Here is a 144,179-nt window from a genome sequence, read left to right as displayed (position 1 = left end):
ATACAAACTTCAGGCTTATCTGGGATTGCTCTTCCAAGGGTGTCCAGGAGCAGATGTACCGGATCGATGACTAGAACATTTGAGCCTTTGGTGACATTTTACTAAGTCACTTTTGGGGAATACTCTTTGCTGGTTCTTGGCATTTTGGCTGAGATAAAATGTAGCAGAGCTCTCTGAATAATTTTTAATTCTCTGGCTTCCCAAACGACATCAATGAACCTCATCAATTCTCTTCCCACAGATCTCGGGCTTCCTATTCCTGCTGACCTCACTTAAGGAAGGTCATTTATCACCTGGGCTGTCCTTAGACCCTGCTCACTCGCACAGATCTTATTCTGGCCTCCTCAAAGCTGTCACCCCCTTCCTTTCCCTATCCCTCCTCCTCCTCTCCTCTCTTGCTCTTCCTTATTAGGCTTTGGGGGTTGACATTTTCTTCTAATGGTTTTATTTCCTTATTTTGGGTTACTTTTCCCTCCCTTTTAATAAACATCAGAACAGTGTAGAACTGGCTTCTGTAGTTATATGTCTTGTTTAAAATGCCTATGTCTTCGTCACCATTGTGTTAGAAACCTAGTAGGTTGGCCTCTATAAACAGAAAGCTACCCAAATCTGGAACAAATGCCTCACAAAGCACCATGAACAGCTCCACACAGCCCTCTGCCTCCTTTCCTTAAAGGGCTACTCTTTTATTTCTAAATAGATGAAGGCCATACTTCTTGTCACGGTATTGGCATCTAAGATCTGGCCCTATGCTGCTTTCTGGTGTCCTTTCTCTTTCCAGCTGCTTTAGGACTTTCCAGCCATGTGCGCTCCAGGTTCTGCAAAATCCTATGCGATGACACTCCTTCCCTCTGCTCTCCCTATCACTTCCTGCTGACCAAATTCTCCGTATGCTTTGAGGTCAGCTAACAGCCTTCACAAAGCCTTGCCAGCCTTTCTGCTTAGAACCAGTGACTCTCATCAGTAACACCCACAGAATCCTGTTTCATCGGATGCTTCCCAATGTGTTCCCTTCCGAGCCAGGATAGCTCAATCGATAAAGCATTAGAAGTGTTCCCTACCCTCTGCAGGTAGGTACCACACCAAGCCTTTCCAGTGCAGGCTCTGACTTCTGCCTTCATCCTCTGTCTGTACCACCCAGCCAAGAAACCAGGCCAACACTGAGCTCCGCGGATGTCTGTGGTATGCATAGATACCAAGCAGCAGACACAAGAATGGAGATAGGAGAATGGTTGGCAGCCACCCTCAGATAGAGGATTACATTTAAACCCATTAGAGAAGGGATCTGTGATATGGATCAGCACTAGCAACAGCGACCTCCTAATCATTTCCATCCGACACTATAGATGTATGTTTTCACTGCCTTAAAAATAGGACTCTATGAAAGTGTAGGACTGACGTATAGAAACTGGGGTTGTGGCTTCCTTCAGCTTGGGGACCTAGGGGATCTCAAGGTGGAGTGTTCAAAATCCTGACTCCGGACGAGCCTGTTAATCTCTTAAAAGAAGCAAGATGAGCTTTGGTAGGATGCTGGAGACTCCGGTTGACGCCTCTGAGCTCAGCCCGGAGATGGGTGTGTCTCCACCCTGAGAAGCTGAAGTGCCTCTCACCGTAGGGAGCAAAGAAAAAAAAACTCCTCACGTGACACTCAAGTGCCCTCTGCTGCCACGTGTGGGAACTTCTTTTGAAGATCTTAGTATATGGGATGATGGATTGCAAGAGTCCGATTATGCCCTGCAAGCCTGATGCCCTGTTGCTGAAGCTGTTAGGACGCAGGGAAGGGCCCCATGGTTCAACAAGAAACCCAAGCATGAGCACAAGACCCTCAGCGAGCTGGGACAGTTGCCAACAACAACCACCAGGTGGCGGAGCAGAACGCAAACGTCTCGGTAGTAGCAGTCAGCCCTCACTTCCTCTTAGGCTAGCTGTTTTGTGAGCCTAGAAGCTTGCTTACTGGAAGGCTCAGTGTGAGACGCCATCCAGACTGTAGTTCAAGGATTCTGTTTCACCCTTGATTCAATTTTACATTAAAAAAAAAAAAAAACTTCCAGAAAAACGAATTACCTGATAGAATGCTATCTTGAGATCCAATTGTTGAATTTCCAGAAATTTGGCGTTTTAATTAGAATTAAATTATAGCGATTACATTTACATAACGCATAATTAATCAAATTATATTTAAATTAAGGGACTTGTCATTTCCTAGCTTTTACTTTGTTATTTCCCGTGCTCTTACGGCTGTGCCATTTATTGGGTTTGTGTGAGAAAAATACTGTGCAATGAGGTGCTAGGGCATTTCTCAGCTCAGCTAGGGAACTTGAATAGGGCCATGGGAAGAAATCTTACAGTATGCTACAAATCCACTCCTTGGAGGCTGGTTGCTAACCACTCACTGACCGTCTGTGCATGAGATGTGAGGGAGACCACCCAATAAGTTGCAATGGGGGACAGACAAGTTGGGTCATAAAATTTGTTGATAATAGCTCAAAGGCATCCCTAGAGACCTGGACTCTACAGTCAGCATTCAGGATTTGGCTGTGTGTCCTGCTGTTCACCAGCCACACACTGTGGGCCCTTGGTTCTTCACACCCATCCCTTCATCTACCAAATGCATGTTGTAGAACATAGTTTATATGTTTACTCCAAAGATTTAGTGATTTAATGCATTGAAGTTGCCTTAACTGGCTATATCTGCAGGTATTCTTATTACCGAAGGACAGTGGAGTCCTTAGTATTGTTAACATTGAAGTCAAGGTGATATATACAGCAGAGACACATTTGAAGACTGTAAATCCATTTACAATCTTGTTAGATTTTTACATTTAATTTCACATCTTGGTCTACATTCATTTTCTGCCAGTAAATAAAGACTAAACATAGTGTCACATTCATTATTTTCTATTGAGGAAAAGAATACATTTCTACTGTCACAATTTTTCCTTTTAAATATTTGGAGAGGAGACTGGGAATCTCCAAGGTTTCATTTCAAAGGCTTCTGTCCGATTTCCTAAAATGTTTGTAAATGTCAGAAGGTCTGTTGGGCTGTTTCCAAATGCATGCTCTCTGACACAGAAGCAGATCTTCAAGTGCCTGAGTCATCAACGTTGCTCAAAAATTAGGTTCCTATAACCTGGAAGTCTGACTTGTCCAATGAGGGGTCAAGAATATGTCCCAGCATTAGAATGGTGCCAACCTTTGGGAATAATTCAAAAAATGGTCCCTCATAGTGGCAGGAAAAAAGTGTAAGGACCTAGGAATTCACTCATGGGACTCTTCAAAACCAAAGTTGTCTTAGTGAGGGTTTTTATTGTTGTGAAGAGACACCATGACCAAGGCAACTCTTATAAAAAAAACATTTAGCTGGAAGTGGCTGGCTTATAGTTTTAGAGGTTCAGTTCATTGTCATCATAATGGGGAGCATGGTGGCATGCAGGCAGACTTGGCGCTGGCTACATCTTGACCAGAAGACAGCAGGAAGTTGGCTGATTGTCACACCAAGGGGAGCTTGAGCAAAAGAGATCTCAAAGCCCAAACCCACAGTGACACACTTCCTCCAAGGCCACACCTCCTAATAGTGCCACTCCCTTTGGGGGCCATTTTCTTTCAAACCACCACAAAAGTGAAACAAAAGATGCCTTTGGGACATGAAAAGCCTGATACATTAGTTGTGGATTTTGATTGATGAAAAATCCAAAATGCCTGCTGGTGTATTGGAAAAGCACTTTCTAGAAGTTGTGGAGAAAGGTAGAACACAGGCTGGGAATGTAGCTCAGTTGTCAGGATAGAGTGCTTTTCTGGCAAGTATGAACCCTGAGTTGAGCCTCAGAGCCTCATAAACCAGGCATGGTGGCGGTACAGGACTATAATCTCAGCTTTCAGGAGCTAGAGTCAAGGGGATCAGCAGCTCAAGGTTATCCTTGACTACTAGTGAGTTTGAGGCCAACTTGGGCTACATTAAGAACCTGGGATGGGATAGAAATAACCACCTTCTGAGATCCTGTCACAAGTACTATCGTGTCTGAGACCAAAAGAAATATCAACGACCCTCTAACATCATTTCCAAGTGGCAGATGTTGGAAAGCTGGAAACTCACTTTGTCAGAGACGCCAGACCCATCTCATCATCCCAACGAAGCTCAGACTACAGCACGCTCACTCCCACTGCACTCAGAGCTGATGCTTTGTTCTCAAGTGCAGCATTGGGCCAACGGCATATTGGCTGGCTCTGTTATCTCAGCCCCACACTGGGGAAGTGCCCTTTGGGAATTTATTTTTAAAACTATAACCAAAGCTTTGTGTGGTTGCACACACCTGCAAACTCAGTGTTCTGGAAGGCTGAGGCAGGGTCACAAGTTCAAGGCCAGCTTGAGCCTCCATGGTCTGATTCTGTCTCTCTCTAAAACAGAACAAAAATAAATAAATAAAATAAGTTGAAGCATACACAAACATATGTGTGTGTGTGTGAGAGAGAGAGACAGAGACAGAGAGAGACAGAGAGAGAGAGAACACACATACAAGCAAACCAGATTAAAGAATGGTTTTCCAAAGCACCCAAACATTAAGAGGGGTGTTCTATCAATCTGTAATAAATGCTAAGTTTTTTTTTTCTTAAGTTCAATGCCACCTCATTGCAGACACCCAAGTCCACACTCTGGCCCTGGAGCTCTCAGGGCTTCTATACCAGACCGCATACACAGCCATTTTTAGAATTCCTTCTGTCACATGGTATACCCAGCACCTGGGGATGAGCATGTGACATTACAAGTCACTTGAGGCTACAGCTGTCTTACAGTCACTATCTCATTGGGAACTATTTTAGCTCCAGCACAGCTGCTGGTGGAGTCCAGCAGGGTTTATCTGAGAATGGCAGTGTGATGACAGAAGAGAGGCAGGGACAAAGACACAGGCAGAGCAAGGGCCACGGCCCGTAAGTTGCATGCAACCCGCGGTTCAGATGTGAACGTGATGAATGTCTTCACTCACATGCAATCACGCATCTTGGTTTGGGAGTCTTTTTTCTCTTCTTGCTGCTGCTTCCGTTTACAAAGACACAGAAAAGTTGCAAAAATTGTTTTGAAAATGTGTTATAATGCTACTCACTCAGTCTCTAAATACCAACATTGTATCTCATTTATACTGCCTCCACCCCACCCCACTCCACCTCTCTCTCTCTCTCTCTCTCTCTCTCTCTCTCTCTCTCTCTCTCTCTCTCTCTCTCATACACACACACACACACACACACACACACACACACACACACACACACTTCCTCTGATCCAATTGACTATAAATTGCATACTGGATTCTTCTTGCTTCCCAGAAACAGGACCCAACTTATCCTCCGCTACATTTAATTTCTCAGGATCAGAAACAACATTAAGACTGTCATAGCATTTGTCCTATAGGACATACTTAATGTAACCTATTGTCTCACTTTCACACACATGTATCATACCTATTCATACATATGCACACATATCCACACACACAAATTCTGGTCCTGACTGAGAGTTGCCTAGTATGCTTCATTCTGGGCTTGATTTGTTGTTGTTGTTTTGTTTTGTTTTGTTTTGTTTTGTTTTGTTTTTCGAGACAGGGTTTCTCTGTGTAGCTTTGCACCTTTCCTGGAACTCACTCGGTAGCCCAGGCTGGCCTCGAACTCACAAAGTTCTGCCTGGCTCTGCCTCCCGAGTGCTGGGATTAAAGGCATGTGCCACCTCCGCCCAGCTCTGGGCTTGACATTTTAAAGGTTCAGATCAAACACTTGGTATCAGAGTTGAGGGTTGTGAGTTTTCCTCGTGATTGGACTGCTACGCTCCAGTGTGAGAATATCACAGGAATGATGTCATGCTCTTTCTTAGGGTCTCCTCTGGAAGGAAACATGCAGCGTCTGGTGATGTAAATTTAATCCTTTAAGGTGGGGTCTGTCAATCTGCTCTCCTGTGAAAATTGCTGCTTCATCCTTGGGAGCTAAACACCACAGCAGGGATGAACTAGACACAATGTCCTTTCACTCCTCAAAGTTCCGCCTGCCGCGGTTGCCTGGCTATAATGATGGTTACGCAGAGGAGAATTTCTAATCCCAGCATCCCTCAGTTACTAGTTGCCAGACCACTGTTCTCTCCAGCCACGTTACTTCATTTGTTTCTATCAATACCGCCACTCGTGGATTCTAAATGTATTCTGCAAGCTATATCAGTGGCTCTCATTATGTCAAAGCTCGTGTTCCCAGAAACAGTCAGTGGTGTCTTTAATCTGTCTTCTCTTTTTGTGATTGCGCCTGTGTGTGTGTGTGTGTGTGTGTGTGTGTGTGTGTGTATTCACATACATGTACATGCATGTGAATGGAAACCAGAGGTCACCTTCCACTACACTTGAGGAGGGGGAGTTTCTCACTGAACCTAGAACTTGTCTAGTTGGCTAGACAGTGGTTCTCAACCTGTGGGTCATGACCCCTTCAGCAAAGCTCCATCTCCAAAAGTATTTACATTATAATTTATAACAATAGCCAAATCACAGTTATGAAGTGGCAACGAAAATAATTTTATGGTTGAGGTCACTGCAACATGAAGAACTGGATTAAAGGGTCGCAGCTTTGGGAAGGTTGAGAACCATGGGACTGGACTATTTGGTCAGAGAGTTCTAGGGATCGTCCTGTCTCACCCTCCCTAGAGCTGGATGGCAGGTGTGTACCACTGCATCCAACTTGTCTCTGTTTTAACTGAGACCTGAACTTAAATCGTGTATGTTTGTGTACAAGCACCTCACAAACTGAACCATCTCCACAGCCCCAGGAATCGTTGTGTTCCTGCATCATTCCTGGTCCAAACCTGAAGCCAGCTCTAGCAGCCTTGGTGGAGAGTGATGTATATAAGATATACAGGGAGGGTCTGGGAAAATGGCTCACCTGCTCTATCAGAGGACTCATTTAGAGTCCCAGCACCAACATGGTGGCTCACAGTTCCAGTTCCAGGGGATCTGACACCCTCTTCTGGCCTCTATAGGTACCAGGCATGCAGATGTTATACACACAGGCAAAACAGTGTTAGCACTGAGCCATCTTTCCAGCACCTGTACATCTTTTTAAAAGTTAAGATTGGGGCTGAGATGGCTCAGTGGTTAAGAGCACTGGTTGCTCTTCCAGAGGAGCCAGGTTCAATTCACAGTACCCACATGGCAGCTCACACCTGTCTGTAACTCCAGTTCCAGGGTATCCAACACCCTCACACAGACATGCATGCAGGTAAAAACACAATGCACATAAAAGTTAAGATTGGAACTGAAGCTTGGTGGTAGAGTGTGCCTAGTGCTCAAGGTTAAATTCCTACTTCCTTAAAACAAACGGATGAGCAAATAAAATAAATTAAAAATTAAGTTAATATATTAAAGTTCTCTTGTACTGATAATTTTTTTTTGAAAAAGTGGTTTTTAAACATCAAATTTTGTTTGTGTGACCATAAGGACAGCTTCTACCTTTTGGTAAGTAAATAATACTTTAATAACATATCCTTATATATCTTTCAATGAAAATCACTGTTTTCATATATAGTTGCCCAGAAAAAGATAGTCAATGACTTAAGGTCAGTTAACATGTAAATACATTCTGATACACAAATAGAAGGGAGTATTATTCAGCAATAAAAAGAAATTACTCAGCTGTATACCTGGATAAATCCCTGTTCTTGAAAATTATGATCACTGTGCTTGAGTAAGATAAATAAATAAATAAAAGAGAGATAATTAAAAAGAGAAACCTACAGACAGTTTTCAATCTTCCCTGTATGAAATTAAAACAAGATTTATTCTTTATGGTAATTGTATTTTATCAGCTATATATGGCATTTTTATTATCATATTAATTTATCGCACACATTTGTTGAAGAGATTATGACCTACAGGCCCTCACCATCGTGGATTTATTAACTGTATATTGCATTTATAACCCCTAACAATAAATTAAAGAGACTCAGAAGGCTATGATGTAGCCCAGTGGTAGAACATCCATTTACCATATGCAAGGTCCTAAGGTTTGATCCCCAGCACCACCAAAACCAAATGAAACTACAGTTATGTAAAAATTAAGTTACAGAGTGTATGTGTGTCTTGCTACAAAATGACCAGTTCTGTGTGTTTTCAGGCATTTTCTGTCTGTCATTCAATGACAAAAGAGAAGGTTTGTGGATACAGGCCATGAAACATTCATTTTCTGTCTAGCTACATCCAGCTGGGTGCCCCCTAGGGAAGTCGGCCATCACTTTAGGGGCCCTTATATAAAAGTATCTCAAAACATAAATAAATAAGTAAACAAAAAAAACAGAAAGCATTTCGTAAGTGCCTTACTATTTTAAGAAACAGGCACTCTATAACTTATGATCCTTAGACCTGGAGTGAGCCCTGGATAACACTAACGCACTTTAAACAGAGTCGCTAATGGGTCGCTCGCTATACCTTGGCAAAGGTCAGTAGATTTCAGTAGCTATCGGTCGGTCCTTTTCTTCCTTCTCCTCCCCATGCATCCCAAGAGTCTCTGTAGGAACTAGCTATGCGATATTTTTAGTGACGCCTCTTTTCTTTGAAAAGCCTTGCATTCCAGAGGTCTGACTCAAGAGTGGTGAGGTCACATTCTATGAATCTAAGGGTGTTATAACTGCTATCATTTGGATAGGGAATGTCCCCAAAGGTCCATGTATTATCTACCCAGAGGATGGTGTTGAGGTGGGGTGGAGGCTGGAATTTTTTAAAAGGTGGTGCCTACTGGGAGATCATCTGGTGACCAGCGAAGGCCCTTAAAGGAGGTGACGCCTTCGCTTCTGGCCATGAGTTGAATGGCTTGGCCCCACTGTGTGTTACTGCTGTTGGGTATACCTCAGGCCAAAGCAGAAGAGCCAAATGGCCATGAACTGAAACCTCCAAGCTATGATCTCAAACCAACTTCTGCCCTCCGTGACACCTACTAGATCCATCTTTGTTATAGAAGCAGGAAGTTAACTAACACATATCTCGAGCGGGACCGCCCTTTTTGGAAGGTGGAGCCCTCCTGATGGTTTTGAAGCCTAGAGAAGATGGGGGGGGGGGGGCAGGGAATGGAGGAGAAAACAGAATGGGGGAAAATTCTGTCCCAGAAAACGTCAATGTTGCTGGATTAGAGAAAAGGTGGTGTGGTAGCCCTGAGTTGTGGGTGACTAAAACTTCAAAGACTAAATGGACAGGTTTACAGTTCTGCCTCAAAGATCATCCACCTTCCTCCCCTTCATCTCTACTTCTCTAGCACATAACACTGGCCCACTATCTGATGCAGATGCTTGACTCTGAGCTCACAATGCACTCTGTACACCTCTCTTTCGAACACTCATCTCAGAGCCCAGCAAGCTACGGCTTAGGAAGCCCGGCAGGTAATTTCTGATGTGTGCTAAGTTTTAAGAACTGCTGTAGCTGCGGGTTCATTAGTTTCTGATCTCAGCAAGGAAGTTTGTCCAGGACAAACACGGTTGCATTTATCAACACACACTTACAGCTTAGTGCTTGATGTCTGTTAATGAATGAGTAAAGGAAGGCATGCCCACTTCTAAGTTTTAAACAGATGCTCTGTAAAGAGCTGTGGCAGCATCAGACTTGAAGTATGTGGGTCCCTGATGGGCCGGAGCCAAAGAAGCATTAACAGAATCGCCTAACTCCCCCAGAAACGAGAGCCAGCAGCAGCATGGACTGTGTTCTAGAATCTTTGTAGATTCAAATATATTCAAATATAGATTCAAACGTGTCCATAGACAAATGTATGCTTTTTCTGGTAGAAACTGGAATTAGTTTTATTATGAAGCAATTAGAAAGTGCAAAGGCAATACAAAAAAGAAAAAAATACATATCTTATCTAATTACCACCACCCAAGTCTTTTATACATGCTGCTTTGAGTATACCTCCTTTAAAGATGATAGAAAACATAAAAATGGATATTTTCCTTATAAAAGAATGCAAACTCTTTTGAAAATATTGGAAAACACAAAAATATATCATAAGGAAGTAACTCTACCAATAATTTCATTGTTCAGAAATGTAGATACCCTTGGGGAGTTCCCTCTCGATTCTGTTCCCTGTAGCTTCCTGGTCTGCACTTATGCCCACCCTCCTGGACAGCCTAGTTTCTTTATATGTAATTTCTTTCTCATTGTGAAACTTACAGAGCATACTCAGTGTTACCCCACAAACCAAACTTCTAGAAACTTCCATACACTGGGCATGACTCTAAAGTCCAAGGCTATAAGCCTGCTCCCCAACTTAAGATGAATACATTTAGGAGCCAGGGGGCGGGGAGACTGTATCTTCAGATAGATTGGAGTTCTCACAGCATAAAAAATCCGTACCAAGGAAAAGTATGACATCACCTGGCCTTTCCCTACACACAGCTACAGGCAGTCCATCTGCTTCCCTCGACCTTAAGCAATGCTCAGAGCTGCACCGGACTCACTCATGGCCATTGCCCTTGCTGTGTCTCTTACTGTGACCTCAAAACAGTCATTTGAAAATAGACTCAAAAGATTCCAGCACATCTGCCTTGGGACTTTCCTTTAAATCTGTCTACACAGGCTTAACATTTGAAGTCTGCAGCAGCAGAGGAGGCAAATCCTGTGGCTTTGGCCGCCTCCTTCTCACTGTGTATGCAAGGAGAGGCTGTGATGATGAGCAGGAGACAGCAGTGATGATGAGGCTGGTGGTGAAGGGGTCATCCAAGGGACCGGCATCGGTGCTTTGGTTTTGGCTTTTTGTTTTTAGGGAAAGCTCTCAGTGAGTGACCTGGGAAACCGAGCGAAGCAGGAAGAAGCAGAAGATAAAGCCCACACTCCTTGGTCTCCAGTCATCTCTGGTAGCATTCTGTCTTGTTTCATCTTGTCTCTGCTTTGGATTTCACAAGTTCAAGAATATCACACAGGAAGCTTGCAGCCTCGTTTTCACTTACGATCACAGCAGCAATGCTTGTGTGATACTGGAAAGTGTTCCTGAAAAGCATCATTTTACTGACATTTCCCCTCACATTAAATGATACTGAATCATTTCTTCATCATATTTTATGTCTAAGGGGCTGGAGGGGACTAACTTTATACATAGGTTTGACTATCTCCCTACACTATTAGGACAGGTTCTAATCGAGTGACTGGAGGAGAGAGCTAGATATGTGGACAGTCTTTGATAGCTATTCTTTCTATCTGCATCCCAGAGTGCTGAACATGTACTATCCTGGCCTCACACTGAGAGTGCAAAAACGTTCTCTGGACCTGTGTGGGAAGGTCCAGAGAACGTGATTGCATAAGGTGTCAAGAACACAGTGAATTACTAATCCTTCTCAGTGTGTTTATTTTACAGTTCTGATAACAGAATACAAGTCTGTTCGGGAATCCATTCAGGTAGTTTGGGCTGGGAATCACCTCTCATGATGGCCTTGCCATTTTGTTTTTCAACACTATGGTTTCCGAGAGGAGCACCGCAGAGTATCCCAGATCATGAGTATTTGGGGTGAGGTGGGATCCATGGTTTTCCTTTTGCTGTGCAGAATGTCTTCATTTTCACAAGCCATTGTGTCTTCACAGAAAATCTAACAGACATCCAATCTCTCTACTTAAGAACTCGAACTTACTCCCCCCCACCCCAGTGCCACTGGGCCCGCAGGTCTGTGTGGAGCTGCGGTTGCGAGTTGCTGTTCCGCAGGATGGGGTTTGTGAAAGTTGTCAAGAATAAGGCCTACTTTAAGAGATACCAAGTGAGATTTAGCAGGCGGTGAGAGGGTAAAACTGACTACTATGCTCGGAAACGATTGGTGATCCAAGACAAAAACAAGTACAACACACCCAAATACCAGATGGTAGTTCGTGTATCCAACAGAGATATCATCTGCCAGATTGCCTATGCCCGTATAGAAGGGTACATGATCGTGTGTGCAGCATATGCACACGAGCTGCCAAAGTACGGTGTGAAAGTTGGCCTGACAAACTATGCTGCAGTCTACTGCACTGGCCTGTTGCTGGCCTGCAGGCTTCTCAATAGGTTTGGTATGGACAAGATCTATGAAGGCCAAGTGGAGGTGACTGGAGATGAATACAATGTGGAAAGCATTGATGGTCAGCCTGGTGCCTTCACTTGCTATTTGGACACAGGTCTTGCCCGAACTACAACTGGCAATAAAGTTTTTGGGGCCCTGAAGGGAGCTGTGGATGGAGGCTTGTCTATTCCTCATAGTACCAAATGATTCCCTGGCTATGATTCTGAAAGCAAGGAGTTCAATGCAGAAGTACACCGTAAGCACATCATGGGTCAGAATGTGGCAGACTACATGCGCTACCTGATGGAGGAAGACGAAGATGCTTATAAGAAACAGTTCTCTCAGTACCTCAAGAACAACGTGACTCCAGACGTGATGGAGGAGATGTATAAGAAAGCTCATGCTGCTATCTGAGAGAATCCAGTCTATGAGAAGAAGTCCAAGAGAGAAGTGAAGAAGAAGAGGTAGAACCGACCCAAAATATCTCTTGCCCAGAAGAAAGATCAGGTTGCTCAAAAGAAGGCAAGCTTCCTCAGAGCTCAGGAAAGGGCTGCTGAGAGCTAAAGCAGTTTTCTATGAAGATTTTTTTCATAAAGATAATAAACTTATTGACTAAGCAAAAAAAAAAAAATTAACTCAAACTTAGTTCTTTTTGCTTCAGTTTAAAAATAATGCTCCAAAGCTAGGCATAGTGGTGCATGCCTTTAATCCCAGCACTCAGGAGGCAGAGGCAGGAGGATCTCTGATTCGTGGCCAGCCTGGTCTACAAAGTGAATTCCAGGACAGCCAGGGCTACACAGAGAAACCCTGTCTCAAAAAATCAAAATAAATAAATAAATAAAATAGATAATAATAATCTGATAAAAATCCTTGCAGATCACAGGGACTGGTTCATTAGCTGCCTGGTAGAGTATGAGGAGAAGGGGGCTACCATCTTAGAAGCTGTGCCCTTAACATGTCATGGATGAGAGAAAACAGTGAGATAGCCTCAGGCGAATCCCACTACCCCAGGCCACCGAGCGACAGATGCAGGGTGAGTCATGCAGAGAACCAGGCCAGGACATGGATGTGAATCAGCATAATTAGAAAGTGACCCTAATGTTGATGGGTCAGTTCCAGTAATTTCACAGATTTGGGACAACAGCCTAATGAACTGGCATGGATTCAACTCCAAACTGTGAAAGCACAATTGCAGAGTACAGACAAGCCACCGAGAGCCCGAGGAAGTCCAGAGCTGTGCCCAAGAGCCCAGGCTCTTAGAGGCTCTCTGGGTCTTTAACCAGGTCTTCTGGTTGGTAGGTTCAGCATTCTTTCTAAGTTCACATTGTCTGTATCTCTAGCCCATGACCAGTGGGCTTTTCAGGGTCAGTGAGACTGAGCGGAGCAGGTTGAAAGAGGGCCTTAGACAGGTAGAAAACCTTATTTATACTTTATGCTTCAGCCACCTGCACATGGTGGAATTTTCCAGTGCATTCTAAAAGTCCAGCCTATTGCTTTGCAGACTCGTGTCTCAGGAGGTTATAAAATTTGCTGACGGTCTAGCACATGCCCCTAGCTCCTTACAAATGATGGGATGACTCCAAAGCAAGCCTCTTCTCCAGTGAGATGTAAAGTAACCCTCAGCAAACTATGTGGGCAGAGAACTGTCATTTCCTGACCCCAACATCCTCACCCCCTTGGCAATGCCATCTCAGTAGCCTGTTTCCACAGAGTTGTATAAACAGTTTTGCACCTGGAGGATTTTATTATGTTTTCTTCCTCTTTGTTTAATTAGGGGCTGGCCATGTGACCGAGTCCAACAATGACTAGTTTGTCCCACATGCTGGTAGTAAGTTAGATTGTGAGGGGAAGTTCAGCCAGTCTGAATTACAGGTTACCATGTTACCATCTCCCTATACTTCATTCGGTATGTTATTATTCCGTGTTATCTGTTGGAATAGTGTTTGTTATTGTTTCACACTATTGCTTATAGCTGTTTGGGGTGGCTAGTGTTTCTTAGCTATGACAAAATACCTGAGATCTATTTGGTTCTTCGTTCACTTGGCTCCGTTGTTTCCGGGCCTATGGTGAGGCTAAGGATGATGGAGAGAGTGTGGATGCTCACTGAATGACAGCCAGGAGGTGAGGAACAGGAACAAAGAGATGAGAAAGAGGAAGTGGTAGGAGGATGAGGGATGGGGGGGATAAATGTACTTTAAAGCCAGGCTGTGGTGGCGCACGCCTGTAATCCCAGCACTCGGGAGGCAGAGGCAGGTGGATCTCTGTGAGTTCGAGGCCAGGCTGGTCTACAAAGCTAGTCCAGGACAGGCTCCAAAGCTACAGAGAAACCCTGTCTCAAAAAAAAAAAAAAAAAAAAATATATATATATATATATATATATATATATATATATATATGACATACATCCCTGCCCCTGGGTTACATACTTCCACCAGTTAGCCCATCTCTTAGTATGCCATCCAGTCATGGCCTCCCTTATGGCTTAGTCCATACTGCTCTTGTGACCTAATCACCTCTCAAGCACCTACCTCCAAGTGTTAAGGTGAGGAAGAGCAAGCCTTTAATATATGGTGTGTGTGTGTGTGTGTGTGTGTGTGTGTGTGTCTGTGTGTGTCTGTGTGTGTGTGTGTCTGTGTGTGTACATGCACATACATATGAGTGTGTGTGTTTGTATGTGTGGGTGTCCGAGTACATGTGTGTGTGTGTCTGTGTATATGTGTATGTGTGGGTGCATGTGTGTGGGTGACATTTTATATCTAATCATAACATAAGGTCATGAAAAGGGACTTAATCATATTCTTGAATAGGAATAGTAGATGAAGATCAGTGTTCTTACTTTATCCCTTCCAAGATCCTCATAGGATGAACCTAACATTAGACAACATCTGTTTAGTAGATCCCGGGTAGAAGATTCCATGGTGGACTCTAGAAGAGGAGGGCTCAAGTCTTTGTCATATTTGCTAACTGAGGCAGAGAGCATAAGTGTCATGAAGGCCACAGATGTGCTGAGTTGATCAGGAAACGTTGCTCAAGAGACTCAAAGTCTATAAAGAGGGATCATTGGAGTGGGACCCGGCAGTGGTATTCCATCCAGTGAAGAGAATTTATTGTCTATGAAGCAAGCAAATCAGAAGTTCATAACCAGAGATGGCAGTGTGCAGGGTGTGGGGTTCAGGTGGCAGGGTCTAGTGTATGTCACATCACAGTCTCCAACCAGAAGAAAATCAGCTCTGCACAGAGGTCTCACACATTGCCCTAACAGCATCCAGCACATAATGGCTGCTTATCACAGTCTACTCAGGATACTGTAACAAAATACCTTAGGACCGGCCACTTATAAACCATGGGAATGTCTTTCTTATAGTTCTAGGGGCTAGGAAGTTTAAGATCAAAGCAACGTCAAGTTTGATATGTGATAAGGTAGAAGAGGAGAACAAACTCCCTTAGGCCATAACAGCAGCAATCCCCAATAATTTCAGGGAAGAGATACCATTTTATTTGGTATGTCTAGTGCAAACAGAGAAATCCACACAGTGTCCTCTAGCAATGGACGGGGCTCTGATGAGGTAGGGTTTCAGGGGTGTAGATTATTTTAAGGCTCTTTGGACAGTGTCTTAGTTTGCTTTCTGTTACTTTGTTGGGGATGAAAGGGTTTATTTGGCTTACACATCCTGATCGCAGTACATCATTAGGAGAAGCCAAGGCAGGACCTGAAGCAGGAACCTGGAGGCAGGAACTGAAGCAGAGACCATGAAGGCATCCTGTTTCCTGGTTGTTTCCCTAGGCTCCTGTTCACTTCCTTTCTTATACCTCCTAGGACCATGTGCTCAGGGTAGTTTGGGCCCTCCTCCATCAGTCATTAATCTAGAAAATGCCTCCACAGACTTGCTTTCAGGCCAATCTGATGGAGTCATTTGCTCAATTGAGGGTCCCTCTTCCCAGATGACCCTAGCACAATTGTGTCAAATTGACAAAAACTGACAAGTATAGACAGGAATGTTGGAACCATCTCCAGGGACCTCTGATTGTCACTAGCCCAGCCACAAGGGGTACAGGTCTGGCATGGTCTTCTGCACCGACTCAGCCACCTTTCAACCAGCAGTTCCTGCTTTATTCTAGCCTCTGCTCCGTTGCGGTTTTCTCCAGGAGTTGGCCAGGCAGTGACTCAGACTCTTCTCTCTGTATTGAGACAGAACTTCTGCTGCTGCTGTTTGCTTGGTCTTTCCCATTATACTCTCACACGCGCACAATGTTCTCAGCTGGTCCATTTTTGCACACCAGGCCAAATCCAGCCAGCAACACTGACAGCAGGTAGCCAGGGTTAGAAGTACAGGTGTTTCTGTCAGAAGTAATATGGTATGGTTGACTCAAGGTCCTGAGTGGATCTGTAAAGAAAACCAGGTTTGGTTTACGTCAGTTGACCAAGGATTTCAGCACTCTTCAATAGGCACAGTGTTGTGGAGCCCTTTTAGGAGGTTATGTGATGCAGCCTCCACAGTGGGTCACACACTTATAATGTGCTGTTCTGGATGTGAAAGGTGCATCACTCCATTCTAACTCGGCTCCACCATTTTCTACCTAATATGTTCTCTGGGGCTTTCTCATGGAAATGTGGAGATTTGGGCACAGGAGGCACTTTCCGGGGTAGCCTGCCTGGAATCAACTATCACCTCTACCATTTACTTACACTGTGACTCCAGACACAAAAACTATGTGTGACACATTGGACAGAAAGAACTCAGGGAAGGAAAACTAGTGAGTTCAGTCCATTGTTAAGGGGGAGGAGGCATGGTAGAGCACACCAGCAGGAGAGTGTGTGGCAGAGGCCTCACACATCTGGGGAGATTAGAAAGTAGCTAATAAGACGAGAAGCAGGGCTGGGCTGTACCCCTTAAAGGCCTTCCCTCAGTGGCCTAGGTCTACCAGCTAAGCACTGTGTCCTCCCAAAACAGAGAAACTAGATGGGAACCGAGCGCTCAGAGCCTGAGACTGCACGGAACACGACTGTATCACTTCAACTTCACTGCCTTTCCTTATTCAGAGAGAAGAGTCTCTCTTCTGCCTGTTATTGGGATGGATAGTGCCCTGCCCCCCACCCCTACAAAATCCCCTGTGGTGAGATCTCCATCTCCAGGCCCCCAGATGTGGCTTTATGTAGAGATTAGGTCTTTCACGGGGTAATTACAGCTAAATAAGGCCACGGGGTTGGGGGGAGGTGATCCCTGTTCCGCTGTGATCAGCATTTTTACAAAAAGAAGAAATTTGGGTGCACACCTGTCCTGAGGGCTGAGGATAGAAGAGGAAAGCCCAAGGAGATGATCCCCACCCCGAGAAGAGGCTGACCCCACCCCCATTTCAAGGGCAGGCCCAGAGCCTCCAGACTGGGAGGAAATGAATTTGCTGTTGAGGTCAAGCCTACGTAGTGGCACTTTGAGCACCTCGCATGTGGTTATTGGGAGGAAAGACTGTAAAGCACCCAGAGCAGCACACAGACATTATTAGCAAGTAAGCTCCCCAGCCCTCTACCCTCTGCCCCACGCTTCCTCTTCACATTTCTACAGCTCATGCTTACACATATGTGGTTACCTGTAATTCTACAGCTCATGCATGGGCATGTGTAGTTACCCATAATTCTACAGCTCATGCATGGGCATACGTGGTTACCTGTTCTTCCACAACTCATGCATGGGCCCATGTGGTTGACCATATTTCCATAACTCACTCATTGTCACGTGTGGCTACCCATTCTTCCCCAGCTCACGCATCCACATAGGTGGTTCCTTGCTTCACCAGTTTTCTGACATCTGTCTTTCTACTCCCTCAGTGTCCATACAGGGAAACAAAGAACCATGTTTACCTACCTCCTCCCAGTAATCTGTACACAGGAAACACCTTCAGAACTAAGTTCAAAGAGGTTGCCTGACAAAAATTAAATACATATTCTTAGAGTCAAGGCAATACTAATTAATTACCCAAAGCAGAATTTGCTATTTCTTCTCATGACCATGCAGCGTAGGAACTCTTAAGGCAGTGTTTATAACACCGCATGCTGCCACTAATGGATTAAAAGTTAAACACTGTATGCAGTGTGCCTTTTTAGAGGTGGCGCTCATACTCTCATGCCACTGACAGAACATCTTTTCGGCATTTGCCATATAAGCCATCAGCTAAGAGTGCACCAAGCTATAGTGGCAGTTAACGAGGCAATTCCACGTAGTTTATCTCATAGTCAAAAGGGGTTTATTTTGAGTTAACTTACAACAAGCAAAGGGCGTTGGTTACGGGATCCAGGAGAGGTGAAGCCCAGTCCAACGTGGTTCTCTGGAGAACTCTGACTTGGTCCGTAGTACCAGCATCCAGTATCCAGCATCCAGGATCATGAGGTAGCCAAGAGAGAGCGAGCACGTATGCATTTCAGGTCTTAAGTGGGCCTCGTCTTGGCCATGCCTGAGGCGGGAACAAGTACCTAGCAGTTATCTGCTACCTACTAGGGGCGGTGCTTCAGGGGTGAAGCATAGGCAACCACCCCTACACCAAGTCACCCAACCATCACTACAGTCCGAGGTTAGAACTCTTCTGTTTTCCCTAGAGGAAACCAGGAATGGCCATTCTCTCCTCTACCTCCCCGCATCCCCAAGCCACCAGTATTTAAACATCTCTGCCTGCTTGTCTGGGTACTTTAATAAGCAGTCTTACCACATGTGCTCTTCTGTGATGGCTTTCCACCTGTCACGGTCTTTTGGTGGGTCACCCAGGTGACAGCATGCATCCATGCTTCATTTCCTTTAATGCCAAGTGATAGCCAATTACTTAGACCTGCCACACTTTATTTGTCCATTAATCAGCAGATCTATAATATTTAGCTTGTTGTGACTTTGGGGAGGGGATGAATGATGCTGCTGTGAATGTTTGTGGACGAGTTTTTAAGTGGACACAGGTTTCCACTGGAGTGGAGGAGTAGAATTGTGTAGTCATGTGGTCATCCTGTGAGGAAAAAAGTTGAAATTGCCACTCTCTCTCTAGTTCTGTGACACTTAGGTGACAGGAAGTGACAATTCATTCACTCTGTTTTCTTTTACACTCTTGTGATACTTGCACTATTACCTTGGGGGCAACATTGTAACATATTATGGTTTGATTTATACTGCCCGATAGAGAATGATTTTGATTATCTTTTCATGGGTTATTGGTCATTTATAAGGCTTCTTGATAAATGTCTATTCACAGTCTTTGTCTACTTATTTCAGTGTCTCTTTAGCATCAAGTTTCATCCCTGATTCTTTGAGTTGCTTTACAGGGTTGTTGATACCACAGGAGTTTTTGATACAGTTTAATCTGTTCCTTTTACCACTTGTGCTTTTGATTTTGAGTCTGAAGAAGACATTCATTGGCTAACCTTGGGTAATGAAAAATGACTTCCACATCTTTTATAATATTGTCAATAACTTTTTCATTTAAGCCTACAAACCAAGTTGAATTAAATTTTGTGTATGGTATGAGCTAGGAGTTTAACCCATTCCTCTGCATGTGTGTTTGTTAACTTTTTTCACTGTGACAATTGACCCTAGAAAACAATTTAAAGGAGAAGAAACTTTGTTTCATTGTGTCTGAGGTTTCTGTAGGAGGTTGGCAGGCTCCACTGCTTTTCGGTTGTGGTGAGGAAGAAGATGAGGGCTAAGAGGGGTGGTGGATTAGAAGTGTCCACCTCCTGAGAATCAAGGAGCAGGGAAGTGTAGATTAAAATGTGCTCTTCGAGGTCTTGTCCCATTAATGCACTTCTTCAAAGTGGGCCTCATTCCTCTTCTAGTCTGCTTTCTGTTTCTATGATAAACACCACAACCAAAAGCAGCTTGGGGAGGAAAGGGTTGATTTCATCCTACACTTTCCAGGTTAATAGTCCATCACAGAGGGAAGTCAGTGCAGGAATTCAACCAAGACAGGAACCTGGAGTCAGGAACTGAAGCTGAGACCATGGAGAAATGCTACTTACTGTAGCTTGCTCAGCTGCCATTCCACCCAGGCCTACCTGCCTAGGGATGGCGCCTCCCACAGCAGGCAATGAAGAAAATGCCTCACATTTTCACAGGCCAAGGTCACAGGTCTGATCTAGGGGATTCTGCAGTTGATGTTTCCTCTCCCCAAGTGATTCTAGTTCGTATCCAGTTGACAAAACTAGACAGTGCATTCCCAGCTATCACTAACCTTCCTATCAGTATGAGTTCATCAAAGATTTCATCTATTGATGAAGCAAACAATCTTTTATGCCAGTCTCAATAGTACCCAGCTGGAGACCAAACGCTCAACACATGAGCTTTGGTGGGATAGAATTTCATATTCAAACCATAACCACGTGTGAATACCCAGTTTTCTGGCACCACTTGTCATGACTATTCTTTTAAACAAAAATCAGTAAATATCAGTAGACATGAACAGACTAACATTAGGAACCTCAGTTCTGTTCTTCTGAGTAGTATGTCCGTATGTCCGTCTCCTTTCATGAGCACATCTTCTTGGTTGCTATATCTGTGTAGCAATATTTGGAGCTAGGAAATGGGAAGCTTCCAAAATCTGTTCTTTTATTAACGATTTTGGGCTATTCTGGGTTTTTGTGTTTTTCAAGTGAGTTCTAGGATTGGCTTGTCAATTTCTACCCCAAAAAAGGGGGGAGGTAGCTGTAATTTTGACTATGATTGTGTGCAATTAATTTAGAGTGCACATGAGCTACTACTTTTGCTTAGCTGTAATAAATATCTGATGTGGGTGATATGGGGGATCTGGGGGCATTTGGATTCATTATTTCAGAGTGTTTGGTTCATAGTTGCTTGGACTCAGGCCCTGAGCAGATGAGAACATCATAGTGGTAGGGCACATGGAAGTATGGTCCTCACCCAGCACAGAGAGGATGGAACTGGGAACCAGATATAACCTTTAATGGCATGTGTTGAAGTGATTCACTTCTTCCAGATAGGAACCACCTTCTAAAGCTTCTGCCTCCTTCTGAAACAGCACCACCAGCAAGGGGCGGAGCATTCAAACCATAGACCTACAGAGGACGGTTCATATTCAAACCACAGCATTCTTCCCCTGGCCTCCCTAAATGCATGGCCACCTCATAATGCAAAAGGCATTTAGCTCATCTCTAAGGGTTTCCAACATCTTAAAAAGCTTCAGCATTGTTTAAATATTCAGTGCCAACGATTCCCTGAGACTCAATGCAAACTCACTGTAGCCAGTCTTTGTAACAAATAGGGAAATTACATACCCACAGTCTACAGCAGCATAGAGTAAGCATTCCAAAATGGAGTAATGGGGGACATATAAACGAGGAACCAAGGCAAGACCCAAACCCAGCAATGTGTACTAAATTCTGTAGTTCCAGATAAGTTGTATCTGGGGCACATTGTAGTGGTATGATCTGGTCTGAGGCAGGCTTGAAGAGCCCCAGCTGTAATGACTTTCCTTTGCAACCCACCCGATTCCTTCCTTGGGCCGGCTCTGCACGCTACTCACTTTCCTCATCGGATGCTGATGTTTCTAGCATCCCCACCATCCTGACACTTTAGGTGTCATCCTCACAGCTTTATATACTGCCCTTTCTGGAGTGGCCTGCGAGTATTCTAACCCAGTCACACACGGCCTGGCCTCTTAGGCCTTCCAAAATGTGAGGGGAAGCCTCTGTGGCCCTATAACTCGTCATTCACTTTGCATGCTTGTTCTGTTGACCTGCTCTGTGGCCAGTGAGGCTAAGTCCCTAAGGATGGAAGGATATTAGAAAAGATGTGAGAGGGGATAACCAGAGGACTCCTGGCCTTTGAGCTCAAGAGTAGTATAAACAGAGCACTTTTCATTTTTAGTATCAAGGCAAGCAAACCATGAGGTGATGTTTACAGTTAGCTTAAGCATATATGAGTACAGTGAAGGAATTGTCTTAGTCACTCCCTGCTCTATTGCTGTGAAGAGACACTGTGACCAAGATAATTGCTATGAAAGAAAGCATTTAATGGAGGGACTGCTTACAATTTCAGAGGTTTAGTCCTTTATCATCACGGTGGAATGCAGGCAGGTGCTGGAGCAGTAGCTGAGAGCCACATGCTGATCTGTAGACAGAGAGGGAGACCCTGGGCTTGGCATGGGCTGCTGAAACCTCAAAGCCCATTCCCAGTGACACACTTCCTCCAACAAGGCCACCCATTCTAATCCTTCTAATCCTTTCAAAGACGGCCATACCCTGGTGACTAAGAATTCAAATAAATGAACCTATGGGGACCACTCTTATGCAAATCACCACAGAATACACCCAGAGTTATGTCTTATCATCCTTGGTCATGTGAAAGGAGCCAAGAATAGTCCTCCCAGGCCTTTGCCTTTCCCACAGAGATTATGTGGACATACCAGGGCATTCCTTTCATGTCATTGCTTATGATAAGTGTATCCACTTATCATAGTTCTGCAATTCCCACCTTGTGGGAAGAACATTCTACACTCTGCCCTGATCCATAGTTTACTGTAAGTTCAAAGTTCACAGCTTTTTTTTCTTTTCTTTCTTTTTTTTAAATTTTTTCATTTGGTTTTTCAAGACAAGGTTTCTCCTTGTAACTTTGGCAATCCTAGAACTTGCTCTGTAAACCAGGCTGACCAAGAACTCACAGAGATCTTCCTGCCTCTGCCTCCTGAGTAGTGACTGAGATTAGAGGCATGCTATCACTGCCCAGCTAGCCCACAGCTTTCTTACACAGGGTCTGACAATGCTAACCCAGCATGGTGTGGGTGACACTGTGATCTGCCAACCGCTTAACTAGCAGTTGACTCCCTGTGGACCATGGCCACATTGGTCTCTGAGTACCTGAAGAGTGAATATGGTTAAAGAAATGCAGGGGAAAACGCTTCCTAGACAACCTTGTACAACCAAGGTGCCCCCGAAAGGCTTTCTTCTTGAGCAAACCTCTTGCCTTAGTTTATTCTTTCATGTCTTTTAGCTTGCAATGGGTGGGTGGAGCCTGGCAAGTATCTAAAATGCCCTTAGAGCATCTTCTCTATTGTCTGAATGCAAAGTCCAAGGCTTCCTTGTTTTTTTTGTTTGTTTGTTTGTTTTTTTTTTTGGGGGGGGGGTTGTTCGATTAGTTGGTTTAGGGTTTTCAGACGGTTTTTTTTTGGGGGGGGTGCACTTTCTTTTTCTTTTTCTTCTTTCCTTTCTTTCTTTTTTGTTTTCTTGGAGACAGAGTCTCACTCTGTAGTTCTGGATGCTACAGAACTTTCTCTGTAGATTAGGCTAGCTTCAAAGTTTCTATAGTCCCCCTGCCTCTGCCTCTGCCTCTTGAGTTCTGGTATCACGAGCATGCACAAGCAAGTCCATCTTCGCTTTGTTTTCATTGTACTAATCCCATCAGGAATCACTTCTATCTTAGCCCCAGTTCACAGAAGCCTTCCTGTCCAAACTGCAAGTTTTAACAGGCTTTACGTTCCACCTTTTACTCCAAATTCTACTATAAACTTTGCTAAAACCTACTAGCAACACCCACACCAAAACCTAAATCCTGGGTTCCCTTGAAATGCTCTTATCCAGGTTAATTAGTGGGTCATCATTAAACCTAGCATCCCACAAAGCCTTTGGGGCCTAGACATGTTCTTTGCCACAGTATAACAACTGGTGGTTAGTCTAATTATCAATAGTCTTTGTGCCCATACCACACCTCACAGCGGTCTTCACATTCTTTATTCATGGAAGAGCTATTTCACCTCATGATGGAGAGGGAACAGAGAGAATGGGGGACCAGTGTCTAGGCTCCTTCCAAGACACATCGGAATGACCCAATTCCTTCAGCTAGCCCTCATCATCTGTTCCCTCCATCTCCCACAACAGCATTGCTCTGAGCCTAGGAGGACATTTCATACTTGCAACGTGGCAGAAATACTACAGACAAGGTAATTTTCATAATTTAATTTTTGAAATGTTCCCTGATGATTTTTAAGTGATTCTGTCTCCTACAACTTTGCTGAAGTCGTTAAAAACACCTATCTGTAGGTTCTTTAGAACTTTCTGAATCATGGAATATTGCCTATAAATAAAGACATCCTACTTCCAGATGAGATGCCTTCTTCCTTTCATGCTTGGCTAGAATCCCTGGCACACAATAGCAGTTCATGAGAACAAATGACTTCGTATGATGCCTGAACTTGGAAGCTTTGTGTATTTTACCATCAAAAATGGCACCTGCTTTGGGCTTTTATAGATGATTTTAAAAAATAAAAAATAAAACTGAGGGGGTGCCTTCCGCTTTCTAGTTTGATGTACTTGTTTGTCAATGTTCATTTGTTTTTACATCACAAATGGACATTAGCTGATTTTGAAATATAATGTGATACTCATGGTTTTGTTTTATCCCACTGCAGTTTTCCTTTAAAAGAATTGTCACGGTCATGGTGTCTCTTTACAACAATAAAAACCCCAACGAAGACATCCACTGATATGTGCATTGGTTTTTAAAGTCTGTTGAGAGGCTGCACCATTCCTGGAGGCTCTGGAGTATCAGGTGAATGTGTGGAATGAATTGAGCAATTTCACCATTTTGTGCCCCAAAGTCATTTAATATATTGTGCTCAGACTGAGGATGTACCTGATCTTAAATCAATAACAACAGATATTACACTTGATCTTAGCCAAGGGGCTGAGATGTGATTGGAACTAATTTCAAATTAAGCTGCATGTATATTAGGTGATAAACTTGGTTTGGTCAAATATACTTGTATGTGTTGTTGAATTCTGTTTTCCAGTCACATCTAAATTCTTTGGGAATTTTGAGTTAGAGAGTTGTGAAGACACAATGTTATTATATATATGGTATATGGTGTACATATGTGATATATATGTATATATAAATGTGTATGTATATGTATGTGTGTGTGTGTGTAAGAGAGAGAGAGAGAGAAAGAGAGAGAGAGAGAGAGAGAGAGAGAGAGAGAGAGAGAGAGAGATCTTCGCTAAAGCAAACAATGAAAACTCTGAACTTCTACCTTTCTGTCTTGGTGCTGACTTTAAAAAGCAATGCTATGACCTACCCTTTTCTGATAGCAGGTTATAAAACCCTCCCCATTCCAAAGGAGAAGCAACCTAGACAGCACAAAATTGAGGCAAGTAACCATTTCTCTTCTTTGATTCAGTTATTTAAGACAGGTCAAGAATGCTGAAGAAGACAGGATTTTCTGGGTTCCTTCACCCAAGCTGTTGATGTTGGGTTATACAATGATTCCTATGCAATGAAGTCTTCATAGAAGCCCTAAAAGAAAGAACAGGGCTTGGTAGGTTTCAAGATAGCTAAATCCATGAAGGTTCTAGAAAGGTGAGACTCTCAGAGAACACGGAGATGCTCAGTCCCCATTCCCCCATTCACTCCACCTGCATCCTTTGTAGGATTTAAAAAAAAAATCAATAAATTGGGGCTAGAGAGACAGCTCACTAGTTAAGAACACATAATGCTCTAGCAGAGGACCTAAGTTTAGTTCCGAATACTCATGTTGTTTAGCTCACAATTGCATATAACTCCAGCTCTAGGAGTATACTGGGTAGTTTTATGACAACTTGACACAAGCTAGAGTCATCGGAGAGGAGGGAGCCTCAGTTGAGAAAATGCCTCCATAAGATCGGGCTGTAGGCAAGCCTATAGGGAATTTTCTTACTTAGTGGTTGATGAGGGAGAACCCAGACCATTGTGGGTGGTGCTATCCCTGGATTGCTAGTCCTGGGTTCTATAAGAAAGCAGGCTGAGCAAGCTATGAGAAGCAAGCCAGGAAGCAGCACCCCTATATGGCCTCTGCATCAGCTCCTGCCTCCAGGTTCCTGCCCTGTTTGAGATCCTGTCCTGACTTCCTGTGATGATGAACTGTGGTGTGAGAATACAAGCTGAATAAAACCTTTCCTCCCCAAATTGAGCTGGTCAGGATGTTTCATCACAGTAACAGAATCCTAATTAAAAAAAAGGGAGATCCTACACCTCTGGCCATGGACACCCACACACATGTGCATAAACACACACACACACACACACACACACACACACACACACTAAAATAATAATAGTAAATGAAAAAAAATTGTTTGTTTGTTTTTTTCGAGACAGAGTTTCTCTGTGTAGTTTTGGTGCCTTTCCTGGATCTCACTCTGTAGACCAGGCTGGCCTCAAACTCACAGAGATCCGCCTGCCTCTGCCTCCCGAGTGCTGGGATTAAAGGCGTGTGCCACCTCCACCAAGCTGAAAATATTTTTGAAAGGAAAGCAATCTCTGTGTGTTTTCCTAAACATGGGAGGCATCAATAAATTAGTTGAACTCAGAGTACTAGTGAAACTGAGTGTGACAGATTCTCAATCTCCATCATTATAAAGCCAAAACAAGTATGGCTAAGGAATAAAAAGCAGAGAAAGCTATGCCACTTGCAGCAATAATGAGAGTATGAAAGTCATTTCTAAAGCAACATCTTTCCTTGAACTAAGGAACCATGGGAGTATTAATCATGTAGCCTATTCATATTCATGGAGAGGAGCGATTTACTACTGGGTACCCTTATGAGCATGCTCAGTTTAAGGTCTAATTTAAGAAGGAGAGATAAACATACTTATGGGCACATTTAACTCAACGTCATGGAATATGTGGTTTGACTCTATAAAAGTTTTCTATGAATATGTGCATATAGAAAAGTAACTTAAATAGTTATCATATGATAGGGAGGCAATGCCCAACTAGACACCGTATGCTATGAAATACAAACCACCAGTACCAGAAATGGGTTACATCTTGTTGAGTCAAAGGGATCCCATGGAAACCGCCAAACATCACAGGCTATTGTCAATGATACTGGTTACCCTTTACACCCTGATGGTAAGACCCCATTGCTGTGACTTAAGTCATTATGGAGAAATTGGGCTGGTGCTCAACCAGAGGCTTCACCCCTGCTAACTAGCCTTCATAGTGCTTGAAAGTATTATACATGCTAACAGAGAAGAAAAGTTATCATCAGTCTTACCTAGCTACATGCCATTCAAACGACAGAAGCGACCTACCTGTAAGGTATACCCACTGATGAAATAGTGGCACAAACATTATGGGAGTAACCAATCACTTTTAAAAAACTGGATTTACAACTGGCTCCATGAAATGGAACCCATATCCAACACTGTTAATGAGGTCAAGAACTGAGAGTAGGTCATGAGTCCTAGGAGAAAACCCATTATTTTGCTAAGTGAACATAGCAATAAAATGCTCCTAATGACATATTGCTAAACCCATAGATCAGCACCGTGCTCAGCTCTCATCAGAGAAGCTTTTCCATGCAGTAGATGGTGATTAACACAGAGGCCCACAGCTAACAATGTGCAGGGAGTGAGAAACTTTGAAGTCCTCAGCCCTAAATGAGACGTCTTCATCACAGCCCTCCTCTCAAGGCTCAGAGAAGTATGCAGAAGAAGTTATGGAAAGATTGTAAGTACCAGAGGCGACAGAAGACTCCAAGGAAACAGGGTCCGTCTTCCAGACTCAGCAGGGCTAATGCACATATGAATTCATAGAGGTGATGGTGACGTGCATACAACCTGTACAAGTTCAAGCCAGACAAATTTCCAGCACAGAGAAGAGGAAGTGGGTACAGAGTCCCACCCTAACCAAATATATACTTATGATTGATGGCTGCTGGAAGTGGGGGAATTAGTTTTCTTCAATGGAGTGATACTGGGTATATCAACCATATTCCTAGGAAGGCCTCATGCTCAGGACTTAGCCAACACAAAGCAGATCCTATGGTTTTTGTATATGTGTGCCTTTTATGTTTTTTGTTTTTGTTTTTTAAGAGAGCATGAATGGGGCAGATAGGGAACGGAGGGATGATCTGGGAGAAGCTAGTAGGGAACAAATATGATCAAAATTTATTGTCTAAATTTTTTTAAAGTTTAAAATGATGGACAGGAATGCTCAGCTCATGTCATAAAATTTTAACTGTGGATAATGGAAAGGACAATTCGACAGACCATTAGTAGGGGAGTTTTCTCTCGAAGGTGCTAACGCTGGGAAGCCTAACTTATAGCTTGTGGTCAGAAGCTCAGGGAAAACTACCTGGGGCTTATGATGGCATCTGAGATGGTGGCAGTTTTGGAAACTGACTCCCAATCTGTGGGGTTTGGTGATAGCCAGGTAGAAAGTGGAGGAAGTGAGTTAAATGGGGTGATACCCAGTGGATAATCTTCAGAAACCATTGCCTGCCTCTTGGTGGGAAGAATGATCCTCGATAGTTTGAGATCATGAGAATCTGTTGATCTCAGTGGAATGGGAAGAACGGAGAAATATAGTCTGTAGGTTTGTTTGTTTGTTGTTGTTTTCCAAAACAGCAGTTTGGAAGAAAATGAGGTTGTAATAGTTTGTCTTAGTTTGGATTTCTATTCCTGTGACGAAAACACCATGACTAAAGCAGCTTGAGGAGGAAAAGGTTTATTTGGCTTACACTTCCATTTTGCTGTTCATCATAGAAGGAAATAAGGACAGAAACTCTGGCAGGAACCTGGAGGCAGAAGTTGATGTAGAGTCCATGGAGGAGTGCTGCTTACTGGCTTGCTCCTCATGGTTTGCTCAGCCTGCTTTCTTATAGAACCTTGGACCACCAGTTTAGGAATAGCACCACTCACAGTGGGCTTCCCCATCAATCACTAATTATGAAAATGCCTTACAGCCCAATCTAATGAAGGCATGTTCACAATGAAGTTGCCTTCCTTTCAGACAACTCTAGCTTGTGCCAAGTTGGCATAAATTAGCCAGCATATAGTTTTAATGTTTGGTAGATATTATTAGTGAAGCTACCTGCCCAGGTCTTTTCTTTGGAGAAAAATTAAAAATCATTAAATTAATCTATTTGTTACCAGTTCTTATCCCCAAACTGGGTCCTTTTCCCTCTCTCAGAGTGATGGAAGCAATATAATCAGCACCAATGGAACATTTTAGAAGACTTTTATTCTTGGTCTAAAGTCGGAGAAATGAGAGACAAAGTCACAAGTCAATTTCCAAACCTTCCAGAATCCAGTTATAAATGGGGTGGGGGCATGTAGTTATGGAGCTTGGAACTAAGGGACAGACACGATAAAGGATGTCACAGTATTTCTCAAATGCTATCAACACTGATTATTCTTATCAATATTTAGTACATGGACCCTTCAGTATACTAGGGAAGCGTTCCAGGGTTCTCCTTGCATATCAAATGCTTAAGCATGCTAACTTGTATAAGCTTTATGTAAAACACTTAGTGCTTGCATATAACCTGCCTGCCCCCTCCCACTTGCTTGACATCACCTCTAGATTACCCACACCTGGTTGTATGTACCTGCTCTATAAACAGCTGTTATACTGCATTGTTCAGACAGTAATGATGAGAAATGAGCATCCTCACTATACTCGATTTTCTTACAGGCTTCACTGTTGAACCCTTGGGTGCAAACCATGAGACTAGGGAGGAGACCTAACCTACATTTTCTAGAACAAATGTTTCTCCAGATGCCCTATGTCCTTAGGAAAATTCCTGAAGATTCTAAGTGGCTGTTTTTGTTTTTTCTTTGAAGACAGGCTTTCCTTGTCACCCTAATGTGCTGGCAAGAATTTCCGCTGCCATCTGGGACGTCCAGCTCAGCTGTTCGTGGGAAGGGCACAAGCACTGTCAGTTCCTAGGGCATCACACAGTCTGGGAACATAGAGAGGCACAAATGTATGCCTGTACCCATGTATTCACAGCAGCCTGTGTGCAGTTTCGTTTCATCCTGTGATTCCTCAGTCACTGAGCATAAGACAAATCCAAGCAATTTGTTCTGTTCCACTTCACAAAACCAGTTGGTAAACTTTTTTCATGGGTAATGAGTCTATGGGGTGAGTTCAGTTTTTCAGTCTCACTTCAGCAAAGCTCTCAGAGAAATGGTATAAACTTAGGACGTCTTCCTTTAAAAAAAAGTTAGTTTTCACAGATCAAATAAATGTTTCCCATTTTCAGAACTACAGTATCTTTGACTGTGAAAACAGGATTCAAACATGCTTAACTCACCTTAAAATTTGAATTTAGGAAAGTAATTTTACAATAAACTGCTGGAGACAGTCTTCTGATGAATGTTGGCAATCTTAAGCTGTGAGAACTATCTCTAAAAGCTTTTGGAGTCCCTTAGACATAAGGAGGTAAACTGCCTGGACTTTCTGTGAACTGTGCTAACCCAGGACAAATTCCTTAGACCAGTGGCCCCCTCCTCTGCTCTTCCATTATCCACATGAGCACACAGCAGTTTCACAGCTTTGGAAATCATTCACATTTTCCCTATACTTGTGTGTTCCTTGCACTCATTCACATAACTCTCTTTTTCTAATTTATCCTAAAGTGTTTCAGTCCAGTGTTAGAGCACTTACTTAGCAGGTATGAGGACCGAGGTTCAATCCTTGGCACCAACATAGAGTGTATTTTTTAATGCACTTTCTAAACAAAAACTTTTGTGTCAATAGTGTAAATAGCTAATTGGCCAATATACAGGAAACAAAAACTTGTTGAAAATTCTAGTTAGAGTCTGTGAAAGCTTTTGCAGTAGGGGCCTATTTCCTATGCAGTAACAGAGAACAATAGAAGGGACTAAGAGTCAGTGTCCTTGATTTCCATTTACAGTCATAAGAACATACAGCATCTCATCGAATAATCCTAATAACTATATGACATAGACTGTAGTAGACTTATTTTAAGGTGTGTTTTACTTTTGTTTATATTGTATTTATTTAACTCTGTGAAGCTGTGTTACTGTGTCTGTGTAAAACACCTGATGGTCAAATAAAGAACTGAATGGCCAACAGCAAGGCAGGAGAAAGGATGGGCGGGGCTGGCAGGCAGAGAGAATATATAAGGAGATCTAGGAGCCAGAGAAGGAGGAGGATTTCAGGGGCACACTACACAGTGATCCACAGAGTAAGAGTAAGATTTATAGAAGTTAGAGAATGGGAAAAGCCCAGAGGCAAAAGGTAGACAGGATAATTTAAAATGAAGGAAAGCTGGCTAGACACTAAGCCAAACTAAGGCCAGGCATTAATAAGTAAGAATAAGCCTCTGTGCTCTGTGTGTGATTTATTTGGGAGGTGGTTGGCAGGCCCCCCAAAAAGAGTAAAAAAAAAAATAGACAGTTCCTTTTGTTTTTTTATACAGGGAAACTGAGGCACATCATGACGGATGGCAGAGGCAGGACTGAGATTCATCCTGGCGGCCAACTTCTTTCCAGACCCATTTCTTTCATTCACACATAGGAAACGGAGAAGCGACCACATTCAAACCTGCCCAGGTTATGCCTGGGTCTGCCATATTTTAGAAACACTGGTCTGGGGGATATGTGATGGTTAATTTTGTCCACTTGATCAGACTCAGACTCAACTAAGAGACACACCTCTGGTTGGGTCTGGGAGGCCATTTTCAGGAGGGATTAAGTGAGGGAAGGCACGCCCCACCCCCCCTCCACAGTGGGTACCTTCCGTAGGCAGCACTGATACCAAGAGGTTCCAGCAAAAAGCTGTGTTACTGTGGAGGGGCTGCTCCCTCAGACCTAAAGCTGCAGGATCTCCACAACACAGGGCAACAGCAGAATAACTAAGAGGCATTCTGGTGAGGGCCCAGCATCCATAGTGTAGCAGAAACCAGAGGCCTCGAACCAGACCGATGACACTTTGCAATGAACACTTGCAAGTAAAAATGTATGGATAAAAGGGTTTACTGCATCACACTACAGCTTCCATGATTTTTTCCTTCTCTCTCTTTTTGTTTTTTTTCTCTTAAATTTTATTTTATTTTATTTTATGGGGGGTGGGAGGTTGCAAGGGCAGAGGGCAGATTCAAAGGAACCGGGGAAATGCATGGGATGGAGATGCATGATGTGAAAGACACAAAGAATAGATAGACAGGAAAATAGCTGTACCACTTACTTGCCTGTCATGGTTTCATCCTGGGGAGTGTGTTTACCCTTCACTGACACCATAATCTGGAATCTTCTGCCTTCTGAATGTGAACCAGAGCCCAGCAGTTCTCCAGGAATCCAGCCTTCAGCACCAGAGTGGGACTGTGAACACACCCCACTTTGTGGACTAGTCAGCTACCGGGTTTTCTGTCTCTCCAGTGTGCAGACAGACATTCGGACTACCCAGACCCTACTGTATAGGTCAATCTAATAAACGCCCTTTCTAACTCATTCATTCTACTAATTTCATTCCCCCTAGAGATCGTTGATTGATACAGGCCATGTCCACATACCATTTTAGAAGGCTGCCTTCCACACTCAAAAAAGCATGCACATTCTGCCTGTAAAGAGTGATGCTTTGGGGTTGGAGATTTAGCTCAGTGGTAGAGTGCTTGCCTAGCAAGCACTAGGCCCTGGGTTCGGTCCTCAGCTCTAGCAAAAAAAGAAAAAAAAAAAAAGTGTGATGCTTTGTAACGATGTCTAGAAGGTTCTCAGAGGCTGGCAGAAAATATTCATTTGCTTTAACACCCATTTCTTAAAGCATCTGGATCTTGGAGCCCATTCGGGAGCATGTGTTAGCAATGAGGAAATCAGACCTTCCAAGGACCAGTTTGGGAAACACCCACTTAGGTTCTAAGGGATCTAGCAGACCTGAGCATGGCAAACAAGGCTCTGGCAGGCCTTGCCCTCCCCCATTCCCTCTGCGTGGCTAAAAACCTTAGATGACATTCCTAAAGCTAGCCACTAAGGTCCATTCCCTTATTTGGCCACTTCCTCTTCCTGAGGCTGATCACCAAGGTGCAACTATCAAAGTATTGAAGTCCAGCAATCAAAAGTCCCCCTTTGGCTACTATAAATAATCTGTCCAATCAAAATTAAACAGCCCATCCTGACATGGGGTTTCTCTTTTCCCCTTTTATAAACTGCCATTTGCCTGTGGGCCACCTCTGTTTCCTCCCTTTCTGGGGATGGTCCTTTGTCTCTCCTGAGCAAATCTCCCTCCCCTTCTCTCCTGTTCCTTTTCCCTTCCCTATCTTCCTCTGTCTCCTGTCTTTGTCCCTTATTCCTAGCCCTCTGTCCCTCTGAGGCAAATAAATCTTGTGCTGAGAACTTGGTTGTGGGGTGTTCTCTTCATTTCGCTCAAAACTTGCCTGTATATAAGAGCAAAAGATATTTCTTTCCTGCGTTTACAAATAGTTATATAGGGCTCTATTACCAGGTGCAGTTTCTCATGCTGTCTAACTCAGATAAAAAATTCATTTGCCTTCTAACACTTTTTTTTTTTTTTTTTTTTTTTGGTTTTTCAAGATGAGGTTTCTCTGTGTAGCTTTGCGCCTTTTCCTGGAACTCACTTGGTAGTCCAGGCTGGCCTTGAACTCACAGAGATCCAATTGGCTCTGCCTCCCCAGTGCTGGGATTAAAGGCGTGTGCCACCACTGCCCCTGGCCTCTAACACCCTTTTAAACCCCCTCCTCCACCCCAGCCCAGCCACATAAACACACACACAGCCCCTTCCCACACAGCACAATGGCGTGTTCCTTCTTGCCTACCACACTGGGTGACATCCCTGGGCCACATAAGCAGTCATGGGGTAAGGTACCCTTGGCACTGGGATTCAGCAGACCTTCTTGTCTAAGTTGCATGTGGTAGGTAGGACGGCTTCGGAGTTCTGTGAAGTAGGTACCTACTGCAGAAAGCTCTCACTGAGATCAGGGAAATGGCGCCGGAGGGACAGATAACTGTGAGGACTAATGCATTTTTCTGATCGTCACCACCGACACCGACTTTGCTGCGTGACCTGCTGAGCAAGCTTCAAGAACTCCAAGTGTCTTGATAAAAGCCAGGCGTGAGGTGCCGACATATGTTCCAACTCTGCTCGCTGGAGCAGAAGCAGGCAGGCAGCAGGAGGGCTGAGTGTCAGAACTTACCTGGGCTCAGCTGTCACGGCGAACCATTCCATTGGAGCATGCCTCTTGTCTCACACCTCAGGTGGTTTCAAATATTTCACTCTAGAGGTCGATTTGAACCAGGGTACCCAAGAGCCTCCCCTTCCTTTCCAGACAATCTCAGAGCTTTTTTCAACATTCCAGTCTGAGCAGGTCCTGTTCCTGCGTCCCAGGTCCTCTGTGTAGGGGGGCTTGGGACTTGCCTAAGTTTTCAGGCATTTTTCTTTCCCTTTTTTGTTTTTTTTTAAGTTTCAGAATGTTGTATGGCTATGAAATGACTTTTTTTTTTTTTAAGATTTACTTATTTATTATGTATACAGTATGTATGACTACAGGCCAGAAGAGGGCACCAGATCTCATTACAGATGGTTGTGAGCCACCATGAGGTTGCTGGGAATTGAACTCAGGACCTCTGGAAGAGCAGTCAGTGCTCTTAACCTCTGTGCCATCTCTCCAGCCCTCTTTCCCTATATTTTTTTTTAATCTACTTTGAAACAAATGAGCAAACAGAGGAACAATGCTTTTTGGATAGGCCCTAAGGGACCTGTAATGTCAGCCTTCTAGGGTGTTCCTAGACAGTATTTACAAGCTATGGTAGAGTTCCTGTGATGAGCCATAAAAAGGGAGACTGGGGGATGGGGACTTTCTAACCAATCACAAGCCAATGAGCCCTAATTTAGAAGCATGGGGGTTCACTGAAAAGAGTCTGATTTAATGGACAGATGATGCTCAGCCTGGGATGTGTCTGAGTGGCAGAGCACCTACCTGTTATGTGCAAGGTTATGGGTTCAGCCCCCAGTCCCCAAAGAAAGAGCCAACGCTCCAGAGGCAGAATTTTAAGAGTGACTTGGGCCAAGGTGAAGGCACCTGGCACCAAGCCTGCCCACCTGAGTTTGATCCCTGGGACCTAGATGGTAGATGGAATGAACCAACTCTCCAAAGTTCGCCTTTCATGTGCACATGTGTGCTATGGCACGCACATTCCCACACACATTCCCAAATAAATAAAGTAAATGGAATAAGAAAAAAAAAATTAAAATAGTGGCCCTTTCATTTTCTTTTTCCTTTGGGGATTTAAGCCCCAAACAGACGAAAACAGCCAGCCCCGATTTCCATAGCTCAAATTTGAGCTAAAAATAGAAAACTGTTACTCCTTTTAACTGATAACATTGAAACCAAAACCAATCCAACCCAGAAATAATCAAACTCTGGAGCTGCCATGGCTTAAACATTTCACTGTATTTTTATTGATTTTTTTTTTTTTTTTAATTTCTGCCCAGTTAGGACAATGAACTGGGAAACCACAATTACAATTCACAGACTGCAGCATGGAAAACACACACTCCATTGGAATCACGTCAAGCCTTTCCTCTTTATTCATTCAAGAGTCCAGTACACATGTCAAATATGAGCACTGTCTTTTTTTTTTTTTTCTTTCCTTGGAAGGGGGAAACATTTATTCTGGCATCACTTTTACAATCCCAGGAAGTGGTTTGGATACCACTATAGTTGCAGGAATAGAAACCATAACAGACTTGGAGAGCATCTGACAGGCAAGGGGCTCCTGGGGTAGAACAATGCTGCTTGTGCTTAGTGGACGGCCCCTCAGCTGCTGGCCGCTGAGTCTTCCCAGGTGTTGAAACAGGAAACAGAATTTCCTACGCAGACACTGACATTCCTCTTGAGCGGAGTGGCTTTTGCATCTCCAAGCCTCCCTCCACACTGAGGCAAATTCTCATCGTTCGCTGGAGCTTTTTTCATGCCCGTGACCTTCTGAGCATGCCGACCCTGACCACAACACACGTGACGACCAAGGCTCCCTCATCTACACTGCTTCTCTAGGGTTCAGATGACAATACAAAACATCACTTGTCAAGACGTAGCAGTTATTCAGAACATGGGCAGCTGTGTTTATGAAAATAGCAACCATTTGCAGGGTGTGCTCCCCAAGGAGCCTTATTTTTATTTAACATGGCCCTCTGGGGAGTAAGCCCAAAGTCATACACAACATTATAAGACTGGTCAAAGTTTCTTGATTGACAGTGTCAGAATTGACTGGTGCCAATTAAAAACAAACAAACAAACAAAAAAACCCTATGGCCCAAACAATTCAGTGGTCCAAAAAGCAACAAGACATTAACCCTTCGGTTTATACTTGCACACACATATGCATACATGAGAACTGTGACAAAAGAAAGATCCAATTCTGATCCATCCTGCGACTGTGTTCTAAAAGGATATCTCCAACTGGACTTGTCATAGCTAAGTATTCAAAACACAAAAAGAGAGGATTCCCACTCCATTCGATTTCTAAGAAATCACATTCGTGGAACAGGCTGGAGGGGGGCAGGAGGCAGGGAAGTCAACGGAAGAGATTCTACACAAATTGATGGGTAATTTCTCACGGTGCAGCCGCCTGCTTGCATTTCTCTTAAAGATGCGTGGTGACTGCGTGTGTGGTGGCATTCCAAGAGTTGATACTTTATAAACAAGCAAAAGAGTAGGACCAGCTGACTCACTTTTCTTGTGGGGAACAGTTAGTTTTACATGCTTCCTGTCAACACACCGAGGAGGCAGATGTAAACAGAATCCTTTATGTTCTTCAGAGAATGTGTTACTATGACAGCATATGCTGTTTGGCCCCAACTAGGAGGACACTAGAGAGTGATTTTCAGGGTTCGCTTTTTAAGTGTTTACCTCCTGGAGATTTTAAAACAAGGGTTTTACTAGATCTTGGCAGCAGATGTCTTCCAAGTGACTCTGAATGAATCAACAGCCCATGAGGCACGGAGTTCCGTGAAAGCATGCTCCTACCTGCAGGTCCATGGGCAGATGTGGAAGTTCACATGGGGTTCTGCTAAACCATGCCCACTGTTCTAGGAAAAGGTGCATAACAGAATCACTGCAAGATTGAGAACTGACCTCAGATTATCTCAAATTGTTCCAAGACTCAGGTTTTCATGGATTCATCACCTCATTTGGCCCCGAGGAAGGCCTCCCTCTGCCTCAGCAGTGGTGATGGGTAGGGAGAGAGAACTAACCATTCTACCATCATGTCCAGTGACTACCGTGCAGGGGGTGTAATGAAAAGATGGGAGGGGCTCTGTCTCAATGGGCTGCATGTTCCTGGTGATTATCAGAGAGTTCTAGAAACCAACACTGAATCCATCCATGGACTAACAGGGAGAGGTTAGATCTCCATTTCCTTTTCAGTGGAGAAGGCGGGTTAGGTCTAAGGGACGACAAAAGAACAAAAGGTCTAACACTAAAAGAAGACACCAGCCCCATCTTGGCACAGTTCTCATGCAGAATATTGCACCCAGTGTTAACTAATGCTAGAAGCGTCAAACTGTATAAATTTAAATGTATTTGCATATTACAAAAATAAAGATTAACATATACATATTTTACACTCGTGACAGAACAGCAATGAACATCAGTCGATCCCTCCTTCACATTGAACAGAACTGAAATCTGAGTGCGCTAGACGCTGCCACCTGGACTGGAACTATGGCTTATGTGTACACGGAAAACAAAATCCCTGAGAAGCCATTCGACATTTTTTTTTTAACTTTTCTTCAAGTAGCTCTCTCCTTGGAGGATCACAGTTCTGAGGTTCAGGTTGTGAAACGTTTGCTCCAATGTTCTTTCCCATCTTCCCAGCCCCCTCCAACCCCCTCCAAGGGTCCTCTGCAAGCACCTGGTGCATGGTCTCACCCTGGGCCCCAAAGGCGCTAGGGAACATGGCGGGCTCACCAGGGGCAAAAGATGTCCCAGTCAGTTCCCATGCTCTGTTGACTCCATGGAAATTCCACAGCCACGGATGTCACTGGTTTCTGTGCTTTTCACCAACGTTCTTCCTAGAGGGGACGAGAAAAGAAAGTGACACAGGAGAACAACAGTTTCAATCATGAGGAAAGAGAGGGATGACATTACGGAGTCTGCACAGATTTCCAAGTCTACTAGAATTCTCTATGATCAGGCCAAGCAAGCAGTCCCTTTAGCGGTTAGATTAGGCGATGCTAAGCATAGGTCCGGCATCAATGAGGACCGACACTCATGGCTATGACCACTTACCAGACCGGATGAGCTTTACAGATGAGCTAGCTTCGTAATGAACAAACACAGCCTCTAAACACAGCCTCACTTCCTCAGTAAACACAGGTGGATACATAAATAATGCCCACCCCCTCCTCCTGCCACCCCAGGCTCAGAAATGCATGCCTCAACCTGAGTGTAGTTGTCTACCACCACTAAGCATGCTTTTATTTAGCGTGTTACAAGCAAGGGTGTCAGCCTAAATCCAGGGTGTCTAAGCATGGGATGAAAACATTCCCAGCCAACTGAACAGCGGCATTTGATCAGAACAACGGGGCGGGAAGGTCAGATGTCTGCGGCTTTTATTCTGGCTTTCTACAGGACTATGCAATGAATTTTCTAAGTGTTCTAATGACAAGGGCATAAGGAACAGGGCTGTGGTCTGTTCTCCAACTCCGTCTCTCTCAATACTACTTTATTTCACGAGGCTGGTAACTCACTATCCACCTAATATGCCCCTCTACCCCTCAGAAGAATAATCTCAATCATCTTCATATCACTATCACCCAAACCAGAAGCCTTCTGTTTATTACTCATATACCAGAGGTGCACTTATCCTTGTAGTACATCGCTGCCCAGTTTTTCAAAGTTTTACCAATCCCACCAGGTCCTGAGGTGAGATGCCCAAGGGTGACGGTATAGCTATGCTTTGTTCAATGCAAGCAAGACTCCTAAGTGTGACTGATGGGTAAAAGAGATGTTGGCTATTTGAGACCCTGAAGAGTTTCACATTTCATTGGCACTCAGTCATAAGAAAATGTATGCAAACCTAGTAATATAATAAACTCCTGGCAGGGAAGGTTTTGAAACTGTCTCAAATTCTGGTGAGACTATGATATACCTAACTGTAAGAGGATGGCCATGTAGAAACACATGTCTCACTCAGGAAGTGAATGGAGCGGTGTGGCTGCCAGCTCTCGGTTCATGGGGCAGTAACTATTTTTCCCTCAGCTGAACAGAATGAACTTCCAGAAATGCAGACAGTTGTGTCTGCTGTCTGCTCCCCTGAGCCACATGGAAGTCTGAGAAACCCAAGATCACCTAACCAAGGCTGCTCCAGGGAACATTCCACGTTAGCACATGCAGCATTTCCCACACTGTGATGGTTCATGTTAACTGTCAACTTGGCAGAATCTGGAATCAACAGAGAGAAGGGCCTGGAGGAGATGATCTTGATTACATTAACTGAGAGGGAAAGACCTGCCCACTGTGGGTGGGACCATTCCCTGGCTAGGATTCTGGACAGTGTAAGTAGAGAACTGAGCAGCACTCACTGCCTGCCTGTGTCTGTCTGTCTGTCTGTCTGTCTCTCCCTCCCTCCCCCTTCCTTCCTTCCTTCCTTCCTTCCTTCCTTCCTTCCTTCCTTCCTTCCTTTCTTTTTTCCGGTTTGTTTGAGACAGGGTTTCTTTGTGTAGCTCTGGCTGTCCTCGAACTCGCTCTATAGACCAGGCTGCTCTCGAACTCAGATCCTCCTGCCCGCTTTCACTTTTTCCCCCAGGGTACTCTTGAGGAGAGAGGGATGAGAAATATTTAGATAGAAAAATAGAGGGGAGAGAAGACAGACAGAAACACAGGATAGCTTCGGGAGGGCCTGGATCAACATCCACTGGCCCTTTCTGTCTCTTCTAAAGGGTTTTTTTTTATAGGAATGCCAATGGGTGGAGCAAAAGACCTCCCCGCTAGCACAGGCAAGTGCAGCCCCTTCCAATCACCTGGTAACCACACACGTGGTCAAGCAATCCTCTAATGCAGCCCTGCTGGGTAAAGCAAGCTTAGATCTCACTAGGAAACCTCTGTGGGCCTCCAAATGCCTCCCAAGTGCCACCCCAGCCTGGCCAAGCTTTCTGTTTCTTGACTGTGGTTGCTATTGACCATCTGCTTTGAGATCTTGTTGCATTCACTTCTCCTCCATGATGAACGATATCTCGAACCATGAGTCACAACAAATCCTTTCTCCCTTAAGCTGCTGTGGTCAGGGTATTGTATCACAGCAATGGGAAAAGAAACCAGGACACCACGATCATACCTTTCATCCATCAAATCTCCAACCTTCTCTACCTGCTTTTCCATCTCCATGAGCCACCCCAGCTCTTCAAGGTCCACCCCAAATGACACTTCCTGGACCTTGACCTGATTTTTTCCTACTCCTATTCTCAGTGCTATTCATAACCTGTCGTCAAATTTCTATTTCAATCTGGCATGCCTTTGTCTGGGTACTTCTTTGATTCCCACTCTGTGATTCTTATGGGCAGGTTACTTCCCGAAACTTCCCACAATGCCCACTAGTGTGCAAATACTCAACAAAACTACACAAATAAAGAATAAGGTAGGAGCAAGGCCACAGACAAAAAGTAGTCAAGATACTGTGAGCGCCTTCCTATGATAGTATAGTATTAAACAGCGTAAAACAAAGAAGTGTGCAGGACAAAATAATTAAGTTAGAAATATTGGGAATGGCTTCCCTGAAAAGAGACAATAGACTTTCATAGGTAAGGGAGCCAGGTGGCAGCTAGCTGAGGCCTTGAGAGCTAGCCAGGGGCCACTGTGGGCAACTGCCCCTCAAGTAAGAGGCTATCTCTTAAGTTCGAAAAGAGACTGACCATCAAGAGCCTTGAAAACCATGCCTAGGATTTTGAAATGAAGTCTGTAATCACCAGGAAGTTACTCAAGACTTTTAAAAGGGAGCTATGTGACATTAAAAGATAAATATTGGAATGAGGGCTGGAAAGAGATGGCTCAGTGATTAAAACCCCTAGCTGCTCTTCCAGAAGAGCCTGGTTCAATTAATGTCACCCACATGGCAGCTCACAAATGTCTGTAACTCCAGTTCTAGAGAATCCAATACCCTCTTCTGGCCTGCAAGGGAACCAGACACACATGTGGTATATAGACACATGTGCAGGTAAAACACACATATGCATAAAAGAAAATGAATAAATATTTTTTAAAAGTATCAGTTTGAAGGCCATGAAGACTAGATAGGTTGAGTCTCAGTGACAGGCATCTTGGTGGATAGGGAGGCAGAGGGATTCAGAGAGCTAAAGAAAGGGTTCACTCATGTCAAGGCATATTGATAAGATGGGGATGGTGTCTGGTGACAGGTTATATAGGTAGAAGCCATTGACACTGACAGATTCCTAGCATGGTCAGACAGGCACAAAATTCTACCATCACCCAGGACAGATTTGGAGAAATGGAGCATCCTGGGAGAAGAAGGGAGTGGATTCAGTTCTTTACCATGAAGCCCACAGTTCATTCATGGGGCTGCCAGAGAGGATGCCGGTACATAGGTGAGCAATTGAGAAGGCTCTACTGGGGCTTAGATCTATATTCTTCCCAGGTTAGAGCACCTGCCCCAACTCTGGATACAAAGAGAACTGATAGCTCAAAATATTTAGCTGTCTAGACTGACAGTGAAGCCATAGTGTGTGTAACTTGTACAGCTTTCATTTTCTGTGTTTTGAGATGTGTGTAGAGGGCATTGATCCTGGTGGGACTGGTCTTGCTGGAGGAATCTACGTCCTAGAGACCATCATGAACTTGCCCGCCAGTATTGTCTTCCACACCCAAGCTAGCCAGGTCATAACTCAGATCCCACCCACGTCCTTTATTGGCTTTCCCACCCTGACTCACTGTCCTGCCCTAATCTCTCCAGAGCCTGACAACAGACAACTAGCAATGGCCTCTGTATCCATACCAGCCAATCCTACACTTTCATGCCAGCCTTGCCATAGTTCCTCCTGCCTCTGTCCCACGAGCAAGCCCAGGCTTCCCTTGTGTGGCTGGCCCCCTTCTCTGCAGTGTTAATTGTCTGCTGGTCTGTTGGCCTTATTATCCATCAGAGTGGGAACACACTGCATTTTAAATAGACACAGAAATGAGAACACTGGCACCGTGGAAACTGCATTGAAGCCTTGGAAAGTGGGGCGAATGGCAGGCCGGTGTACTCGGGAGCTGGGGTTGGGGGGACACCACTGGGTGAGACGCAGTATTCTCTGCTTTCTATGCCTTACAGGATTACTAAATGGATCAATGTGTCAGGGACCTTTCCTCTGAGGAATTCTGTCCAGGCATACAGGTGTGAGTGTCTACAATATGAAAGACAGCACAACACACCAACACCTCCTTCTTATAATAACCGGAGTAGGCGCTGAGGACACCTAGAAACAAGTTTGCACTTATTCTTCCTCAACAATGGTGAAGGGAAGCCAATTTCCTCGCTTACCCACCCAGCATACACATCAGCCTTCTATTGGCAGACCCTTTAATTAATAAGTGTCTCGATACGCCAGTGGGTAGATTGTGGAAACATTTTGTTTATAGTTTTTACTGTCTAGGCGGTCCAGACATGTTGGCCATATGTTCCCAGTAGAAACAACAAGCAGATATATTTATTGAGCATATATTTGCTCTATGTAATTATATCAAATGCTGTGTTTGAAATTGCCTCTTTCATGAGACAATCTCATGAAATAAGTACCTTCGTAATCTACATTTTTACAGATGTAACATCACAGTACTAACAAACAGCAAAGACTCAGTAGCCAGGCTGGGTAGTCTGTGTCGGTAATCCAAGAACTCAGGAGGCATAGGCAGGAGATGGCAAATTATATACTGGTCTGGACTACATAGCAAGACTGTCTAAAAACAGAAAGAAAAGGAGGAAAGAGAGAAAGAGGGAGGGGAAGGGAGGGAGGGAGGAAGAAAAGAGAGACAAGAGAGAGAGAAAGAAAGAAGGAAGGAGAGAGGTTGGTTCAAGCTAGTACAGTAGAATCCCAGAGCTCAAACAACCTTGAGAAAATAAACATTGTTTTCACAGAGTTAGGTGAGGTATTAACCAAGTTGCCTTCTTTCTGGTGTTATAGTCTGTACAATAAGGTAAATTTAAAAAAACAACAACACTTTTTTTTCCAACATGGATCTAAGATTACTGACTCATCATACTATTGTAAGTTAAGTGAGGAATCAGGTATTTTGCTGTTTCTCTATGCCAAGCATGAGTGACTCTACACAAATAAAGTGTAGAGTGTCTCGGGCTTTCTGTCCTATGGACACTCTTCACTCCCAACCCACCCCGTCTCCTCTCTAAGTTCTCCAGGTTGTCAGGTCCAGACCCATTCAAGAGACTCTGTGGTTCCCAGAGACTTACCCTTAAAACTTGGTGCTCCTAAAGTCACAGATTGGGTACAGTAAAAATGGTAGCAGATGGAAAGGAGCACCATCCTTTCCACTTAATTGTCCAAGAAAGTATGGAGATACCTAAGCAGAGAGGGGAGAATTCCAGGATCAATGTGGCTGATGGGAGACGGCAGGATTCAAGAAACACAATTCCTCCCAGCCGGGAAAGGCAGCCAAGCAGTGGGCTAGTCCCTCCTTGCCAAGGGCAAAATAAATAAATCATACTGACGGAGAGCCTCCAGACAGGCAGCCTCTACACTTAGCTGTAAATACCAGAACCCCAACCCCCACTCTGTTTTAAAATTTTGTAGTCAATGAATATAGTCCATTGTGATAACGCCAAATTCAGATCATTCCATTTCTCCTTAAAATATGTTTTCAAATCCATATTAACTAAGCCAGGGAGACTGAAATATTTGCTTAATTACTTGGTGAGATGAAAGTCACAGTCTTCGCCCTACTTTCATATATGAAAGGATATTTCAGTGGGTCTTAAGTATCTTTATGTCATAACGACGTCACTGCAGAATTTCCTGCATGAAACAATAACTACTTTTTAGAATAGCAAAAGAAACTGGTATGGAGCAGGGCTCTTGCTGGGATATGAGCTCTCCTGCACACAAGCAATCATCAAGGTTTTTCAAAACAACAACAAAAATAAGAGTTTTGAAATGTATATCTCATCTCTGCTTTCTATTGTTAATACATTCTAGAAAGTGTAAATGCTATGCTCAACATTTTTTGTTAATTCTATTTAACACGCCATCTGCCAAAGTCAGAACTAACCTCTTTATTCTCCATGAACTTTCACCCCTTCCCTGGTGATGGAGCACACAGACACAATAGCACCACAAGAGAAAGGTCAACTATTAAGAAATAAAATTAGGCAGTCCTATATCCTGCATGTTCCAGGGTCAGCCCACTAAAGGAACCACACAAAAGAACATGGGCAGCATGCCAGTATGCTGGGAGGTAAAGTAGTTGTTTGTTTGTTTGTTTGTTGGCTAGCCTGTTGACTTCTTTCTGCTCATTACAAGAGAATCAGTAGCCAAGTTGGGGTTAGCAGTCAGTTTATAACAGTACACACAGTTTAGTTAGTAGAGGAGGCATGGGTCAGAATTTCTTTGGAAAGAAAAAGAAACAGTTTTTAGGTGCAGGACACTTGAAAAATGAAGTGTGGATGGCCATCTGCCATTTGCCCAGAAAGTAACACGCCCGCAGACTAGAACATTAAGAGTCTCAACCAGAAGAGAGACTGTACAGAACTAGAGATTCACAAACAAAAATGTAAACAATTCTGGAATGCTGACCAGCTTGATCTTGTGCAGGTAACCACAGTAGTTGTGAGTTTGTGAGTGCAGTGACCCTCTCTTATTCAGAAGGTAATAATAGAGGGCAGAGCTGAGAGATGCATTTCAAAACTAACTAACTCACTCACTCTCTCTGTCTCTCTCTCTCTCTCTCTCCCTCCCTCCCTCCCTCCCTCCCTCCCTTCCTCCCTCCCTCCCTCCCTCTCTCTCTCAACCTTTTTTTGCTCTGGTTCGTCCCTACCTCTGACTCTTACAATCATTCTGACCCCTTACGATGGTCCCTAAACATTGTGGGGAGGAGTGTGATACAGAAGTCCCATTTGTAACAGAGTACTCAGACATTTATTCTCTGCACCTTGACCAGATGTGAATTTCTACATTAACTATCATCTACCACATTGAGATAATTCTCTGCTGACAGCTGATAACTTCTGGGGGAGAGTCAGTTTTCTTTAAGGGTGTGGTCCTATCAGATGGCCTCCAAACCCAAGATTATATTGGCAGCTTAGTAGGTTACTTAAAACAAACAAAAACAAGAGGGCTCAAAGTTGGAGGGGTTGGGGAATGGATCTGGGCATAAAACAACTAGGGGAAGAATTGGGGGATACAAAGGGATATGTCCATATGAAATTATCAAAAGTTAATAAAGATATTGTTTAAGGTGTAAAAAAAAAAAATCAGCTTTGCCTTTCTCTCTACTGTTCCCACTAAGAGTCCAGTCAGCTTCCTTCCGCCCTTCCATCCTGAGACTCGGCATCCTCAGCACCACCCAACTGCAGACTGGAAACCCTGGTGCATGGAGCCAGTGTGTCTACTGGCCACATGCTTTCTCTTGCCATTATCCTCTAAATGATATGATGTAACAACTACAGTACTTCTAATACGTGTCAAAGTAATCTAGAGGCGACTTAAAGTACACGGGAGGGTGTGCAGAAAGTGCATACACATTTTATGCCATTTTATTTCATTAATGAGCTAATTTTCCCCCCTAAGACCGGGTCTTACTCTGTAGCTCAGACTGGTCTAGAACTCAGCATCCTCTCGAGTATCAGGCACCATAGGCCCAGCTTGTGCCACTTTATACAAGGACTTGACTCTCTTCTGATTCTGGTGTGGAAGAGAGGTGGGGCTTTGTTAGAATTCCCACGTGGTTATCAACTCCTCACACCCACCGTGCAGCGAGCTTGGAGGCTGAGCTGTCAAAAGGCTACAACTAGCAAGTTCTGAAGGACGCTCCTCACCTCCCTCCAAGCCACTCTGCCTCTCCTTCATCACCCGGGGAAAAAAGGGGCCGCATGTGACACATGGTGCAAGTCACATCATTCCATCTGGACCGAACTGTGCCAGTCACAAAGGATTTATGAAAACATATTTCAAACTTAAGAATTTGCTTAATGCCAACACATCAGCCAGCAGAACCACTCTGGAAAACAAGACAAAAACAATGGCTGCACAAATGAGGTGCCACACTAGATTAGACACAGTCAGGGCAATTAGCGCTGGATTTCTTCTGAGGGTTACGGAGATACTTTAAAATAAGACAGTGGCAAGGAGTGGAGAAGGCCTACCACCTAAAATACACCAGGAACCATCAAGCACTGTGTAAATTAGACATTGACAGACCTTTAGAACTGTGTCTGACATAATCCGTGTCCAGAAAGTTTTTGTTGTTGCTGTTTACTTGTTTTGTTTTGTTTTCTGAGAACGTCTGCTGTCAAATGCATGGTCATCCCATGACGTGACCACAATCATGATCCCATGATTGTAAAGGGATCCTTCACAATCATACTCCCAAAGTGCAGAAATAACTCATATCTGAACAGCTTAGCAAAGTGCACAAGACGCCTCTAGCTAGGTACCTGTTTCTCCCCCGGAGCAAGAAGGGCAAGGGGAAAATAGCATTTCATCCATTCCCCAAACCTTCTCAATGGGATGCTGGGAGAGGCCTCAACCACCCACCACCAAGAGAAGTCACAGCTGTAAGTCACATGGAGAAAGAGTCCTCAACAAAGACTGACTATAAGCCCTCAATCTAAAAACCTACTATTTACTCCTTACTTACCACTTCTCTTCCATAGGGGAAAAATGTCTGGAAATTTTTGTTGTTTTTTATTTTTAAGTGTGTGTGTGTGTGTGTGTGTGTGTGTGTGTGTGTGTGTGTGTGTGTACGAATTCAGGTGTAAAGGCTAGGGGAGTCCCGGAGCTGGAGTTACAGCTGTCATGAGCTGTCCCATATGGGTGCTGGGAATCAATCTTGGATCCTCTCCAAGAGCGGCTGGCACTCTTACTGCAATGGCACACAGTCACCTCTCTCTACACACACATACTTTGCTTTTGTTGTTGTTTTTAAATTTTTATACTTGGTATTTGTTTTAAGCGAGAAATAGAAAAGTTTGGAGTTCGTAAGGAAGTACTAAATAACGACCATTGATTCTCTTTTGTTTATAAAGTCTACTGTATCACTATTTCACCTATGGCTAAAGGCAGTCCATTAAACGTCAAGTCTCTGATACCTGAGGAGAGGGGAAACCGGCAAATAATGGCTTGGAGAGACCTGTTTCAAAGCATTCAAAGATGGAGGTCAAGGACACAGTGCAGGGGTTTATTCTGGCACCTGAGACTGGTTAGCACTTGGTGTCCTAGCATAATAATGAAAATCCTTCCTGGAACTCTTCATCCTTCCTTGACATGAACAGTGAACCGAATATCATCTTAGCAAAGAGGGGAGGGGCCAGGAGTGACCGACAACACCATCACAGGTACTGGGTTCTCCTCTGGAGTTGGCTTTCTAAAGGTCCAACAGGGAAAGCGAAGGACTCCTGGCTGAGAGGCCATCCTTAGAGGGGCAGGGAAATCAAGGAGATAAAATCTTTTTTTTTTTTTTAATTTAAAGATTTATTTATTTAGTATACAGCATGTATGACTGCAGGTCAGTAGAGGGCACCAGATCTCATTACAGATGGTTGTGAGCCACCTTGTGGTTGCTGGGAATTGAACTCACGACCTCTGGAAGAGCAGTCAGTGCTCTTAACCTCTAAGCCATCTCTCAAGCCCAGAAGAAAGGTTTTTTTTTTTTTGTTTTTTGTTTTTGTTTTTGTTTTTTTTTGAGCTGAGGATCGAACCCAGGGCCTTGCGTTTGCTAGGCAAGAGCTCTACCACTGAGCTAAATCCCCAACCCCAGGAGATAAAAATCTAACAAACATACTTTAGAACCAGCCCAGTGACTTCAGTGTCTCTTCAAAGATGCACACCTAACTACTTTCTGCTGATGACAGTCCCATCTTGCCCATCTGTCTACATTTTATAGGTTGCTATAGAGGTAGAGATCACTTTGCAGTGAGCTACTTAGGTCAGCTGCCTGGAGCTGCAAGGACAGTGCTCAGTCTTAGTTTGCTGGCTGTGCCGGGGACACCAAGCCTCAGCCTTGGGCCAAAACCACATGACACAATGGCTACGCCCTTTGACAGCTATCTGTGGTTTTGGACCCACTGTTAATCATCATGCTCCAGACCTTCCAGTGGGCCCGATGTGGCCTGAAAGTTTGCTTTTGTTTTGTGCTCATGGCTATGGATTGTGGATGCTTTAAGGCATTGGCTTCAGATTGCATTATACAGGCACAGGCTCTTATCCACACAGTCACGAGAGTGGACATTTCTCCTTGTCTCCATACTTAAAAAAAAAAGAAAAAAATTGTCTCACCAAAGATGCGAAACGTTCATAGTTAGGGAACAGTCCTTCATCTAGAGCTGAGAATAATGTCACCAAGACACTATTATTTGCTATATCAACAGGGGTTCAGTCCCCAGTGGTGCCTCCCTCCAGCAACGAGAGAGGTCTAAGCCAATGGCCATTCTGATGATGCCCAAATTTAAAGCTGGTTGTTCATTTAGATTCAGCAAATTGTCAAGGAGAGGCTGATAACATGGTTTTTTTCTTTTTTTCCTCCAGGTTGGTAAATGGGGTCTTTCTGTGGCAGCATGTGAAGCCGCCCAGGGGACTGGCCTGATAACTCTGGCTCTATGCCACCAGGGTGTCTGCATAAGCCGATCTCTAACTCCTGTGTCTATCTTGTCTATTAAATAGCACGGACCATGTGACGACAAGAGATTAGTGTCTCTGGTGGCACAGGACACTGACATTAATACAAAGTGTACTGTGTCCTGAACCCCGCTGCTTCTCTAACACCCCATTAGTCCCACCCTGGGGTATCTGAAAGGCAGGGAGCAGTAGGCACAGACTCAGAGAAACTGCAAGGCTGGCAATTCCTGGGTTGTGATATGTTCAGGGCAGGGGAGATGACACAAGTTAACAAGGGCTCCTTGTGTGGTTCCACTATGATATTGGAGAAGCTCCTCAAAACCTCCGTTCCTTAAGGTCACCTCAGGGATAGATGATGCTGGCTGCATTCTAGAGAAAAAGTGCTACAGAGGTATTTCGCTCAGGTACGTACAGCTAGTTTCCAGCACAGCTATGTTAGAGAGGCTTTGCCTAATGAGCTGCCCAGTTTAGAGGAACTGGAGGTTTTGCCTTCCACTTCAAATGTACTGCAACAACATGGAGACCTGGCTGTGGAGGAAGTATACCACAGGACAAGAGCCGCCCCTGCCTGGATGGCACTCCTACCACAGAGCTCTGGCATGTGACCAGACAGCAAGTTCCTGGTGCAGAAAGGCTGGTTTTGTCCTCCTCTCTACATTGACTGGATGACAGAGAGGTCACAGTTCTCAAATGCAAACTTTCTAATGCCTTACAGATAGAACCTTGCCCAGTGTGTGTGTGTGTGTGTGTGTGTGTGTGTGTGTGTGTGCGTGCGCGCGCGCGTGTGTAGGGAGGGGAGACACATATCTGGCCAGCAAACCAAGATGCTGCATGATGATGGCCACCTGGCTAATAAGCGACCGGAACTATCACCAAGATAATGAGCTTCAGTCCAGGAAGGTCTGTGGTTGCTGATTTACCAACTTATAGTCATTTCATCTCTGTAAAGAAGCAGGCCCTTCGGTTTCTAGTATGACAAAAACATACAAGTAAAATCTTGGCGCCAACAGGAAGTGTCTGCTGTAGATGTGCAGCATATATTCTGTGTGAATATTTATTTACAAGCATGCATTCCCCGTCAGTCCATCTGGGGAGAAGGTTGTAGGCAGCCCACAGCCTTTGCTTTTCTGGGACGGATTAGAGATGAAGAGACCCCTGCAAAATCAGATCATTATAGATTTTCTGCAGGCTTTTCTGATTTAATGGCCCCTTGCTGTTCTTTGAAGTGAAACCCACTTAATTCTGCAATGGCAGTTAAGAACTCTCACTTGGGACAAGGATGAGGTTCAGGTGAACCCTAACAGCCTTTCAACAAAGCTCTGAATTAGTGTTATGGAGGTGGCATATTTTTTTTTTGGCTGTATATACCATAAAACAGACTAAAAACCAATGAGCTCTACGTGCATTTTAAATGAGTAAACTGTGTGGTTTATGAATTATACATCTGAGAAGCTTTTAAAAAATTGTCGGCTTTATCAGCAAAGTAAACTATCACACACAAAGGCAGGAAAAATAAATTTCTATTTTGCTGCTTGAGATGCGTCTGCCCTCGGGACTTGGGAACTCACTTGGAACAGGGGCTGATCACAGTCGGTGTAGGTGGGTAAACCAAGGCCACATTCACTCGCTCGCTGCCATTCTTGGGGCAGATAATCTCTGCCACCCCTTCTGGCCTGGGCTGGCTCAGCAACTCCCCTGCAAAGAAGAGAGAGAAAACCCATCAGGAAACAGGTCCAAAAGAGTGGAGCTTGTTTACACAGAGAAATACATCATTTTCAAAGCGGAAAGGGAGGCAGAAGGCCGGTAGTGAGGAAGTAAATGGTCTATAAACATGGAGACAGAGAACCAACATGTAGCCAGCATTGCTGGACTGCAGAGTTTTAGTTCCGGTGGCCTGGATGCTCAGTGCATCACCACAGAGAGGGCTCTCATATGATGATGGTAGTCACAAGACGGTGTGACCTCCAGACAAGGGAAGCACCTGCCATGATCACCTTTCTTTTCAGAATGATTCCTGAGATCTTCATGCCACCCAGGAAAGGCTGCCAATGAGGAGCCTGTAATTGAGATTTGGGCATATGGGGTTTCAGCAGAGCTGGAAGGCTCGCAACAAAGCTCTGTGCAAATGATCTCGACATGTGGCAGGTTTAAGGTGTTAACATGGTAAACAGCAGAACCACAGTCCAGCCTCCTGGAGCAAGAGGATTTCCTGAGGGCTGAGTCGAAAGCACATGGTATTATCACATGTCTAATGGGGCCTAGTAGAAACAGGTGATTAACTTAATGGATTAACGCAATACCTAAACGAAATCGGACACTGGGCACACCTGCACATGACCTGTCTGCCATGAGACCAGCAGCTCGTCAGGAGAAGCAACAACTTCCACCCCTTAGCTTTCTCCTGGCAGGTCCCTCATCTGGGCGCTTGTCCTTCTTCCTTCTGTGCTCAGGCCCAGCCCTTCAGTCTTCTCTGCTTAGAGTACTCAGCCGACAGTGCCAGGCTGGCTCCTGACAGTCCTTGTCTTTGCCCGATGGCCCTGCATAAGCCTAGAAGTAAATAACTCAAACCAAGGGCCCAAAAGGCATGCCAAATAGGGGGAAAGACCCTACTGATATTATTCATCAGTTTTGATGAGCATTTCAAGTTCTGGAGACTCCAAAGTCTATGCATCCAATGACAGCAAGCTCTTTTGCTTCAAATCCTGTAGCTGGACCAGCAAGGTGGCTCAGTGTGCTACATATTTGCAGGTAAAACCTGATGACCCGAGTTCAATCCCCAGAACCCACAGAAAGGTGGAAGAACTAACTCCACACATTTGTCTTCTGACACCACGGCACATGCAGCCAAATGTGTGTAACACGCCACACACACACATTCAAACACATACATTTAAAATTCTGTTATTTCTAAACATCTCACCTTCAGCTGAGCTCACGATGATGGAGCGAGCATGTGCCAATGGATGGGATGGGATGGGATGGGGTGGGGTGGGGTGGGGTGTGGTGGGATGGGATGGAATGGGATGGGATGTACACACTGAATCAGAACCTTGGAGTGTACATGATGCAAGTCTTTACTATGACCCACTGAGGGCTCATCCTCATTTTACCCATGAAGAAGCTGCTGCCTAACTGAGCTAGAGTTTCTATTGCTGTGATAAACACCATGAGCATAAACAAGTTGGGGAGAAAAGGGTTAATCACTGTTTACAACTCTCAGGTCATACTCCATTGCTGAGAGAAGTCAGGGCAGGAACTCAAACAGGGAAGAAACCTGGAGGCAGAAGATGATACCGAGAACATGGAGGAGTGTTGCTTATTGGCTTGCTCAGCCTGCTTTGCATAGCCTTTTAGGACCACCAGGCCAGAGGTAGCCCTGCCCACAGTATGCTGGGCCCTCCATATTAATCATCAAGCACCACAGGCCTGCTCAAACGCCAATCTGATGGGAGAATTTTCCCCAGTTGAGGTTCTTGTGAGACCAAAACAGGAAAAATATCCCTTGCAGGTTAAAAGTTCTGTTACATTGGATGTGTTTGATCACATTCGGGCAGGAGGTAGGCGAGCAGGAAATACGTCAGGATGTATGCTTGCCTCTGACTGGACCTGATGGGAAATGCAATGAATTGTGGGTTTTGGCTTTTTTTTTTTTTTTTTTTTTTTTTTTGGTTTTGGTTTTGGTTTTTCGAGACAGGGTTTCTCTGTATAGCTCTGTGCCTTTCCTGGAACTCACTTTGTAGACCAGGCTGGCCTCAAACTCACAGAGATCTGCCTGGCTCTGCCTCCCAAGTGCTGGGATTAAAGGCGTGCACCACCACCAGCGGGGGTTTTTGACTTTTTAAGTCCCTGCAAAATGTGACTTATGGCCATTTTCTGGGAACCCAGAGGTGGACTTAGCCAGAGCCCATCCACCTGGCCAGTAATTAATTATAGCCTGCTTCAAATTGGCTCAAATTGTGGGACTGTTTTTTCTCTCGAGAATCTCAGCATTAACAGTTCTCTCTTCCAGAATGATTATGGCTTGTGTTAAATTGACATAAAACTACCCAGCACACTGCTGCCCAGGGAACTTACGTACCTAGCAGCAGGGGTTAATTAGTGGCAGACATGGGGACATGGGCTTAGAAACCCTCTGCTACCAATCTCCAGTACCTCCCCACAAGGCAGGGGCTGCTTCTCCAACCAGGGTGCATCTTTCCTGAAGGAATTGCTTCACATCACTATTTTAAAATGAATTTAGGCACTGACATATTTACACCTTCAGAGGCACATTAATTCCCCAAACGGAACATTTTTCTGTGGTTTTGCACAATAAAAACTGAACCTAATTTTAGTCTATTCGCTGAATTCCTGCAACTATAAAAGTATTGCAAATGTCAATCTAGCACGATTAGCTGGTCCTGTGGACACCTGTGTGTCAGAACTCTGTCCTCCAACACCAGCTAGGAAATGATCAGAGACATAAAGAGGCTGGCTACAAATGGAAACAGTGTGTGGTGTCAAGGCAATACGATGGACCCAAGTCAGAGCAAGTCAGAGCTAGCTGACACCTGGAAGCCATCCAGTCTAGCATCACTGGTGAAGCCAGATGTCTGCGTTTTAACAGAGTGGCTAAGAGCTGTGAGTACGGGTAATCCAAGCAGCCTACAGTGAGTCACAGTACCACCAGGGCCTCGAGGACAGAGTGCTTTCAGCTGGCCCTGGCCAGCTCTCTCCTGGCTCCTCTTTGGTATTTTTAATTAGAATCCTAAGATTACCCCGGAGCCTGAGCACAGCTTGGGCTTTCTGTGTTTTCCCCTTGGAAATTCTGCCCTGATTGATTGCTGTGCCGCACAGGCCCCAGTTCCATCTGCTCTGGACTGCCTGAGTACCCAGATAAAGATTGCAGGTGCCAAGCCCCATCCCTTGCACAGGGCCCTGGCACCAGCCACACACAGCTGTTTTACTGTTGAAGACATTGTAGTCTTTGGTGAGCATGAGGCCAGTTTTTGTTTTTTGTTTTTTGGTTTTTTTTTTTTACAAGACAGAACTGGAAATAAACTGCAAATTTTTAACGACTATAAAACCAGCAGCCCCACTGCCCTCTTAACGGAGGCAGGTAGACGGTTTGGTTTGGGTCCCTGCCTAGTAGTGCTGTGGTGTGTGTGGTTTATCCCTCAAGGACCACGTGTCACAGGTTTGTCCGGTGTGGTAAGATTCTGAGAAAAGATGGAGACAAGAGGAAAAGCTTAGGTTCATCGCCACCACATCCTTAGAAAAAGGTGGGGCTCGTTTCCGAGGCTCTGGCTTCTAATCTGTCTTTCCACATGATTCTGCTTTCATCATCTGCTGTGAGAGGAGGCAACCAGAGACAGCCCTTACCAGAGGCCATGTCAAGGTGTTTGAAGTTTCTGCCTCTAAAAACACGAACTAAATAAACCTGTTTCTCTACATAGTTAGCCTGCCTCCAGTACTCTGTCATAGTAAAGAAAAGTGGATGGAAGTAGAGCACATGGATGTAGAGCACATGGATGTAGAGCACATGGATGTAGAGCACATGGATGTAGAGCACATGGATGTAGAGTACAGAGGTAAACAGCATATGTGAAAAAATTGCTTCATGCAAAAAAATAACACCACCACCAACAAAAATGAACAAGCCAATAGATCATAATCTAAGTACACCAACAATTTATTGTACAGTGTCAGTATTCTCAGGAGTGAAGAAATATGCACAGTTCTGTATTAAGAAAAACCTGTCTTAACCGAGATGTGAAGAATGGTCAGAAATGCATGTTATCCAGGAAGACAACAAATAAGTGTCCTTAACTTGAACACGAGCTAGAGCTTAAGATGCATGCCGTTTCGGTGGAGCAACTAGCTACCTGCTGTGTAGAAGGACAGCAGAAGATCTGGGTCCCTGCCTCCAGGCGTGCCTGTGAGAACAGGAGCTCAACACTTGAAGGAAGACAGGCACCAAGCATTCAGTCCTGCTTCTGGGCGGCAAGGAAGTTCACCGGAGATACCAGTGGACTATGGGGGAAAAGCTTTAAGTCAAAAAACACAGCCAGTGTGATGGGCTGGGAGCTCCTCCGAGGTCCACATGTGGTCCCCAGGATGGCAGGTCTGGTAGTGAGATGCTGCAAAGCTTCAAAGCTGAGGTCTGGAGGTGGTCCTTAGGACACCCGATGCACACCGGTGGAACTGTGGACCCCGAGATTTCTCCTCTCTCCCTGCTTCCTAGAGTGAGATGTGAGTACTTGCTCTGCCATGTGCCCTGCCAGGATGTGCTGTCCCTGTGCAAACTAACACGTTGCCTGGTCTTGGGTTCAACTCCAAAATTATAAGCCTAAATAAATCTCTCTTTACGTCAAAGGTAGCCTATGGCTCTTTTCCATGGTACCCCCTAGGCCAGTGGCTCTCATCCTTCCTAAGACTGTGACCCTTTAATGCAGTTCCTCACGTGTAGTAACCCCCAACCATAAAATTATTTTTGTTGTTACTTCCTAACTGTAATTTTGGTACTGTTATAAATTGTAAGGTAAATACCTGTGTTTTCTGATGGCGTTAGGTGACCCCTGTGAAAGGGTCATTTGATCCCAAGGGGGTCATGGCCCACAGGTTGAGAACCACTGCCCTAGGTAGTCAGCCATATCAAGATGAAGTTCAATGTCTCCTTCCCTGTGTGTGGGCTCTCAGAAACTCATTGAGATGGGCTGTGAATGCAAACTTCACACTTTCTATGAGAAGCTGGTGCCCACAGAAATAGCTGGTTGTGCTCTGGGTGAAGAATGGAAGGGTGGGGATCTGGTGGGAATGACAAGCAAGGTTTCCCATAAAGTAGGGTGTCTAGACTCATGGCAGAGTGCGCCTGCTACTGAGGCAGAGGCATTCTTGTTATAGACCAAGGAGAGCTGGAGAGAGGAAGTGCAAGTCTGTTTGGGACGCACTGCGGATGCCAAGCTGAGTGTTCTCAACTTGGTTATCCTAAGAGGAGAGAAGGATATTTTCCTGGACTGACAGGTACTATTGTCCCCTTGTGGTGGGGGCCCAAAAGAGCTAGCAGAATCCAAAAGCTTTTCAATCTCTCTAAAGAAGGTGATATTAGCCAATATTGTCAGAAAGACCTTAAACAAAGGGCAGAAGCACAGAGCCAAAGCCCTCAAGAGTCAGCACGTAGCCACTCCACATGTGCTGGAACCCCAACGCCGACCTATCACTCCGAAGAAACAACACATGGAGAAAAATAAGGAGGCCGCTACAGAATACACTGAACGTTTTCTATAAGAGAATGAGGGAAACCAAAGAAAATGCCTGGAACAGAGTGCCCGAGAGATGCAGTCTCCTCACTGATAACTTCTACTTCCACGTCTCAGTCAGTCCAGTTTAAAAAAAAATGAGAATTTTTTCTTTCTTTTTTTTCTTTTTTCTTTTCTTTTTTTTTTTTTTTTTTTTGGTTTTTCGAGATAGGGTTTCTCTGTGTAGCTTTGCACCTTTCCTGGATCTTGCTCTGTAGACCAGGCTGGTCTTGAACTCACAGAGATCTGCCTGCCTCTGCCTCCCAAGTGCTGGGATTAAAGGCGTGCGCCACCATCGCCCAGCTACAAATGATCAGACCTTGTCAAAAATAAATAAATAAATAAATAACCTGTGACATATTTGAAAGCTAAAGCAACACACCCAGTAATGTTCATTATCAGAACAGTGAATAGTGTGTGTATGGTGTCTTACCACTATGCTGTAATAAATACCGAACTGAAAACAAACCTGAATTTACGGGGCTGGCAGGATGGCTCGGATGGTAAAGGTGCTTGCCAAGCCTGATGAGCTGAGTTCAAACACTAGAACCTAGAGACTCTGACCTGTACACACACACACACACACACACACACATATACATACCTACACACACACACACACACACACACACACACATATACATACCTACACATACACACACACACACAGACACAAACATATACAAACACACCTACACACACAGGGGTGGAGACAGACAGCCAGACAGCCACAAAATAAAAATATAATACGAGGGGAGGCTTACAGGGTATATAAAGGTCACAAGAGGAATCAGTGGTATCAGAATTTGAACCAAGACCTACTAAATTCAACTCTTAAGCACTGTATCAGAATATCCTGTGACAGGAATATTGTGATAATTCAATTAGGAAACACATGGAAAATACTAAACACTCTATCTGGCATGTGATTAAGCTTGAAGCAATATTATTACAGAGATAACATTCTATAGAAGTGTAACCTTCCAAATATATAAAGAATTCACATAAACACACTGTGAGCATTCACATAAATGCACTAGGTCGCCTGCATTAAGACAGTTCAGGAGACTGTCAGTTATCACAGGCAAAACTTTGCCAGAAATTTAAAAAATTCAAATGAAAATGTTTGCCATTATACATCTGTCATCCATAGTGAAGTAAGCTAAAATGATAATTACCAGAGTGGATGGACACTATAAAAAGTTAAGTTTACATTATAGCAACAGATTAAGGAGAAATTTACGTGAGCCTGGTATAGTTCCATTTCTAAAACTTTCTTATGGGGCTGGACTTTAGAATGCTTCTTGCTCTGTCAAAGGACCAGAGTCTGGTTCCCAACACCCACATCAGGCAGATCTACATGTTTGTAACTCCAGACTTTTGATCTCTGTGGATATCTTTACACACACACACACACACACACACACACACACACACACACACACACACACGACAAATAAATAAATACCTCACTTAAAAAAAGGAGGCCTTTATTTCTGACAAAAATTAATGGACTGTGCTATTTACTTTTTATTTTTAAGATTTACTTATTTATTATGTATACAGTGTTCCCCCCACATATATGCCTACAGGCCAGAAGAGGGCACCAGATCTCATTGCAGATGGTTGTGAGTCACCATGTGGTTGCTGGGAATTGAACTCAGGATCTCTGAAAGAGCAGTCAGTGTTCTTAACCGCTGAGCCATCGCTCCTGCCCCCAGATTGCTCTGGGTATAACATGGAGATAACACGGAGAAGTATGGTAACATCCTCAAATGTCCTGCAATGGGGAAACGCTACAACAAGAGATACTTGATAGAGCATGAAGGTTACAAGGATGGCATTTCCGTGTAAACCTTGAAGCGAGAGTGAATGGGTCCTTGGGGACTTTAAGTGATGGTCTTTCTTCTTCCTCTGACAAAGTGTGCACTTGCGATCGTCAGGAGGGATGAAGAGCAGCCTCCTGAGTGCACCATGGTGTCTACCGAGGCCACTAGGCAGCAGCCTCTTGTCTGCCTCAACACGGCAAAAAATTGCTTCATTACTCAGGCTCAAGATTTGTACCAGGAGCATGACAGGGGATTCTTAACAGTTGCTTTTCCTGCAGTTGAAGAACAGAACACCAAGTCCTATTAGGACATTAAAAAAATCAACAGCAGATCTTTGAAATGAGCCCCACCCCTTACCCCGTCAGAGCTCTCCACTGGTGGGCATATTATGCAAAACACTAAAGGTTTATCATCACATCAATGCAAGCCATTGTGTTGAAAGTCAAAATATTTGTTCAGTACAAAAAACCAGATCTAGGTTAAAGATGCCAGGTTTAAATATCATGCAAAACAAAACAAAAAAAGCTTCTCAGAACTTACAAAATTCACACAAGTGATATCCGGGAAGAAAACAAGCATCCAGACCATAAAAGAAGAGATTGAGTGAATGAATGAATGAATGAATGAATGAAAGACTAAGAGACAGACTTCAGAGTCTAGTTCAGTAAAAAATAAACATACAGGTTTAACAGCCAAGATGAGGATCACATGAGAAATATTCAGGGGGAAGGAACTTGGCAGCGAGGGTAGCCCTCCATGAGGCTGAGATTCTGACCTCACTGGACAGTATGGGATACAGGTCCCTGGACTGTGAATTTTGGTCCCTGCACTAACCCGTTCAGAATAGTCCATGGTCAGCTAGCCAACTAGCAGGCTGGCCTTGACCCCTGGTGCCAAGAAAATCACAGGTAAGTTGTCTTTGTGGGCGTGGGAACAAATTAAGGAGTGTTCCTGGTTAAAGGTAAACTATTCCCCACCGGCTCCTATGTTTGAACACATGATCCCCAGCAGGTGGCGCTGTTTTGATAGGCTGTGGGGCATAGCCAATCTTAGAGAAGTAGGGCACACATGAAACACTAGGGGCCAGCCTCCAGGGTTCAGTCTAACACTGCTTGGGGCCAGGCTCTCCACTTCCTGTCTACTGCAGCAGTGTTACTGCCTTACACGAAGTCTGTCGTGGTCTGGCTGTCCTGCCATCTCTGCGTTGATGGACTATAACCTTCCTAAACTATAAGACAAGTCCTTTCTCCTTTAAATTGCTTCTGCCCAGTCTTCTGGTCCAGTGATGATAACGTGATTGATACAAAGAGTGAGCCTGCTGTGGAACTATGGGGGATCTTAGTGGGGTACTGAATAGAGTCCTTGGAAAGGCTACTCTCCAATCAAAACTCTGGAGAGAGCTGCAGTTGGGCTCACTGGGAAACTGCCTAGGGCACAGACAACATCAACGGAGATCTGGGGCCCTTTGGTAAGTCATCTAGGTAAGTCACTCATTCTTTTAAGGAGTTCTAGGATGCAGAGAGTGGCCCCCAAACTGGCAGGGGGTTGCATTGTTCCTGGTCACAGGGTTTGGCTCAGATGGCAGCTCCTGAAATTACTCAAATAAGCTGGACACATGCCACAATGTGATTTGACAGGCAACTGCCAAAATTTACAGTGTCAAAAATGGTGAGTTCCCTGATACTCAGGTAGAACTTCCCTGTGGTCTCAGCACTCAGGAGGCAGAGGCAGAGGAATTCTGAGTTTGAGGCTAGCCTGGTCTACATAGTGAGATGTTATGTCAAAGTAAGTAAATCAACACGCAAATAAATAAATAAAAATAACAAAAGCCAACCAGCCCACAACAGCAGCAACAACAAAAACAAAATTATTACCCTCTTCTAAACTAATGACTATTTCATCATAAATCCCTGAGCGCTAGTCAACTGACAAGGGCGAGAAGATTGTTACCACCATCTACTTGTTCACTTCTCATGTCTGTTTTGATTCCAAATGGTCCTATCTTCAGTGGGTGTTTATGATCTGGTCATCAGGAAGCAATGAACTTCCCACTGCTTCCAAACTTGCTCCAAAGTGCTGACAGGTGACAGTTACAAGGAGGAGGAGGAGCAATAATAATCATGACCTCTTGGGTGACTCACACAGCACCTCCACCCTGTCTGTCTCCTGGTGTGATCTCCTTGGGTACAAGTGATTGACTGCCACCTTTCACTGGCCCTCTGTGGCAGGTGTCCCATCTGGGCAAACAAGCTCAGCTTTCCTTGACATTTGCTTGCTAATTATATAAGGTGCTCTCCCTCGTTTGAGTATCTCGGATACATTAATCAAAGAAGAGTTCCATTTGGTCCATGGGAGTCCCTGGAGGTAATCACCCAGGATTCTTCTAGACTAACAAGGGGTGAGTTCAGAAAGGCTCAAACCACCACAAAGGTATCCCTTTACATACTTTTATCAGGGAGCAATGTTTGGAAAAACCCATGCCAAACTGGAAACGCCTTTGGAGACCACAGAAGAGCTGGTGAGACATAGAGTGAAGAGCTGTAAGCAGGGCTAGCCTAGGCTGAAGGAATGCTCCTTTCAGGTAGAGTGAAGATCTGTAGGCAGGGCTAGCCTAGGCTAAAGGAATGCTCCATTCAGGTGTGAGAGAATGCACTCTACCTTCATGCACAGGGCACATGTCCCCAACGCCACGTTTCTGCAAGAAAGTAGAACAGTAGTGCTAATTTTGTGGCCAGGTGGATCAGTCACCAGCTGTGCCATTGTCTAGGTGATGTTTTCTGGAGCGCCATCCTGTGACAGTACATTCCCTAATCAAGGCCTCTCCCTGACTCCGCAGCAGCGAGATCAACTACGGACTGTATTGTGCTAGGTGAACACCTAGGGACACCTAGACTACAGAAATGACTCCATTATTCCAAAAAGAAAGAAACCAAAACCTTTCTCTCATAATTAAAGAAAATGGAAAAGATTATTTTTTTTCTTTTTGAGACAAAGTCTTACACCATCACCCAGGCTGAAGGAAAATCATTATGCAGCGCAACTCGGCCTAGATTCACAGTGGTTCTCTTAGCTCAGCCTGGCTATAAAACCTGTTTTCTATTTTTTGACAACAATAAAATATAGAAGGTGAAGTTGAAGACATAAAATAAGATCCTAATTCTTCCAGCATTAACTAATAACCCTTTATAGGGGTACTTGTAATAGTATACATATAATTATGAGTATTTGGGGTAAATATTTTAATGTAAATATTCTGAAAGATCAAAAGGCTGTATGTAGCCTTGGCTCACAGAGCCATTGCTAAAACATGTAGCCAAAAGTTCACCCAGGAGAACTAAGGGGCAAAGGTACTAACAGTGTTTCTTTCCACAACTCCACCTGAGGTTAGCCCCTTGTGGGAGCCCATTTTCAGGTTCCTAGTGGCTTTACTCAGCAGGTCTACATAGAGAGGATGATTGGACCATGGGCCTGAGTGCAGGTGTATGAGATGGTCTGCACTTGGCTGTGCTGGGGGGAGGGCTTTTGCTCCACCCCTTGGCATCTCTATAAATACCCTGGGGCAGAGACAGTCAGGGCCCATTGGAATAAGTGCCAGGCCCTCTCGAGGCTATCCTGTATTTTCTATCTATAAATCCTTCTATCTAACATTTCCTGCTGCTCACACTCAAGAAAACTCTGGGGAGCTGTGGAGTTGGTAGGTAAACGCCCCGCAGCCCCTCTCTCACATCACAAACTTAGTCCTTTTCATAAAGCCCCTTTCCTAGTTTTGTTCTCTAGTTTCCCATCCTCACTGCTCCCTGTGTTTGGTGATATGACCTTCCTCTCCTCCAGTACTCAGGTCTACAGTGAAGCATCACGTGTGAGCATCCTTGGGGTCCCTAGGGAGATCCAGGTGGAGACTTCAGGAAGATTCCACTTTGAAGTGTGGGGCTCTAACATATACAAAATAATACTGCTGGGGCCAGAATAAACATCTCAGGATGACATGGCTCATTCCGAGCTTATGAATGAGCCAGAGAAAGAAAGGACTCAAGGAAGGGTGGGGGTATGGGAAGTTGATTCACCTACAAGGGAAGGGCTTTGCTTTGGGTTCAAAAGAGAAACTAGCAAGAAAGTAAAAGATCATTCTCTGTCCAAATTCTTTCAACTAGCTATCCTCAGCACCTCTCCCCCACTCCCCAGTTCCAGATTCGCCCAGACACTATACAAATAACAAGGCTTGGTGAGGAACGGGGGTTCTCTGCTTTAGATTCCACAAGAAAATTCTCTAGAACAGTGGTTCTCATGTGGGTCGTGACCCCTTTGGACCTTTTCACATGAGTCACATATCAGATATTTATATTATGATGCATAACAGTAGCGCGCGCACAGTTATGAAGTAGCTATGAGAATAATGTTATGGTTGGGGGGGTCACCACAACACAAAAGTCACCTTATGTCCTAGCGAAAGCAGCCCCCGGGGAACTATGAAGGTTGCAGGGGGGGGGGGGTGTGAACAATTGACAGCAAACATAAGCGACAACCTGACTCTAAGCAAGAAAGAGAAGAGCTGTTCAAGACAAAGTTCAAGCAAGTAAATCACCAGAGGGACTGAAACCTGAGGCCACCTAAGACTTCCGCAACACTGCTCTCCAAGGTGTCCAGGGAGCTGCTCACTCATGTGCGCACCCCACTATCCACAGCAGTAAGTGTGCAGACACAGTAGCAATGTCCCAGAGTCAGAGTTAACTGACCAAGCTGCTAGCTCAGCCTCTGCTGTCTGCAGAAGCCCTGCCCCTACTGGGTCCTTAGAACACACAGAGGACGTGCCACCCTGTCCTCCCTTGACCCTCGAAAGGTCCAGACACAGTCTGACCCCAGCTCATCCATCTGGGGGCCAGAGGAGAGGAGGGCCCTCGCCTCTTCCCGCCATTTCACTCAATCCCATGCACCTTCCCTCCGAGCGTGTGCCTGCCACTTGGCTCATTTTCAGGGCTAAGGGTTTATATAAATACAAATCCACCCAAGAAAGGAAAACTATTTCTCTTTTTCCTGCTCTGGCTGAAGTTCCAGCGCACTTGGCGGAGGATTAGACAAGCCGTACAGATCAAAGTGTGCTGCGGGGCTGGGGAGGGGGGAGGGAGGAGCAGAGCCTTAGCGCCCCACCCCCCCACCCCCAGCCCTCCCTTTCTCACACTCAAGCAAGATCATAAAAAGTCTGCTCTGCTGGGCTTTCAAAGGTGACTCGTCATTTGCAGAGCCTGTCACCTACTTCTGGGGAAAGGTTCCAGGCCCGGAGACTTTGATGTAGGCGGTACAGAAGAGTTCAGACTCAGAGTCTCTCTCTTAGTTGTCCGTGGAAAATAAAAGGAGGTTTTATGGCTTGCGATCTGAACCACTGGCCTGTGGGCCTTATCAGCATCATTTCTGGTTTTGCAATCCGAAGGGGGCTGGGACTCCCCAGAAACATGCACTCACTTCTTGTCTCCTAACAAGGAAGCAGAGGAACTTCTGCAAATTCGCTTCCTTTCCCCTTCCCCCAGAAGAGAAGAAGGAAGAGAAGTGAAAACCGGAGCCAAGAGAGAAGGGGTGAGGATGTTTCTTAAGGAGTTGGAAGACAGAAAGACAAACAAAAACAAAACAAAACAAAAAACCACAGGCCTGGAGTGAGACACAACACTTCAAGGCTAGAAGGAGCCTTGACCCAGCTGTACTTCACTGCGTTGCATGGGAATGCCACCCACATGTGCAAACAGGCTGAGAAGGGACACATGCCCAGCCCCTTCGGCTCCTTAGCTTTGACAGCTGAAAGCTACTATTGTGAACAGTTATCTTTCTATGTGGTTCACTACGGAGCCCAGGCTGGCCTCGAACTAGTGGTCCTTCTGCCTCAGTCTCCCGAGTGCTGGGGTTGTAGGTGTGTACCACCGTGCATAGCTCTTTATTTCTCAGGTATATATCAGGTGACAGAGACAGTCGGCATCCAAACTGAAGTCCAAATGCACACAGATAAAGCTAGGAGAGAGCCACGAAAGCACTCAGGCCTGCAAAGAAGTATGGAGGTCACCAGAGGGGCCTGGCTTCCTCAGAGGATGGGATGCTGTCCTGAGAGGCCCCCTCTTGGCAGGGGCTCCATCAGGTGAGAACTCTGTTCTGCTCCACGTTGCTGTATCCTCCCATGGCTGAATGGGTGGCAGGGGGAGGGCAGCTTGCTCAAGCTTTCTAATGAGGATACTCATTACCACCACGAGGGCAGAGCCCTGTATGGCTTAACCCTTTCCAAGTGACTCTGCCCTTCAACTTCACAGCAGTAGGTCTTAGACCCAGACATACAGACGAGGGAGGACACCAGTGTTTGGAATATAGCAGGTACCCATCTTCAAGAACAGCAAATCGCTTGACAGATTACAGGAAGAACACATTGTGTCTGTTCTTCTCCACACTCTGGAACTGGGGCATCTCCTAGATCCCATTTGTGGGAAGGCAAGAATGCCACTCAAGTATGTCTCATGTTTTTGTTTTGTTGTTTTTTTTTTTCCCTGAGATTCTTCTGCTAGCATCTATTTATGGCTATTGCATTTGGGACCCACTGTGATGGTTATAAAAGGATGCCCTGCTGGACCAAACCCAAGTCAGTCGGAGCTGTATAGTCACCTAAGTGGATCTAATATGAATACTTAGTATCCAATAACTGAGAGACACCACCATTTACCAAGGGCTGTTAAATGCTGTAGGTCCAAAGAGTTAAAGCTAATTGATGGTTATAAGTTCTAGAGGGGGAGCAGCAATATGGACGTGCATCTAATGACTATTGCTGAGGGCGAACATGGAAGAGCTGGTGTTTAGGGTAAACAGCTCACCTACATGAACATGGGAAGCCTGACTGTTCCCTCCTCTGCTTTCTCTCGGACACCCTGCCTTTTACACACAACTGGAGTTTACCCGACACTATTCTACCAAACTTCCAGGAGAGCGGGGTGGTGGTGTGAGTGAGGATGGTGACTCCATTCGGATCAAAGCACATGAGAAGTTAGTGGCAGACGCACAAAATCAGCTCCAAATGGGCACTATTTTCTCTCCATCTGCTCTAAAAATTACACCTTTTTTTGAGAAATTGAACTGAAAAATGAATAACTACCATAATAGTCTCAATCATCTATGGGGAAAAAATCTCCCTAGCTTTCATGGAAGTAATAATAATAATAATAATAATAATAATAATAATAATAATAATAAAGCACTTTGTTTCTTGAGCTGAGAAATTACACCAAATTACATCTAAGCTCTTTAAGGGAGAGCTCAGCTATATCTGCCAAACAATGCTAAATAATCTAATGAAGCTATTTGAAATGAAAACATACAAGCATTCACCCATGCACACTTGATTTTCAAAAACAGTGACTGGCCCTGTCTCCTCAGCCCCACCCCCCCTCTCAGGCCTCTAATAACGCCACTGAAGTAGGGCATCTATTGCCTTGAGTCACAGTCCAGTCTCTTGGCAGCCTCAGGGCCCACAAGCTCCTATGCACACATCAGAGAGTGGGCCTGTCCTGTTTCCCATTGCTGCAGCTCTGTCCTACATGTCTCCACTCTCAGCCTTGTATTCTGCTGGGGTCTGAGGCTAGGAAGGAATTATGGCCACCAATATCATCCAGAACACTGTGGGCTTTGTGGACCAGCCTGGAAGCCCGACCAGAGTCATGGCTGTCTTGGGGCAATATATTCTGCTTTACAGTCAGTGGACTAAGAGTTTTTAAGACTGCAGCCCCTTTATGGTTAAAGGTATTTCATATAATCCAACAGCAAGCCTTTTCTGCAAACCACACAAACCTATTGACTTCTAAGACACTAAGTCACAGAATCACATGGAAATTGGTCTTATACCTACTTCAATGCTCAATAAATCTTCAGATTTTTTTCATAATGCAAAATGTACAGAAATTTCTAATTGGTGTGTGTTTCTGTCTGTCTGCCTGTCTGTTGAAAAGCTGGCTTATATTCTTACCCACTGTGGAACTCAGGGAATTACTGGATTCCCTGAACCTCATTTTTCTTAACTGTTAACTGTGAGTACAAAGTGCCTAATGTATACCTCCTAGGAATGCTAAAGAGGAATTTCAATGACGACATTCCCACTGAACTAATCCTAGACCCGGCACAGAACAGCGGCTTGATAAATGTTTACTTCCTTCCTGACATTCTTGTTCAACTAAAATGTAAAAACCCGAGTTTCAGCAAAAGTAACTTCTAGAAACACAGTGGCCACGGCAAGTACTCCATTCAACACTCCCACTTCCTTCTCCAACAATCTCCACGTCTACCAGGCCGACCCTAGTCTACCTCGAAAGCAGCCCTCATTCTCCGAAGCTCTCACGCTTTCATGCTTCTGAGGGAAGTAGGTGTGTACTTCCTCTATAGAAAGGACATCGGCAGTCCTACTTCGGGACTTTCGTTTTGGGGTCTACCCACAAATGTTGCAGGCACAGTCCAGAGGATTCACTGCGGTTCCCGAGCTCTGAGCAAACAACTGAGGGCAGATAACAGGATCACAAGCAGAAGCCTGCTTAGATAAAACCACTTCTCACAAGACAACATCAGGCAGCCAAGAAGGGACTGGGGAGCTCTCTATATAACTCCCAAACAGGATACCAGACAGTGTTTATACTATGCCACCATTTGACACACACTCTCTCGCTGTCTCTCTCTCTCCTTCTCCCCGCCCCACCCCGTGTGCGTGTATGTGTGTGTGTGTGTGTGTGTGTGTACACCTGTGTACTCATGGCCAGAGCCAAGCAATTCCAGGAGGGGGGAATGTATGGAGAGGAGCAACAATGCTATTCATTTCCTCATCAGGCTTTCTGTTCAAGTTACAGCTTGTACTACTACAAATAAAACTTGGAATAATCTCCCTGGACACGGTGACACATGCCTTTAACCCCAGCACTCGAGAGGAGAGCATTTGAGAGTTCAAGGCCAGCTTGGTCTACAGAGTGAGTTCCAGGACAGACAGAACTACACAGTGAGACCCCTGTCTCAAAATCACCAAACAAAAAAATAAGAAAAAACAACTTTAAAAAAAAATCAACAACTGTATGCATTTAATTAAATGTCCCTGTCCTCCCTAGAGCAGTGTTAAGGTTGGAATCTGATATGTCTCCCACCCGCTCAAGTTTTGAGTGTTTGTTCTCTAGCAAGTGGCTGGGAAGGAGGTTGAGGAACCTTTAGGAGGTGAGCCTGGCTGCAGAAGCAGGTCATCGAGGGGTGGGCCTTTGAAACTTATACCAGGCCCCTGTTCCTGCCTTGTTCTTTACTTCCTGGTTGACTGTGATACAAACAGCTCTCTCTCCCACCGTCATAAACTGCTCTGCTACATCATACCCTCCCTGGGATAGCAGGCTGAATTCCTCTAAGACAGGAGCCAAAGTATACCTCTCCTCCGCCAGCCTGTTTTCCTCAGGTATTATGGTCATGAACATGTCAAAGGGACAAATATAAATGACTTGGCCTACATTTTACTTATTAATTTTTTTATTTCATATGTATGCTACAGCTGTTTTGCTTACATGAATGTCTGTGTGCCACATTCCTGTCCAGTGTTCCCAGAGGCCAGGAAAGGGTGCTGGATTCCCTGGAACTGGAGTGAAAGGGAGTTGTGAGGCACCATGTGGGTGTTAGGAATCGAACCCAGGTCCTCTGGAATAGCAGCCAGGGCTCTTAGGTGCTGAGCCATCTCTCCAGCCTTATTGCTGATCTCTGAAATATTTTATCATAAAGGTTTGTTCATATAGGCTAGCCTAAAGACGTAAGTTAATATAGGCAGGTTGTTTTTTTTTTAAGGATAGAGTCACTTTTCTTTTTTCCCTCCTTCCTAAGTTTGCCTGATGTGAGTGAGTGTTCATCCTCACTTTTCACACATTTTCATCCACACAGCGCTATTTTCTTGACTTCTTCTCTCCCACCCATCCTCTTACCATAAGCATAACTGCAGCCTTTGTTTCTTTCCTTGGACATACTGCTGTCAGAGAACTATACTTGTGATTGACAGCCTTCTTCACCTAATCTCAATGGACATCCCCAGACATTCACACCAACAACTGTACACACAGGAGTCACCCCCCGACCCTGCTCCCACTTCCTAAACAGCAGCCTCACACCTTCATGGAGCTGAGTCCTCACATCCCCAGGACAACCCTATGGTGCTCCACAGGCTCTCTTTCTTGGGTCCCGCCTCTTGTCTTAGGATGGGACTACATCAGTGGTGCCGTTGGCCAACCTCTAGCCTCTGGCCAGACTTTTACATGATGGCTCTGGCCAAGCATGGGACCTGATTCCAGGCAAAAGTTAGAGCAGTGCCGTTTGTATCATGGAATTAAATGGCCCAAAAGACAACTCTGGATGACTTCACCAACCCAAACACACATTTGACTAGGACACATTTTCTCGCCCTAGTGGTAGAGAAAAACTCCCTAGCACGTACAAGCTTCCAGTTTTACTATCCTTCCCTTCCCTCCTACCTCTCAAAGCTGGCAGACACGAGAGAGAGCCCGTGCATCAGAGCAGGGACAGGAGCTGGCCACTGTAACGTGGGCACATTCTCCACCTGCCAGGGGTCTGCAGGCCCAGCAGCCACTCCCTGCCCATCCCTTGGGTGTGCAGGAGCAGATGCCAGATGGATACAGAATGAACTCAGGGTGGGGGTGGAGGGGATTAGCGGCTCCTGTGTTAGCTTACAGATGCCTCTGAGGCCACCTGGCAGCAGATCCAAGAATCTTAATAAGGAGGGGAGGGGGAAATGGAAGGACACTTACACTAAGCCTATTTCCACCCTGCATTTCTTGGTTCTTAGATTTCAGTGGGGCAGATCTGCAGAACACAAGTACTTATCTAGGCCAAAAGGCTGGAGTAGACACGCTCACCTCCCAGACGGACTTTCTGTCTTCAGGGCAGTTGGAATTCTCTCTGGATGTCAGAGGATTCAAGAATACAAATCAGTTACTACTGTTCAATTATGTCAGAGCCCCACATTTATTTGTTTAATGGGGGGGGGGAGTGTAGCTTTTAAAAACCTCACTAGACAGTTGTAATGGTTTAAAACTTCCTTAGATGTGTCTATGGAGTATTGAAATATAGCAAAGAAGTCTTCCTCCACACCCAAGCCCGAGAAGTCCATTAGTGAACAGGTGGCAGTTTCGCAGTCCAAATTTCTTAGAAATCACCTAGATGCCCCAAACAGTCAGTTCTCACAGCACTGCTGCCCTTGACTTACACCACCCCCAGTTTATCTTCCTTTTACTTGCAGTCCAAAATGTCAAATGGGAAATTCCACAAATAAGCAGTTGCTAAGTTTTACGTTGTGCACTGTGTGAGCATCGTAAGAAAACCCCTGTCTGTCTGTCCTTCCAGGGATAGGGGTCACCCCTCCATCAGGAAATCCCCACTGTGCGTGTTACTTGACCATTAGTCAGTTAGCAGCGAGCCCTGTCATTATATTGTCTGCTGAAAGGCCATGGTGTCTGTGTTCAAGAATCCTGTGCTGACCCTACAGGGGGCCCAAGGCACAAGAATGTTGATGCAAAGCAGGCATCTGGGCAGGACAGGAGAGATGAACTCTGGCTTCGTGGAGCCACACTGCAAGGGGCACCATCAGGGGAGTGTTAGGTGCATTTAGAGGTCTTGGAAGGACAGCTGAAATGGGACAAGCACCCTACAGAGAAGGGTGATGGCTGGAATAGGAGCTGATGAACTTTGGATAGCCCTTGCATCAACAGGACAGTGAGCTACCCTCCGCGAGGGTGGCTCCTGCATCTACTACGTTCTGTCTGTGGGTCCCTGGCGATGGGTATGATGGCTCTGACCTGAGTTTCTGCATCTCCATTGCAAAGCTCATGGTGTTGTTGCAAGGATTGGATGGGATTAACACAGACAAGTGTTTAGCAGGAGTTCCCAGGGACCCTGGCTGCAGAACTACAGCAAGTCACAGTGGCAGCAACACGCAGGATGGGGAACAAAGACACAGTGGAACAGTCACACTGCTCCACGGGAGAGTAAGAAACTAGAGCGAGAGACAGAATTAATCTGGGGGGTGGGGTGACTGAAGCCAAGAGGCAGGAGGGAGTGTTCAGATCCTGTGGTGGCTGCAGAGAGCTGTTTGGGGTGAAGGAAAAAGAGCATGCCCTCTGGGCGTGACAGAGATGGCATTGCAACGCGGCCATGCTTGCAGCAAGAGACACGGGGCACGCATGCGCAGATAGGAGGGTGACATGGGGGCAGAGGACATGGCCAGTCTAGCAACTTGGATGGAGACTGGATAGTTATCTGTGGGTAGGGGATAAGAGACTGAAATGGGGACAAAGGAATGAGATGAGTCAGGGAACCAAGATGGGGACAGAGGACCACGATGGGGACAGTTGAAATGGGACAAGTGGCCGGGATGATGTCAGAGAAGAGAGATGGGGACGGGGTCTCAGACAGAGTGAGAGGCCAGGGATAGAGGAAGGGAGATCGACAGCTAAAATAAGACAGGATGTGCCCACAACCTGAGGGCACAGGGGACAGACACTGGATCTGGGATGAAGAACACAAGGGAGAGGAGCTGGGACAGAAACATGGTGACATGGGAAGCTGTGTGTTTTCCTATCCTTAGGCTCTGGAGACTGCTCTCCCCTCACCAGAGCCCTGGTTTCCTACCACAAGTTAGCCCGTCTGCTCTGTATAAACCACACTAGTTAAATGCAGCTTTTAAGGAGAACATGCCTTTCTTTTTTTGTTTTGTTTTTTTGTTTGTTGTTTGTTGTTGTTTTTCCAGACAGGGTTTCTCTGTGTAGTTTTGCGACTTTCCTGGAACTCACTTTGTAGACCAGGCTGGACTCGAGAGGTCCACCTGCCTCTGCCTCCCAAGTGATGGGATTAAAGGCGTGTGCCACCACTGCCCGGCGAGCATGCCTTTCTTGATAGCTGTTATTGCTTGCAAGTTATTACATGGCTCTAATAAATTATCACAAGAAAACCTCTTGAAACCTTGGCTTTGCGGTGAACTTTTTTTTTCTTTTCTACCCAGAGAATCCTGTTGAGGAAGCCTGGTAGGCATTCCAGCCAGAGAGGAAAGGGCAGACACTGGGCTATAGCATTGGGCTTTGGTGCTGGCTTGCGACTAACGCCTCTCTGGCAAAGCACGCACGCTGGGGCCTCAGTGTCAGCTCTAAAAGGAAGAGAGTGAACTGTTTTTATCTGAATTGGTTTATCTCGAGGGTCATCTAGCTTTAATTGTCAGGGATGGCTTAAAATACCATGCAGATACATTTGCTAATTTCCTAGACATCTCAAGTTCAAATCCTTGCAAATTCAGTGTGAAGTAGAGTCATCTCCGAAACTGAGCCACCCTCCTGTTACTTCTCCATGTCTCCATCAGCACCCTTTGCCATTCAGCTTCCCAAGAAGGCCAACCTGTGACATTTCACAGACCCATGGTGGCTATGGCCAGGTGAAAAAGAAAAAGAAAAAGGAACAGCAGAGAAGTCTACCACCTTAGCCTATGAGCTCAACCACATGGCGCTCACTGTCTGATCTGAGTGCTCACACAGAAGACATGTCATTGTTCTCCATCACAGCAAAGTTCCCCAGAGGGACGCAAACACAGGCAAATCATACCCATCCCCTCCAGGGAAAGGTGAAAGGTAAGTTTCCATGTGAGTAAAATTACTATTTGTTTGTTTACAGCCCAAACTGCCTCAACCGAACCTACTGAGTGTTGGGGTTGTAGGTATGAGCTCTTCTGTAAGTACCCTCATTCCCCACTTAGGAAAACAGGAGCCAGGCGCTCACCACCCCACACCTTTGAGCCAGACCTAAATATTTCCACCAGTGCTGCTCTGTTCTGACTCCTGACCAGCCAGGATACCCCATCTTCACTCCAGCCCCACTTCCTGGGGAAGTCAGGAAACAGCAGGCAGGCGGGCCAAAGAGGAAGGCTACCTCCTGGAGGAAGCTGACTGCTCAGATTCTACACTCTGCATCTTTGGCTGTCCTTGGCAGGCATGCAATTCCGGCTGGCTCCTCTCAGTGCATAGGATGCCCCTGCAAGGCCCTCATTAGCCCCAGAGAAGAGAACAGTCTCCTTTAATTTAGAATATTGCAGGCTCTGGCAGGGTCTTCTGGCCCTGGCTAGGGACCGGTTCAAACCAGACTGCTGGAATGAGGGTCTGAAGGGCTATGGTACTTTGTAACATACACACACACACACACACACACACACACACACACGCACGCACGCACGCACGCACGCACGCATGCACGCACACACACCATACACATGCATACACAAGCACCTTTCTGCTTCAACAGAATACTCATGGAATCTCAGCTACTTGGGAGGCTAAGGCAGGAGGATTGCAAGTTTGGGGCTAGCCTGGGCTACACACTATTGTGTAACTCTGCCATATAACAAAGATAGAAAAGACGTGGGGATATAGCTCAGTAGTAGAGCACTTGAGTAGCCTGTGTAAAACCTTTGGGTTTGAGGGAGGGAGAACAGGTGGGGAGAGCACAAGATGCTTCCTGACAGTGTGTGTTCTAAGGTGACTTCTCGGGAACTGAGATTACAGCTCAGTGGCTGGTTACTTTGCCTAACACACACAAGGCCTTGGTTCAGCTCCAGGGTACCTCATACTATGCAGGATTCTGTTCTCACATCTCACCCACTGTAGAGATATGGACCATCTCTAAAAGGAGCAGCATCTTTGATCGGGACAGACTTAGCAGCCAGATGCTAGGCAAAGACTCAGGCGCTCAGGAGTGTACCCATGCTTTTTGAAGCTAGGCAAAACTGATGGATCAGACCATAAGTGGGCAGGCTAGAGGAGCCAGGGAATCAAGTACTGAGTGTCAAGGCCCTGAAGAAAGCCTGCTTACTTTCCAGCCCCTAACCCACAGTCAGTGTTGCATAGTCTAGACTCCCTGTGAACACCAGGGAAGTAGGCAGAAGTGGCAGCCAGGGTTAGTGCACATCCATGCTGTCCTGGAGAGCCAGCAAAACATAGAACTACCCTCCTGGATTAGAGATGCTCAATGGGTACAGCATTTGCCAGCCCATGCTGGGCCATGTCCTATCATCATATCTATCCCCATTTTCCCAAACAGCATAGCACAAAGCAGAAAAATGTCATAAAGAACCACCCTCCCTAAAGCAGGAAGGGCTAAAAGACTGAGCTCCCATGCCAAGCTGTTGTGACAGTCCCCAGGCTGCAGGGCTCAATGGATGTTTGGTGTCTTACTGGGATGAATGCTTGGCAGAGCTAGATTCCACAAGCCTCTCTGGCTAGTTGGGAAACAGCATCTCCTCTGTCTGTCTCTGTGTCTGGGAGGCAGGGGAGGCTTCCTCTGTGTATGGTGTATCCTATTTCTGGCTTTATGAGGAGAGCAGCCTTGCTGGATGAAGGGCAATCCTAGCCTTCATTACCCCTTAAAGATCCCCCCCCAAAAAATAACAAACCATAGCCTTCAGAACTGGGGCCACATCTTCAACACAAGCATCTGGAGGGGACACAAAGGAACTCAATACACAGATTAAGGAACCATTGGATATGAGGATGTTCTTCTCTGGCAAAAAAGACTGACTCTCCCCTCTTCTTGGCCCCTGGGATTGTAAACATAGCTGAGGCGGATCTAAGATAGAGGGAACCACAGCGACACTTAAGGGAACATCTCATTGGACAGCTGAAGCTAAAGACACATCATCCATGACCGAGCTCGGAATAACTGGCCGGACAGCTGCACCCCACGGATTCTGGTGATGGACTGATGTCAACTTCCTACCAACTTCCTTCCTTTAAAAGTTAACACATATTCATTGTTTAAAAGAAAACTCTCAGTGGAAAAGAACAATATGAAGTGAGAAATCATTTTCTGCTTCCTCTTGACTGGCAGCCACTCTGCAAAGGTGACAGAGGACCCATTTCTCAGGCACCTTCCAGAGACAGTGTCAACAGACAGATGTGAGGCTGTGTGCATCCCACACCTTGACTGACCACTTAGCATCCCTTCTCATCCTCTTCCATACTCGCTGCACCTTGGATTGTGTGTGAAGACCGACCACGACCCTAATTAAAACCTTTGCTTTCTTTCTCAGATTCCCCTGCAGGTCTGGGAAGCTGTGGGGGGTAATTCTAGCCAGGGAAATCTAGGCACAAGGTGGCTAGGGGTTTCTCAATACCTTTCTGCTCCTATGATACAAGACATGCCCATCTCGCTACTTTTTCCCCCTTACACCTTTTCCTTCCTGGAAGTACATATGTGAGGTCTGGTAGAATGTAAACACCTTGCAGACATGAATATTGAGGCCCACAAGATCCATACTGCAGAATAGAAAAATAGTATGCATGTCAGGGACAGTATAGGGGAAGATCCTAAACCAGTACTTCTCAACCTGTGGGTTGTGACCCCTGGGGGTTTGAATGACCCTTTCACAGAAGTCACCTAAGACCATTGGAAAACATAGATATTTACATCAGGATTCATATCGGTAGCAGTTATGAAGTAGAAACAAAATAATTTTATGGTTGGGGGTCACTACAACATGAGGACCTGCATTAAAGAGTCCCAGAATTAGGAAGGTTAAGAACCACTGATCTATACTAACCCTGCTCAAAGGAGACCCTATACCAACCCTGCACTGCAGATGTGGACTTCTATTCACAAGGAAAATACAATCCCTTTAGGCTTTCTTTCTTTCTTGTTCTGTTCTATTTTGTTCTTTCATTGTACATAGTGCTGGGTTACACAAGGACATTTTCATGCAAATATAACTTTGACATTATCTTTTTTCTCCTTATGGCTACTATCTTCTACACGGACATACCATCTTCTAAATTTTTTTACCATGCATGCTATGAAGCCTGAGTTGGCTTTTTCATCCAGTATTGTGCATTCTTCCTAAGTAGTATGCAGAGAAGGGTGCTATATTCAACACTCCACAGTACTGTGCTGTGTGCATACATGGGGTTCCATGCTTTTATGACTGCTCTAACAACTATTGGGGCAGATATTTTGTGTCCCATCAGGCTTACTGGGCAGCAAGCGCCAATGCCCACTGAATCATCCCATAGACCCTCATTCCCCTTTTTAAACACATGCGTACTTCTGGAAAGGGTCATCAATCCACCTAACTCATCACTTTTTTTTTTTAATTTCTAACACTTCTATGCAAAAGTAACAAGCCCCCTGACATACATGCAAACAATATTTCCCCCCAAAATATTACTTGTTATTTGATTTCATTCACGGAAATTTCCTCCAAACAAAACCATTAAACTTTCTTGTGATCTTTTTTCCTTACTCTTTTCCTCTATAATGTCTGAGTTTGTTGGACGGGAGGCAGGATGGTGTCCTCTACCTCCACTCCATGATGTATTTACACTTTCTTCCTCTCATAGCTTTGACAAAGTCAGTCCATCTAAATCTCCCAGGCAGATATAGCTATTGTTATCTAAGGAGAGAGAGCTTTCTTTTTTTTCCAATAGCTACTCAACTGCCTCAGGCGCCATTTACTGGAGAGTGTATTTCCCCATGCTCTGAGGACAATGTGGATGGTGACCTTTGACAGGGCCTGACTTAGGTCCTATCTCTGCAGACTTTCTAGGTCATGAAAATATACAAGGAGCTTTGGTGTTGTCTGTCTGTCTTCAAACCAAGAAATAAAACAACAGGGTCACAATCGCACTGAACACAAAGACCCCAAAAGACCAGAGAAGCAGGGATGTTCTAGCAAGCCGCCTCCTGGTAGGAGTCAGTTAAACCTCACAAACGGGAGCATGGGGATCAAAGGCATGGGGTGCAGCGTGGGAAAGAGAATCTGCTCTGGGTTTGACCAGTAGCTTTCACTACTACTTGTCTTGAAAAGGGGCAGTTCCAGAGCTCACCCTAGATTGACTGACCGGCTCACTGATGATGCAGGATCTCCTACCTCACCCTCTCCAGTGTTTGTATTACAGATGTGCATCCATCATCCCCAGCCTTATCTTAAAGCATCTTAAATGAAAGCAGGGACCAGCCCTGGCCCTACTCTACACCGCTGAGACCACTGCCTGGACCATATGTTCTGTTCTAGATACTGCCAGTTAGGAGACATATTTAAGAGATATTTCCCCCCAGGAAGAAAATAAAAGATAAATGCATTGCAATACTAACATAGAAGAGCACTCAATCCAAGACTCCCAAAGCTCCCCTGAACACTAAACCTAGGGGCAAGGTTCATGTCTTCTTCATTCACAGGAGTAATCAGAAATCACTGGCTCCTAAGAAACTGGAGTTGAACACAGTGAAGAAATTGGTGGTAGTGGTTGGTGGTGGGGAGGGGGCAGTGCTGTCTCCTGGGGTTTCCATATAGGTCCAGCAGCAAGGCCGTAGTTCTGCCCCACAGTGTACTAAGAGGGCTCGTTGGCTCTCCTGGGTACATCTTCGTCCTCCCCACCACAGTTGGCATCCACCTTTAGGGCAGCTCTCTGGGGTCCTAGATCAAGTTTCATCACTTGACCATTATTCAGTGGGGTGCCGGCTGCCCCTGCCCACCTTGGGAGTCCTGTGCTGTAAGCTACCTCAAACCTTCCAGGGTCCCCCAGCCAAGACCATCTTCCCAAAGCCTGGACAGAGCTCTTCCCTGTGTCTGAATGTCCACCTCCTCTTTGCCACATTCCATAATTCCCCTCCAGTAGAGTCCTACCAAGCGTATGCCTCCAAACAAGGGCACCTCTACCTGGAGGTCTTCCGAACCCCCTGGCCATGAATCCAGGAGACTCTCTTTGCTCACATCTCTTCAGTGCCTGGATATGTCCTGCACTGACTTTTTGCTCTGTTTTTGCAGTCTACTGGGGGTTTGGAGAAAGCAAGAGTGTCTGTCTATTTATTGCACCCCCATCCCTGCCCCCCCCACCCACTTTCCCAATACTACTGCATTATCAGTATGAGGGAATGACTTCAAGTTAGACTGAAAACCATAGAAAGACAGATCAGTATAAAAAAAAAAATAGACAGACAGACAGGAAAGAGGGAAGGAAGGAAGGAAGGAAGGAAGGAAGGAAGGAAGGAAGGAAGGAAGGAAGGAAGGGAGACAGAGACAAAGAAAGAAAGAAAGAAAGAAAGAAAGAAAGAAAGAAAGAAAGAAAGAAAGAAAGAAAGAAAGAAATCCGAACAGAACAAGCCACCAATGGAACTTGACCTTTAATGGAGTCACCTGCTAAGGTGTGCAGGAGCCAGATGCTGAGAAAACCAGACAGAAGAGTCTCCATGTTCAACAGGAGCAACCTGGATTGGGCCCACCTGACCAGGGAGTCTTAGGTGTGGTCTGAGAGTCTGCATTTCACAGAGGATGTTGAGTGGCTGGTCCTGGGACCACCTCTTCATGGACAGGTGATAAATGGGTTCCATTTCTCCCCAGTCTTGAGATCTTTCCACAGACAACTAGGGGAAGTGGCTTGATGTCCTTGGTTTGGGAAACTATTAATCAACCAAGGACCAGGTTTATATAGAGTAAGATGTCAGAAAGATCAAGTGAAAATCTCCAGGAAGGAAGAACCATGAAAATATCCACAAGGAACTGGAGGGCTTGCTTCTGTATCAGACTTTTCTGAAGCATTTGGACAGTACATACTGATTATTATCCACTACTGTTTTTGCACATTTTTTCCCAATATTATTTTTGGTTAGCTACTTTAAAGCCTGAATTGAAGCAAAAATGACTTATGGTCTGTTCAAGTTTCATTTCTGTTGTTGTGATAAAAATGCACAGACAAGTCAGGCATGGTGGTACACGCATTTAATCCCAACACTCAGGAAGCAGGTGGATCACTGAGTTCGAGGCCAGCCAGATCTACAGAGTGAGTTCCAGGACAGCCAGGGCTACACAGAGAAACCCTGTCTCCAACAACAAAACCAACCAAACAAAAACCCACAACAACAACAAAGCAATTTAGGGAAGAAAAGGGTTTTCCAGCTTATAATTCCAGGTCATGATCCATCACTGAGGGAAGTCAAGGTAGGACCTCCAAAGCAGGCCTGCTTGTTTGTTATTCCACACAGCATCGCCTCTGAGCAAGGAACTCATTTCACAGCCAAGGATGCGAAGCAGAAACCATAGAAGGGGCTGTTTGCTGGCTGGCTTATAGCCTATGATCAGCTGGCTTCCTTTTTATAGCCCAGGACCACCAGCCTAGGGAATGCCGCCCACAGTGGGCTCCTATAACCTTAATAATCAAGACAATCCCAAACAGTCATGACCACATACCTCCCTGATAATTCAGGCTGTGTTACACTGACAGAAAAGACTAACAAAAGCATGGTCCATCAGATATTACAAGTTGCAAGATGAACATAGACATTAGTAGTGACTATCCTAGAGTACTCCAAGTGAATCTTCTCATTGCAAGGGCCTTGAGATCCTGTGGTCCTGTAGCAAGATCTCCTGTCCTAATGTTTTCAGTTCACTGCCCTGCCTTTAAAGGTGGCTTACTATATATGTCTCAGATGCATCAAGCTGCTGTGACAGAATCTTACACGCTGGGTAGCACAAACGACAGACACTTAGTTCTGCACAGATTGGGGCTGGAAAGTCCTTCTTGCTGGGCTGCACATGGAAGGGAATGTAACATGAATCTTAAAGCATTCTTATTAATAAGAACAAACCCGAGGCAGGTTATTGGGGTGAATGCTGGATGATCAGAGAAGCAGAACAAGCCACGGCTATCTCACCTTGCTAGTTCCTCAGGTGATCCTGTTTCCTCAGGCTGGAAGCTTCTGAGTCCTCCTCCATATGAATCTCAGCTGAACTGTGTTGCTCCAAAGCCTGAACACTTAACCAACCAAATGCTTAACTAACTACATGCTTTTACTTTTTAGATCCTGGTCCTCACGCCTTATATACCTGTCTCTTTCTGCCCCCACTCCCTGGGATTAAAGGTGTGGGTCACCATGCTTAGCTGTTTCTAAAGTGGCCTTGAACTCAGAGATCTGGCTAGCTCTGCCTCCTAAGTGCTGGGATTAAAGGTGTGTACCACCACCACCCAACTTCTGCTATAGTTTGCTCTGACCCATTTTCTAGCCACCATTTTTGGCTTTGTTCTAGTGGCTGTCTGTTCTCTGACCCCAGATATGTTTATTTTGGGGAACACACAATATTTCAGGGAACATAATACCATCACAAGGGAAGCTGGAGGAACTTTCTCATTTCTGCTCTTCTGAGGACACTGATGGCATCAGATCAGGGTGTACCCCCTCACGTAACTTGAGTTACCTCTTTACAGGCCATCTCCACATTCAGTCACATTAGAGGTCAGGGCTCTGTAAGGAGCACGAAACAGCCCACACTACAACACCTTACAAGGAATACACTTCTATTTTGAGAAACAGAAATGATTTAAAAAAACCATTTGGTTAAAGGGTGAAAATTAAAATATGCTGTCTGTAGAATATTACCTGACTTCACATTTTATTCTGAAGCTACAGAAATGAAAGTATCTAGGCAGATATACAAATTAAAGAGCCCAAACAGAATTAAGAAATATACAAACACAAACATGGTTGGCTGGGTGATTTTTGATAATGGGTTTAGGTAATTCAAAAGGTGAAGCCTATTTTTTCAAAACATGGCTGAAACATACGGAACAAAAACCAAACCTCAAAACATTATGCCACATCATAGACACAAAAGAACTTTAAACAACCCTGAAATATATCCTACACCTAAACAGAAAACTTCTAGAATACTCAAGTGAAAAGCTTAGCCTTGGATGCAAAAAGAAAAGTCACTAGAAAAAAAATGATAAATTAAAATTTTGAATTCTTGTTCTTCAAAAGAGTTTTAAAAATGAAAAGAGAGCTGAAGAGATGGCTCAGGGCCTAAGAGCACTTATTACTCTACCAGAGGAGTGGAGTTCAGGCCCTCAAAACCATATCAAGTACCACAAATGCTACAACTCAGCTCCAAGGGATCCAATGCCCCCCTCTGCCTTCTGCAAACAGTTGTACATGCACATACACAAACACACACACACTAAATAGTTATATATATAATATTATAAACATATTTTATAGACTATATAAATAAAGTATAATAAATAATATATAATATATTTACACATATAAATATATATAAACATATTCATATATATTTTATATATAAACTATATCATCTATTTATATATTATACATATATTTATATTTTATGAATGTATTCTATATTATAAATATATACTCTATTTTAATTATTATAATAAAATATCACATAATTGTTACTTGTATTTAATATATTGACACATGTTTTATTATATTACTATATATAATAATATTATATATATTATTACGAAAAAAGACAATTGAATTATTTTATTTTATTTATTTATTTTTTTGCCAGAGCTGAGGATCGAACCCAGGGCTTTGTGCTTGCTAGGCAAGCGCTCTACCACTGAGCTAAATCCCCAACCCCTGAAATTTTTTAAAAGAAAAGAATAAAGCAAACTGCCAACTGGGGGAAATATTTTAATATACAAATCTGGCGGAAGACTTGCATCTTGAAAAAGGTATGTGTGTGTGCACGTGCGTGTGTGCACTTTTAAAAAGGTGTGAGAAGAAGAAGGGAAACGACCCAGTTCTGGCATGAGTAAACGGTGGGGGCAGACACTTCACGCAGACATACCAAACGATCGACAACAGAATTCTGGCTCTCATCCATGAAATGTGAATGATCCATCAGAGAAATGCAGATGGAAATCACACTGAAAAGGTCTCCTGGAACGGTCACACTAACAAGCAAGACAACAATGGTAAGCGTTGGCACATGTGTGAACAGTCAGAACGTTCACACATTGTTGGCAGGGATGTAACGGTACCGCCACTTTGGAAAAGACGAAGCCATTTATGAATTTAGATAAGGATGCACCGTGGACCAGACAAATGCTGCTGTTTTGTGTCTGGTCTTTTCAGCCCTGAGAATCAAAACCAGAGCCTTGAGCACACTAGACCAGCACTCTACCACTGAGCCATGTCTCCAGCCCCTCCAGGCAAATGCTATTAGAAAATGATATTAGTATTGACAAACCAGAACACGAAAATGTGAGAGACCTGGGGCTGGCAGGATGGACGGCTCCGAGAGGCAAGGCACCCGACCCCAAGCCTGGCAAGCTTAGTCCAAACCCCAGGACCCACAGGTGGAAGGAGAGAACTGACTCCCTACTTGCCCTCTGACCCCACACACAGTGGCATGAGTGCCCCCCAGTATACACACACAAAATCAGTAAATAAATGCAAAATTTTAGTCTGATATTAATAAACCCATTTCCCGTGGGAACTATATGTTTTGGAAACTAAACATTGCCGTTTTTCTCCTCAAATTTAAACCAAGGACAGAGAAAATGAGACAAAAAAAAAAAAAATGTAAGGATATATTGAAAGAGTTAGTCATAAAAATTAGCAGAGAAAAATAAACCTATTTCCTCTTGAATGTCACCATGATCAGTAATTTACAGGTGCTATTTCTTGGAGAACAGTGGAATTTGTATGAAGCACTGTCACATTGTAATGCTGTGTAGTACAATGCTCTCACAGTCATGAAGCCACCCTGCCTGTCAGGGACCAAGATGTCAGGGACCAAACACGAACCATGGAAAAATACTAGCTAGGCCAGAGAACAAGGTATAAGACCACCGCCCTTCCCCAGAGCAGTAACACCTGTCTACTAACCTGAGGCTCCCAAAGATAAGAAGACATTCCACAGTCAGGTGCCATGACAACCAAACGTAAAGAGCATTCCATGGTCAGGTAGCCTAGCAACAGAACAAATGGGCCCTGACCAGTGACCTTAGCCAACATCTTGCAGTTGCACGATCTGCACGTCTCCCACATTCTGCACCCCTTCCATGTCTCTTCCCCTTCCCTCCTTCCTGCTCCCTCCCCTCCTATGCTATATAAGCCTTGCGGAGGAAAATAAAATTTGCAGCTTGATCAGAATCCTATCTTGCTGTCGTCTCTCGTGTCCCCTGTTCCTTTCATTCGCTCCCACAGATGGGTCGCCCCTGTTGAAACCCCGCTGGCCGGGGCACCTGCCATAACAAGGAGACCAGAAAGGACCCTTGGCTAGGGAGAAAGCAGCCATCCTAGTTTGAGTCCAGACTCTACAGAACATGAACTGAGTCCCTTCGAGTGAATTAAGCACTTGCCACAGACTCCCATGTCTGCAGGGTCCTGTCAGTCAAAGGCGGTGTTACTGATGCTTACTGAGTTTGGTTTGAACCATTTTATCCATGATTGGTTATAAATATCAATGGAAATCTCCCACGGTGCCCTTCTATCATAAGCTCAAGGAATAACAACCACCTCATGGAATCTAACCATTCCTAAGAAACAAAGAACATTTCACGCAGTGTTAATAAAGACCTGGTAAGGACAACGTCCACATCTGGCCTTTCCCAGATGAGTATCTGCTGGGTAACTTTGATGTCAGCTCAAAATAAGCATGATGAGGAACGAGAAACTTTACTTAGCCTTGCTAGTATCTGATTTATTTTTTCTTGGCCAAAGTTTAGGAATAAAATAATATACATATGTGTCTGCATGGTGTAGCTCAATACTTTCAAAGGTCTACTGCTCATCACAACATATTTAAGCCCCTTTACCCAGAATACTCAGTGGATGCAATAAGTTGACACCTGTGCACACTGCTCTGAACAGAAGGACTCCAGCAGCCATGACTTCACCAGCCACTCATGGGCCTGGTGATGAAGCCAGCTCTAAACACACCCTAGACACAAGCACAATGAGACTCTAATTCTTACAAACACGGTATTTTTAGATATTCCTTTAGGGAAAGTGACATTAGTCAGATAATCAGATGCTACTGGTACTTAGAATTCCTGCCCGCCTCTCAAATTTTACCCACGATGCCGGTAACTGCCGGGAAGCCCTGTCCTGTGCCATCAAAGGTGGGTGTCAAAGCTAGCTCTTTGAGAAGCCCAAAAGACTCTCTCTGCTTATACAGAACATATTAGAAAATGCTTTGAAATGATTGATGTCTTATAAAAGTATATTTCCACATTGGGCATGCTTCAAGCAAAGCGTAAATGTCTTATTTCAGAGTTGATCCAAGACTGTCTGTATTCCAAAGACCATGTTCAAATGTACAAACATCTCCATTTGAAAAACAAACAGCTCAACCTGTGATATTATATATGTGGTGTGTGTGTGTGTGTGTGTGTGTGTGTGTGTGTGTGTGTGTGTATACATTCAGTTATTAAGAAGCTCCATTGTAAGGGACATTTTAAATGTCTTCATTTAAACCGAGATAATAGAAAGCAATTGAATGAAGGGCAATTATAAAGCAGAACTCTCTAATAAAGACCATCATGCTAAATAGGCAACATCCCCTAACATGTAGGGGATGAAAACACCAAAGGAGGCTTGGGCGGCTCAGTGGCAGGGCACATGCTTAGCATCCCTGTGTAACTGGGCTCCAGCCCCAACACCACACAACCAAGGGAAAACAGGAACTGATGGGAGGTTTGATGCTTTCTCTTTTATGTAGGAAGGAACTTATCGCAGACAAATCACCCACCCTCTCTCCTGAAGCAAGCACATGGAACAGGAGAGGCCTTGTCAGATAGTCAAGTTGAGAACTGGTCATTCAGAAATGCTAATGCCAAGGCGCCAATGGCTTTAGAGAGTTCTTCCAGGCTGCAGAAACCTGATAGGAAGAAGACTCCACTTCACAGCCTCCACAACACCTCATTGATGCCACAGCATCCTGGACTCCCTGTGTGCCAAACAAGACAAAAGACAACCTCACCGCACTTCCCCGGAATAAGCCACTCCCTGTGCGCTTTCACAGCTTTCTAAAAAATGCCATCTCTATTTTGGAAACTCCATGTGAGGTTTCATGCATTTTTTAAAAAGAAGGATGTGTGTTCTGTACCAGTACTAGAATAAACCTCACCCTAGTCTCAGTAAGGCTAAAAATAACTTGGGTCTGTCTCTAGAGCGAAAACGTGTGGCAGAGTATAGAGAGGCTCTTCCTCTTCAATGACCCGGCCTGAGACACGGGACTGCCCAGGGCAGGTCTTCAAGGGAAGCCCCAAAAGGGGAAGCACACCCCACCCTCACTTCTGGAGTGGCTACAATTGCAGAATCTAATTTTAGATACTATCACTTCCTCTGCGAACAGTGAATCAGAGCTTCAAAGAGACCTGGAGGCAGATATAAATCCTGCTATATGCTTGCACCACAGGCTGAGAAGCTGTTTTACCTGGAGCTGCTCGGAAACACAGACCTAGGATGGCAGCACTGGTCCTGACCCCTTGATTTGGGGCCGCCATCTGAGGGGACGAGGTGAGCATTATAAATGTTTTGGGTGTTTTTGTTTTGTTTTGTTTTGTTTTCTGTAATTTTGTGTGTTTGCAGTGTATAAGGGTAACGAGCGCGCGCGCGCGCGCGCACACACACACACGCACACACACACACACACACACACACACACACTGGGTGTACAGGTATACATGACTGTATATACATGCAGAGACCAAAGAAGGATGCCAAGTGTCCTGCTCTGTCTCTCCCTGACTCATTCCTTTGTGACAAGGTCTCTCACTGAATGTGGGTCTAGGCTGACACCTAGAAAGCTCCAGCCATACTTGCAGCTCCAGCCTCCATAAGCTGGGGTTCCAGGTACAGGCAATTGCACCTAGCTGTTTTTATTTATTTTCTTCAACATGATATGAACCCAGGTCCTCAAGCGTGTGCAGCAAGCACTCTTATCCACTGAAGCATCTCCCCAGCTCCTCTCCCTCTCCCAACACAGTCAAGGTGGAGAAGCACTCACCAAGCTTGGTGACTACTTAAACCATCCCTAAGCAATCCCAGGCACTGCCAGAGGATACTCCTTCTCCACCAATGCTCTGGGGCGTGAGATGCACATGACCGCCTTCCCCATCATCTCTCCACTTCCTCACCTGTACTTCTGACAAATCAGCAGCTTTGACTAATGAAACCAACCAACAAACAAGAAAGCAGGTGTCTGATGTCCACCGAAGAACAAGAGACGCAAGCAGAGGAGAGAGGCTCACACCCCAAAGAGAGAACCACATAGAGTGTGGAAGAGTCTAGGGTGCAACATGATGGAAGAAAGGAGAGGGGAGAGAGAAGGGGAAGGGAGGGGAGGGGAGGGAAGGGGAGGGGCAGAGGCTGCTCATCTACCCACCTTCCCTGTGTGCCTGCTCTCCCCAAACATCCGCTCCCTCATGCATACATTCTGGCATTAAATGAGATACAGGAATATCTACCAAACTTAACTGTCACACCACCACGGTCAGTCAGGAACTATCTGTTTTCACAATCTCAGAAGCAGAACAGCCTGCCTACACAGATAAAGGACAGAGAGCAGAAAGCTATCCCCTAAGCAGCTGTAGGGTCTCCTTAACAGAAGTCGAAGTCTGCTCTTCTCTGGAGTTCTAACTGCACTGGTGTCACTCGTGCTGGGTGATGGCGACACCTCTTCCCCTCAGCACATCTCTTTTCACAGCCTTTTCTGGGAACACTGACAGGGGACCTCAGTCTCGGCCTTGGCATCCAAAGAGATGGACAAATCAGCCAGGAGAAGCCCCAGAATTTTCCCCACCAGCCCCCAAAACTGTCTGATCCTAAATCAAATAGTCACTGCTCCATTATTACAATTTCTCTAAAAACCAGAAGGAAAGTACCAGTCATCCAGCTGAGGCAGGAGGATCGCAAGTTTGAAATTAAAACAAACAAAAACAAACAACCTCACAGACATTGATAGCAGACAGCTTCAGTGTATGTCATTTGTGCATTATAGGGAACAATACATTCTCCTTTAAAATGCAGTTCTCTTCACACTTCATCAGTTTTTGTTACAAAAAACATCAAGTAAAATATGCACTGGCATGGACTCAGCTCCTATTGTTGTTTAAAATTAACCGACTCTGTATTCATATCTTATCTGAGATCTGGAACAACACAGCTTTCGAGTGTGTGTGTGTGTGTGTGTGTGTGTGTGTATACCTCTGAGGAGGCAGGACTGGCTTCTGGTCACCTTCTATGTCCAAAGCTGGGCTGTTTGTAAACCACAGATGCATGCTTTGGGTGCCTACTTCTCCGGTCTCTTCCACACTGCCCACCCCTCTGTGCTCTGACTCTCTGTGGCATGCCCTGGAGTTCACACTACACTAGATCACCAAGCTTCCTTCCTTAAGCTCTGGATTCTCAACTCCTGAGGCGCAGGACCACTCCTCTCTCTTCGTCACTGAGGCAGCCTCAACCCCTCCGCTGTCCCTGGCACTAAGGCTTCTCCACAGCCATTGGCCAAGAAGCAAGCGGAGATGCTGATGCTGGGCGTTTAGGTTACTGGCATCGTTTGAAAGGAAGCTTAAATATGATCTGCACAACAAAGCCAATTCGGTGTGAAAACATGAACAAGAGCAAGGAAAAAAAAATCAAGAAGAATGAGAAGAACTCATTTTAATGACACCAAGAAGAAAACTACAAGGTAAGATCAAATGGACCAAGGTGAACCTGAAGGCAAAGATGCTCATGCCCCTGAAGGGTGGACATAGATGTAACTGGCCTGCTGTCAACTGTAAAGAAAAAGGCCACGTGGAGCTCTTACAAAGTACTGCACGCCTTTAGTCTTAGCACTTGGGGACAGAGGCAGGTGGATCTCTGAGTTCAAGGCCAGCCTGTCTAGAAAGTGAGTTCTAGGACAGCTGGGGCTACACAGAGAAATCCTGTCTAAAACACACACACATACACACACACACACACACACAAAAAAAAAAAAAAAAAAAAAAAAAAACCTTTAACTGCCATTCTTTATCGACATACCTGACTGAACCAATAGCATAATTTTCCAGATCACTATAAAAGTTTAAAAAAAAAAAGCCCATTGAGACTGAGGGGGAGGAAACCCACACACCTGCCTGTGGTGGCCTGCTCCTGGAGGCAAGAGGCAAACATAGTCCCACCAGGCGCCGTGAAGCTGGACATTATGATAGTGAGAAAATACATGGTAGAGTTTGGGAGAGAGAGTGAGAGACAGGGTGGTTCATGTGCTGTGGAGAGAGGCAGATCTGAAGAGGTGAATGCCATGAGGAGTGGGTTAAGGTAGGTGGCTTGCTTGCCAGCCTGGGCCATGGTGATGCCTGGGCCTGGGCTGCTGCCAAAGCTCATGTCTAGGTCCATGTCCCTGCTGCAACCACAGACTGTGCTGCTATCCCTGGCTCCTGTTCCCACCTAAGGCCAAGAAGATAGGGGCTGCACAGACTTGGTCCTGCCCCTCAGTGGCGCCAGCACTCAGGAGAGTGTCCTATACCTCATCTAGACAGCACAATAAAGCTGACTCTGTCTGCCCTGGGATGAGGGGGGGGGGGTGGGGGGGGAAAGCTAGCCCTGAGGTTCAGTGAGAGTTGGAGAGCTGGTCTCACCCTCCTCATCTCCCACGTGGTGGCATGAGTGAGGGAAAGATGCCCTCCCCCCTCCCCTCAGCCACCTGTGAGAAGTGGCTGACCCAATCCCTCACACCTCACCTAGGCAGCACAGCAGAGTTGAGGCTGTTGACAGAGCACTAGTGAGCCAGCTCTGAGGATGTGAGAGTAGGTGATCTGGCTCCAACCCTCATCTGCTATATGGTGGCATGGGTAAGGGAGAGATGCCCTTCCCTCACTCCCCTGCTGTGGATGATTCATTGGTAAATAAAACACTGATTGGTCAGTAGCCAGGCAGGAAGTATAGGTGGGACCAAGAGAGAGGAGAACTGGGAGAAGAGGAAGGCAGGAGGGGACACTGCAGTGGCCACCAGGACAAGGAAGATGTAAGGTACCAGTAAGCCATGAGCCACGTGGCAAAGTATAGATTAATAGAAACGGGCTGAATATAAGAGGGAAGAGCTAGACAATGGTAGTCCTGAGCTAATGGACAAGCAGTTTAAGTAATATAAACGTCTGTGTGCTTATTTTATAAGTGGGCTGTCAGACTAACAGGGCTTGGCGGGGGCTGGAGAGAAGTCTCCAGCTATACCCCCTACTCCCCCACACCTGTGGCAGGTGAGAAAGCTGGCCCTGAGGTCATAAGAGCTGCCCCTTACTGGCTGCAGCACTTGGGAAAGCAGGCCCTGCACCTTGCCTAGGCAACACAGTAGAGCTGTCCTTGATGGTGTAGGTGTGGGAAAGTCAGCCCTGAGGGCATAAAAGCAGAACCAGCCCTGGCCCTTTATCCTTACTGTATTTGGGTGAACTAGCTAGGGCAATGCTGGAGAGTTCACCCCGGTGTTAAGAATTGGGAGAGCTGGCAGTCTGACCAACCCTGAAACCACCCAGGCCCAGAACCAGGGTTATGAGTTGGACAACCCCAAATCCACCCCATCTGTGATCTGCTATAGCATGTGAAGTTCCTGAAGAGTCAAAGCTGCAGGATCTCCATGACACAGGGCAACAACAGGATATCCAAGAGGAGTCCCAGTGAGGGCCCAGTATGGATAGGATAGCAGAAACCAGAGGCCTCAAGCCAGACCAACGACTCTGCAATGAACACTTGCAAGTAAAGATGTGTGGACTAGAGGACATACTGTGTGACTCACTGTGTCACAGTACAGCTTCCACGATGAGATTTCTCTCTCTCTCTTTTTTTTTAATTTTCAGGGAGAGGTTGCAAGGGAAAAGGGTGGATAGGAAGGGACAGAGATTGAGAAACATGATATGACATCCACAAAGAATAAATAAAAAGTTAAAAACAAAAACAGGAACTGGGGAGATGGTTCAGTGGGTAGAAGTGTTTGCTGATGAGCCCTGAGGACCTGAACTTGAATCCCTAACACCCACATCACAAGCTCGGCATGGCCACACGTCTGCCTGTCGCCCCAGTACTGTGAGGGTCAAAGATAAGAGGACTGCTGAAGTCTGCTAGCTGGCAGCCCAATTCCAGGTTCAGTGAGAGATCCTGTCATCTGAGAATAAAACAGGGATAGAGTAGGATGCCCAACATTGTCCTCTGATTTCCCACTTGTAGGTACGGACACAACAATATACACACATACACACATAACAATACACACTCACAACACACATATACACATATCCACACACACCTACATATACACATATACACATACACACATATATACACACATACACACAACAATACACACTCACAACACACACATACACATATCCACACACACCTACATATACACATATACATATACTCACACACATATACACACATAAACACATACACACACACACACCAACAACACATACACATACATACACACTCACAACACACACATACACATATCTACACACACCTACATACACACATATACACATACACTCACACACATACACACACACACACACACACACACACACACACACACACACACACACACCACTGCACCTACAGAGGCATGTTTCACATACAAGTAGACCATACTTAATGCTTTCTCACATAAATACACAGAAATAATTCCACAAAAACAAATTTAAAACTTAGGGGCTAGCATTACTGATCAATCACAGACTGTGTACTTAACATGTATGAGATTCCAGATTTAATTCCCAGTAACAAAAAGCACAACAAAATTAAAAAGCTTTGTAAAGAGCTTCCACAATGAATAATCAATATTGATAAAAACGATGACTGATCCATCTAGACAGCAGAACAAAAATCCAGATTCCTGTTTAGTAATGTCAATACCAGCACACAGTGCTCCGGGTAGCCATGTCTACACCAGGGAACATGCTCAGTCATAACCCCACTCAGGAATGAAAGAAAGTAAATCTGTGAGCCTGTGTAGGGATGGGCTCACACAGACACACACAGTTTCTCGAAGGTGCGTTCCACCAGGCCTGTGTCGGACTTTGGGACTACATTCTCCTCACTGCTTTTTCTGGTCTTGGCCTTGCGTTTTTCTTTCCTTGGCTTAAAAATTCCATGTCTTTAAGTTTAGTGCCACCCTGGGACTACTTAATAGAAACACACTTATCTCCATGGAGACACAGTGAGATGACTGAGAAAATACTGGATTTCCATAGCTACAGCAAGGAAAACCAAACAGGCCTCACACTTATTTCATGTGTTCTTCCCTCAGCCTGCTCCTCCCTAGAACACAGGCTAACACAGGCAATTCCATCACTCTGGTTGCTCAGGCCCCAAACCTTCAAATCTTTCTTTAGGGTCTTTTTCTCTTCTTTCTTTCTTTCTTTCTTTCTTTCTTTCTTTCTCCCTCCCTCCCTCCTTCCCTCCCTCCCTCCTTTTCTCTCTCTCTCTCTCTCTCTCTCTCTCTCTCTCTCTCTCTCTCTCTCTCTCTCTCTCTTCTTTCTATTTCTTGCCTGACCCAGAATTGTGGTTGATATATTATGCACCCCAATAAACTTATCTGGGGTCAGAGAACAGAACAGCCGCTAGATAGACTTAGAGGCCAGAAAAAGGTGGCATACATACCTTTAATCCTAGCATTCCAGAGGCAGAGATCCATCCCCATCTCTGTGAGTTCAAAACCACACTGGAAACAGCCAGGCATGGTGACACACACCTTTAATCCCAGGAAGTGATGGCAGGACGCAGAAAGGTATATAAGGAATGAGGACCAGAAACTAGAGTTGGGTTTTTGTTTTGTTTGGTTTTTGTTTTGTTTTATTTTGTTTTGTAAGCTTTTAGGCTTTAGTAGCAGTTCAACTGAGACCCATTCAGATGAGAAACAGAAGCTTTCAGTCTGAGGAAACAGGATCAGCTGAGGAATTGGCGAGGTGAGGAAGCTGTGGCTGGTTCTGTTTCTCTGATCTTTCAGCATTCACCTCAATACCTGGCCCCCGGGTTTGTTTTTATGAACAAGACCCTTTAAGATTCATGCTGCACAGAACCAATGCAGCAACAGGATCATTAACTATGCCTTCCAGATCAATCTATAAGACGGCTATTCACCCGCTCTGTCGCTGTTACTCAATCCTGCAGGCCTTCCTGCTTTCACCCTGCCTGTTCACCACACACAACCCAGGGACCTTTAAAATCTTTAAAATGTTCTCAGGCTGGATGTGGTGACACACATCTTCTAGCACTGGGAAGGTAGAGGCAGCAGGATCATGAGTTCCAAGCCAGCCCAGGATACAAATTAAGGCCTTGTCTCAAACAACAACAGAAAAGTCAACAATAAAATGTTCTCAGTCCTAAGTCCCTCCCCTGCTGACTTCTGGACCCTCCTAGACCGTCCTTGGGCATTAGTCCCTTCTCTGCTGGATCTGCCATTCTGCGTACGCTTGTTCCCTCCGTGCTTCCATGCATTCACTCTGCCATGAACGATTCTAACCCTCTGGAATGGTAAACCTAGACAAATTCTTCCTTCTAGAGGGTCTTGGTCATGATGTTCTATCACAGCAACAGAAAAGTAACTAGAAAAGTAACTCCCTGGAAGGGGAAGCCATGGGGCTGTGGGGTTTTACTCCCAATAAACACAATTATCTGGTGAGACAAAGGTTCTGAAGTAGAAAGGATTTACTCAGATTGTAGAAAAAGCATGTGAGCCCCACTCCCCGAGCCAGCTGCTGAGTATATGCTGGGAAACAGAAACAACCTGCACCATTAACATCTTCACGAAGACATCTTACACATGCATGAAGCAATTTGCAATAAACCCCTTGCACATTCCACACCTTCAGAAAACACTGCCAAGTAAAATTCCACATTCCCGACAATGCTGAAAGGTAGATTTCCACTTCCCACCACTTTAACCATTAGTACGCCAAGCCAAGCTGTTGATCAGTGGAGCATTCCGTGTAGAATAACCGACACTTGAGGGAACCCACAGAACTGAGAGACTTCAACTGGCTTCCATATTTATGCTGAAGAATGCAGATATCAGTAAACACAGTGACTCTGATGTGGCAGCACACATAATGTTCAATGTCTCTACGTACAAATACCATTATCTACTCTAGATTCTGGTGCATCATGCCATGACAAAATATAAGGAAGAGCAGCAACCCATAAACTAGACATGGGATAAGGAGCTGCTGGGAGAGGCACCCTGTCCCACGCTGTAGCCCTGAACTGCACTGGCTGATCCCTGCTTGTGTATCTTCAAACTGCACTCACAGGGTATCCCACTGGGCACCAGAGGATCTGAAACGTGTGCCCTGCAGAAATCTCATCTTCAATCATGTCTACAACATTTACCATAACAGCACTCCCACTGACCTTCAAGGAAAGGAACGTGACCTTGATTCACATGCAGCTGAGCCATGTTAACCATTCTGAAGGTGTGACTCCTTTCCACTTTACAATGAGGGAGTCAATTAGGCTTCAAAATAAAGAAGATTAAAAAAAAAAAGGAAAAGAAAAGGTCCCCCAGTCCATTTCCTTCTCCACTCCAAGCTAAGGAAGAAAAGTAAAAGCCATTAATACAGAGACAACGCTCTCACAGCGAAAGGGACTCACGGGGACATCAACATCATCTCATTGTTTCACCTGAGGGGGAATATTAAAATGCTGCCCAAGGTGAAGGTTAGCTTCCTGGCGTGTCAAAGAGTGGGTCAGGTTTAAACAATAACTCGGTTATCCGAGACGGAGAAAGGACAAAACTTTGGGTCTTCACACGGGCACTTTTCCTTTCCAAGCAAACAAAAGCTGAGCGTGCCCATTAGGAAGGCACCAGCAGGCAGGCTGCTGAGCACAAAGGGTGACTGTCCACAGCAGGGCTCTCACCAAGCCTGGCCCAGCGGCTTCCTGTAATACTGGCTTAGAAGGAGACAGCTGAATCAGATCATCAGCGAGCCCCTCCCCCCAGACTAACTCCAACCACCATCATGCTTATTTCCTCTTAATTACTAAGTGGCTGAATTTACCCTACCTCCCTTTCCATGGGAAAGGTACGGAGCCGAAAGCATAGAAGTCTACAGTAATTAACCCTGTGGGTCCACAGTTCACTGACTTTTATTCCTTCGCCAGCCCAGACACGCAGGTGTGCGTGTGTGCGCATGTGTTTCGTGCCTGTAAGATGAAGACAGGGTTAGCGTAAAGGTCTTTGTCCAGCCTCATTTACCCCCTTGCAGCTTCCTGGCTGTTCGGCCCAAGTCTGGCGCTGACTGCACTCCAGGAATGAGCAGCCTCGGTGGCAGCTTCATTGTGCTCAAAAGATGCTTTTGTGTCAAGTGATGCCCTTTGCCAAAAAAAAAAAAAACCAGACAGATAAGGAGAGATAACTTTACTTTCTAGCAAGGGCAACCAAGTCTTGGGAGACCTCATGGCTCAAAGCCCTCATTGCCTGGTGTGACCCAGGAAAAAATCCATTTTTGAGAAAATGTGCTTTCCTAGAAATATTCTTGAGACCGAGAGGGTACTGGCCTTTTCTCAGGATGGTTGAAACCTTCCAGGAAGATAAAGGGAATGAGTAACATAAGCCTCCCACACTCTGAAATCATTGTGTCCAGCAACACTGACACCCAATACCACACCTGTCCCAGGGAAGACACTTTTATTTAAACCATTTTGTCTTGACTAGGTTTAAAGCTACCCAAGCTAAAAGTCAAAATGTAAATGCTTAGCTCTAGTGAGAAATACAGGCTCAGAAACTGGTTAGCATTTATAAACTATTAGCTATACTGATTGGTAAAGGTTAATTTAACAGTTACTTAAAGCCAAGCACGGTGGCACGTGCTTTTAGTTCCTGGTTCTCTGTGAGTTCTAGGCTAGCCAAGTCTACATAGTGGGTTCCAGGACATCCAGGGTTACATAGTGAGACCTTGTCTCAAGGGGAGAAAAACATCAAAGTCCAGGAAGTCTGCTTTGAGATTGTGTCCCCTAGAAATGACAGGGATACTAACACCCATGAAAGGTCAATAATATGGCTGCTTAAACAAGACTTGAGCAATGATAATACCAACGTTCATGCTCACTCAGAAAAGGGAAATCTCATGGGGTCCCACCCTAAACAAAGAGTTATAGGAAATTAACAACCTGAGACAAGAAGAATTAACTGCCCTCAAAAATCAGCTCATTGGCTATCTAGTACCAAGTGGTCAGCCTTGAAAACATATACATTCAAGAACACTATACAGACTCAGCATATTGTATTTATATATAATATGCAATAGTATATATATATATATATATATATATATGTACTAAATTTATATATTTTATAGATCTATATGCATACATATGTAACAGTAATACTCAAGAAAAGGAGACCATGGTGGCTTACTCCTGTGATCCCAGCACTCAGGAGGTTGAGGCAGGAGGATGGCAGGAGGTGGAGGCAAGCTTGGGCTATCTTGTGAGTTGCAAGCCAGTCTGGACTACAAAGTCAGTCTCCTGTCTCAAAAAACCAACTGAACAAACACACACACAGAATGTGAGATCTGGAGACAATTAAACACCTCTCCAAAGCTAAATGCAGAGTTGCTACTTGAACATGAAAAACCTATCTGGCTGTCTAGGCAAATTTATCAGACTGTATTGTTCCCTAAAGCAGCCATTTTCAGGAGCTGGTAGACAACCGGGTCCATTGTAAAACAACTCAAAGCAAAGCTCCATTCTCTAATGACATCCTCTGGCCTTTATCTCCTTCCATTCACCAACACTAACCAGAGGCTGTGCTTAAACAAATACTGGAATCGAACCTTGCCATAACATCTGTGGTAATACCCGAGAGATGGGCAAACAGGGAGCTTCAAGGCCTTCCACAAGACAAGGCTTCTGGCTTATCAAGAGCCCTCCGTTCCCACACCTGATGATAAAGTCTCTTTTCTGGACCAAGCAAAGCTTCAGTATGCAGTCCATCATCCCCAAGCGAGTCACTAATAAGGACTGAGTGGTCCTTTGGGACAGCACCACACAGCCCAGTTTGGAAAGTACAGAGGATGGCAGGTCAGCTTCTACGAGGCAAGATGACTTCCTGTCCTATGACAGCCACAGTCACACAGCCAGACAGCCCATCCCCCACTGCATCAGGTGTGACAATCAGACCCCAGGATAACGCAGGTTATTCCCAAGGAAGGTTCAGCTACAGCAAGCTATGATAGAGGGTTAGAAGCACTGGCCAAATCCTCTCACTTGACGGGGATGGGATGAAAGGAAGGAGAAACCAAGTCCTAAATTAGATGCCCACCAAGGTTCTTATCCCTCACGATGAAATGAGCATTGCAGCATTTACTTGAATTCTGTGTATTCGACAGACCCTTGGGTCCTAACTCATAAACTTTCTAAACGTTCTACATGCTCTTCCATGACTGTACTCTGGCCACCCCTCGCCCCTCCAGAGTAAACCCCACATCGTGAGCTGTGAGCTCCAAAGCAGGGTGTGGTTTCTGAAACTTGCAGGTGATCATTTCCCACCAACCTGTGTAAAGACAAGGCAGAGCCAGCCATGGTCAGCCTGTGGTGGCTGTTTGAAAAGTGTCTTAGTCAGGGTTCTGATTGCTGTGAAGAGACCCCATGACCATGGCAACTCTTATAAAGGGAAACATTTAATTGGGATGACTTAGGTTTTCAGAGGTTTAGTCTGTTCATTATCATCATGATGGGACACGGCAGTGTGCAGGCCGACATGGTGCTGGAGAAGTAGCTGTTGTCTACATCTTGACTTATAGACAACAGGAAGTGGTCTGAGACACTGGGTGTGGCTTGAGCATATATGAGACCTTAAAGCCCACCTCCACAGTGACACACTTCCTCCAACAAAGCCACACCTCCTAATAGGGCCACTCCCCATGAGCTTATGGGGACCAGGTGCATTCACATTATCACAAAGCGCCATCTGGGTAAGAAAAATAGGTATTTTTTTTTAGAACTCCACACCTACTTCATGTACAAGCCCCAACACCTGAATAATTAAAAATACCTATGAATAGAGCCTTTTGCCAGTATCCACATCAGGAGGGTGTTATTGCCAAGGTCATGTGAATGGAGTTAGAACACACTGGCCATTGAACACACTGAGGAATTTAAAGACAGGGCTGGACAGATGCTCAGTAGCTAAGAGTACATACTAACTACTCTTGCAGAGGACCTGAGTTCAGTTCCCCACATCGTTGTTCAGAACCTCACAACTGCTGATAATGTTAGCTCTGGGGGGATCTGATGTCTTCTTCTGGCCTCCATGGCAACTGGACTCATGTTCCCATAACCCACACAGACACACATCCATACAAAAGTTTAATTAATAATTATAATAATAATTAAAAGTTTAAAAAAACAAGCATACATATTGTTTTTTGGATTTTTTTTTACTCTTTTTCACCACTTCTGCTGAACAAAGGGAGTCCCCCTGCACACTTTTTGCATGCACAGATATGATAGGAGATCTGGGCCCCACAGATGGAACCTCTCCAGCTCTTTTGATACCATCGGCCATGAGAGCTGGACAAGGCAACCAGAGGAGACTGGTCAGGTGAGGTCAAGCAAGAACAATTAGACCCTGTCACGATGCCAGGGCAGGTGTGACGTACACAGCCTGGCACAGAAATAGCTGACCTGAAAGGCACCCTGGGCCTCCTGAAGAGCCGCATCACGCCAGCTCATTCTGGAGCTCACTCTCTAAACACCAGGTTTTCTCATAGGAGAACACGGAAGAAAAGAAGCCGGAAGTGAGAGGTAGTGTGCCCACTTCCTGCTGGAGTTCCCAAGAGCGCAGCGAACAGCAGGGCGATTAGCTATGAGCATCAGGCAAGGCTCAAGTACATACCAGAGCTTTGAGCCTGGTAATTGAGTAATTAGCTTCATACGATTTTACTTATAAGACCTTGCTTGGGGGCGTGTAAATGCTAACTTAGCCTGTTCCCTATATATGGCCTCACCACCAACATCCCAACAACTGACGGCAATGAATGGTTTGCACGCAGTCCCGACCCTGGAAGCCAGGGTCCCCGCCAGCACTCTGTAGTTTATTATTGCTCACAGGAAATGTTGAGACCACATGGTTCTGTTTATACCCCATCCCTCCAGCTAGCCGATTCTCTAATGGATAAAGAGAAGTATGTTTGAGTTCTCAGCTTTCGGGGGGGCCTAGCACTACAATTCACCCCAAACCAGATATTTTATTAAAAAAAAATCACTTTATGTAGGGGGGGGCTTTTTATAACTTTGTTTGAAAACAGTACAAAGGAAAACATCTCGGATAGCAATAACAAATTCTCAAATGAACAAAAAAAAAAAAGCTCCCAAACAAATTCAGCCCATTTTAAACAATGCAGAGAGGGAAAAAAATTCACCATTTCAAAAGAGTAAAGTTTAAATAGAAATTTCATAAGAGATCAACAAATAAATTCCAGATGTGGTCCTCTTGCCTTGGTGTAAGATAGTCAAGAGTGTTCACTGGCTTACCAACACAGGCTAAGTTTTAGAGTAATTTTAAATGTCTGACTCCAAAACAAGACATCTTCCAGGTAATAATATGTCAGCTTTTTCTACTTTGAAACAAAGCCAATTTCCTGGGCTAGAGGCTTTCTTTCTCTTATTCAGCCCCTCAGTCACATTGGTATGTATGTGTTTGTGTGTATTCGTGTGTGTATGTGTGCAGTGTATATATTACATATAAGTAGTGTGTGTATAAAATTTTGTTAAATGAGTACAGACAACTGCTAACCTAAATGAACTTGACCGTTTTAATTAAAAATAAATTCAAAATCAGACTTGGACTTTCTGAATTTACTTGATATATGACTGCCTTTTAGCTACTGGTTTAAAAGAAAGTAGCTTTTAGAATTTCATGTCCCATGTAGCCAAGGCTTTGCTTCTGTGCAAGCTCCTCCTACTGACCCCGCCCCTACTGGCCGACACACATCGCCATCTCCACCCACCAGGACCCATTTCCCAGAAGTCACTATGACGAAGACCGGGCTACCCAAGAAACACAAAACAAAACGCTCCAACTCAAAAGCTGGTGGATATGAGGGACTCTGCAAGCCTGGCACCCTTGGCCTATCCAGAAGCAACAGTGTTTGAACACAACTGAGGTGTGGGAGAATGGAAAGGTGAGGAAGGCAGTTTAGAAACCAGGAAGGATGGCTGGAGAGATGACTGGACAGTTAGGAGCACTGGCTGCTTTTCCAGAAGACCCAGGTTCAACTCCCAGCATGTACATGGTGGCTCACTACTGTTCCTAACTCCAAATCCAGGGGGATCTGATGCCCTCTTCTTGTCTCTGTGGGTACAGACATATGGGCAGGCAAAATACCTGTAATAAAGTAATAAAGAAAGGAAGGAACTAGGAAGGGAGGGAAGGAAACCCCTTAACCACTACATGACCAACACTGTGTTATGCCCTTTTACACAAATGATTTTATTTAATCCTTATAATAGCCCTATGACATAGATTTTGGCTTTTTAAAACCCCAAAATGGACTTGGGTGTCCTTGTACTATTAAAATCTAAATATACAAAATTACTATTTTTATACTTCTTTTTATGGCCCTTTGAACATCTAAATTTAATGTTTAAAACACTATTAAATATAAGAAAATTTAATTAATGAAATGGCACATCCAATTATGAAAGCTAAAAGGGACAACAGTCACAGATTCATTTTATTAGAATCTAAGTCACAAACTAGGTCCACCCAACTGAACAGGAAACAACTACATTAAACATCTTTTTTGCCTCAAAAGATGAAGAATTTTGTGCTCAGATTTTTCTATTTTATAATCTTTTGTATGTTTTACAACATTGCTTGGGGCTGAGGATAAATATGGCACTTTTAAAGTTTGAGTGTTTTTAATTGTTATAGTTGTTGTATCTCCCCCCACCCCCGCAATGCTGGGGAGTGAACCCAGGAGCCCAGAGCCTTGTGCATGCTGGGCAAGCACTCTGTCACTGAGCTACACCTTCCACTCCCGAAAAGTTTTCATGAGTTTCATGCCAGTGTGTGATGTCATTGGAAAGAACTATATAGAGAAGGAGATTTGAATCAGACATTCTGCAGCTTCAACTTCTCCAAGGAGGTACAGGATTGTGTAAGTTTTCCTGGGCAAAGGATGAGGAGAAAAGAGAAAAACAAGGGTACATACTGCCACCTCCCTCCTGTCACACATATAAATATATAGTATTGATAGATATATAATATATAAACATAGATTTTTATATATTTGTATTCAGCATCTATATAATTTTTAATTTACTAAGAAAGATTTTGGGCGATATGAACTATAAACTAAGAATAATTTGTACCCCAAGCCTCTTGTTGAGTAAGTATAAGACAGAGATGGGTCATATGACCACAGAAGGACAGCAGGGAAGAATTTCTCTAATATAAAGAGAACATTCTGTACTCCACATGTGGTAATGGTTACATGGATAGAAACACGAGTTGAAATTCATAACTAGATACCCAAAAAAGTCAGTTTTATGACATGACAAGCTTTAAATCACAGTCTAGCTTTAAGTGACAATTCTTTTGGTTTGGTTTGAGCAGTGCTAGGATCAAACCCGGGGCCCCATTCTATCTCTGAGCTATACCACTAACCCTTGCTTAATGTTGCTTCATTTCGTGGTACAAGGGGCGAAACCCAGGGTTTTATACATTCTAGTCAATCCATCCCTATTTTCAAATCAGGGAGCAACAACTCATAGAGATTAAATAATTTGCCCAAGATGACATGCCAGGTCTCAACATCTGGTCCTGACCCCCTTGGGGGGGGGTGTCGAATGGCCGTTGCATAGGGGTGGCCTGAGACCATTGGAAAGCACAGATATTTACATTAGAGTTCATAACAGTAACAAAATTACAGTTATGAAATAGCAACAGAAATAATTGTATGGTTGTGGGTCACCACGACATGAGGTGCTGTATTAAAGGGTCACAGCATTGGGAAGGTTGAGAACCACTGCCTTAGGTAAAGGATTTAGGATTAGAAACCACATTTAACTAGTGCCAAAGTCAGCCTCAGGGTGCCTCCCCTTCCTGCTGCAGCTCTCTCGGTTTCCTAGTGGCTGTACCCAGCAGGACTACAGAAGACGTTGATTAGACCACCGGCCTGAGTGTCAGGTGTTTGGAAGGGTCTACACTTTGCTGTAACTAGCAAGGGGGAGGTCTTTTGCTCCACCCCTTGGCATTGTTATAAATAGACCTTTGGAATAAAGTTCCGGGCCGGTGGATAAGGATCCAGACCCACCCGAGTCTATCCTGTGTTTTCTCTTTGTTTCTCTCCCCTCTATTTCTAACTAAGTCTCTTATCCCTCATTTCTTAAGAGACCCTGGGGTAAATGATGGTGGGAGCTGGTCTGCCACACCCTCCTCTGAAATAAAATGCCTCTCAAAGTAACTAATTTAGGTATGGCTGCTCCTTCCCAGAGTGCAAACTTTAACCAGGAACAAGGTACGGTCAGAGGGAACCCACAGGCAGACCCACGAGTCCAGGAAGCATCCAGAACAAAGCCTGGAAACTGATCTCACTGGCAGCATCATGCCTTGGGTACTCTCTCTTCTGTGGCACATGTCTAAAGACAAGAGGCTGCTATATACTATGTGTGGACAGTGTCACCTGATTGATGGGCTACGCCGTGACACATACACATAACAATCACCACCTGCGTCCTTGGTCCTATACTTAGTTATTAGAAAAAGAGAAGAATACACGCCACCATTGGGGAGGTAAAGCGGTGCACTTCACCCATCCCCACTTTGCTAGATGGTTCTCTATCAGCGATCTATGAAAACACAGCATCAAGCTGATCAGTGTGGACACACCGTACTCTCTAGGGTATGCCTCCAGTCATTTCCAGGGCTCTTCCTTTGAAGCGGAGTGTAGCCCTAACCATGGCAAATAAGGTTTTAGAACAAAGTGACAGCCAGTTTCCCCAGGTCATTTTCCTTCCAAATGAGATACTGTGAAGTCATCCCAACCAGCTCATAAGACTAATGCTCAATGTGTTTAACCAGTAACTAAAGGAGGAGCCAGGGTGAGGTCACCCTCTAATGACAAACCACACAGACTTCTCTGGGAAGCTTAGAGCAGAGCTTGTCTTGGCAGACTGTTTTAATTTTCATGCAAACTGAATCATCAGTCTTCTTTCCATTTCTTCAGGCTCGTGTGCACACATGTTTATGCATGCATACGTGTGCATGCAAATCCAGAACTGCTAATTGCTTCAGTCTGAAACCCAAACGATTCTCCTAAGGATAACAAACACTCAAGGACTGAACACTGTTATTTCACAACAGCTTATTAATAATGGCAAACATCTATACATGTCTTTTAACTTAATCATCTAAATTTGGGAGTGGGACAAATACCTTCCTACCTCTGTGGGCTCTCACCTTACATATAGTACATCCATGTACCCCCAAGTTCCCTGTACCCCGACAGACAACTCCCTTCCTATGTAATTGGCCCCTGAAGTGTCTTCTGTCACTAGGGCAGCTTTGCATCTTCTAGAATTCCACATGAGTGAAAACACACAGGATTAGGATTCCGAGATGCATCCGGGCTCTTTATCAGCACTGTCTACCTTTTCTTGGCTACATAGTCGCAATTTCTTATCATTCAACAAGCAAGCCATTTCTAGTGTATGATTATCAAATAACAACAAACTAACAAACCTTTTAGGAATATTTATGTAAAGTCGTCTTTAAACACAGGCTTTTATTTCCCTTGGGAAAACACCTAGGAATTAATTCCTGAGCTCTGTGGTGAATGTAGTTTTGCCTTGGTGGGAAACTAACAGATTTCCTCACTGCGTCGACACTATTTTCCATTCCCAATATCAACGGTGCAGAAGGCCCAAGTGTTACACACCTTCCTGGCATTTCATAGGTATCTCAGGCGCGGCAGGGGTATGTAGCAGCACCTCCTAAGTTTACATTTCTCTAATGACACTCGACAGCATCTTTTTATACACTCACTTTCCATTACTATAGCAGGGTTAGGGACAAGACTCTTCAAATCTATTTGGCTATTTTGTTTGTTTGTTTGTTTTTTTCAAGACAGGGTTTCCCTGCGTAGTTTTACGCCTTTCCTGGAACTCACTCTGTAGCCCAGGCTGGCCTCGAATTCACAAAGATCTGCCTGCTTCTGCCTCCCAAGTGCTGGGATTAAAGGCGTGCACTGCCACCACCCAGCTACCATTTGGCTACTTTAAAACAGAGTTGTAGCTCTACTTTGTTTTTTAAACCAGGTCAGTGTTTTGCAAGCATATGCCCTCTAACTACAACGTGCCTGGTCATTTTCTTAACAAAAGTTTTTCATTTTGATAACCACATTTTTTTTCAATTAGACAGTTTCTACATTTAAAAGCCAATATTTGCTGTTAGGCAGGAAGGATGGACTGAACACATAGGATTTCTGGGGCAGGAAAACACTCAGTAAACATGGTATATACATGTCATTGTACGTTTTTTTCCACTATGTGTGGGAAATACACTTACAGTGATGCCTAATACAAACTGTGGAATCAAGGTGACAATGTCCTTTTAGTAGAGGTCTATCACAGTAAAATGTCCACCCTGAAGGCTGCATGTTCTGGGACATTAGAGCATAAAAGAAATTCCTGAGCCTTTCAATAAATTTTGCTGTGAATCTCAAAGAATCCTAAAAACTAAGGTCTGGCTGGGCAGTGGTAGCACATGCCTTTAATCCCAGCACTCGGGAGGCAGAGCCAGGTGGATCTCTGTGAGTTTGACGCCAGCCTGTTCTACAGAGTGAGATGCAGGACAGGGACCAAAGCTACACAGAGAAATCCTGTCTCGAAAAACAAAAAACAAACAAACCAACAACAAAAAAAGAAAGAAAGAAAAAAAACCCACTAGGGTCTGTTTTTTTAAAATCACAACAATGATAAGTTTTGCCTATACAAAAGTCACAAAATGTTTCTCCTATATATTCTTAGGAAGATTTATAATATTGGATGCTTTACTTATATCTGTAATCCATTTCAAGTTAATCTGTGTGTTCACTATGGGACAAGGATTATTTTTTATGAATACAGTTGTCTGTTTTAGCCTTGTTGTTTGAAAATGCCCATTTCCCATGGAACACTTGTAACTTTGTTCAAAACCAATAAACTACATATTTCAGGCCTATCTATCTATATTTAATATCATCCTGTCTTAGTAACTATAGCTTCAAACTAAGTAGTAAAAACAGGTAGTGAGGTCTCCAACTCAGAACTCTTGTTCTTAAGTCATTTACTGACTGTAGACTGGTTTCCAGGGGCCCATTCACTCTCAGTGGGGGTGTATTCAATATGGCTTCCAACTGATGCTTCTGCTTTATCATCTTTTGTTCTTTTTATGTTCCCAGAGGCTCCTTCTGCACACACCAACCTCTTGCTTATGTGAGGCACAAAGAATTCCTATCCAGTTGACATCACCTATATTTTTTAGCATGAATTTCTTTGTTCTTATCCCATTAGCCATGATTCATATGGATACCACAACTTTTCCCTTCTCGCTGAAGCCATGACCCCTTCGATATTTGGTCTCTAGTCTTGGGATTTTTCTATATGATATCATTGGCAGGTTTCTAATCTGTTTTGACCATAAGAGACACACATATTTACTTCTGACCTGCCCTAGAGAATCACTGCCCTAGATCATGTTGGTTCAGTTCAGTATCTAGACCTCACCTCATCAAGCCACCTTTGTGTATAGGCAATGAAATGAATAAGCAAAAGCCTTTTTCCAACTCAAACCCAAGTGAAATTGCCCATGGCCAAGACAGTGGCCCACTTCCCAGCTCACCAAGCAGTAAGATGTTCTTGTCTGATTCTTCAATGGTCACTGTATTAGTCACTGCTCTATTGCTGTGAAGAGACACTATGACCAAGGCAACTCTTATAAGAGAAAGGATTTAACTGGGAGCTTGTTTATAGTTTCAGAGGCTTAGTCCATTATCATCATGGTGGGGAGCATGGTAGCATGCAGGCAGACATGGTGCTGGAGAAGTAGCTGAGAGTTCTACATCCTGATCCACAGGGGGAGAGAGAGAGAGAGAGAGAGAGAGAGAGAGAGAGAGAGAGAGAGTGAGTCTAGGCCCAGTGTGGACTTTTGAAACCTCAAAGCCAACCCGAAGTGAATACTTCCTCCCACAAGGCCACACCTTCTAATCCTTTCAAACAGTTCCACTCTCTGGAGACCAAGTATTCAAATACATGAGCCTATGAGGGCAATTCTCATCCAACCACCACAGTAACTCTTGAAGGTTTCCTTTTCCTAAAATATTCAATTATGTGTGTCAGCTTTTGGCTACCTACAGGATAGTTTTGAAACTTATCATGTAACAGCTGCATCTCAGGCCTGAGGTCCTTGGGCTTGGGTCACTTGATAGATACTAGTGAAAGCTCACCTCCATGCTGGCTATAATTTGAATGTAAACTGTCTCCCATAGGCTCCAGTTTTCAAATGCATGATCCTTGGCTGGGGGCAGGGGAGAGGAAGTTGGTACCTAGCTAGAGGAAGTAGGTCACTACCAATAGGTGTTCCTTGTCATTCTCTGTGGGCTGACCCAACGGGACTGGCAGGTTCACACTTCTCACCTTAAGTTGTATCCTGTGAGGTATTTTGTCCCAGCAACTAGAAAAGTAACTAATACCAGGCTCTCAAGAAAGAGAGAGGGAAAAAAGGGAAGAGGACAGACAGGTGGACAGACTAAGAGGAGATGGTGTCATATATAGTTACATAACAGCACTATTTTCTCACCTAAAAGATCACTTGAGGCCCCCTGTGATTTTGTGTAGAACTCATAGGCTCACTATTCAAAAGGATATCCAGTTTCTGAACAAATCAATTAAGATTTCATCGAAGCAAAAAAAAGAATCTAAAATTATAAAAAGATAGTTTTGACCTCAAAATGAGAGGTTGAGAAACTACAGATCCACTTAGTTTAAGATAAGAAACATAAAAGACAGAGTCTGGGAATGTTGGGCTAGGACAAAAATAGGCCCAGTTTCAGGGGATGGAGATAATGAAGGCTGGGGTGATCGTAACTCAGATGGAATGGGACCCCGATTTGAGACATCACCCAGGAAAACCCTAAGAGTCGACACACGGCATTAGTTTATTTCTATCTGGAAACGTTTAGTTTTAGAGACTGACTACCAGGTACATTATTACATCAGGTTCCTGCCAGACCCTCAACTATTCAGGGGGACTGCCTGAAGTGTCCCAGAAATTTTTAGTAATTATTAGGAAAATGAAGCTGCGACTCTTAGACTGCCTACCTACTTTGTGTTCCCAAATCTGATATTAAAGATCTTGGGAAATTTTAATTTTTCATAGGCCCAAGCTGCTTATGTAAAACAATTACAGTTCTATTATTTGACTCAGGAAGACAGAAAAACTAGGGCAGGGTTTATTCCTACCTCAGAATAGAGGTCCCCACCCGCCTTATCCAGTCTGCCAGTTGGCTGTCCGGACAGAAGCGCTGTGGGAAAAACCACCCAGCCAGCCATCTGAAAAAGATGGCAGTGATAGAGAAACTGAAATTCTGGCTCCCTGGAGCATCGTGAGGCAATTTTGGGGAGGGTTTATTTGTAGCTAAAGTAATGTTATTATTCTTTTTCTCCAAGCCATAAGAATATAGAAAAGGAGATCCAGGGAATCTAGGAGGCTTGATGCCCTTTATCACCAAGCCCATGGGCACAGTCACCTGGGTTATCAGTCCTACCACAGGTACTGTGCCTGTCCCCTTCTAATGGTGACTGTTGTTTCAGAGATAATGCTTAGACACTGAAATGGAGGTTGAAAGAGCAACCGATGGCTACCTAGCAAGAAGTAGGCAAGGGGGTCAGTGATACCTATACAAAAGTCTGCCTCATTTACCATAACTTTAGGGGTGATGGGGAAAATGTTCTCTCATCACTTGGATCTCTCTCATCTTACCAGCTCCCCTAGTAAACAATTACCTGGGGGCAGTTTGAAAATATTTATGATATGAATTCAGGAATCAATGAACTGCAATTCAATTGTCCTTGTCTTTAGAGGATGGGGATATCTACATTAACATACATATATATATATATGACGGTTTGTATAGAGAATGAGGATATACATCCACAGATACACAAGGTAAGTTTGTATAGAGGATGGGAATATTCATCTACAGATATACAAGATGGTTTGTTTAGAGAATGGAATATACATCTATAGATATACAAAATGGTTTATATAGAGGACTGGGATATACATCTACAGAGACAGATATACAAGACAATTTGTAAGGCATAATGTCATCATTTGTAAATAATACAAACGTAAAAGGTAACACAGGAAAAGAGAGAGGTGACCTGGTATGGTCTGGTGTACAGTGCAGCTGTATCCATTACCACTAGTGTAAAACAGAGGGGAGAGAAAGCATCTCTTTGGGATGAAGAAATCGAGATGACAAAGCAAACGGATTGAGGACTTCAAGACTGGTCCAAAAGAGAACACAACTAAACAAAACCCAGGGCCATTAAAATCACGTTATTAGTGCACAGTGACCAACTAAATTCTTTTCCATCTCAACATTCTGCTACATTTTTAATAGCACAAGTAAAGAATACGATCTCACACTCCTGAAAGAGTGCTTCTTAGCCAATGCTAGGATAGTGGCCACAAGCACTCCTGATAGGGTGTAAAAATAAAAGGAGCCAAGCCGGGCGGTGGTGGCGCACGCCTTTAATCCCAGCACTCGGAAGGCAGAGGCAGGCGGATCTCTGTGAGTTCAAGGCCAGCCTGGGCTACAGAGTGAGATCCATGACAGTCACCAAAACTACGCAGAGAAACCCTGTCTCTATATGGACCCATACATTCATCTCCTTATAAGGCCTCCCTTAGAAAGTCATTCTCAGTAATCACTATTTCTACTCCTTTACTAATCTAACCCCAGGATTTCAAAAGCAATGCAAAGGTTAAGACAAACTAATGGTGATTCAAAAGCAGTAATGACTTCACAGTGTTAACCATGAGTTAAAACCCTGGGGACCTGATGGTTTGTGTAGAAGAAAAGAAGAGTATTTATTCCCACACGCCCCTTCCACCAGGAATCAACACAACATCGGTTCCTCGGGCCCCCTCAGTTGGAAGGATTCTTGTTCCTCTGCAGTCACTTGGCATTTGGTCTACTGACCTCTTGCACTGTTACAGCCTTGCTCAGCCTGAACCCAAGTCCTTGAGGGCAGGTTCCAAAGATGGACCTGCTAATGGCCTGTAGGTGGAAGGCCACATTAGCGCCAGCTGAATGAACACAAGCCTGACAGAATCGGTATCATGACAGCTACCATCTGGCCACGTAAATCCTCCGTCCAATCCTATTTCCCTTATAGGAACAGAATGCTGCATCGTTTAATCAATAAATTAACTTAATTATTCTTGCCAAGATTTTTTTTAAATCTAGTAGTGAACCAAACACCCAGAATGAACTCTTTAGATGGAGCTCCAGAGCATTTTAAACTGACGCTGAATGATCCCAGTACCGCTTTGACACATGCCTTGAACCAGTCCTTGGCAGACAGACCTCCACTTCTACACAGAGCTGGCCCACAGGCTGTGGGCCCTCCTCAATTCGAGGTCACTTTCAACAACTCGGATCTTTGATTTAGACCATTTTACAGACAGCAACACACCCAAAGTGGGATGCACAGATGGGGCTCTTTCCAATTAGTTACAGAGGACACCTGCATCGGGCAGCTGGGTAGTAGCTCCCGCTACAGAAAGAGGGAGTGACTACAATAATCATCGTCACAAGTGGCTTCAACTTAGCATCATCTCCACTTCCATGTGGGGAATCTGAACCCTGCCTTCCGTGACTCCCTCAGATCCCAGTGAGGCAAAGAAAGAGTAAAAGCCAAGAGAGGCAAATGGGTTCTGCACTTTCCATTTGAAAGTCCTTTCTCATGTCATCCAGTGCCTAGAGAAAAATGGCAGGAAGAAAAGGTCGGGGGGGGGGGGGCACATTCCTAATCATTTGCTCCAATTTGTTTCCCTTCCTAGGTGAGAAAACAGTTACAATCCAGCCTGGTTTTGCATACAGTGTAAGGAGGTCGGCCAGGACACAGGAGGGTGAACAGCTTCTCTGGAGCCGTGAACCTTCCAGGAGCGTGCCAGCTCTGAACCGCCATCATTAGCCCAACCCACAGCTGTGACCAGCACGCAGTCCCTCCTCCCCACCCCTCTCCCCAAATCTTACGATGAAAAACAAAACAAAACACAAACCAAAACAATACAAAGACTTAGACAGCAAACCCGATGCCCCTACCCTACACAGACCCCTTCAATGCACTTGATCTGACCTCTTCTTTCACAAGCACCATGGCTGAAAATGAACTAGAACAAAAGAAGATTGGTTACGGGCAGCCATAAAAAAAATGCCACGGTCTGCGACATACATAATTCATGATGCTCAGAGAGCCGCCATGGACATCATTTATCCTTTCCGTATCTTAAGTAGGAGAAAAGTTACCAGATACTATTTACAAAGTCTCTTATTCCTATAGGACCCTGCCAATTTTAAGAAATGGCATGGCTTACAAACCTAAGATCGTAAGTTTTCTGGAGTTTATGTGCCATCCATCAGAGAGGGGGAGGCTAAGAACCCTACATAAACCAATTAGGTCAGCAGTCCTGTGGAGACTAACGTTACCAGATCGCTTCTGCTTTTCTGTTTTTAAAATAAATGCTCCAGTTTTCGTCTCACAGTGCTTCAAGTTGATCCTGAACCATACACTCCAGTCAAAGGGTCTGGCACTTGACATGACAGCTAAGGAAAGTGAAGCCTAGAGAGAGAGAGAGAGCCAGAGCCAGAGGAAGAATCCGGGTCTGCCTCCTTAGCATCCCCGACTCTGTTTCCTTGGTCCCCGAGGATGCTCTGGGTGGGGCCTTTTTCATTCATTACATCTGAGTGAGCTCAAGTGGCCACTGGACTTCATTCCCACTCCATTCTTCCAGGCAGCTGCCACGAGAGTGTCTGCAAAACGCAAACCCAGCAATTCCAGCTGACCGTTCAATACTGCCCCTCTGACTCACAGGGGAAAATCACCAAGATTTCTTTTAACATTATAGGGAGCTGCCAAGAGTTCTCTTCTTAAAAAAAATACATGATACACACACACACACACACACACACACACACACACACACACACACCACATTTACATTTCATGGGCATTGATGACGGAAGAGTTGAGCTCCTGGCGTGTCCACCACCTCCATTCTCCTCATATGGCTCTGTGAAAATCTGCAGGCATGCAGTTTGCTGGAGGCCTTTTCCTGCTCCACCCACTTGGCTCCAGATGGATGCTTCCCCCCCCCGCCCCCCCACCCCCCCACCCCCAGCCTCCCCATGTCTCAGAAGGCCTCTGCCCTTGGAATTGAGTACAGAGCACCAAGGCTGTTTACTACCTGCTCTTCTTCCTTCTGCGGCTTTCCTCTCCTCTGATGCCCCATGAGCTACCCTGTGCCTGCATGGTCATGGCAGAGCCTAGCACACATCCATAGTCCAGTTTCCATGTTGAAAACAATCTTCTGAGTTTCTCACATGTCACTTCCTTTTGTATTCAAGTAATCCCCACTTTTGACAGGTGGAAGCTAGTATTTTTTTTTTTTCCTGAGGAACTGTTTGAAAATAATAGAGATGGTAGGCTCTGGAGGACAGCCTCACTTCTGCTGCATACTGAGTGCCCAAGGTATTCAGCCCTCTCGGGCATCAGTGTTTCTTATCTGTGAACACAGATCATGGTAATCACAGTCTGTGTTTATGGAGTGTTTACCATGTCGCAGAAACTGTGTTAGGGACTGGATGCCTATTCATTTATTTAAACCTCATGACCTCTAAAGAGAGTGTGACACAGGTACCAATGCTTAGGAACTGAGTGAATTTTCCTCCCCGTTTTTTGGATAAAGCTGAGGTTTTAGGATGCCACGTAGCTTCCTAGAGGTCTCAGCCTATGGCTTTGAACTTTGTGTGAACATAACAGAAGCAAAGGCTCTTTCTCTGGGGCTGATCCTGCATAAAGAAAGCTGTATGGCAATTCTCACCTCGGGCTGCAGCAAGAGAGACATTCGTTCTGCGCCAACTTCCATAGGAAACCATGTGGACTCCTTGAGACAAAGATCGGGGCCTTTACAGAAATGAGCTGGGTCAGAGGAGGGGCGATCGCCAGAGGGAGATGAAGCAGAAAGCAATTCAGAGCATAGATAACACGCAGCAGCCTGGCTCCAAGCATAAACTCCACAGAGCACATGCTGCAGCATCCTCGGAGGTGAGGAGGGAGCATGTGTTCGCGCACCGCTATGAACAAAGCCACCGACACACCACCAGATTCTTCAAAAGCAAATATTTGTCCACAGCCAAAGAACGCGATTCTTTCCTAACAAAGAACAATGGACGCCATTCTAACTCCCCATTCTTCCTCTCTGGTTTCCAGTGGTTTATGATCTCGATGGAGATTCCCCTATGAATGAGCGTGTCTCACATCACAAACGGCGCTGTAAATCAGAAGGTTTACGGATGGTAAGAGATGAGCGGTTGAAGTACCCTGACCCTGCAGCTTCCAGCCTGCCGAGCACCTGAGGTGGCAGGTGTTAGGTGGTCCTGGAAATGGTCACCTCTTTTGTTTAAGTTTTGTTGTTGGTGGTGGGTTTTTGTTGTTGTTGTTGTTTGTTTCTTGTTTGTTTTTGTTTGGGGAGGTTGTTTGTTTTGTTGTTTTACTTGGCTAGACCAAAGAATTTGGGCAGCTCTGGTAATCAACAAGACGCAATGAGCCCTCCTGTTTGGCTAAGCATGAGTTCTGTAGCATGTTCCAGAAGCAAGGCTCAGCTGCATCCACAGTGCTCAAGAAGGGGCTGGGCAGGCGAACAGTCTGTTGATAGGAGTGCTCGCTAGCTACACTGAAGCTGAGCCACCGCCTGGAAGCCATGTTCCTGAAATGACCAAATAGAAAACCAGTACACTAGCCTTGGCTTACACCCAGAAGAAAGAATGCAACATAGTAACTAGGAAGAAACAGAGAGCCGCCTGCTAGTATTTGTGGAAATGCAGAGGCTTAAGATACGAAATAAGCTGAAAAGAACACCTGCTTCACCCAAGAGAGGGAAAGGACCAGGGTTGTGCCACTCAGGAGCCATCTGGGGAGCAGCCGTGTCAGGGACCAGGACAGATGAATGCTACTGAGGGCAATAAAGGTCTTTTTTGTGTTCCTGTACCCCCAGGCACAAAACAGCCCTGCTCCCCGCAGACAGGGGAGCCAGTTTTGACACCGGAGTATTTTTGGAAAATTCACATTTCTTTTTTTTTTTTAAGTCCTTCCCATGCAATTCATGAGCAACACTTGAATCAAAGTCACCTCAGCCATGCCATGCATCTATAGAGTCCCGCTGAATACATTTTCTAGTAACATGTTCAGAGAAAATGTGAATCACCCTTTTCCTCCATACTGTCTGCATTGCTTCTGGGCACGTAGGGTGAGGAGAAAGATTTTTAAAGAGCATATGGTGAAACCCCTACTCGAAGAAGCCAACTCGGATGTTGTTGGCTTCCAGTGAAATGTACCAGCAAGGATTTTTAAAACACGGGAGCAACAGAAACAGAGTTTAATGCTGTATTGTTCAACCATGGCAAACACACTTGAGTTGCACTAGGTTAGACCCATCCCTTATTCATTGTACATAGGAGAAAAAGCAAACCACATGAATAACCTCTTAAAATTTATACTCCCACTTGCTCCGAGAACCGGACATCCAGTGCTGGTTCCTATACCACACCAAGCATAAGTCTAGAAAATGCGACGGTGCGGAACCCCACCCTGCCACCAGCAGCGAGGTGGAAGCAGTGTTTTGAGTCAGTGGGACGTGGTTCACGATTAATTACTTTTCATTGATTTCTTACATGGGCCAAGCATTTATTCTACTGCTACAGTCGTATTTTGATCGGTGATCTTCTTATTTATAAACATGCAAGATTTGTAATTACGGCTACGTCTAAACACCGCAGCGCACAAGAATGGATGAATTAAGCTGTGAAAAGCATAATTACGCTCAAAGCAATAGCGTTCCAATATGCAACACAGAAGCCAGTTAGGAACATTACCTCCTTTTGAAATCACAAAGCCCAGCTTTGCTAATTCCCAAGCCTCTGTCCTGTCCCACCATGCTGACTAATTGCATCTCCAGAGTGTTCTGAGCACAAAGGGAGCCTGATAAACTCGGAAGGTTTTTAAAAGTAGCTCATTGTGAAACCTCCAAGAGGGAGAAGACCTCTTCAGTTTAAAAAAAACAGGGTGGAAGACATCAAAGGTCTGTCAGCATGGGCTGACTAAACAGTACAGGGAGAGGGCGGAATATTACGTGATATTCCATAGAGATATATGCGATATGTCTATGAGGGTGCTTGTTTTCATGCTGCCACTGTGGCAGCATTTCCAAAATCCATATATATTATATATTTAAACAGTGTATGTGTGTTGGTATGTGCACTTGAGTTCAGGTGTCCCAAGAACCAGAGATATCAGACCCACCCAGAGTTGGAGTTATACGTGGTTATAAGCCACCTGATATGGATACTAGGAATTGAACTCAGGACCTCTGGGGAAGTGGTACAAGTTCTTTCCTGCTGAGCCATCTCTCCAGGCCCCCCAAAATATATATTGTGATCAAATGCAAGGTGTAAAAGGAGCCTGGGTGTCCTCTTTCAGGTTAAGTACACGCTAACACATCCCTGCAAGACACCACAAGGAACATTTTACAAATAAGAAGTGAGATGGATGATTGGATGATTGGGGGCTTCTGCTGTTGAATTTACTTTCCAAACACAGCGATTAATTTCTTTCCTTTTTTTTTTTTTTTGTTTGTTTTTTGTTTTGTTTTTTCAAGACAGGGTTTCTCTGTGTAGCTTTGCACCTTTCCTGGGGATCTCGCTTGGTAGACCAGGCTGGTCTCGAACTCACAAAGATCCGCCTGACTCTTCCTCCCGAGTGCTGGGATTAAAGGCATGCGCTACCGCCCAACTACTTTCTTATTAGAATCATTGTATGATTTCTGCTCTCTCCCTGCAATGATGTGATGGAATTGTTTTTAAGTTCTCTAAGAAAACAATTGTTAAAAAAAAAAATTTAAAACAAAAATTTTTAGGTAACCAAAAGGCAACCAAGCTGGGGGGAGAAAAATCTTAAATACAACAAAGATACATGAAGAGTTCATCTAAACAGATAAAACACTGTGATGGTTTTCCTCAAAGCTGAAAGCCAGTAAGACGATGCCAAAAGATATTATCTGAAAACTCAGAAAAGTAGCAACCTAATTAGGCAACACGCATACCAGTGAACATCCTAACTAATTAGAACTCTGAGTCATCATTGAGGGGCTGTTTTCCATGAAATATCAGTGCATTGTTAGGATGATACGCAGGAGAGGGGAAGCCTGGTTAAGGGCTCCAGCAGGTAGCAGGAAAGCCATGGAAACATATTCTTAGACCATGACATTCTCTGTCTAATACTCAGTGATCCTACTTCAGAAATGGCCACCCAAATGCAAACATCTCAGGGCACGCCTTCCAAAAGCATGGCTGAGTTTTACTGGTTCCTTTGAACCTGGACTCACTTACACTAGAACCAGACCCCAACTGCTACTGCACACACCCCTGGCAGTTCCTGCATATGCTCCAGCTCCTGCAGCTGCAAAGACCAGGCGCCCCCCTGCAGGAAGGCTACAGCTCCAAGTGTGCCCAGGGCTGTCTGCAGAGGAGCATCTGAAGTCTGCTGTGCCCCCTCCACTCCCCTCACCGACCCCACCTCCCCGTGAGGGGACAGTGTTGCTCCCATGAGTAAATACAGTGACACACACATCCCAGATTCAGTTTTTTTGCTGGCTTCTTTTACCTATAAAGTCTGTGAATAATAATAAAAATTCATGGTCCAAATAGACAAAACATGCAAAACAAAAAACACCTTGCAGAAAGGAATACAGCCAAGCAAGGTCATGCCAGTAATCCTCGGAAGGCTCAGGCAAGGGGTTTGCTACAGAGTCTCAAAAAACAAACAAACAAAAACAGAAAGGGAAAAGAAGGAGAAGAGTTCAGCACAGAATTATAATAAATATAAATATATATATTTATATTTATATAATAAAATGCAAGCGTCCAAATGGCTGAGCCAGAGCCACACAGTTAAATAAACAGCTAAAATCATCTTGCTCACTACTATGTAAACACTCACAATATTGTGCAGGTAGAAATCCCCTGAAACGTAATGGACAAGAGCTTAGCTTAAAAAAAAAAAATCAATATTTAAATAATTTATATAATGAGCTAAGTACATATTTTAAGAACCTAAGCTTAAAGGAGGGACTGAAAGAAACAGTGATGATGGCATATGTCAGCCATGAGTGACATCTTTTCCCTTTGCCCTCCAAATCTGTATGTTACAGTATGGGGAAATTTAGTTCTTAAAAGATTGCACTGTGCCATAGCCCCACTATTAAAAAAAGAAGGATTTTAGCCACAAGCTTGTGTGCACACACACACACACACACACACACACACACACACAGAGATGTACAGTATGTATAGTGCATGTATACCACGTATAGAGTGCAAAAGCCTCAGCACAAACAGATCAGAGGATGGCCTTGTGGAGTTTACTCTCTCCTCTCATCTTTGCTGGGGCTCCAGGGCTTGAACTCAGGTCTTCAGGCTTGCATGGCAAGTGCCTCTCCCACTAACCCATCTCACCAGCTCAGAATGCTTCAATTTTAAAAAGCAAGATCAATTCTGTTTCAAGTCAAATCTGAAATATATGTGTGTGTGTGTGTGTGTGTGTGTGTGTGTATATATATATATATATATATATATATATATATATATATATATATGATATTTGTAAATATCTTGGACTTCCAAGCATTTCAGTCGAAGAGCAACAGAGTGTGTTTGGGTGAACTCAGAGGCAAGGACAGAAAAACTCAAGCAAAGAGCAACGTGATCAATGCAAGAAACGCTGACTCCCTGAGGTCAGTTATATCTAAGGGAATGATATGTATCAAAGAGGGTATTGGGAAGCAAAGTTAATTCAAATGGCATTTTCATTTATTCTGGCATTACAAGCAACGCATAAAGTGAGTGGAGATGCGTTAGATCCAAATTTGCTTTTCTCAGGGGCTGTTACGGTAAGAATTACAGCAAGGAAAATCAATCTCCTCCCATACAATCCTATGACTCCCCAAGGCATGCGGCTATCACTGTGGTAACAGTCAACGGCCCTTTCTTCCCTGTACTCCGACCTGGAGAAAGTGGTCAATGTTACACTTAGCCACAGTATCCCATGCAGATCATCTGAGGCTACCTTTCCATTGTCCCAGCTGCAAATGCCTTCCAGGGCTGTCCAAAGGCAAAGGCCATGCTGGAACAGTGCTTCAAAGCTCTCCTTCAAGGGCTAGCAGGAGTCGCTGCCAAAGCTGGCGGGCCCAAAATGTCATTTAAATAAAGAAGTTCCTTCCTTATCACAACTCCTAAACACCAAATGCTTAGAGCACACAATCTATGCCATATACTCACTTAGCCTTCCAGTCCCCTTCACATACTGAGACCCACGATCTTCCTCCTGTGGTCACCTGGAAACTCTCTTCAACACTCAGCTGCAGAGCTAGCTGCCTTGCAGGCACCACTCAGGGCATGCTTTCCTGGTGGTTCACACCCCTGACCATGACCTCTGCTGACCCCCCACTCCCTACAGCCCCAGCTACTAGCGATATGACAGACATTCACTGCAAACTGCCTGCTAAGGAGCTAACCTCTCTGAGAGGTAAACAGAAGGCTGGAGCAAACCCAGAGCACTCTTATAGGGAACTCACTTACTAAAGCTCATCTGCATTGGAAGATGAGGGCAACAAGGATCCTACTTCATAAGGTCACCAGGGATCTGAATGAGCTCAATCCAGTTGACACCTCTGAGCATGCTGAAAAAATCAGCACACACTCAGTCTTATGGTGTCCCCCAACCATCTCCTTTATAAAGACAGTCTTGATCACACACACACACACACACACACACACACACACACACACACACACACAGAGTGAGAGAGAGAGAGAGAGAGGAGAGCGCATGGAAGCTGAGAACCATTAAAACAACAATAGAGTTGAGAAGTCAAACAAAGCACCCAAGAGAAGAATCTTTCTGGTTTGACACTGTCACTCCCCAATAACTTTTATAAACCTTTAGTGTGTGTGTGTGTGTGTGTGTGTGTGTGTGTGTGTGTGTGTGTGTATGCCACAGGTCAATTCATCAAAACTATTTGCCCATCAAATTCCAGGGATCCTCCTACCTCTGCATGCTGGGATTGCAGACACACACCAAGACAAGTAGCTTTTTAACATGAGTACCAGCGACCCTAAGCCAGGTCCTCATGCTACCCACTGAGCCACCTCTCCATCACCTCTCCAACCATTCTTAAGCTCCCTCCTTACAAACTAGGGAGGGATGAAGGGTTGTGTTACTGCCTCTAATTCATCAGTACATGGTTCTAACTCCATGTCAACAGCACATGACTCATCTTGGGAACAGTGAGGATCTCAGATGCATCTTGGGAGCAGGGAGGATCTGAGATGTTTAACTCTTTGATTCTCTCAACATTTAATAGGCTAATAATAGGAAACCATCTCAACAAAGCCTCCCTCAACAAAGCAACCTGTAAGTAGTAGTTGTACATGCTTGGCAACGCCCACTTTAATCTGTGCTGGCTTCAGAGTCAACATTCATAGTCTTTGACATTTGGAAATGACTGATGACCTTGATCCTTCCAAACCAGGAGCTAATAAATGACCAAGGAAGTAGCTTTAGGTTATAGAAAGACTCGGTGATGATGCTGGTTCCAGCATCTTCTGATGCTCTGCCTGAGATTTACCACAACAAACAATCTAGACTCAAAAAAAAAAAAAAGAAAGAAAGAAAGAAAAAGAAAAAGAAAGAAAGTGAGCTAGACATCTCACTAGCATACACTGATTTCCTCTCTGTATGGTCAGATTCCATCACTGAAGGATCAATCATCATGTTAAAATCCCACCCCAGCTCCCTATGGTCAAGGTCAGGTATTTTATTTTCCTAAAACTCCCAGTTCAGCTCAAATGTCTGTATACAGTAGGTATTCAAAAGTGATTGAAGGCAGACTCAAGCTAATAACTTGTCTTGTATGGTAATATTATAATATTGAAATATTCCCAACCCTTACTTGCTCATCTACCTATGGCATGATATATCACTCAAAAATTACCCAAAAATGATACATATATACATATATATAATATTATATAATACACACATACACACAGTAAACTACACCTGCCACCGATAGACCCAAGGGCCTAGGCAGCCTCACTAACCCTAACAAGAGGATCCCAGTATGCCTATGTGAGAGATGTCCAGTCAATGGGGAACCCTGAGGAAGCACCCAAACTCTAACTCTTAAGCCATGCCCTGCACAGAAAGTTGTCACCCGGAACCAGGTGGAAGAATTCCCAGGCCCTTTCATCTCAGGAAGGAGGCCAAGCCCTGCCTCAGGGATCCTTGCCTAGACAAGCACTCAACTCAGAGGTCATGCTTCCGAAGCTCTGTGAAGGAAGGAAATACCAGTGAATTATTCACATTAAAATGGTTGATCTTATATTTGATACATTTTACCTTGAGAGGAAGAAGAAAGGAGATGAGGTGGAGGAGAGGAAGACAAGGAAGGGAGGAGGGAGAAGAGGAGGGAGAGGAGGAGGAGGAGGAGACATACAAAGAAGGGAAGAAGAGCAGAGGCAGCCACACTGAGCACTTGACCCAGGGAGCCACCCCACCCTAAAACACACTCTGCTACCAAGCACCTCTGTACAAGCCGTATGAGAAAGAGAGACAGCTGGAATAGCCTGGGTGCCCAGTGCTAATGTTTGGAGTAGCAGGAACTTCCCAGAAGCAAGCAAGGAGAGCCTCCAGGCTCCTAGCATCCAACAAAGCTGCCTGGCTCCTTGGACCATCAGGTCCATTGCACCCCGCTGCTTGTATTCTCTACCTTCTGTGGGTGTCCTGTTAGAGAGATAACTGTTGCTCAGGGCCCCTCCCTCATTTATTCTTTAACAAGACCCAGTATTTCCAGCTAGGACATTACACAGACACAAGAAAAATAAGTAAGAAATGTTTCTGAGCACTTACTGCCAAAAATAAAAATAACTCCAAAGTTTTCCTTCTCATTCTCTACAAATAAGTCAGCCCTGTTGGCAAGGGTATCTGGGAATTGTTATCCACGCGGCTGCCAAGTATGCAGTACACATGGGGTTGTCTATACCGCAGCCAGCCATTCCTCCATGGTCTTCCCTGGTCTCCAATCAGCAGGATGAATGCAGGGCAGAGCTCCGGGAAGCAACTTCATCTGGAAGAGGGGAAAGCTACCAGAAGAAATCTGCCTTTCTGTGCCCATTCAACCTCCACCAGTCATGGCTTCATATTCCTCATCATTGATCTTTTCTTTCTCATTGGAGTCAATGGTAATGGACAGGTAGGCGTCGACCACAGGAAGAACTATGAGACCCTCTGCTTTGGAGGAAGGGTGACCAGTGACAAAAGGTGAATAAACATGAGGTCAGGGAGCAGAAGGCTTTAGGCAGCCAGCTCCTACATTCTACTCAACTTGGTATCCTAATCATCTGCCCCTTATCCATCCATCCATTTCTGTAAGAGTTTGTAAACAAAGATTAAAAGCATGCTAGAAAAATCGTGTGGAAAAAAAAAAATCTCGACATACACACTTGGAGATAAAGAACACCAGAAACAAGCCAAAACCTACTTGCTAGGAATCACTGAGATAACATAATGTCTTGATCTCTCAGAAACAATGTCTGTGGAGACCCCTCCCACTGCCATGAAACATCAGAAGGCAAGAAAGAGAAGAGTCCCTGGGATACAGTACCATTCTTCAGATGGGGGGGGGGGAGGTGTCTCTAGGTCCATGAGTTGATCACATGCATTCTGTGGGTGTCTGAGCTGCCCATGAATTATTCTGAGGACAAGACAAGAAGGCCAGCTTCATCCATGCCAGAGCATTATGTGGATATGTGCCAATGAGCTTTCACTTCCTCTGAGGGAAAGGCATCAACCCAGAGAAGGACAAAAAGGACACACACACCCCCAAGTCCCAGCAACTGGCTTCACAACAACTCAGGCTGAGTCTGAGAGACCTGAGGCCTGGCTGAGTGGGGCCTGCCCAGAACAGAGATGCCTGGTGTACATCCACAGAGACTGTGGATGAGGGAAAGGTTCAGGAGCTGCAAGAAACAGAGGGTGAAAACCGGGCCAGCACATGCTCTGGTTTTTCAACAACTCAAACAAAAGCCCGCTAGTCATGGCTGCCAAGTCTTTACTCAAGGGGCACCAATGGAGTGAAGAGAGGTAAGGAGCAAGGTGGGGAAACCACCAGAGACATCCATTTCCGAACTGGCCCTTCCCACAACCCCCTTCCCAAGCAATGGGCAAGAACTGGCGCTTCTTCCCAGCCACAGGGAAAGCACTATTATCCAGGTCCTGAGTGTACCCCATCAGTGTGTTAGATATGAGCTGAAGGGAATAAGGGAGAGCTAAACCAGGCCAGGCTCACCAGGGAGCAAGGGGAGCAGGAGGCAGACTGTTACACAAAATGTGTGTCACAAACAAAAGGTTTCTCTCTGGGACTTTCTCAAGTACCTGAGCAAGGGCAGCCTTAAAAGTGCACCCTAGAACTGAGACTCCAAGTCTTAAAATAATTTGAGCACTACTAAAACCGCCCCCCAGTCTCTGAGCTCTGTTCTGTACAGTGTTTCTTTCTCCTACTGCATGGTCAAGGTTTTTCTTTTTATGCGGAGCAAAGTCCTACAGAGTTCAAAGAGGCCTGTTTATGAAATTAAAAACCCAGGGGCAACCATATTAATAAAGCTAAATTAAAAAGATATGAATAACCTTTGTGAATTTAAAAAACAATGACGAATTCAATCCAAGCAACTAGGTCATGCTCAGATTCCAGTAATTGTAAAATTTAGATATAATAAGGCCAGAACTTTGCTTCGCTCCAGTAGTCAAAATGAAGGGCCCATTCAGGGCCAAGTGCTGCAGTCCAAACCCAGCAGGGGAGCCAGGACATCTGAGGTGGGGGAAGCAGGGCAGGGCAGCATCACCATCCGGTACTACCTGGGAACTTGACAGAGCAACAGAGAGATTCTTCTTATAAAGTGCCAAACCGTCACTGAGGGAACACCTAAGAGGCTTCCCAGGACCACAAAGCCTGGGGCAGGTCTCCACTGAGCGGAAGCAAGTGAACAATCTAATCAAAGGGGTAATTATGACATTCACAGCCACCCCTGGAACAAGAGAAATATGCTAAGCATCAGACAGGCCCCGCACCATCAGACCCATGCATAGTCAGACAAGACTGGCACACACAGATGGATACAACGACAGTCAGATAGGCACCAAGTGTCAGAACATGTAGCCAGACAAGCAGACACTGTCGGATGGGTGCACACCATCAGACAGACATACACCGTTCTATGAGCACACACTTTCAGACAGGCACACACTGTCATCTAGGTACACACACACAGTCAAGCACACACACATTGTCATATGGGTACACACAGTCAGACAGGTACATACAGCCAAACAAGTGTGCATTGTACACACATAGGTACACATAGTCAAGCAAGCACACACTTTGTTATATGGGTATACATTATCAGACAGACAGACATAGTCATATGGGCACATACTGTCAGATAGGCAACACTATAATATGGTCGCACACAGTCAAGACAGGCACACACTGTCATATGGGTACACACGGTCAGGCAGACACACACAGACAGACATACACAGTCAGACACGCTGTCAGACAGGCACACAAAGACAGACAGGCACAGTCAGACAGGTACACACTAGGTGAAAACTATGAAGGAGCAAAGAGCACTTGTGGGATATGGAAAGGCTCTGTGGGAATGAATGTGGCCAAAATTGAAGAAAACCACACAATTAATTAAGCTTACTGGATTGCTTTCTCCTTACTGTTACAAATTACAGTCCATAATTTGGAGAGTGGATATTTGAATAAAAGTGAAAACTTATATTCAAAGTCAGGTAGACAAAGACATATTCTTCCAACTTAAAACCACACAGCAGTCATGTGATGGCTGAAATGCCATCAATGCTCAGCAAGCTTGGTGCAGTCCAGTGTCCTGGCCACTCAGCCCATCAGGTCAGCCACCAACCTCAGAGGGCCGATCATTCTGGTTTAAATGACACAGGCAAAGAGAATAAGAACATGAAAAGACAGCCCATAGAAAGGACAGCATGCTCTGGGAATGAGAGTGCAGGACCAATTATGGGGCAGAAATGGAAGAGCGTGGGGGGTAGTGGTGGTATATAGGCAGGAATTGATACCCAGAGAAAACATGCAATTTTCACAGCGATATTCTGAAAAACTATTGTGTTTGTGTGTGTGTGCGCGCATGATTCAGTACATATATGGAGGCCAGTTCTTCCTTCTACCCTTACATGGGTTCTGGGAATGAAACTCAGGTCTCTGGGATTGCTAGACAAGGGCCTTTACCTGCTGAGCCACCACGACATGAAGCATGACCTTTCTTCAGTTTCTGGAAGAAACCTGCAGGGCTAGAGAGATGGCCCAGGGAGCGGTTAAGAGCACTGGAGTACCCAGGTTCAATTCCCAGCACCCACAGGGCAGCTAACAACTATCTGTAATGCCAACACTCTCCTCTGTACAGACAGACATACGTGCAGACTGAACATTAGCAGATACAATAAATAAATCTTTACTTAAACTCCTATATGTCATCCCAACTGTCTTCAATAAAATAAATCTGTAATCCCTTTGACAATGGGATTGGATCCTGTCTAGGAGAAATGTTAAATCTATGGTTGCTGGCTAAGGATCTCCAAAATTAAAGGAGAAATCCAGCTCCACCTCACCCAGCCAGCTAAGTAGCTCTTGCCAGAAAATGCAGGTGGGGCAGGGCCAGGAGAGTTTTCCATATAAGAACATTTTAAAAGGTACTAATGTGACAGAGTGCCTCTGCAGCATGGGACCAAGCAACATGGGAATTGGTACTTGATGTCCCAGAGTAGACAAAAAAAAAAAAAAAATCAGTTTTTAAACCACTGCATATAAAATTGTGAGTTTACAAGAAAACTTGATACTTTTTTAAAAGATTTATTTATTTATTATGTACACAGTATGTATGACTGCAGGCCGGAAGAGGGCACCAGATCTCATTACAGATGGTTGTGAGCCACCATGTGGTTGCTGGGAATTGAACTCAGGACCTCTGGAAGAGCAGTCAGTGCTCTTAGCCTCTGAACCGTCTCTCCAGCCCGAAAATTTGATACTTTAAGTGTAAAGTGAAGCCACCAGTTTTCTGTCCCTAAAAAGGGAACAAAAGACACAAAAAGACCCCATAGAAAGACAGAGAGCTCCTTGTAGATTCCAAAGCTCCTCCCAGACTGAAACATGCGCTGATCACCTAAGGGTGTGTGTGTGTGTGTGTGTGTGTGTGTGTGTGTGTGTGTGTGTGTGTGTGTGTGTGTGTGTCTCCTTAATAACTGAACATCAAAAGTTGCCATTTCTCCCATGTGACAGTCTAGATTTCAGTGTTTTTAGTTCTTACAAGAACTTTCAGAATTATAACAATTACTAATAAATGATGAGAATCACAGAAAAATATGTCAGAGAAAAAAAATCCCGTTCTTTTTCTGTTGTCATAATGTAAAGAAAAACACAGAAACACAGTACTGTCAACTTTTTCCATATATATATATATGCCAAAACGAATTCTTAAAAAAAAAAAAAAAGAACATCTCTGATAGAAATTCTCCATGTGTGATATAAAAAAATAACTAATGGCATATGTCTCAATATAGATGTGTGTTCTTAGCATTTTTCTCTTTTTTCCTTTCTCAACTTGAAAAACCCTTAGAGCCTGGATTGCCAATCAGGTGTGCCTCATTTGAAAGGCAAATGAGAAGCAAGCCCCGCCCCCTGCTTAGAGTTTCCCTGTCTCTGGGCCAGCTCCTTTAAGCAGTAGTTGGAGGTGAGACATTCAGAGCAGAGGTAAAAATCACCACGCTAGGCTTGCTGTTTCACTCACAGAACTCCTCAGCCCAGCCTGGTCCTTGCTCAAGGATGTGCTTCCCTTTGTCATGGAGGAGGACATCAATTTAATTCACACTCTGTCTCTGCATTGAGCAACAACTGGTGACTGTGAGTACAGTGCTCCCAACCACTCGATGCTTTCTCACTCAGCAACATGAGAAAGAAAAGGGTTTGGCTTCCATGAATAAAATACAATGGCAAGCGTCAGATACACTGAGGCATCCACCAAGTCCGGGCCTGTGACAAGATGCCAGATCATCATACAGAATGGCTGGCTCCACTGCCTGGAAACCCAATGCGGTGCCCTTTTTTTTTTTCTCCAAGCTGAAGAATTAAACCTAGATCTGGGACAACGGAAAGACTTTACCTTCGGAAATATTGGTATCCTATTCCTTCCTGATACTATTACAAGCTGCATTCTTGCTGGCACTCATGCCCAGACAAAGATCAGAGTGGCTGGCATTCAGTCACCTTTCAGCCTATCCCGGGTGGTGGGGGACCCAGGTGAGAAGGCTCATTGGCACCATTGTTACAGGATTTGTGCTCAGGATGCGTGTAACACTATTGACCAAGTGGGCTACACACAAATCAGCTGTTAACTCCAAACGATGAGGAGACGGTTCCTTGCTGAAGACTTGAGCCTAATTAACAGGAAAAAAAAAAAAAAAAAAAAAAAAAAAAAAAATCCCAGGCAAAGCAGAAAAAAAAGACCAGGAGTTCCCAGGATGGTTTCCCAGGAAACCACCCTAGATAACACTACAATGATGGATGCATGTCATTCATTACACATTTGCCCAAACCCACAGGAATAAATACCCAGAGCGAGCTCTAATGTAAGCTAGGAATTCCAGACGAGGGTTCGCTCCCGTGGGTGGAGGGAAGGAGCGAATGGACTGCTCCTGAGCAGGGGGTGATGGATGACGACAGGGAGGCTGTGCATCTGTGAGGGAGGGGGCAGGTGGAGAAAAATCCATACCCTTGTGTTCGGTGCCGCTGCATCGTTAAAACTGCTCGTTTAAAAATGAGCATTTCTTTCCTTTTAAATCTCAAACAACTAGTCCTCAAATTCTCTCACTCGCCTGTAACTGTTTACAAAAGAAAAAGACAAAATCTGACTCTCGTGGGTTTTCTTGTCTCGTTTGCCCTTCCATGACTTATAAACCACCATCGGAAAGTCCCATTTACCAGAGAAACGTATCTGACGGCGTCGAGAAGACTCAAAATTGCCAGGAAATACTGGAGGAAATTCCCCTCAGAGAAGCGAGTCCTCTCTGTTCTGAACTGGTCAAGGCTGTACTCGCCAGAGGCAGGCATGCATTACCGACCACTCAGCCATCACCCTCCCCAGTTACAGAACATTCTTCGGATGTCTCAAGAAAAGCCAGCCCTAACTCTTGGCTTGCTGGTTACAGCAGGACTTTAAACAAAAGCCTATGACCACCAACACAGACTCAGGCTCCTCCCTCCCTCCCGACAACGTGTGAGGCTCAGCACAGGGCTGATGTCACCCTCATCCCAGCTCCTGTGCAACCACCTGAAAGCTCCCTCTAAGAAATGTGGCTGACTTACAAAGAAGGATAAAGGAGATTCGGAAGTGTTTTAAATTTGGCAGTATGAGTCTCCCTGTTAGAAGAGAACGACGCGCGTGGTTTGCGATTCCTGTTGCTTTGGCTTATGCCACATTCACCCTGAGTCTACCTTGGAAAGCTTTGCTGGAGAGCCTATGAGGCTACAGCAACATTCTGCCACGTGGGAAACAAACGTCGCCAAAACCGCAATGTAACACAAACCACCAATGAACCCCAACACCCTCTCACACCTACCTGGGAAAGCGTGTGGATTGGGGGACCCTCTCTTAAGGCACTTAGAACAGAGGATGTGCACGGTGTAGTGCAGTCCAGGCCATTCCTGAAGCAGGACGTTCAGTTCCTCTACCAAAGGGGTGATAGCTTGCCATGCGGTCCATATATTTGGTAACGATGCGTGGCTAGCAATGGACAGGGTGTCTGGCTGCAGGACCCCCTTGGCGGGTCTGTAACTCACCACTACAGGAACTTTCCCTCTATAGGCAAAGATCTGAAATTTCCCATCCGACCTGTGCACCACATGACTGTTGATCTGGACACTGTAGCGTGCAAACAATCCAGGTGGAAAGGTAAAGGGAAAACTATATTCAATCTGCAACTGTTCGGCCACAAAGGACTGCCCAGCCAGGTTGGTCCCATTAATCCAGGCCTCTGCGTGGGGCACCTCATTCTGCACGTAGCATGGGAACTTGTACCAAGCCGTGGAGCCATTCAGCGGCTTGCCTTTGGGTTTATTGAGGCAGTAACAGAGTCCCATCTTCTCCAACAGTTCCAGGAGGAGCTGCAAGTCCTGCGGGGCCTGGACATGGGGCTTAAGCAGCAACCGGATGACATGGGCGGGCAAGAGCCCATGCAGCAGAAAGCCTTCCACATAATGATGAAGCTGAGTGGCCCGGAGTGGGTCCTGACCCGGGGTGGGCACTGCTGGAGTGAGGAAGACTTCCCCCTCCCCTTCGCCCTCTCCACTGGTCCCTGTGAGCAGTTTATGCAGCAGCAAAGAAGCATCTCTCTGGAAAAAGACATTGAGGATGTCAATGAGGCGGGTAAGGTTGTGGAAGACGTGCTCCTTGAGGGCGGGGCTATCCTCAAAATAGAGCAGCTTGCCGCTCTCATGCAGGTAGGAAAGGGCGCTCTGCAGCCGGTCCTCCGTCAGACCTGCCTGCAGACCCAGGCGGGCAGAGTCCCACCAGCTCAGCCACAGTCGCTGTGCCTGAGGTGGCTGGAAGTGGAGTTCCTCCAGCACCTGCCAGGATCGAGGCAGGACTCTGTGTAAGTTGGGGAAGATTTCCCGGTGCTCAGCTACAGAGAGCAGCTTGTCGCGGAGGCGTTGCAATTGGTGGGGGTCCCTACAGCTAACCGGCAACACGGGGGAGAGGATCTGCAGCCGGTGGTTCAGCAGGTATTGAAAATGGGCCTTGCGCCTCCGAAGGTTCTTGTCTGAAACACCATAGTAGGCTGCGTGGGGGCTGGCAGAGCGCAGCTCGAAGTCCTGAGCCAGGGCCTCATCCACCACCTTGGCTAGGCGGCTTAGGCCCTCTGCATCGTGCTTCTCCTGCAGAGAGATCTGGCGGTGAATGTCCAGACACTTTTCCTCAAGCTCTCGCTCCCCACACAGGTCCGCGTGTGTGCCCACAATGCACACCACAGCGTGAGGCACCCGGGCCCCCACCCGATGCAAGAAGGTGCCCACGGTAGTAGGAAAGCAGCGAGGTTCATAGGTGGCCAAGTTGACCACCAGCACATACAGGGCTCCTGGGGAGAGGAAGAAGGGCTGGATCACCTCATAGCTTTCATGGCCAGCTAAGTCATACACAATGAACCGCAGGCCCCGGGAAGCATCCGCAGTCCAGCTGGTCACCTCGATGCCCTTGCTCCCAAGGGGAGGGAAAAGCAAGTAGTTCTTCTCCTTGTCCCCTCCTCCTTGGTCTCCTTCCACTTTGTCCTCAGTGAGGCAGTGTCGGAGCAGGGTCTTGCCTGCAGCCTTGTGGCCCATCAGGAGCAGCTTGAGGCGGGGCTGCACAGCTGGCTGGGAATGAGCCAATTCCTTCTGGTAGGCTGCGATGTAGGGGATCCCCTTCATGCAGACTTCGTAAGGGGGCTGAATCAGTGGGTTGTCCTTGATTTTCCACAAACCTACCCGGGAGAGCTGGCCAAAGTTGTCGGGCAGAACAGCGATCTGGTTGCCCTGAAGGACCAGCTCCTCCAGGCCCGTCAGCTCCACAATGGAGTCCGGCAAGTAGCGGATGCGGTTATTATCCAGCCACAGGGTGAGAAGCCGGCCCAGCCCGGCGATAAGAGATGGCACTGAGATGAGCTGGTTCCGACTAAGGTAGAGCTCCTCCAGACCAGCCAGGGGCAGCAGCGCATCAGGAAACTCCTCAAAGAGGTTGGAAGAGAGGTTGAGCATTTTGAGCCTTTGCAGGCGGCTGAACTCGGGGGGCAGAGCTTGCAGCCCGTTGTTGTCTAACATGAGGCTCTCCAAACTGGCCAGCTCACAGAAGCCGCTGGGCAGGGTGCCAAGCTCGGCCCCACTAAGCCAGAGAATCTTGAGGGCACGCAGGGCACTGATATCCTCAGGTAGGCCTCGCAGGCGGTTGCTGGATACGTCCAGCTCCTCCAGGGCAGCCAGCTGCAGCAGCTGCCTGGGAAAGGCGGTGAGTTGGTTGTGGTCCACGTCGAGGGTGCGCAGGTGGTTGAGGCAGGAGAAGGAATCTGGCAGATGCGCTAGCCGGTTGAAGCTGATGTCCAGCTCCTCCAGGTGGCCCAGGGCACCCAACTGGGCAGGCAGCGCCGGCAGCTGGTTGTGGCTCAGGTTGAGCTTGCGCAGCTCCCTTAGGGCGCTCACCACCTCGGCACCCAGGACTGTCAGCCGGTTGTGGCTCACGTCCAGCTCCGTAAGGTGATGGCCTAGCTCCGCCACCGCAGGGGGCAGCCGGGCAAAGCGGTTCCTGCGCAAGACCAAGATGCGAAGGCTGCCCAGAGCCGACCCCAGACCTTCAGGCACATCTTCCAGGCCGTTGTTCCCCAGGTTCAGCACCTCAATGTCCCCGATGTTGGCCGGCAGCACCAGCTGGGGGGCGTCGGGGGACTCGAGTGAATCGCCTCCGGCCCTCGGGCAGCTGAGCGTGAGCTGGCGCAGGTTGCTCCGCAGCTTCCTGGCGCGCAGGGCGGCGTCCCGCCACAGTCTCACCGTCTTCAGGTTGCCACTGTCCTTGCCAGCCATGGCGGGGCCCCGCGCCGACAACCCTCACGCCGGCACCGGAGCCCGCAGCTGCATGCCGCGCTGCACCCCGGCCGGCGCCCGGGCCCTCCTCTCGCTCCCGCTGCTCCCGGGCCACCACCACCCCTGCGCAGCCGGCGGCCGTGGGTCCCTAGCGCAGCCAGCGGCCGGGCGCCCGCAGCTGGGGGGCGGCGGCGACGCGGGCAGCTCTGGGGGGCACCGGGCGAGCGGCGCGGAGCTGGGCTGCGGCCGCGCAACACGGCTCGCATTCTCCGTGCTCCCGGGCCATGGGCGCGCCGGGCAGCAGGGCCGCCGCCCGCCGCGCCGCGGAGGATGCCTGCTCCTCTTCCAGCTCCGCCCGCCTCGCGGTGCCTGGGTAGCCGACTCCAGCCCCGCTACCCTCGCAGCGGCGGCCCGGAGGCCGGCGGCGTGGCCTCCGCTAGCAGCAGGAGGAAGGCAGCGCTCGGCTCCGCTGCCGGCATGCTGCGGGCGCAGGGCCGGGGCGCCGGGGGCGGCGGCGTCTCCTTGTCTCCGTTTCCCCGCGGCTCGGGCGGGAGCGCGAGCGCCGCGTCCCCGGCGCTGGGAGGGCTCGCTCGGAAAGCTACAGCGCCGCCCGGTGGAGCGGCCCCCACGTGACCGGCGGAGGCGCCGCTTGTTCCCGGCACCGCCCCAGGGGCGGGAGTTGCAAGCCAGCCCAAGCTGCGGGGCTTGGGGGCGCCGGGCTTGGAGGGGTTAGCGGCGTGGACCTCGTCCCTCTGCGAGGCTCACCGCACGCGATCCCCCAAGGCTAGTGTGGGACTCTGGGGTCTCCGGGTTGGGCTCCTCCGCATCTGGCTCTTTGTTGGCCCTGGGTCTCTAAGGATTTCTTATTCATCCCTAACGCGTAGGATTTAGCTGGCTTCCTTACTCATTCTTACTCACTGTCCCTTCCCTGCATCCTACACCCACACCATTATGGAACAGGCAGAATTCAGGGACCCGGGATCAAGGAGCTTAAAACGAGAGGGTAGTTAAACAAAGGGCAGATTGGTGAAAGTAGACAACCTTTAGTCCATTCGATAAGTAGTTATTGGGGCCCATTTGTACTAACTAGGTCCACCAAAGCCTACTTTTCAACTCCCCTGGTTTGAGCCAGCACCTTTCTGTCCTGCAGTGGGTGGTTGGGGGTCGGAGGCAATGCAAGATGTCTTATCTGGGCTATCCCATTTAGCGTCACAACCACATGAAACATGCTACATCTTGAATCCGACATTCCCGTTGCTCTGTGGAGTCAAGAAAATGACGGCGGCGGGATCAGTCATATTTTTGCTATGTTCAGCTTGGGTTTGTTTCCATTGAGAGGAAGTTGAGATTATATCTATACTAAGTAATCCCCTCCGAGTTTATGAAAGCCTTGAAACCGGTCAAGACCATGGGTATCACCTCCACCATTGCCTCACAGTTGGTTAATCACCTTATCTGAGGAATCGTTGGCAGGTAATGGCTAGTTGAAAGGGACAGTCACTTTCATTGGGGGTGCAGCCACTGATGGGTTGCTAATGCCCTAGCGGTTGGCCCTGTGCAAATAAAGCACTAACTGGACTCCATTATTCTAGGAAGCAAGTGAGCAGAGAAGGGGAGAGGAAGAGGAAGGAGAGAGGAAAGGAAGAACATGAAGTTAGGAGGGAAGTGGTGGAGGGGAGTCAAGGGAGTTGAAGGGGAAATGGGAGGATATGATTAATATTCATTGTATCTATGTATGAAATTCTCAAAAAATAAATACAAGAGTTTTTTTTTTTCAAGTAATCAAATAGTTTTCAGCCCCAGGGATTTGAACTGAATTAGTTAAATTCGATGCTTACCATACTCTAGCTTTACTCCATACACACCGATGTTCGTACCATGTTCAGTGCATATGTCTCTTCAAAGAGAGAAACTGACAGAAAAATCCACCCCAAGGATGATTACCAAATCCTGGGCAATCACCCTGTAATAAGAATGCTCCCAGGGTTAGTCTTGGATACCTTGGGTAAAACCAGTGATTTAGCAGTCAGTACTTACCTGCATTCACTCTGAAGGACTTCCTGGGAAATGAAACACTCAAGGATTCCAATATTCTCTCAGAGGTGATGTGGTGTGGTGTAGGGTGGGGTGTGTGTGTGTGTGTGTGTGTGTGTGTGTGTGTGTGTGTCCCTTTTGTTTTTCACAGAAGTAGGAAGGGCCTCGACAATGTGAAGCAACCTATCTGCCTGTGACTATTAGGTTTGCTGGCTCCACAGGCGAGGTGGCGCATTATAGCACATCCTCCCCCTACACACACACACACACACACACACACACACACACACACACACACACGGTGCTCATGAGTGTGAACTCTGAATTTTCCACACTTCTGCTTTTAATAACTAGAATAATGTGTAACTCTGCCTGAGGAGGAAGCCCTCAGTGCCCTTTTGTATCTTACAAAGCTAGCCTTCAGTCCTAACGTGGTTTAAATTGCATCTAAATAGCCCCTACTAAACTGTTGCCCTTTGAAGCCGTCAGAAAAGCAGTATCCTTCCCTTGTAAATATCTTCAGAAAAGTCTTCTCCCTTTGTCGTTAGATAATCTGTCATTTTGTTTATCTGTTAAAGAGAGCTGAGTGGGGTCCAGGCAGTCAGCCTTTAGGTGTGCCCCTTCCCAAGCCTGGTATAAATGGGGTGAGTGAGTTGGCCTGCAAGGAACTAGTCTCTCCTTGCAAAGTCCTTCAAGATCCCTATGGCTACAGAGACCCCCCACCCCACCCCACCCACACAGTTCTAGAGTTAGAGCCCTGGGTCTCAGGCATGTAAGGCAAAGTATCTTCCTGGAGCAAAGTTAATACAGAGGAAGTTTGGAAGAAGCCTGTTCCAGAGTTCCCTGAAGCTATGTGGTAGTTGCATGCCTGTTCCTCCAGCACCCGAGGGTCGAAAGCAGAGGGTTTAAAATGGGAAAATAGCAAATGTGGGCTTCAAATAAAGAAGAGGATGGAGTTCTTTGAACACCAGTCTACTGAAAACTAAAATGCTAAATCAGGAGAAACAATATTTTAAATAGCGGGAGGGAGGGAGGGAGGGAGGGAGGGAGGGAGGGAGGGAGGGAGGAAGCGAGGGAGGAAGGAACTGTGTTATGTATAATTTCTGCCATGGACACTCATCCTGGCCTCCTGAGCCCATGCTCCAATTCCAAGTGGTTAATTTTCTAATGTGCCAAGAAGGCATGCCCACTCCACCTTCTAGCACATTTTAGGTATGAAAGACCTTCAATTTCAGGTTAGGACAGGAAGGAGCCACATCTGTTCGAGGAAAGTAGCCCATGTATATACACAAGCATGTGGAATATGGGCCTCTGTAGCAACTCCCACATCCTGCAAACAGCAAGCCTGTCCTCACTCCCTTTTCCCGATGCAATCGTCTCAGTTTGGCAAATGAAGACTCTGACTATCAGAAGCTCTCTTGCCTTGGATGTTTATCTGACGTCATGGATCCAATCCATAAACGTTCTAAAACCTGCCCAGGGTAAGCCTTTTTATTTAACTTGCCTCTCTTCCCCTGACACTGTTAGCCCTGGAGCTGCTGCTCTGTGAGTACGACGCCATCCCATACACAGAGCCTTGGCCTAGAGTTTGGGGCATACAGTCTTTTCAGAGATGGAAAGAGAGAGAGAGGGGGGGGGGAGGGAGGGAGGGAGAGAGAGAGCACACTCTCGCAGTAACGTCTTGAGCTAAGCTGCAGAAATGTGCCAAAGTGACGGGAGCATCCTGGGCATCCCAGATAAAGGTCCGCCATTTACATATCTGTCAAATCCAGACTGAATGACAGCATGCCCTTATCCCCAAGACTAGTCACAAATGGCAGTTAAGCTTTCCCAGCCCTCTACACCCCTCTTGGGTCCATCTTCAGCATAGTTAGCGCTCCTCCATCTTGTCAGATTTCTCTCTTGGTCTGACTCACACCCAGATTGGTCTCATCGCTGTCAACTTGTTTCTCTCCATCACATCATCAGGCTTCCTCTCTCAAAGGCCCCTTCACCCTTTCCTTTCCCGTGAATACTCATTATTGAAACGGGAAACTTCCTTTGGACACTGGTTTCTTCCTTGGTCGGGGGGGGGGGGGGGGTGTTCAGTGTCATAGTACAGTCTGGGTTTTTAAGAAAAGAACCCTATCAGCATTAATTATTTCCTCCCAGGGATCAAGTTTGCAGTTGGAGTAAGTGCTACCAAATGACTGAAAACACAGGGAAACTGACGGGGATTCCCTGAAATATAGACAGCTCCTTAGGAGAGAACTTGTCACCCTGACTTTTCTGTTACATTCACCTACCTGTGAATGTAACTAGAGGCATAATCTAAAAATCAGTTAAGCACACTCTGCCGTGGAATTTTAATTTTGTCAGTAGTAATTCAACCTTTTGTTGAAGTGACCTAATGTTCCTGTTCACACAAAACTTCAGGGTTTCCCACAATGAGAGACGTTCTGGGCTCAAAACCAGGCAACCCTGGGAACTGAGTACAGCTACTTCACCTACTGGGTCCTGAAAAGGAGCTTTTTTTTTTTTTTTTTTTTTTTTTTTTATGCTTTAGGAGTTCCAGAAAACACTGTGTCCCAGAAACTCAGCTCCTTCATTCAACCGCTTCAGACTCTCAAAATAGTTCTGATTTCATTCACTCAGCTGCTTTGGAGTTCCGAAGTGAAAGTACTCGTGGCTGGAGGTTCTGACTAGCTTTGGAGTCTAGAGGATCTGGCTGGTCTTGACAGGAAATCTGATCATCAATCGACCCTGCAAAGCTAATGACAACCGGAGCCGGGTTACTACACTTCAAGGGAAGGTAAACTTGAGCTCCCCTCAAAGTCTGGGAAGGTTGGCTACTGTGTCTCTCAGAAACAAGCTCAGAACCTTTAAGAATGATGGCCCTTTACCTGTTTCTTGCCTTCTTTCTGTTTTTCCTCGGGACAGACTCCATGTCTGTAAAGACAAATTAAAAGGGAGATGCGCTATTCCAAATCATGGGGGTGAGATTATCTCTGCTATCCTTAGCCAGATAGGAAGGGACAGTATTGCAAAATACTGGCTCTGTCTAAAATGACAAGAGAGGAGAAGCATGGGGCCCCACCCTGCTGTCCACAATGAAGGCAGCAGTCCTCAAGATGCAACTGCTTGAGTAGAAATGTCCACCATCATCCTCACTTCATAGCTAGAAATGAAGGCAAAGTGCTTGAATCGTGTCATCAAAACCCCTGATCCCGAGTCCTGAGACTGCAAAATCTGAGACTAACAGCTAGTCACAGAGGCTGAGGTGTCTTAAGAATTTCAGCGTCTACAGGGCATGGTACTGTGTGTGTTTCACTCCATTATTTCATCTAATTCTCACGACCTCCTTGAGTCGTAGGCTGTAGTGGGTAGCTGTTCCAGCTTTGACCTGGAAGTACTACCCACACTGAGGATTCCGGTAACTGTCACGCCTACCAGGCAGGTCCGAGAGAGGAGTCTGTAAGACCCGAGATCCGAATGTGCCTACTTTCCTGGTTCCTGGATCCTGGATGCTGGATGTAGACTGAGCAGAGTTCTCCAGAGAAACCTACTGGACTGCACTTCACCTCTCCAGGACCCTGTACTTGTAAGTTACCCCACAAAATAAACCACCCTTTTAACTACGTGGAGTTGCCTTAATACTTCCACCAATAGTAGGCTCTTAATATCACCCCCAGAAATGAAAGCAGAGCTACAGAATGGTAGATTGAAGACTCAAAGCATAGCAGACTGCAACACTCACACAGCTGGTCCCTGCGCTTGAGGGTTTGGGGAGGTAGACGTGACCAGTCTGGGGGTCCCTGAGAGCTGGCTGTGTTTGAGGTGGAAGGGTAGTCACAAGACCAGGTGCAGAGGAGAGCTGGCATTGACTTCAGGGGCCATTGTACTGGGTTCCTATAAATTCAAAGAACATCACGCCGGGCAGGCAGAAACCCCTTAAACCAACAGTCTTCCCGGACCACAGGTCAGAGCTTGACATCTGGTCCCATTACTGCAAGAAAGAAACACACACTCTCTGCTAGCTGTGATTTGATTTGTTTTACACAGAAGGGATTTAATAGGAGTGTCTATATAACATGCATCTCAATTAAAAGGCAGTTCATAGTCTGTGTTTTGCTAAGGATATTTTTCAAACACTCATTGATCAAGCTGAGATTACACGCCACCATCAGACGTCTTTGTTTGTGTTCATTTTTTTTTCAGCCTCACCCTTTCTCTCCTCCAGATTTAATAAATCTGCATTGGATATGCCATCTGGTTTAAATGCAAGCCAGTTCCCGTCGGCACTGGGGAAGCAGCCGGAGACGCCTCACCTGGCTACAAGCAGCGAATATGAACGATGCATTCAAGATGCCAGCTTCTCCAAAGGGCAGAGGCAAGTTGCACCGATATGTCTATTGCTAGTTCTTTCCCAGGGTCTACAGAAAACAAATGTATCTTGGGATGGGCAGCATCAAATTGAACGTTGGGTTTCTCTCTGTTTTCTGGTCGAGCGGGAACACAGAGGCTCCCCACGGAGGAAAATAAACAGCCATGTACTTTTGGCATCTGTTGGCAGTACTTTCAGCTAAAGATATTTGGCAGTTGATTTCCCTGGAGGCCGAAGGATTTATCACACTGTCACCTGAAACTCCAGAACTTTCTCAGGGGCCGTGTAAGTGTGTCTCCTCACCACCACCACCACCACACTGACTGGCTGCCCACCAGTCCCAGCCCCAATTCCTGCAGAAGGCATTCTCGGGCAAATGGGTCCAGAGAAAAAGGAATGGAAACCACCTGTGAAATAGTTGTGGCCAACAAGGCTGACTATAGTTCACTTGGCACTTTGAAGTGTGTGGCGGAGGGGGATGGAAATCTTGCAAAGCGTGGAGTCGGCTCTGTGCCTGGTGCTAAGGGTGACCTGGAGAGCTCTCCACAGCAGGCTTTGTATAAGGTGTCTCTCTGTACCTGTGTTCAAGGCACAGTGAGGCATCATGCTCTGAAGACCTCATGGTGTTCCACCAGCCAGGGAAGTCAGTCCGGCTTTAGCTTCCACTCCCTCCCTCCAAGGGTAATGTGCGTGGTACACCAACCCTACAGCTCTATTAGGGATTTAGTGGCATGTCTGAAATTGTATGAGATTTGCTGACAGTGAGCCAGACGGATGGTAAGATTTTACTTTGATGGGTGCAGGGTTTTTTGCTTTTTGTTTTTGTTTTTTGAGACAGGGTTTCTCTGTGTAGCTTTGCGCCTTTCCTGGATCTCACTCAGTAGACCAGGCTGGCCTCGAACTCACAAAGATCCGCCTGCCTCTGCCTCCCGAGTGCTGGGATTAAAGGCGTGAGCCACCACCACCCAGCGATGGGTGCAGTTTTTAAAAACATGTCCCACTTAAAAAAAAAAAATATATCGTGCCTAATTTGTAAATGGGTCCCACAGGATAGTAAGCCTTCCTTATTGAACCTTGTTATTAGAATTTTTAAGACTTAGTGTGTGTCTGTGGTGTGTGTATTGGTGAGTGTGCTCATGACTGAAGGTGCCTGCAGAAGCTAGAAGAAAGCGTTTATCACCTACTAAGAGTGACAGATGGTTTGTGATGCAGCTGAAGTGGGTACTGGGAATGTAACTTTGGTCTCCTGCGGGGCTAGAACACACTTGTTTTTGTCAGGGTTCTCTAAAGATATATATATTAGACTTCCATCTTTTGTTAAGGTTTTTATTGCTGTGAAGAGACACTATGGCCACAGCAACACTTATAAAGAAAACATTTCATTGGGGTGGCTCACTTATAGTTTCTGAGGTTCAGTCCCTTATCATCATGACAGGGAGCATGGCAGTGTACAGGCAGATATGATGCTGGAGCTGAGAGTTCTACATCTTGCAGACAACAGGAAGTTGACTCACAGTTACACTGAAGGAAGCTTAAGCGAGAGAGACCTCAAAGCCCACCCCCTCAGTGACATACTTCCTCCAACAAGACGATACCTTCTAATAATGCTACTACCACAGTTTATTAGAGTGGCTAAAGTCCAGGAATCCAGTAGTTGTTCAGTCCACCATGCTGAGTGTCTCTGCTGGAATCTGAAGAAGCAGGCTCTAATGCCAGCAAGGGAATGGACTTGCTAGCAAGGTGAGAGGAAGCAGGCAAGAGCCAAGCTTCCTTCCATGTCTCTATATAGATTGCCCACAGAAGGGGTGGCCCAGATTAAAAGGAGTTCCTCCCACCTCAAAAGATCCAAATTAAAGGTGGGTCTTCCCATTTCAAATGATTTAATTAAGAAAACTACCTTTCAGGTATACCTAGATCTTAGGTTTTAGTTAATTCCAGATGTAGTCAAATTGAAAACCAAAAATAGCCATTGAAATGCTCTTAACTGCTGAGCTATCTCCCCAGCCCCCATTATAAAAATGTTTCAAGTATCAACGATATAGCTGGCTTTTTCTTTGGGGCCACCAACCAGCTCCCAAACCATGACATGGAGACTTATTATTAGTTTTGAATGCTCAGGCTTAGCTTAGCTCTTATTTTAATCTGTTTCTCTTTACATTTTGCCTCAGAGCCTTTTACCATGTTCTCTATATATCTTACTTTCCTACTGTCTCTATGTCTGTCTGTCTGTCTGGCAGCTGCCTGAACTCTGGCCCTGGACATGTCCCCTCTTTCTCCTCATTCTCTTCTCCTTCTTCTCTTCTCCTTCTTCTCTCCTCTCCTCTTCTCTTCCCTCATTCTTCTCTCTTGAGTTTAGGTTTCTCCTCATACTTATTCTCTGTGCCCACCAGCCCCGTCTATGCTATTTTCTGTCCAGCTATTGGCCATCAGCTCTTTATTAGACCAATCAGGTGCCCTAGGCAGGCAAGGTGAAACAAATGCAACCCATCTTTACATAACTAAACAGACATCCTTACATCATTAAACAAATGCAGCATAGACAAATGTAGCACACCTTTACACAGTTAAAGTAATACTCTGCAGCATAAACAAATCGAACGCATTTCTGCATAGTTCAATATTCCACAACATATTCCATGGCATATGTATCAGCTACTTTGCTCATCCTGTGATAAAATACCATAACCAAGAGCAACTTATAAAAGGCATTTATTTTGCCTTAAGGTTCCCGTTAGTTTTTGTTAACTTAACACAAGCAGGGGTGTTGTTGGATATTTGTACACTGTGTGAAGATACATTGCTGTGATTGGTGGAATAACTAGCTGAATGGCCATAGCTAGGCAGGGGGGATAGGTGGGATTTCTGGGGAGAAAAAGGGAGAGGAGGAGGAATCTAGGCTCACAATTTACACAAAGAGACCAAGAGATACCAACAAGATGTGGAGAGGGTCAGACATACTGCATGAAGAAAGGTAAAAAGCCATGAGGCAAAATGTAGATGAATAGAAATGGGTTAATTCGAGTTATAAGAGCTAGTGAGATAAGCCTAAGCTAAGGCCAAGCTTTCATAATGTCCCTGTGACCTTGAAGACCAAAGAAAAACCTTACTACACAGGGGTGTCTGAAAATAAGGAACCTTAATTAAGAAAATGCCTCCTTCAGATTGACCTGTAGGCAAGCATATGGGCATTTTCTTGATTGATGATTAATGTGGGAGGGCCCAGCCCATTGTGAGTGGTGCCATCCTGGCGTTTAGTCTTGAGTTGTATAAGAAAGCAAGCTAAACAAAGCATGGGGAGGAAGCCAGTAAACAGCACTCCTCCATGGCCTCTACTTTAGTTCTTGACCAGGTTCCTGCCCTGCTTGAGTTCCTGCCTTGGCTTCTTCCTTCATGGGGGACTGTAGTCAAGGGCTGTAAGCCAAATAAAGGCTTTCCTCCCCAGGTTGCTGTTTTGGTCATGATGTGCAGGGCAGCAACAGAAAACGAAATACAACAAATGATAAGGGTCCATAGTAGTCAGGAGGCATGATAGCAAGCATAAGGAACAGGAGGCTGAGAGATCACATCTCAACCACAAACAGGAAGGAAGAAGAGAGGAGGGGGGAGGGAGGAAGAGGAGGAGGAGGAGGAGGAGGAGGAGGAGGAGGAGGAGGAGAGAGAGAGAGAGAGAGAGAGAGATGGGCAGTGAAAGTAGATCAAGCCTATAAACTCTAAAAGCCTGCTCCCAATGACGTACTTCCTCCAGCAAGTCTCTGTATCCTAAAAGTTCCATCTCCTCCTCAAATAGTGCCACCAACTGGGGACCAAGTATTCAAACATACAAACCTATGGGGAACATTTTTCCCTCAGACCACTGCAGTTACAAAGCATAACATCAAAAATGTCAAGTCCTAACAAAGAACTGCAGCTTTTATTATTATTATTATTATTATTATTATTATTATTATTATTATTGATTATTAGTATTATTTGATTATTATTACTAGAGCCAGGTCAAGCCCAGCTATGACTGTCCTCATGCTGCAATAAATGGCCTCCACAATCAGCTTCTTAGAGAGGAAAAGCTGCCTTGACTCCTGGTTTTGAAGGTTTAAGTCTGTGACCATGGGCTCCATTGCTTTGGCCTTGTGGTAGCTCATCATGGTGGAAACACATGAAAAAATAAGCTACCTCATTCAAACTGAGAGGAAAGAGAACACAAAGTGCAGGGATCCCACCATCCCCTTCAAAGACCCTCATCTAACACCCCTCTGCCTTTCAAGGTTCTTCTACCTCCCAAAAGCAACAAGATGAGAACTGAGCCTTTAACACGAAGAACATTCCAGATCTAAACTGTAGCAAAATCTATCTAGTACAAGTCAAAAAAAAAAAAAAATCCAAGCGGTTATTTTTGGTATCCTGATCCTACTCTGGGAGGAACAAAGAATTTCAGTTTACTCTTCTGCAAAACGGAACCAAAACCCAGTTCCCTATATCCTTTCCGCCCCATCCTACAAAATGGAGAGATGGCTTGGCATAATGGCATGTAAGGATGAGAGACTGTGGTGTTATAAGATAAGCATGGTGGTTGATCATTTCGTTTTTGTCTTCCTTCATCCAACAACATTTATGTAACATCGTGTCTAAGGGGCCTGGATGAAGATAACCTGAGACCTATCTCTGTTCCCTTCACGGAGGTATAAAATGGTACATTTGTCTGCTGTTAATCGTGGCAGTATTCAAAAGCTGGGGCTCTGTGAAAGGTTAAAGAGATGATTTCGACATTCTCTGAGAAGATGATTGAAATTTTAGATAAAGTGGCTAGATTGGAATTTTAGATAAAGTGGCTAGTAGACCCTTAGTCGTTTCCTTTGTTCTAACTACAGTTACTGTTCAGGTATTAAAAAACAACTTGAGGCAGCCCTTCCCTTCTTCTTGTGTTGTATTGGTTCTTAAATGCTAGTATATCATTTAATTTACATTTTAAGTTATTCAAATAACACCTGGAATATTCAGTTTATGTGTTGGGGATTTGAGCTTGGTTCTAACATGAAATACTTTTTCGTACTTTCTGAGTTTGGGAAACATTTGGGTATAAAAGTGGAAGAAGAAAAATCAGGCTTTCTGGACATCTGGACAAATATATCTGAAGCCAGCAGCAGCCATCTCCACCCTACTAAAATGACTTCAGAGCTGGGGGAAGCCAGTCTATCTGAAAGAAAATCAGGGGCTGGCACCTGGTGCCACAGGCCTATAATCTTAGCACACAGCAGACAGAGGCATGGTGATCCCTGCAATTTCCAGGTCAGTCAGGGCTACGTAAAAAACAGACACACAGGAACAGGAAGGGAGGAAGGACAGGCAGGCAGTTCATGGGGAAGGAGGGGAGCAGATAAATAACAGGTAAGAAAGCAAATAAAATAACAGATAGGAAAGAAATCACATTTCTCAGGTTTTCAACGGTTTTGGTTTTTGACTGGTAGTCTTATGTCCTAAGCACATTCTATGTCCTAAAACTTTACAATAAATGGCCAGTGAGATGGCTCAGCCCAGCCGGTAGAGGTGCCGTCTGTTGGGCCTGATAGCTTGGGTTCAGTGCCTGGGCCCCACGTGGCTGAAAGAGAGAATAGACTTCCACAAGTTGTCCTCTGACCTATACAACCTCATTACCGCACCACCACCCTCTATACACACACACACACACACACACACACACACACACACACACACACAAAGGTAATACAAATCGTAATAAACCCCTCATTTTTGCAAGACTGCCTTTAAATTAGGTTCTGTTCTCTGAAGCGAAAAGCATTTTAGCCTAGCAAATTTTGTCTGGAGGTGACCATACGTTGCAATGCTTCAAATCACATGGTTCTGCCCAAGCAGACCCAATGAGAAGTAGGTCCTCTTCCAGCCAGGAGCAGTGTGCTAGAGTGTGCTCAGGTCTTACGGTCTTTGAACAAAGTGAAGTGAGGAACAATGAGGAGCTCCAGGCCAAGATCACTTCCTCTGGAGCAGTCAGAAGAAAGCAGAGTAAGAATGTAAGAAGGCTTGCTGATCCCAGGCAGGCTTCAGTCACCCCTCCACCAAAGAGATGCCTCTCATAGCAGCCACCAGATCCTGCTTTGCAATTTTAAAAACCTAAAGTGCAGAAAATGGTAAAATTTTGGCAATTGAAATAGGATGTTTGAGAGAAACCAGATGTGTTCAGCGCCCCAAGGCCTGCCTATGGCTAATCCATTCCATTCGTTCTACAAGCCTGCTTGTGACGTAGGACGGTTTGGGAGACACAAGGGGGAAACGCCACCAACAGCAATGATAAAGAATGTTTTCAATACCTGGAACAGAATTTATATTCAAAATATATAAGAATGACTACAAGCCAATCTGCAGAAGAGAAATACTATAGTAGAAAAATGGGCAAACATTTCCATTAGAAGAAAATCAAGTTAAGAATAAGTATAGGAAAAGGGGAGTTTAAAATATCATATTTTGACTGATTCCTTATGTAATCTTAAAATGGAGAGCTTTAGTTTATTTTTTTAGTTTGTTTGTAACATTAAATCTAACAGGGAATATAAAACATGTTCTTTAGAAACAGGATGTGATGTACAACTCTGTAGTGTTTGTGTGAATTCAGCATTGTGGTGTCTTTGGTCACCCCCTGTCTGCTCAGCAGTCAATTATCCCGCATGGATTAAGCACAGTGATGCAACTTAGTGAATTTCCTGCCACTAGAGTGAATGTCCTGAGACTCTCACTTGAACTTGCAATGTGGCTGAGGTTTACCTTGAAGTCTTGATGTTAGATAGATACTTCATACAGGAAAGAGGCTGATTTAGCTCGCAGTTCTGAAGGTTCAAGGGAATGGAACTGAAATTGGCTTGGCTCCGCTGAGAGCCCTATGGTGGCTGGAATCACAATGGTTGGGGCACAAGAAAGATGGAGCGGTGACGTTGGAGGGGAATCAGAGCAACCAGGCTGTGGCCAGGTTGGCTCTTTTCTGCGTTGCTCTGTTTGTTCTCTTTCTGTGGTACTAGGGGTTAAACCCAGGGACTCACACATGCCTACAGATTTGTCAAAGTCTACTCGTGTGTGTGTGTGTGTGTGTGTGTGTGTGTGTGTGTGTGTGTGTGTGTGTGTGTTAATATGTTAATCTTGGGACAGGGCTGGGGATGTAGCTCAGTTAGTAGTAGAGTGTTTGCTTAACATTCACAAAGCCCTAGGTTTGCTCCCTGACATGGTGTAAACCACTGGAGTGGTGCATGTCTGTCTACCAGTACATTGGAAGTAGAGGCAGGAACATCAGGAGTTCAAGATCAAGTTCAAGGTCATCCTCAGCTATAGCAAGTTCAAGGCCAGCTTGGGCTATATAAATATATGTCTTGAATTAAAAAAAGAAAGAAAGAAAGAAAGAAAGAAAGAAAGAAAGAAAGAAAGAAAGAAAGGAAGGAAGGAAGGAAGGAAGAAAGAAAGAAAGAAAGAAAGAAAGAAAGAAAGAAAGAAAGAAAGAAAGAAAGAAAGAAATTGGCTGGGTATGGTGGCACATGCCTTTAATCCCAGCACTGGGAGAGGCAGGTGGATCACTGTGAGTTCAAGGCCAGTCTGGTCTGCAAATCGAGTTCCAGGACAGCCAGGGTTACATGAGAAACTCTGTCTCAAAAAAGGAAAAAAAAAAATTGAAGAGAGGGGAAACAACAGTCAGGATGTAATATATGAAGGAAGAATACGAGAGAGAGAGAGAGAGAGAGAGAGAGAGAGAGAGAGAGAGAGAGAGAGGGGTTCTCACTAAGTTACTAAGTTATCCAGGATGATCTGAACTCACTCTGCTATCCAGGCAGGCCTTGAACTTGCCATCCTCATCCTCCTTCCCCACTATGATGCTAGGTATACAGGCCATCCCACTGGCCCAGCAGGCCTGTTCACTTATAAGATCCCCTGTAAGAACTAATTCAAGAGCTACCCTAATTTTATCAAAGAGCAGCACTCTGGGGTAGCAGAAAGACCTCCCACTGGGACTGGATGGATGGATGGCTCAGTGATTTAAATCACTGGTTGCTCTTGCAGGGGACCTAGGTCCGAGTCCCAGCATTCACATGGTGGCTTCAGCCCCTTATAATTCCAGTTCCAGGAGGTCTGACACTCTCTTCTGGCACCAACAGGCACTGCACACACATGGTGCACAGACATATACAGACAAAACAGCCATACACATATAATGATGACAATGATGATGATGATGAAGACCAAACCTTAATATGGCCACAATGAAACTCAGATTCATCACAGATGTCCCTTATCATAGGAACCCATGGGGGACATATTTAAGCCCTAGCAGAAGCCATGTTTAGTCCACCAAATTGGCATCAATTTTCAAACACCCAGTGTTCATAAGAGAATATGAAAGGGGGCACATTCATATATTGTACATGGGAGTATAAATTTATATAGCTGTAATGGGTAGCTATTAGAGCCATGCCCTGAAGCATCACCCCTAGTGAGGTAGCTGTAACTGTTACACTTGCCTATGACCTTGAGGTATGGGCCTCTGGGGTGTGGCCACCAGAAACCCTTAAAACCTGGGATGCATGTACACCTCCTCTTGGCTACCTTGTGGTTTTGGATGCTGAGATCTTGGACCAAGCTGTTCAGTGTGAGGCATAGCTCAGCTTTCCCGGACCCTACGATAAATCTCCTGTGGTTGTGAGTTTATCCCCAAATAAATTCCTTTCATCATTAAATAGACTCTGTGGATTAATCCCAATATATAGCCTTACAGGAAATATTAGAAATACATGGCAAAAACCTAAAAAGAATTTCAAAAATAGAGATGTATTCATGGATCCACCTACAACAGCATTCAATGGAGAAAAATGAAGACAGCCAGGTTTCTAACAGCAGAGTAATGGTTAAATAGACATCGGAATGGATGTGTGACAGAGCTGTTTTCCAGAGGGTTCCTCTGTAGATCAGTTAGTGGAGAACACATGCCTAGCAGGCAAAAAGCCCTGGATTCCATTCCCCGCACCACTAAAAACAAAAAGGATTTCTAAGAAAATTTAATAACTTAAAAAAACGATCTATCCTGTAACATGTGTTGAAAATATCAAGATGCAGTTTTCCATATAATACATGACCAAACTTTGATCTAAAATGGGAACATGGGTAATTATATACATGTATAGTCATAGAAAGAAGCCTGAAATATATGCATTAAATGTCACTTTCATTTCTGCTTATTGGAATTACATCAATTTTATTTTCTTCTTCTTCTTGTATTTTACAATTTCTATACTGGGCACTCCCTTTATCATGAGAATAATTGCTGGATTACCTGGCCCAGCCTTGATGCTGGGGTGGGGGTGGTCCTACCTCAACTTGATGTGCCATGCTTTGTTCAAGACTATGGGAGGCCTGCCCCTTTTGAATGGAGACAGAGAAGGAGTAAATAGGAAAGGGGTGGATGGGAGTTGGGGGGAGGGAACAGGGGAAGAGGAGGGAGGGGAAACTGTGGTTGATATGTAAAATAAATGAAAAAATGTGAAATAAATATTTTTTTAAAATAAATACATATGAGTCTGGCCAGATGGCTCAGTGGTTAAGCACACTGGCTGCTTCTCCAGGCGACCTGGGTTCCATTCCCAACATCCAAATGGCAGCTCACAACTATTTGCAACTCTAGTTCCAGAGGATATTAGATGCCTTCTCCTACCTTTTTGCAGGCATACATGGAAGCAAAACACTCATACGCATAAAATAAGATTAAATATTTTTTTAAGAAATACATGCAACAACATACATATATTTTGAGTAGTCACTAAAATCACTTGTTCCGTGACTTTAATGCTACATTTCTGTATTTCAGTTTGGAATTGTTAGAGAGCAAATGTGTTCACAGGGAAAACTCTCTCTTCCTGGGATATCAATCTAAGCTTCCTCCTTGGCTTTAACATAGATAGCCCTTCACCAGCATGTGCAGTTTGTCCAAGCTAATTGTCGGGGCTCATAAAATTGTTTTTTTTTTTAATAGATTTCAACAATGCCAGGAATCCAGTTGCTTAGTATTACAATACAAAACACTTCCAGAACTCTGGCTTCTAGCTAGAAGAACGGGAAAAAAAAAAAAATGGAAGCAGATGAAGTTCTCCAAATGTTGCATTTGCTTAATGTTAATCCTGCCAGACTCTTGGCCCCATGTCCGCTTTAGCAAGGTTGTTTTT

General features: G+C 45.1%; 1 protein-coding gene, 1 non-coding gene and 1 pseudogene across 3 annotated transcripts; 1 reads left to right on the top strand and 2 right to left on the bottom strand.

The window, feature by feature from the left end:
* Positions 1-11,674: 11,674 nt before the first annotated feature.
* On the top strand, positions 11,675-12,640 carry LOC118569062 (annotated as a pseudogene).
* An 11,881-nt stretch (positions 12,641-24,521) lies between these two features.
* LOC118569224 lies at positions 24,522-24,705 on the bottom strand. Its single transcript, XR_004943023.1, has one exon. It is a non-coding gene; the product is annotated as a U2 spliceosomal RNA (small nuclear RNA).
* A 10,488-nt stretch (positions 24,706-35,193) lies between these two features.
* On the bottom strand, positions 35,194-128,177 carry Mfhas1 (malignant fibrous histiocytoma amplified sequence 1). 2 transcript variants are annotated; one of them, XR_004943002.1, is made up of 4 exons: positions 124,595-128,177; positions 50,157-50,283; positions 43,212-43,321; positions 35,194-37,824 (listed from the first exon to the last, which is right to left on the bottom strand). XR_004943002.1 is itself a non-coding variant. In XM_036166494.1 (3 exons), the coding sequence occupies exons 1-3, from the start codon at positions 127,578-127,580 to the stop codon at positions 37,791-37,793; spliced, it is 3,147 nt and encodes a 1,048-aa protein (XP_036022387.1). In that variant the 5' UTR covers positions 127,581-128,177; the 3' UTR covers positions 35,194-37,790. The 2 variants fall into 2 exon arrangements, 1 of the variants encoding a protein (XP_036022387.1); XM_036166494.1 differs by lacking the exon at positions 43,212-43,321.
* Positions 128,178-144,179: the final 16,002 nt, after the last annotated feature.

The sequence above is a fragment of the Onychomys torridus genome, chromosome 17, assembly GCF_903995425.1.
Source record: "Onychomys torridus chromosome 17, mOncTor1.1, whole genome shotgun sequence".
NCBI classification, from domain to species: Eukaryota; Metazoa; Chordata; class Mammalia; order Rodentia; family Cricetidae; genus Onychomys; species Onychomys torridus.
This window is presented reverse-complemented; position numbering and strand designations above follow the sequence as displayed.

Excerpts from the sequence above, each read along its gene's own strand:
- Mfhas1 (XM_036166494.1), bottom strand. The coding sequence starts at position 127,580 with ATGGCTGGCAAGGACAGTGGCAACCTGAAGACGGTGAGACTGTGGCGG. Across the intron at positions 50,284-124,594 it reads CAATCCACACGCTTTCCCAG|GGGAGTTGCTGAGCCAGCCC; the intron begins GTAGGTGTGAGA and ends TCTTCTTTGCAG. Across the intron at positions 37,825-50,156 it reads GTGATCAGCCCCTGTTCCAA|GAAGAACGTTGGTGAAAAGC; the intron begins GTGAGTTCCCAA and ends CGTCCCCTCTAG.